Here is a 144,179-nt window from a genome sequence, read left to right as displayed (position 1 = left end):
ACCTAGGAATCCTAAGAAGGGTCAGGATTGGTTAGTGAGGTGAACTAAATACACATTCTACAAGAGGTTAGTTCGATAATTGGGTGAAACATATCTAGTGCTTCATCCTGAGGCCACCTCTAAATGTTGCAAATACAAGAGTTACAGGTTAGTTTGAGGTGATTGGGCAGTGCAATAAAGTATGAGCATAATTTGGAAGGTGAATGGGGATAGGGCAAAAGGGTCTTCTCAGCCTTGGAGTATTGGATTGTCATCAGGCCAAATGTAACTATTCAAGGTAGTGGCAACAGCCCCGAAGGTGCTACATGTTCTCAACAAGTTACCATCTCCAATCTCCTAGGCCTTGAGACAGAGCATTTGGCCTTGAACCTGTATTACTTTTGTACTGTCTTGCTTTTACTTTGATGGGAATAGCCACCACAACCTGTCTCAAATGAATAGGCTCTGTCTTTCAGGTTCAGGTCACGGATGTAGGGACAACAAAATGGATCTCTCCTGCTTCTAATTATGAGGATTTACAGCTTGTATTCTCTGCAGGTGTCTTTTCTTTTCTGTTAGCTTGAAACTTTCTTTCTCCCGGTGTCTTTGGCAAGCCTGTGCACGGTTGCTACATTTGAAGCCTGGTCTGCATGCATCAGCAGGATCCTTTCTCTCTACTGTCAAGTCCTTTCTGCTTCCTTCATTCACTCCAATGTACTCGTGGCTTCCATTTTGATTTACATGGCCGCCCATGTTAGTTGTGTTCAAGCATCAGCAAGCAGTTCATATGTATTCTTGTGCATCTTGTAGTTTCTGCATGGCAATGGCAAACGTGTCTCAGTCCCTTATGTGGGTAATACGTGTGTTCTTCCTGTCTCCTAGAAACACATCTAAGTTTCTGCGTAACTAGTTTAGTTTAGTTTATTTGCTGATATATCACACCAAACCCGGAGGTATCTGGGCCTCCTGGGCACTTATGCTTAGGAGTACAACAAAAAATGGTGCTTACAGTAAATTGAAAGTGGATTACAAGCTTAAACATATATGTACAAAAATAATACAATGAATACAGTAGGATTGACATTAAGATACAGTGTATAACAATGGTTAAGAAGGAGGAAAGACAATTGTGGTTGCAAGAGATACAGACAAGGAAAATATTGACAATATATTAGCTACACAGCAGATCGACAATGTCTGCTTAAAGAGCAGAGTCAAAATAAATAAGGTGGGGTGAACAATGATACCATGTGCAAGGGATAGTAGGAGGGGCTGGTAAGATTTGCTATGATGGTTGCATTGAGTGAAGAAGATAAGGTCGGCTTGGGCCAATGTGTATGGCATTAGTTGGACTGAGAGAAGAGCCAAGATTTGACTTTGTACTGGAAAGATGGGAATGAAGGTATAATCCTTATGTCAGGGATACATATGTTTTTCATGTCTAACACATGTGTGTCATGGGGTCAGTTGTGACATCATCAGCTGTCTTCTAAGTCGCTGTCAGTTGACTTGCTCCATTGATTGCAGCTGCATCTCTTCATCACTGTCATCAGGATAGGGTCTGGGCAGTAGTCTGAGTGATTAGCATTTCTCACACCTGCGATACATCAGTTATGGGGAAGAAGGGTCCAGGAACGATGTAAACCTCGTATTTCTTTGTCGCCATGATGAGAGCCGGATAGGTGCAACGAGGGCCACATTTAGGTCTCCTTCTTCACTTTGCTGTGGCTGCGTTGGAAGAGTGGGCATCTTGTGACCATTGAACCTGCTCTGCACCAGGAGCAGAGTGTGCGGATCAGGCTACTGATGTAGTGGGTGAAAAGTACATTACGTTTTTGGCATTCAGTTGCGACAAAGGGCAGATTGGATTAGCAGATTACCCCTTTGGAGAAAAAAATCACCTGCATAATTTTATGAACTAATGAAAATAAAAAAGGCCTGGGCTTTAAACCCTTGGCAGATGACAATTCCTCTCAGGGACTCTCCAGCTCTCCTCTCCATGATGTCCTTGCTATCACTGAAATCTGGATTCCGCCTGCTGACACTACTACCCTAGCAGCCCATCCTGACACTGAAGTTTGCTTCTCTCACTCTCCTTGTCTGATGGGCAAAGGCAGTGGTGTCGGGCACCTATTTTCTTCCCACCTTAACATCTCACATCCCACAATGCCACAGCCCATCCAATCTCCTTTGAATCTACACTCTCAACTACTGCTCTGTCTCTCTCTCTCTCTCTACTCACTTCATTTCTATCCATCACCCTCCTGGTCCACTGGAGCATTTCTCAATGAAATTGTGCAGCTGCTTGATTCTCTCTCTCTGTCACAACACCTCACCCTCTTAGGGGACTTTAACCTTCCTTCTCTTTCTTCTTCTAACACTCTGCAAAAATCTAACTTTCAATCTTTTCTCAATGAACATGCAATCCACTCTATTCATTACCCCCACTCACTCTGCGGGCAACTCTCTTGACCTCAAGTTCATCTCCAACTCTCTCTAAGAAACGAACACTACTGGCACACCATCTCTTTCGGACAAATCCATTGTATCCACCACCATTACCTTGTATCCCTCCAATCTTCCCTCCCCCTTAAGCACTCTCTTGTGAACGCCCTCCTAAAGAATCCCTTGGCCAAACCTTTCTCTCCAGCTGACTATCACCCGATATCCATAACTCCTTTCCTGGGCAAACTCTTGGAAAATCTTCACATCTCCCAGCTTAATCTACATGCTGAATCTGTTGGTTGCCTACGTGACCACCAGTCTGGCTTCAGAGCTGCCAGAAGCATGGAAACTGCTCTCCTGAACACCCGTGAAGACTTGCTCTCCAATCTTGAATCTAATCTCCCTTCTGTTCCCGTTCTATCCTCTGCTTTTGACACAGTCAACCATGCCATCCTGCTCAATTGTCTCTGCAACAACCTGGGTATTACTGATCACGGCCTGGCCTGGTTTGCCTCCTTTCTCATCTGACCGCCCCTGGCCCTTCAACTATTAGCTGGCACCTCTTGCCCACTGCATCGTTACTTTCTGCTCCAATTTGTGGATGACACTTAGCTCGCTTTCAGGCTTCCCTCAGCGACCTCTGCTTCTTCTCTCTTACCAGACTGCCTGGATGAAATTCAGGATTGGTGTGCCGCCAATTATCTCTGCCTTAATGCCAGTAAGACTGAGATCTTCCTCATTGAGACACCCGCTCCCTCCTTTCCTCTCTCTCTCTCTGGCCTCCCACTCTAGGCCCTCTTCCTGCTCCTTTGTGTGAGGCTAAGAACCTTGGGGTCATCTCTGACTCCACCCTCTCCTTCTCTCCTCACATCTATGATGTCTCTAAGAAATCAAACTATCGGCTGCACCTGCTTAGAGGTATTCTTCCTTTTCTCTCTTTCCCCTAGAAGCTCACTGTGTTCAGAGCTATGGTTGTCTCTAGGCTGGACTATTGCAACAGCTGCTTTCTAAATCTTCCTGCCTCTACTCTTCGACTTTTACAACTTATCCCAAACAGGAATGCAAGACTTGTCCTTGGCCTCAAGCCCAGGTATCGTATCTCTCCAGCTCTGAAATCTTTTCACTTGCTGCTTGTGGCTGCAAGGATCAACTGTGAAGATCCTCTGCATCATCCACAAGGCTTCTTGGGGCCTGGGATCACTCTACCTCCAACTTTCTCTTCCAAAACATCTTCCTTCTCAAGCTCTCTGCTCATCCACCTCCAGCTCTCTGAGGGTTCAGATGCTTCTCCGAGCAGAGAGTTGGGGCAGATCTATATCCTCAGCTGGGGCCTCCCTCTGGAAAAGCCTCCCTGCCTCTCTCAAACTTGAGCAGAACCACCTCTGGTTCTGGAAGCAGCTCAAGGCCTGCCGCTTCCTCTCTTCCACTCCCGTGCTGATGCACCTGACTACTCTGCGCACTGGTCACCTGGTCACCCTCTGAACTTGGGCCCAGGCTCCTGCATGTCCAGTTGCCCTCACACATCCTCCAGGCTCGCCAGCACTGAAGGGTCTGTATCTGCAACTGTACAGTCCCTTCTCTCTGCTGCACTTGTGAGTTAATTGCACTTCCCCCTTTGCTTCCCCCATGGCACTTCTCCGCTTCCCTTTTACCTGCACTTGTGAGATCTGAATGACACAAGGCCTAGTAAGATCGTTATTTTGTCCACCCGGTGTTTCCCTCTCCTTGTCGCGCCTAAAAACAACTGTGTACATGTGCGTTATAAATGCCACATCATATATCATATCCACATCTAAAACTGTAAAACCATCTGATATTCCTCCATTTCTCTATGACCTTCAAATCTCAATCTCCTCCTTCTCTCCAGATCCTTTCTCCACTGACACTGCTTTCTCCACATTCCTACGTCAGAGGCGTTGCTAGGCTATAGCCCCTGGTCTTTTAGTTTTAGCCCTGGATTGAATCTCAGGAGCTGCAACCAAAAGACTAGCTAGCCCCCAGTCCCGACAGTTCCGACATTAGCGTAACCCCAGGTTTTTTTCAGACCTAGCAACATCCGTTCCCTAGGTCATGACTTCTCACTACCAATTGCTAACTTTCACCACTAAATCCCAGCGTCCTCAACCTTGGGTGTCCCCATTCATATGTCGTCGAGGCACTGGCATGTGACGACTCTTGCACAGATGGAAGCGCTCCCACTCTCATGAGGACCTGCAACTATTCCTCTCTACCTCTGACTGTGTGAAGTCCTGATCGTGCTAAATGGGATGTCTACCTTTCTCCCATTGAAATGCAGTCCAACCATCCTCACCAAATCCAAGGCACCCAAAACTCACTCATTACTCCTCCTAAAACCACAACTGTTCACTCTTTTCTTTCTGCGAGTGACCTTGCTGAATACTTTGCTTCAATAATCTCTAAAATCAGGGGTTCTCGCCTGACCCTCTTCTTACTTTCTATTCCTACTTTCTTCACTCCATCTACTCTACGATTTTTCACTGTCCCTATCTCACACTTCAGTCCTACCACCACGAAGAAAGTCCTGCACTGCTGGTGAAGGCTAACCCCTCCTATGCCCCATAAAATCCTCCTGTGCCTCCGCTTGACAAACCTATTGCCTATCTAGTGGCCTCTCACCTTGCTAATCTCTTCATCCTGTCCTTTGCCTGCTTTCTCTCTACTTTCTAAACGACCATGGTCATCCATCACCTGAAAAATCAAGGTGCTGATCCAAACCTGCCAACCAACTTTTAGCCAGTGTTACTTCTTCCTCACTACACTAAGGTGTATGAAAGAGTTGTTGTAATCAACCACCTTACTAAAACGAAACCTCTGTGAACTGGTCCAAACTTGTTTCTGCACCTGCCACTCCTCTTAAACTGCTCTCATGAATGTTTCCAACTTTGTTGCCCCTGCTAAACATTCCAACCTATCCTCTATATGAATCTTCCTCGACTTATCTTCTGCTTTTGATACTGTCGATCATTCTGATCTCAATCCGCTATATATTTGCTTGGGATTCACGACAAGTACTTTTCCGAATCGAGTCCAACCAGGCACCTCATCAATTCTCCATTTCCTGGAACAACTACACCTCTCAACTACCTCCTCTTATTGTTGTTCAACCCCTACAAACCCTATCAGAGCCTTGGTTCTGCCTCCTACAACGGCCTTGTGGCACTTGGCCCACTCAGTGCTTTCTCTCGCTTCTGCTTTTTCACTGTTCTTGCTCAGCTTACTTGAAACTCCCTCCCCTCTATAAATCAAAACAGGATCCACATATCAACGTATTCAAAAGCAAATTGAAAGCCCAACTCCTCACCCTGCCCCATCCTCTTGATTCACCTCTTCAGCCTTTCTACCTACACCTTTCCTCACCGCTAACCGGTCTCTTCTCTCTCTTTTCTTCTTCACAATAGCACTTAATCGTTTGAGGTCACAGCTTATGTTTAGATGGCTAGACTTCCTACCTGCTGACACTTACTTGTCCTAAGTTTGTTCCCAGTATGTGTCCATTATACCCCTTCTCAAACCCGGTCATCATGCCACTCAAACTCTCTCCATTATATGAGAAGATGCACACTGCCTTCTATTTATCTGCTATGTTTGTACGCTTGTGACCAAAAGAGCGTGTTTCCATGTTTCTATGAAGGAAAATGCAAATAAATAAATATTGCCAATTACACCAGCAAAGTTATGTTTAAGTCTCATCACCCTTTGGCCAAATCTACTGGCACAGAAAGGTATCCAGTAATATTATCCCTACCACACGTCATATGGTTGCGGGGAAAAGGCAGTGGCGACTTTATGTATTGCAACCATATGTATGGGGTCAAGGAGAGTGGGGGTTAAAGCGTTGTCCTCCGCTCCCTTTCAAATTAAGAAAGTTGTTGGGACTTACAGGGGTGTCCCCTGCATGTTCAGTGTGATAATGTCCCTGCAAACCACGTCCATTTTTTGGTGACATTTTTGTCAGACAACATTTTTGCAGGGACATTATCACATGGAACCCACAAAATGCATTACAATGCATATTACAAAACTTTTGTAAAGTTGTCCTTGTTTGGAAACGCAACCTCTGTGATTTTCTTTGTAAATCCCACTTTGTTTTTAGTCAATGCTACTAGTGCATAGAGCACTTTTTTTTCCTCCAGATATCTATTTACTGGGAACCCCCAAATACTTATGAAATGCAGTTGCAGTTCATCCATGCTTTAGTGTTCACTTTTCCAGGCCTTTGGCCTGAACTAATGACTCCCCACCTGCGCCCAATCTGTGACGCATTGACTTTTCTCCTGACCCACTGCTTCCTGGGACAGACATCTCTCACCCCTGCCCAACCTCTGGCTGTACTCCTCTGGCTTTACCTGGCGGTATCAGGCACTGCGTAATTTGTGCCTACCTGCACTGAGGTTACTTTGCCCCCCCCCCCAGTAATCGTTTTCACTGATCTGCTCTAGCACGGTATTTTGGGTATGTTCTCCGCACACTGAGTATGCTTCAGTCATTTTTTTATGACTGGGTTCTCTGCTTCATGCATTGTGATCGGGGATGAATGTCCCTCTTGCTCACTCTAACATCCCGTGCACTTAGTAGTAGTTTATACTACAATTTGGTGCGCTGTTAAAGAAGTGCAAAACAGAACGAAAACAAGAGTAAACGGGCTTAGAAATGCACCGTGTGTTATTATTTTTACCCCAAAATATTTGGGAGAGAACTAAAGGCACTCTGCTCAAGGAGCTTTTTTATTCATTTGTTAATGGGTTTATCAATGTCCTCTCGTGAATCTTGTTCACGCATCTACTACCAACATTTAATATCAAAATAATGCTGTGAACCCCAGTTTCACCTAGATTGTGACTTACATTAAGGCTGGGCGTTGAGCAGTAGCCCACAGCCTATGTGTGTTGAAGAAAATAACAAAAACCTTTTTTGTGGGTTCCCATGTTATAATCACGGTTACAGTCAGTTATGTAGCACTGGTCATGTACAACTCATATCCAATCACTTCCAGGTAGTGCTGAGCATATTGCATGTTTATCAAAGCCATTTCCTGTGGCATAGTTCACTCTCGTATTTCCAAAGCATCCTAAACCACGTGATCCTCGAGTCGCGTGGTTATTGGTTGCAAAGCCCCTCCCACTCCTCAGTCAGGTTGTGAGGACCCCGTGCACAGTGCTTCCTTACACGCAAAGCTCATCTTCAAGGCATTCCGAATCCCTCGAGTCGCTGGATGTCAATCTTGCCAAAGATTGTAATCTCCTCTTCCAAGAAAAAGTATTTTGAGTGAAACTACAAGCTTCAGCTGTTAATGACGCATCACAGTATGGTAAAAAAAGAAGAAAACAATCAGACGTTTGCCACAATATTGCTGTTCTCGCAGTGTCTGCTGTGTCCCTGTCTACTCAGGGCACGTCAGATAATAGACAGGTATGTGGTGCAGTCTGACATTTTCTAGGAACAGCGTCCTCAACTGCCAGACAGATGTTAAAGTGCTGTATTGCCTCCAGCCCTGTACATTCTATTAATAGGCGGGGTGCCTGCTCCTTTCCACTGCAGGCGGAAACCTGGCTTTCTAGGCTTCTCCCACATTAACCTTCTACGCTAAGTGCGAGTAAAACGTAATGCATTCTTTTAAAAGCTTAGGGTTTTGGTACATAAAGCAAGTATTCACAAGTAATTTAGACAAGAGCGTATACAATGAGTTATTCAACAAAACTGTCCTATCCATTAAGAAGTAAGAATAGGAACATATAAACGTTCAATGTTTGCAAAGCATTGTAACCTTCTTGTGAATAGTCGCAAATAGAATGAGGAGTTAAATGGCATGGGCTGCTAAAATAGTAGGTTGGGACAAGCTATTTGTGGTGCTGCCCCTTTAAGGGCACACACGCGGTGGAGTGACGCAACTCTGACACATGTGCACGTAATAAACGGGGCATGCAACAGATCGCCAGTGCGATCGTGGAGCCCGGGCAGAGAGCATTGTGTCCCGTGTGCTCTGTATGCTGGTGGGATAACTGGCCGGAGGGGCACACCAGCAACCTGTAACAGTGGCAACAAGGTCGCGTGGTCGTTCTGACGCAGACCCGAAGGGCTGAGGCGGTGAGATATTTGAGGGGATTTTTCTCTGAATTTTCATGCTGCAGAGTCAGCGAGGTTGATTTTGTCCACATGGTGAGGGTTGCATCTCCTATGAGGAGTGCTTGTGCACCTGCCACGTGTGTTTTTGGAACCTCCTCACACAGGGGGCAGCATTGTGTTGCTGGATAATCTTTTCGAAGTGTTTTGGACACTTTCTTCTCGTCGAGTGTGAGGTGAGGGGAAGGAGAGGCCTAGCATTTCTTTTTCTTTTCTTCCTTCCCTGTGTCCCACCCCATTTAATTTTTGGAACTTCTTGCCTATGAGCTAGGGAGGCTACTCCATATTCCTGGCTGTTTGGACATTGGTGGAGGAGCAATTAATACAGCAAGCACAAAGGTGGAGTGCTGGCAAGTGTTTGCATGCTCAATTTTTGGATATTCTGGACTGTGTGCTGGATAAACGCATTTTGTGACTGGGTGGACTTCGTGGAGGGGCAATCACCATAACTAGACCAGGTGGGAGCGTTGGCTATCATCGGCATGCTCAATATTTCAGTGCATTCTGCCTGGAGGAGAGCCATTGTTAGTTGTGGCACCAGTGCTCACGTGGGGTGCTCGTGCGTTCAACACCATGGGTGACCAGGAAGACGGTGCAGGATCCCTGGCAGCGCAGGCAGGACCAGCAGGCCCAGCTGGTACGCATGCGCCGAGACAGCAAGGGGCGCTCACACCAATGCCAGAGTTTGATATTTCTGGGGCCTCGTCAAGCCTTGGACCATTATGGAGGCACTGGATAAATCGGCTAGACACCGGGCCACAGTTGAGACAGATGAGGATAGCAAAGTGGCAACACTTCTATACTCGGCAGGATCAGCAGTGCACAACGTGTTTCAGTCCCTACAACCAGTGGATGCATCGTACATGGCCGCCAAGAATGCGCTGCATGAGCATTTCATGCCGTTGGCCAATTTGGACTATGAAAAATGTGTCATGTGTAGCGCCAGTCAGAAAGTTGATGAGTCTCTGGACACGTTCTATGGACGTTTGTGCCTGATGTCACTGTCTTGTGCCTGGGAAAACCCCCAGACCATGGTCAGAAACCAGCTCATACAGGGCTGTTCACCCCAAAATCTGAGAAGGCAGGTGCTGCGGGAACCAGGACTCACGCTGCCCCGCATATTGAAGCTAGGCTGCTACCATGAAGTATTGGAGGTGCAGGCATCAAAAATGGATGCTGCAATTTGGCCAGTGAAGACAGAGGAGGTGTGTGCCATAGGCCGAGGTCAAGGAGGAAGAGGGGCCTTATGTTCAAGTGGTGGCTAGCGTGACAGAGGAGACAGACTCCTCGAGCCCTGCCTAAAGTGTGGATATGATCTTCTGCACCCCCTCAGAATGCTCTGCACAGGGGAAGGACTGTGGATGCTGTGGGGCATTCAACCATTATTCCCATATGTGCAGGGCGCTGTTGCCGGTCGTGGTGCAGAGGGGGCCAGTAAGGGCAGGGTTCTTTAGGCTACAGCGCTCACCCAATGTCTCCCAAGTAGATCAAGGGGAAGCTGGTGTGACTCACAAAGAGGAAGAGGAGGATGAGGAGGAGAACCTCTTCTTCCTCTCCAACATCAGTGTGCTATGTTCCACCACCAGAAGGCAGCCACGGTGCCTCGTGAAGTTCAATGAGTCAACGGTAACTGTGCTGGTGGACACAGGGGCATCAGTCAATGTAATGGCCAGGGTGCACGGATGCCATGGTGGTACGCCCACATTGCAGAAGCCCAGGGCGCAGATATTCACTTTTGGCCGTGAGCAGTGCATTCCATTGGCCAGAGTGTTTGTGGCGAAGTTTGATCATGGAGAGTCGTCCATCAAAGCTCGATTTATATGTGACGGGTGTAAGTAGCAACACTCTCCTGAGCTGTGCAGCAGCAGAAGCATTGGGCATCGTGAGCTTCGCCTATGCAGTGGATATGGAAGATGTACAGGGGCTTCTCGCAAAGTACAGCCAGCTCTTTGAAGGAATAGGCTGCATGGCAGGCAAACCTGTGAGTCTGCATATTGATGAGTCTATACAGCCGATTGCTCCCAAGCACAGCAGAGTCGCATTCCATCTGTGGGACCTGGTAGACAAAGAACTGGACAATTTGGTGGTGCTGGGCATCATTGAGAAGGTGGATGGGCCTACCCCGTGGGTGTCACCAATAGTTATCATACAGAAGCCAAAGCAACCGGATTCGGTGAGGATCTGTGTAGACATGAGGCTCCCGAATAAGGCCATCAAGCGAGAAAGGCACCTCACGCCCACAATCAATGACATCATTGCTGAACTGCAAGGGGCACGTTTCTTTTCAAAGTTGGACCTGTGGGCAGGCTATCATCTGCTGTTGCACCAAGACTTGAGATACATTACCACCTTTACCACGCACCAAGGCCTGTACAGATACAAGCGTCTGAGCTTTGCGGTGTCATCGGCGGCAGAGGTGTTCCAAAACTTCATCCGTGGGGATCTGGTGGATCTAGAAGTTGTCCTCAACGTCAGCGATGACATCCTGGTATTTGCAAAGATGGAGACGGAATGCATGGAACGGCTGGTGAGGACTTTGGAATGGTGGCAGGTATTGGGGCTGACCTTGCACAAGGAAAAATGTAAATTGCTTAAAAGAAAAATTGAGTTTTTTGTGTTCGTATTGAAGGAGGGAGGCGTGTCACCCAACCCCCAAAAGGCCAAGGACATTGTGGAGGCAAGGCCCCCAGAGAATGTATCTGAAGTCTGAAGTTTCCTGGGGATGTTCACCTACTGTGGCTGATTCATCCAGAACCTAGCCTCCAGGTCTGAGGCCCTGAGAGAGTTCTCACCAAGAAAGATGCAAAGTGGCAATGGGGTCTGCTGGAACAGGCTGCGTTCGAAGATGTGAAGGGAGCACTGACGGCAGAAGACACCATGGTGTTTTTCGTCCTTGACATCAGAGATCGTGATCGACTCCAGTCCATTTGGTCTGGGTTCGGTCCTCACTGAAACGGACACTCATGGATAGGTCAGACCGATCGCTTACGTGAGCAAGGCACTGTCGGAAACAGAGCAGTGCTGCTCACAGTTCGAGAGGGAGGCCGTGGCAGTCTTGCAGGGGTGTTTTCACTTTCGACTTTATGTGCTGGAATGGCCCGTGACAGTGGTGACTGACCACAAGCCCCTGTAGCTGATCATCGCTGGCTCGTCATCCAAACCTCCAGCCCGGATTGAAAGGTGGATGCTTGTGCTCCTGGTATATGGGTCTCATTGGTGTAGCGGCCATACAGTAAAGACGCAGCAAACTATCTGTCTAGGCATCCCAGAGGTGAGGCGGTAGGATGTGAAAACATCAGTGTGAGGAGGCTGAGGAGCATGTGCAGCTAATTGTGGAGTTTGCAACCCCAAACTCTGTGCCTCTCCAAGAGCTCAAGAGGTTGGCGGCCGAGGATGAGTGCTTCCTAATACTGAAGGCGGCCCTTCAGCAAGGGTTGTGGAAGTCGGTGGTGAAAATGCTGGCACAAAGGACCCAAGAGGTGCAGTTTGCGCTGGAACAGCTGTGGAGACTAAAGGAAGAGTTGACATGTGTGAGTCAGGGTTATTGCTCAGGAGAGACCACATAGTCATACCGATGTGCAAAATACCCCAAGACATTGATCTGGTGCACCAGGCCGTCAAGGGTCTGCTAAGACAAAAGCAAGGCTACGCCAGAAAGTATGGTTCCCTGATCTCGAGAGACGGGTGGAAGAGTTTGTGTCAGCCTGTGTGTGGTGCCAAGTGGCTGCCCCAGCACCAAGAGAGACCCTCATTGAGATGGTGCCCCAAGCAACAAGGCCCTGGGAGAACGTGCATGCTGACTTTGGGTCCACAGGCCGGTACACTCACTTCTTGGTGGTGGTGGATGAGTGGTCACGGTACCCTGAGGTAAAATTTGTTGAATCAGTGTCATTTGACAAGGTGGCCGTTTCCCTAGAAAAGATCTTTAACACTCACGGGCTGCCTCAGACCCTGTACTCTGACAATGGACCGTCATTCCAAGGGGACAGTTTCACCCAGTTGATGGGGGAGTACGACATACAACACTGGTAAATTACACTGGTTTGGCCTCATGCCAATGGCAAAGCTCAGAGGTTCATGAGGACTCCGAACAAGGTGTTCTGCATCGCTCATGGTCAGGGTCACTGCCTGCAACATGCACTGTACCAGTACCTGAGGGAGTATAGAGCCACCCCGTATGCGTCAACTGGGGTGGCACCAGCAGAAGCAATGTTTCTGCAGTGTCCGAGGGGTCTAATCCCTGAAGTGAGGGAGCGAGAACCGGCCATGATTTATGATGCTCAGGTGGAGAATGAAAGGAGACTCAGGACAGAGGGGGAGAATGTCAAAAGAGGGCTCTGGCCCCAGGAGCTGACTCCCGGGGATGAAGTGCTAATGAAGAACCGGCATCCACAAGGTAAGCTCTCACTGACTTATGAGCCTGGTCCCACGGACATAGTGGTGGTGCGTGGCTTGATGGTGACTGCATCGTACCAGACTGCCACTGTTCCCCGAAATGCCTGTTTTTTCAAGAAGGCGGGTGAGACCAGGTCAGAGGCAATCCTGAGAAGACACTGTGTCGAGGTGCTGGACGAGGGTGGTGGCCTAGCCCATCCGCGCAGTCCCCTAGATCGAGGGGACCCAGATGAGGAGGGCCCGATCCATGATGCGGGCAGGATGTATCCCCAGCAGGTAGGGATGGGGCAACCTGCCAATCTCATTGACTATGTGTTTGACCCCTGAACTGGTGGGCCCAGCCACGGGCTGAGCGGAGTCTTATGGGACTGGGAGGGAAGCAAATAAAGGGATGGTATTATGTGTGCAGTGAAATGGTTTAAAGCATTTGTATGTGCCTTCTTTTGTTGTGTCTGTCATGAAAAAGAAGGAATGTGGAGCCTGCCCCTTTAACGGCACATATGTAGCGGAGTGACACAACTCTGCCACACGTGCACGTAATAAACGGGGCATGCCATAGATCGCCAGTGCGACCGTGGAGCCCGGTCAGAGAGCATCATGTCTCATGTGCTCTGTTAGCTGGGGGGCTCACAGGCCGCAGGGGCACACCGGCAACCTGTAACACTATTCACCTATGGTTTGCGTGTTTTTCTGGATGGCAATTGGTACAGAGAGCCAGGGCATGGTTTGATAATCCTCTCCATGTTTTACCCCAGTCCATTCAGGGCAAGCGTCATACCTGTAATTCCAAGAGCAGTCGTCCGTCATTATCACTTGTTTGATGGCATGGGGTGGAAAAGGACATGGCACCTGTGAATCAAGTGGACCTTGCCTTGTTTCTACCAAGAACAGTACACTATCAAATTTTCGCAGTGGGGGACACACGTACCCTGTTGGAGACCTTTTCGGCATTTAACACATTACTCAAAATGAGCCTGAAAGAAATGAAATCAAATATTACATGGGGGATGTGGTATAGAAATTGTGCCATAAAGGGCAGCAACTCCAGAAATTAGACCTAATAACAAATATAAATAAGCAAAATATTTCAACAAACAATTCACAGATTCAATTTGAAAAAGAACCCTTGCAAAGCTAGTGTTATCCAATTTAAAACTTTCAGATACAACACATACAAAAAATGTAAAGTTGGTTCCCTTTGGCAAGCAGGACATTCTGCAGCACTGGAGGTAAGGCATCAAATAGTTTCCCCTTATTGTGTTCTGTGCGCTTTGGGTCAAGGGGTCTTTTGAATCCACTTGTACGCTTGGGCCAATTTAGCACGTTGCGAAACGCATTATGCAACTGCTTCTGTGTCAGAACTTGGCATGGGGCTTTTATAATAAAGTACTCTGGTACCTGCAAACCTGGATGCTTTGGCTCCATAAATTGTGGACAAAGTTGTGGAGTGTTTTTGCATGGTGCTAGTGTACCTTTTTGGAAGTTCATTATTTCTTGTCTTATGTGCAGGTATGCCCAGGTATCTGTTAAAACTTTCATATATCGACAATTAATATTAGGTCTACATGTGGTTTATTGTAAATTTCTATCTTACTATAGAAAAAGATGAACATTTAATTATCTCCCCAAAAAGAACTCTAACAAACTAGCCAAAGTAATTTCCCCATTACATGTGCTAATTTGCTAATTGATGAAATTGAATTACTTCTACTGTACCTTGATATAAGGTTAATGTCAAGTTGCCCACTAACATTCATAAAGGGAAACCAGACTACCAAATCCCATTTGACTCAATCTCTGAAAGGTTTTTTGTATTCACATGTTTATTAACTTATTATCGCTGGCCCGTGGTGCAACCAGTAATACATGGAACTCTTGTCTGGATTAGCAGGGAGCTAACATTGCCAGGAATGTCTCGACTCAAGGAACAGTGTGCTTCTGTGCCTCGGAATCTTCTGCTGTGTGTTAAGCGGCTTCACTTCAACACTACAGCTAAGTCAATGCCTAGTCTGGGATGCTGAGGGAAACCCTTATTGATATATTTTTAGGTCCAGTTCATATACTCTGGATGACATCCCTTATATAACAGCCCTCTCTTAGAATCCCCCTGACCCCACTGAGCCAAGAAGTAGGTCTGTTTTGCAAATTTAAAAGGTTTATTTGAGAAATATAACAATATATATCTATCACACTTTTATAATAAATTAATATTGGATATCACACTTAAAATATGACAGTGATCAACAATGGATAATGTTCTACTGGTAAACTGATTTGGTTACTTAGAAGTAGTATAGAGGATGAGGTAGCTGAAATGCTTTATGGTTTCAAGGAAATGCAAGGTGGAATAAATGCAGTACAGAAAATAAACTGATATGGTTTCACAAGAGATAATATGTTCACTTTTCCCCTGGTGGCAATTCACCCCCCCCTATATGCAATGCAAGGAGATGGAAGTAACACACACAGTCTTCAGGAATACAATCAAATACAATATGGAATTCAGTTCCCCCCCAGCAAGCTTAGACAACAGGAATGCTTTTTAAAACACGGGCAAGAGTGCTTTGTAATGTGGTGGCAAGGAAGTGAAAAATTCTAAAATTGCTTTTAATTCCCTATAGGAGGTTCAGGGTGAGTGGTAGACACTTTAAATCAGTGCAGGTAAGCCCTAACAATGGTTCAGGGATGGTTATTAGGTTGCAAACGAATTTTAGCAATTCAGGCAAAAGTGGCTATCTTATTACAGATGACGAAATGAGGCCAAATCGCAAATCGCTGTAAATTTTGCCAGTGCGTAAATGGCGATTGCGGTAAAAGTATAAGGAGTAGGAAATCGTTTCTAGGCCTTAGATTCTAAGCTTTTAGAGGAAAGTAAAATCTTGTTCCTAGGACAAACGGTTCCAGAGATACAGACGATTTAATAAAGGTAGATTTTCGGATTTAAAGTAAACTCAAAATGACAGGTGACAGCTTGCAGCTGCAGAATTGACAGGTGACAGTTGTGCAGCTTTAAAAATGACAGATGACACGATTTCTAGGAGGATGTTTTAATTAGGTTAAAATAGTTTGGATTAGATTATTTTAACTAAGAGATTGGTTCTGCACAGTTCTGGCGGATACTCACTCCTAATTTTGAAATGAATGGGCCTTGTCACAGATCTGGTCAACACGTCCAGTGGCGGTTCTCTCTGCTCGGCGGGTCAATCAGGCACTGGTTCGGATCACAGCGATCTGGATCTCTGGTTCTGCTCACAGCGGTCTGGGTCTGGTCTGCGGTTCCGGCAAAAGTTCTTGGCAAAGTATTCAAACGGCTCGCCCGGCTGTTGAATAGTTTGGGAGCTAACATTGCCGGGAATGTCTCGACTCAAGGAACAGTGTGCTTCTGTGCCTAGGAATCTTCTGCTGTGTGTTAAGCGGCTTCACTTCAACACAACAGCTAAGTCAATGCCTAGTCTGGGATGCTGAGGGAAACCCTTATTGATATATTTTAAGGTCCAGTTCATTTACTCTGGATGACATCCCTTATATAACACCCCTCTCTTAGAATCCCTCTGACCCCACTGAGCCAAGAAGTAGGTCTGTTTTGCAAATTTAAAAGGTTTATTTGAGAAATATAACAATATATATCTATCACACTTTCATAATAAATTAATATTGGATATCACACTTAAAATATGACACTGATCAACAATGGATAATGTTCTACTGGTAAACTGATTTGGTTACTTAGAAGTAGTATAGAGGATGAGGTAGCTGAAATGCTTTATGGTTTCAAGGAAATACAAGGTGGAATAAATGCAGTACAGAAAATAAACTGATATGGTTTCACAAGAGATAATATGTTCACTTTTCCCCTGGTGGCAATTCACCCCCCCCCCCTATATGCAATGCAAGGAGATGGAAGTAACACACACAGTCTTCAGGAATACAATCAAATACAATACCGAATTCAGTTCCGCCCCAGCAAGCTTAGACAACAGGAATGCTTTTTAAAACACGGGCAAGAGTGCTTTGAAATGTGGTGGCAAGGAAGTGAAAAATTCTAAAATTGCTTTTAATTCCCTATAGGATGTTTTGGGTGAGTGGTAGACACTTTAAATCAGTTCAGGTCAGCCCTAACAATGGTTCAGGGATGGTTATTAGGTTGCAAACGAATTTTAGCAGTTCAGGCAAAAGTGGCTATCTTATTACAGATGACGAAATCAGGCCAAATCGCTGTAAATTTTGCCAGTGCGTAAATGGCGATTGCGGTAAAAGTATAAGGAGTAGGAAGTCGTTTCTAGGCCTTAGATTCTAAGCTTTCAGAGGAAAGTAAAATCTCGTTCCTAGGACAAACGGTTCCAGAGATACGGACAATTTAATAAAGGTAGATTTTCGGATTTAAAGTAAACTCAAAATGACAGGTGACAGCTTGCAGCTGCAGAATTGACAGGTGACAGTTGTGCAGCTTTAAAAATGACAGATGACACGATTTCTAGGAGGCTGTTCTAATTAGGTTAAAATAGTTTGGATTAGATTATTTTAAGTAAGAGATTGGTTCTGCACAGTTCTGGCAGATACTCACTCCTAATTTTGAAATGAATGGGCCTTGTCACAGATCTGGTCAACACGTCCAGCGGCGGTTCTCTCTGCTCGGCGGGTCAATCAGGCACTGGTTATGCTCACAGCGATCTGGATCTCTGGTTCTGCTCACAGCGGTCTGGGTCTGGTCTGCGGTTCCGGCAAAAGTTCTTGGCAAAGAATTCAAACAGCTCGCCCGGCTGTTGAATAGTTTGGTTAGGTTTGCTGGATTCTGAAGGCCTGCTGAGAATACTTTTGCTTGCAGTGGGCCTTCTAGGTTCAAAGTTCTGTAGTCTATGGATCTGGTTCTGGTCTCTGTCTGGATGGGATGTCGGCCGTCAAAATGCTCTGCAGAAATGGAAAATGAATCTCTCTACCTGTCCCAGCAGTCTCTTTTTATGTGTTTTGGAAGTGGGTGTGTGCGTGGCATAACTGAGCCTGCCACTCCCTACTTGTCATTGGCCCAATTCTCCCCTCTCCCATGATTGGGGGGAAGGAAATGGATTGTCAGCATGATGAGGTCTGTTTATGGGTCAGAGGATCCTCCCCTGGTCAATTTGCCCACAAATCTATATTTGATTCAAATACATATTTCCCAGATACACAATTTGTTGAAATTACATGTACACATTATATATTCCTTATGGGCCATGCTTGTCCGCCTCTGATCTTCCTGGGGGCTTGCATTCAAAAATGACAATTTGCGCTTTTTGACTGGTTTACCAATATCGGATATTTACCAAAAATGACACACATGTGCGCCAGGAGCATGGACATTAATTGATGAAGTGTCAGATTTTTAACATGCAGACATTTGGAGTAAGACCCTATTTTCCGCTCCCAGAGGCACTTCTCCTCCCACTTCTCTCAAGAGGAAGCCACTTTACCGCCCCCCCAATATAACATTTGCCTGAGCCCAGGACAAGGCTTTGTTCAACCTCCTGCAGGTGCCCCTCCCCTAATCTAATCAGAGAGGTGTCAACTCCTTTTGGTGGGGAAGCAGGATGCAGCTAGGCCTGGGAAGAGTGGTTGAGCAGGTTTCTCCTGTCGGGGGTAGTTGTCAGGCAGAATTCAGCTAAATGTCACTTTAGTTCCTAGTTTGAATCAAACTTACAATTTTTACATATACATTAAATAATTACTTCCTTCAAGTCATTTCAGAATATAGTTTTACATTGTGTCCACCTCTTAGCAAGTCTTTCCTTGGCCTTGTTTAGGTTCCTCTGTTCAGTTTTACACAAAAGTCTGGTGGTTTTAAAACGCCGGCTTTCTGATAGTGGTGAGTACCGGTATTGCATCCATTTTTGGGATCTGTCTTGAATTACTGCATTTCAATAGAGTGGTCTTTGGCTTGATAGTATAGGACCCTTGCTTAACATTGTTTTGATGGCATCCTTACAGTAGAGTGGTGATGTGGAACCCCCACAAGAAGGTTGTATCTTTGGAGTGGTCTTGTGCCAACTACGTAGCTCTCCTGGATTCTGGTTTGTTCTGGGATAGAATAATGGGCGGCGACAGCTCATCCCCACATCTACCCAGTCTAAGGATTCAACATGCGTCAAAACCCTTGACAAACCCCCCCCCGCCCGACTGCGCTTTGATTCGAATTCGAGGGGAAGTCAGGTGCCAAGGATGTTTTGAGCCCTGTGCTGGTATGTCCGCATTATCTTCTTCCAATTCTGTAGATGGCACAGTTCAGCATCTTTTCCTCCACCCAGTTGGATCGATCGGTTCTCCTCGCCGGTCCTGATGGGAATATTGGGCGGTACCCCGGGCCCCTCGGGTCTCTGCTCCCGGTCCCCGGTCGTCCTCCTTGGTCAGTCTCCAGGTTTTCTTTCTCCTAGGATGACAAAGGAAAGCGGCAATACCTATTCATAGACATTTCTCCCCCACAATTAATGGTGAGGCGAACATGTATATTTTATACATCCGAATGCATTTTTCAGTCTGATTTTAAAAACAATATATAACAGGGAACATTTTCATTACGTTACTATATTTTTGATATGTGGAATATTTTAGAGTTTGAACTGACTTACTCTGGAGTGGCCCCCTCTGGTATTGCAGAGGACTCCTCCAGTTGCTGCAGTGTGTGCCTGGGATGGCAACACTTTAACTGATTTATATGTACCCACTTGTCTTCCCCCTCTGCCGAACTGCCTTTGGGGATGCAGATCTTGTACGCTACAGGGGAGATCTTGTCTATAATTTCAAATGGTCCCTTCCATGTAGGCAAACATTTTCGCTGTTTGGCCTGGTTCCTTTGGAAATTGTATAGATAGACCCGGTCCCCCACAGTATATTCCTTCCTGGTGGCCTTCAGGTCGTAGTGGGTTTTCATGCTATCAGCTGATCTTTCTAGATTCCGCTGAGCATAGGCAAAAGCATGTTGGAGGTGTTTCCTTAAATTCTCCACATACTCATGAGTTGTGGAGGCATTCATCAGTGTCTGCTCTTGGGTCCTGTGGAGCAAATGCTGAGGAAGCACCATCTTGCGTCCGGTCATCAACTCAAATGGTGACATTTTAGTTGCAGATGAAGGGGTAGATCTGATGGCCATTAGGACCAGAGGTAATCGGATATCCCAACTTGGCCCAGAAACTGCCACAACTTTTTTAATATGCTCACAATGGTTTGGTTGTATCTCTCTATTGCTCCAGAAGAAGCTGGCCGGTAAGCAATATGTAGCTTCCTTTTAACCCCCAGTATCTTCCACATCTTTGTCATTACCTCACTGGTGAAGTGGCTACCTCTGTCTGACTCAATCCTTTGAGGTAGACCAAAACGGAAAAGATGTGGTTAATCATCAGGGCAGCTGCTGTTTCTGCCTTGCAGTTTGGGGCCGGGAGACATTGCACCCACTTGGTAAACAAGCATGTAACGGTCAACATGTACTTGTTTCCTCTAGATGAGCGAATTACAGGGCCTACAAAGTCGATTTGCAAATCTGACCATGGCAGTGTCATCCCCCTCTTTTGGAGAGGCGCATGGTGTGTGAGGGATGATGGCTGAAATTGTGCCAACACAAGACACCCCTTCAAGTATTGGTCGAGGTCCTGCCCCATGTGTGTCCAGTATGCAACCTCTCTTAAGATTTCCAATGTTGTGTGAAACCCCCTATAACCGGCGGTGGCCACATCATGGGCGTGACTTAACATCAGGCTTCGGAATGAGGTAGGGACCACCCACTGATCATGGCCAGCTTGGGATTTCCTTACCAACAAACCGTCTTGGATTCGGAAACTGTTTGGACATTTCATCAACACTCTTAGGCCCTCTTTCCCAATGTAATCAGTATCCGTCAGGGGAAAGTTCTCAGGGTCCTCAATGTTTTGGTAAAACTTACCAATTATTGGATCCCCCTTCTGAGCTGTAATCAAATCAGCATCAGGGGTCTCCTTACTCCATTGTGCAGTTGAAAGATCATTGTGAGCATTGGTCTGGGACCTAGTGATGGCAGTGACCTGGATTTCCCCCAACAGGGACTCTATTTCTATTAGATCCCCTTGGATGGCCCCGGTTTTGGCCAGCTGATTAGCTAAGTCATTTCCAGTTTTGTCTGGTCCCTCTACTTTGGAATGACCCTTGATCTTTTTCCAGTAGATGGTCATCCCATTCGATGTGACCAGATCATCAATATTTTGGATTAACTTCCCATGTTTCAAGGGTTTGTTATTAGCACATAACATGCCTCTGGTTTTCCAATTAACCAGATGCTCCACGAACCCGTTCCGTACATAATCCGAATCTGTGATTATGACCAGTTCGTGGAGTTGATGTTGGACAGCAGTGAGGATGGCTTGATGCACAGCCATCAACTCTGCCAACTGACTTCTTTGGGGACCAATTTTGCATCCAGCGGAGGGTTCTGGAAACTCCTTCACCCATGCATTCCCTACACCGGCCACCAGTTCTTTCTCCCCGTTGTTGTCAACATGGTAAGAGCATCCATCCACATAGACAGTGGGCATTCCCTCACACTTGTCTTCTTCAAAGACTTTGTGTGGGGAATTGAGGTATGCCTTCATGTTGTCCTTGATTTTTAGACTTTCGTCCTCGAGACAGTTTTCTCTGGCACAATCATGCAAGTCAGCCAGACCTTGCGCGAGGGGACTCTTCTTGTTTTGGCCATATCTGACCTCTACAGGAAAGCCTTGCATTGACAGAATCCAGGAAGTAATTCGGGAATTACTCACATTTCCGGCCCAGATTCTGTCACTTTGGAGATATTGCAGAGGCTGGTGTGGAGTCTCCACTATGATGTGTTCCCCCGGGATAAACGGGCGGTAATTCTTCAATGCCCACACCGTTGCCAGGAGTGCCTTCTCACAATCGTTGAATTTTTCCTCCACAGAGGATAAAGTTTTGCTTGCATAGGAGATTACTTTATTGACCTTGTCATGCTTTTGGTATAAACTGCCGTCAAGCATGTATTAGAGAACCCTGTCTCCAGGAAGAACTCCTTGTTTCTGACAGGGTAAGCTAGGCAAGGCGCTCGGGAGAGGCTTCTTTTGAGTTGTCTTACTGCCTTGGCTTGTTCTGGACCCCATTGCCACTTGACCCCCCCTTCAAGAGATGAATCAGGGGTCTGGTGATCTCTGCGTAGCCCTCAATGAACTTTCTGCTGTAATTAGTCAGTCCAAGGAGGCTCCTTAGTTCCCGCAGAGTGGTGGGGTCTTTCAGTTTCTGAAGTGCTTCCACTTTCTTTTCCTGGGGAGTAATCTCATGCCCTAAGAAATTAACACGGGTTCTACACCACTGTGCTTTCTGAAAGGAAAGTTTTGCTCCGGCGGCCCTCAACTGCATCAGAACATAACGGATCTCCGTTATGTGTTCCTCCACAGATGAACTTTTGATGAGGACATCATCTACATAAGCCAGGTTACCCCTCGCACCCAGGTCGGGCACGGCCTTATATAAGAAAATGTTGAATTCATTGCCGGAGTTGAGGTATCCGAAGGGAGTCCGGGTCCAGGTGTACTGCTGGCCCCCAAAGGTAAAAGCCAGTTTGTATTGGTCCTCCCTACTGACAGGCACGGTCCAGTATCCATTGGTCAGGTCTATTGCTGTGAATACCTGTGACCCCTGAATCTGGGCCAGCCCTTGATCAATGTAGGGAAGAGGCCATCGGGAAGTATGGACCAGTTTGTTGAGCTCCCTAAGGTCGGTGCAGAGTCTCCACTGGCCGTTTGGCTTCAATATTCCCAGCACTGGATTATTGAAGGTGCTGTGTACTGGACGGATTATTCCGCGGGACTCAAGGTTCTTAATTATTTCAGCAAGGGACTCCATAGATGCGAGAGGCAAGCGATATTGCTTCACAAACACTGGAGTCATTCCTGGGTCCGTGGGAATTGTTGTTGTGTGGATGTCGGTGCGACCACAGTCATATGAGTCTACCGCAAAGAGATCTTGGAAATCCAAGAAAACTTGTTTCAACTTTTGCTTCTGTTCGAGAGTCACTCAGGCATCAGCTATGTTGACCCTCTCTTCCACCATCTGCCTGAAGCCTGGAAAGACTTCTGGTTTGGCTATCGCAGCGGCATCCTCCAGCTGGGTGGAGAAGTCCCTGGTCAGAGTGCTGATTTGGACTGGAGGCTTCAGGTGGGAAAGGCAGCCCTCATGGACCTGGAAAATCACCTCATCCCTCCTGAAGTCACAAGTCAAATCTTCCTTACCATAAGGGCAAGAAGTGTACACCAGGAAGTTCCCCCCATGCCGGGTGAAAATCCTGTCTGTGTTGTGTTGTCATCACTGTCACTGTCAAAACAGTCCTTGGGGATTGGTCCTAACAGTTCATTTCCTAGATCAATGGAAAAATGTTGGTCATCAACCGCCATTCCAATAATGGTGCCTGCGGCTAGAGTAATACTCTTTAAGTCGCTGTTATCCACCTCTATTGGAATCGTGTCATGTTCTATGTTGACTAATGGAGTTGGGTTTACCCCCAACCCTTGCTGTTGGAGAGAAGCATTTAGATGTATGTAAGCATCAGGGTTTTTCAATTTTTGTCCTCTTTTAACTTTCACTTCCAGGGAGAATTGTCGGGTCCTTTCTGGGATGGCAACTTCCTCTTTAAGCTGAATTTCAACTGCATAAGGTAGCAATTGAGCTGACCTAAATGCTTTTTCTGGATCATCGAAGCCCATGGGATTATCCGCTAATCGGGACCAAGCTTTGAAGTTTATTAGGTCCAAACTAAGGGCGAAGCGATTGAGAATGAAACTGCCTAAGTAAAAGGCGGCAGTGACATCTCGCACGACCCAACAATTATGGACTATGCTCTTGTTGCCAATGGAGATTTTGAGCATACACCTGCTTGGCAGGAGATGTTTCGAATTGGGTGCTTCCAGGTCCATTTCCCATTTGTCTATCAGTTTGAATGTAGGAATGGCTGGATCTTTTGGGAGTTGGCGGAACATGGCTTCGCTGATGAAGCTCTTACCGTTGTTCACACACACTCGGGTGAGAACAGAGTCCTTCCCATCATTTAACTGAACAGGGATGAACAACTGCTCTCCAATTTGCTGAATATCAGCCAGGCTCTGAGCTGATTTCACCTCTTTCTGGACTATAGGAGTGGGAGTGTCTGATTGTGGATTGGTAAAGAATTTCAGAGTGTTTCCTTCCAATTTGGAGTACCACCTTAAACTGGAAGGAAGGTTGATTTTCAGAAATAGAGAGGACTCCCCATCACCAGTCTGTTGTCCTACTGCTATTACTGTCACGTCTGGAATTTGGTTGTTCTGGAAGTGAAATTCTACTTGGTCTGATTTCTGTTCAACCATGTGGCAGGTGCCATTTAAACTAACATGGTTGACACTCTGTTTTAATTTTATTGGTCGGCTAGTCTGGGTCCAGAGGACCTTGTTTACACAATCTATTAGGGGTGACAATCTTCTCAGGAGGTCATTCCCTAGTAAACAAGGGGTGCCCTCTGGAGTCACTACTATGACCGGGTGTTTCACCTTGTGTTGCCCAATTTTGATGTCCAAATCTCCCGTCAAAGTTCTGCAGTTGTCCAGGAAGAGAGGTGAGAGGAATACAGTAATTCTCCCCCCTTACTGCATTTAGTTCATCAAAGGCCCTTATGGACAGAAGGGTATCTTGGGATCCGGTGTCCACCAGTGCCGAAATTGTACCCTGCCCCTGTACTTGTACCGGGGCATAATATCTTCCCTCCTTCTCCTCAAGGGGGCACAGATAATACATTTTTGGACAACTGGTGGGCTAACTTTCTGGTTTTGGACATTGCTAGCAAAGAGATTTGGGCAGAATTCTGTGGAGAGCCTGAGGAATCTGAAAGAAAAAGTTGGCAACTGGAAATGGTTTCGGGTTCTGGGCTGCCCCCCCTTTTTGGAGGCAGTCATCAGGATGGGTTTGACCCATGGGATTTTGGTATTGTCAGTTCTGGGATGAGATGCTGGGCGGCGGTAGCTCAGTCTCCATATCTCCCCAGTCTTAATTGGCATCCCTTGGGACCCATTTTTCCTTGGGAGGAGTTCCCCCATCTCTGAAGGAGAAGATCCTTTTCCCAGGATCTTCTGAGGATCCCTCTCCCTCAAATTGGAAGACCTGTACCTCCTCCACAAAGTGGGTCTGTTTGGGTCTTTTGTTTCTCCTACCCCCCCTCTGCTCCTTGGGAGGCAGGCTTTCAAGGGCAGGAGATTTTGTTTCCGGTTCCTGGTTTTCCAGGGGCTGTTTACAAGTTGGGAAGGAAGCTTCCTCCAAGGCTTTACACCCCCTTCCCCTTTTGCCTCCTCCCTGGGAACCGGTGGGTTATCGGGGTGCTGCCCCCGTCATTGTTCTGGAGCACCAGGTCCAGAGTTTGGGGCATTCTGCGGTGGCATGCTCATCTGAGGGTTCTGTTGAGCCCTCAGTATGTGACCCAGATCCCGTGCTATACTTTGGACCTGGCGCTCTAACTGGGAAACCCGCTCAGGCTGATACAGGGCTCTATTTTCTCCCCTGGGCTTATCCCACGAAGGGTAGCTATCCCTTCTCTGGTAATACCCTGGGTTGGGAAGATTCGGGTACCCCTCCACCCTTGGCCTCCCCTCTCCCGGATTAGGTTGTCTGGGCTCAGGGAATTGGGGAAAGAAGAATGGATGATTTTGGGGCTGGAAATTGGGTGGATACCTCGGGGAAAAGTTCTGCCCAGGATTGGGTGAATTTCTGCCCTGCTGGGGGAAGTTAGGAGGGAAGTTCCCCGGGTCAGGTGGTTGGCTGGATCCCCCCCTTGGGCTGGAGGAGTCCACACATAACCCAGGATTGGTCGGTTTCCCTTGTAGCGGGGACTTACATAGTCAGGGGATCGGGGGACCCCATTTGTGGGACTACCTCCTTGACTCCCTGTCTGTGACTGGCCTGAGGGCCTTCTGGGCTTGGCATTATTAACTGCAGGTAGGTTTTTTGCCCCCCCCATCTCCAAATCCAAAACGGGGGTGACCTTTACCTCTGCCACCTTGGCAGCAGCAGGGGTGCTGTTGGTTTTGGGGTTTTCCTGAGCATTATTTTTATTTTTGATGGGCTTCTGCACCTCATAGATCCGGGTAGCCTGTTCAATGACCCAGTCTAAAAATCTTTTCTCATGAAAATCTCTCACGAGCTGGGTCATTATGTATTTGGGTAAGGCATGGAAAAACGTATTGATAAATTCTCTGCTATCCGTGTGCACCCTTCTGGTAGTCTGCGCAAAAGCACGCTTTAATTCTTGCACAAACTCTTGTGGGGCCTGATCCTCCCCACATTGCAAATTGTAGGCTGCCTTGCGAGCCTCTTGAGGATTTCTGTGCACAGAAAAATGTTTCAAGATGGCCGCCCTGTATGTGGACCACCTTGAATGGTTTTGATCCTCCAGCCCTGCAAAGAAACTGGAGTATTCTGGTGAGAAGGTCCATTTGACGTACTGGATGCAGCTACTGCTGTCCTTCAAATGGAAAGTCTCCATCATTTGCTCATAGAGCTCCAAGTGTTCCCAAACAGAATACTTGGCGTTCTTATGATAAGGTGTGATGACACTCCTTATTGCCTTTATTTGTTTCAATGGGTCCTTAAGCAAGGCCCTTTTTGCCTTATTGGCCTTTTTGGTTCTGGTAACCCTGGTCCATTCATCCTCTGACTCAGAAGCACTGCTCCCAGAGGTGCCCGTCTGATCTTCCAGGTTTTCCCAGATTCTGCGAGCCTGGGAATGGCTGGCAGAATGTGGGGACCTGGTCTCCTGTGTCCTGTAATGCTCAGAGGAGTCTTCAGATCCCTCTTGCTGCCAGGATTTGATGGGTACCCCCCTCACTGACCTAACTGGGCAGAGGTTTTCAGGATGCCCTTAATGGGCCTAATCTCCTGGGGTTCCCCACTAAATTGCACTGTGCTTGGGTGCCCATTCCCGGATGCCCGCCCATCCATTCCTGGGAGGTACTGGCCTATGAGCCCCATACTTCTAGCTGGATAGTAATCTGCCATCCCCGTGGCCCTGGGCTCATGTACGCGAGGGGACATGGAGGTGGCAGAGTCCAGGGACTGGGAGAGATGAAGGCCTCTGGTACTAGGGCTCCTGAGGTTATGCTCAGGAGTTTCTCTTTCCCGGCGAACCTCATCTCTATCCGCCCCTGCTCCCTGTGGCAATGCAAGAGCCTGTGCTTTCAGTTCCTCAGTTAAGGCCTTACTAGACTCTATCAGTCTCTCCTGCATCGCTACCTGTTGCTGGAGCCTATCATTGTGCTGGCAGAGAGCCTCATTCTCTCTCTGTGCCTCCTGATTGGTCCTGGAGTACTGGGCCAGTCTTTGCTGCAGGAGGGCTACCTCCTGAGCTGTGTCCCTATTGGCCTGCTCCTTTCTTACCAGAGCATCCTCCACCCTCCTGGTGTGCTCTAACAAGTTCTGGTGTTCTTTTTGGAGGTCACCCAGTCCCTGGAGGGCCAGGTGATTTTCTTCCATTTTCCTTTTTAAGTGGCAGACTTCCTGGCCTAAGGTATCACTTTCCTGACTAAGAGCCTGCACCTGTGCCGCCAGGTCGTCCCTTTGCCTTTGGAAGGTACCAGCTTTCTGGCGCTCCTGGTCAAACTCTGCCTGGGTATCCAGGTCTTTCAAAATCAGTTTATTGCACTCTGCCTTCTCCCTATCTAGGTGGCTTTGCAGGGTGACTACCTGCTCAGCACATGCCCTATTGAAGTCTAACTGTTTCCCCAGCTTTTTCTGGCTCTTCAGTAGGGAGTCCAAATCTTCTTGGTACTCCCTCTGTAAGGTTAGAAATCTGGTATCCTGGTCAGCCTTTTCCTGTTGCAGCACATCCATATCCTCCTTTATTTTAGTGATGTACTGTCTGTTGTCATTTTCTGACTTCTGGCTCCTGAGCTACCTCTGCTCAGAAGAGTCCAGATCAGATTGGGCCTTCTCTAAAGCCATCTGTTGCCTATTTGCCAGATCTTGGCCTTCAGCACATTTATTCTGTATGGCTCCCATATATAGGTACAAATATGCCGCTATCCTGGCAATCTAATTATGTTCATCTTTGGCTTTGGGGGCCATATATACTTCACTCAGGGCCACATGTAGGGGACCCTGTTCTCTCCATGTATCTGACCCTGTTTCAGTGACCTGTTGCGCGATTGCCTGCAACCAGACCGTTTGGTCCTGATGAGTCCACTCACCTCTCACAAATAGCTTATGTAAGATATGCTCTCTGGCTATTTTGATGTCTACCAGTGTCGTCATTCTGGAATTTGAGTTCCTTCCTGATTTACAGAAGTTTGTATTTTGTTTTGCAAGACAGACCTTCTCCTTAGAGCGTTCCTTTGAGGAGTGCTTTACAGCGTACCACAGCGTGGTGATCCGACCGGATGTATGTATCCCGTCAGTTAGCACACTGTATTAAGCTGCACAAGTGCTAGATCTAACCCAGAATCTCCGGCTACGAGCACCAACTTTGTTAAGCGGCTTCACTTCAACACTACAGCTAAGTCAATGCCTAGTCTGGGATGCTGAGGGAAACCCTTATTGATATATTTTTAGGTCGAGTTCATATACTCTGGATGACAACCCTTATATAACACCCCTCTCTTAGAATCCCCCTGACCCCACAGAGCCAGAAGTAGGTCTGTTTTGCAAATTTAAAAGGTTTATTTGAGAAATATAACAATATATATCTATCACACTTTTATAATAAATTAATATTGGATATCACACTTAAAATATGACAGTGATCAACAATGGATAATGTTCTACTGGTAAACTGATTTGGTTGGTTACTTAGAAGTAGTATAGAGGATGAGGTAGCCGAAATGCTTTATGGTTTCAAGGAAATGCAAGGTGGAATAAATGCAGTACAGAAAATAAACTGATATGGTTTCACAAGAGATAATATGTTCACTTTTCCCCTGGTGGCAATTCACCCCCCCCTATATGCAATGCAAGGAGATGGAAGTAACACACACAGTCTTCAGGAATACAATCAAATACAATACGGAATTCAGTCCCCCCCCCCAGCAAGCTTAGACAACAGGTATGCTTTTTAAAACACGGGCAAGAGTGCTTTGTAATGTGGTGGCAAGGAAGTGAAAAATGCTAAAATTGCTTTTAATTCCCTATAGGAGGTTCAGGGTGAGTGGTAGACACTTTAAATCAGTTCAGGCCAGCACTAACAATGGTTCAGGGATGGTTATTAGGTTGCAAACAAATTTTAGCAGTTCAGGCAAAAGCGGCTATCTTATTACAGATGACGAAATCAGGCCAAATCGCAAATCGCGGTAAATTTTGCGAGTGCGTAAATCGCGATTGCGATTGCGGTAAGAATATAAGGAGTAGGAAGTCGGTTCTAGGCTTGTTGGAAATCTCATTCCTAGGACAAACGGTTCCAGAGATACGGACGATTTAATAAAGGTAGATTTTCGGATTTAAAGTAAACTCAAAATTATAGGTGACAGCTTGCAGCTGCAGAATTGACAGGTGACAGTTGTGCAGCTTTAAAAATGACAGATGACACGATTTCTAGGAGGCTGTTCTAATTAGGTTAAAATAGTTTGGATTAGATTATTTTAACTAAGAGATTGGTTCTGCACAGTTCTGGCGGATACTCACTCCTAATTTTGAAATGAATGGGCCTCGTCACGGATCTGATCAACACGTCCAGCGGCGGTTCTCTCTGCTCGGCGGGTCAATCAGGCACCGGTTCTGCTCACAGCGATCCAGATCTCTGGTTCTGCTCACAGCGGTCTGGCTCTGCGGTTCCGGCAAAAGTTCTTGGCAAAGAATTCAAACAGCTTGCCCGGCTGTTGAATAGTTTGTTTAGGTTTGCTGGATTCTGAAGGCCTGCTGAGAATACTTTTGCTTGCAGTGGGCCTTCTAGGTTCAAAGTTCTGTAGTCTATGGGTCCCTGGTTCTGGTCTCTGTCTGGATGGGATGTCGGCCGTCAAAATGCTCCGCAGAAATGGAAAATGAATCTCTCTACCTGTCCCAGCAGTCTCTTTTTATGTGTTTTGGAAGTGGGTGTGTGCGTGGCATAACTGAGCCTGCCCCTCTCTACTTGTCATTGGCCCAATTCTCCCCTCTCCCATGATTGGGGGAAGGAAATGGATTGTCATCATGATGAGGTCTGTTTATGGGTCAGAGGATCCTCCCCTGGTCAATTTGCCCACAAATCTATATTTGATTCAAATACATATTTCCCAGATACACAATTTGTTGAAATTACATGTACACATTATATATTCCTTATGGTCCATGCTTGTCCGCCTCTGATCTTCCTGGGGGCTTGCATTCAAAAATGACATTTTGCACTTTTTGACTGGTTTACCAATATCGGACATTTACCAAAAGTTACACACATGTGCGCAAGGAGTATGGACATTAATTGATGAAGTGTCAGATTTTTAACATGCAGACATTTGGAGTAAGACCCTATTTTCCGCTAGCAGCCCCCCAGCATACACCCCAGTGTCCTAACACCTCTTAAAACGTGCACAGAAAAATCACAAGAATAATGATATTACTTATATAATTCTGACAAGTCCGTACTATGAATTATCCATCTTTTTAAAATTATGCTCTGGCCCAGATGGGTGTGGTTTAGGTTCCAAAGCACATGGGGGAAGCTTCTGTCTGCCCCCGCCTCCAGCTCGGGTGGCTCCCAGAGGCACTTCTCCTCCTACTTCTCCCAAGAGGAAGCCACTTTACGCCCCCCCCCCAATATAACATTTGCCTGAGTCCAGGACAAGGCTTTGTTCAACCTCCTGCAGGTGCCCCTCCCCTAATCTAATCAGAGAGGTGTCAACTCCTTTTGGTGGGGAAGCAGGATGCAGCTAGGCCTGGGAAGAATGGCTGAGCAGGTTTCTCCTGTCGGGGGTAGATGTCAGGCAGAATTCAGCTAAATGTCACTTTAGTTCCTAGTTTGAATTAAACTTACAATTTTTACATATACATTAAACAATTACTTCCTTCAAGTCATTTCAGAATATAGTTTTACATTGTGTCCACCTCTTAGCAAGTCTTTCCTTGGCCTGGTTTGGGTTCCTCTGTTCAGTTTTACACAAAAGTCTGGTGGTTTTAAAACGCCGGCGTTCTGATAGTAGTGAGTACCGGTATTGCATCCATTTTTGGGATCTGTCTTGAATTACTGCATTTCAATAGAGTGGTCTTTGGCTTGATAGTATAGGACCCTTGCTTAACATTGTTTTGATGGCATCCTTACAGTAAAGTGGTGATGTGGAACCCCCCACAAGAACGTTGTATCTTTGGAGTGGTCTTGTGCCAACTGCGCAGTTCTCCTGGATTCTGGCGTGAATGTGGGCGGTGATAGCTCATCCCCGCATCCACCCAGTCTATTGATTTAGTTTGTTCTGGGATAGAATAATGGGCGGCGACAGCTCATCCCCACATCTACCCAGTCTAAGGATTCAACATGGGTCAAAACCCTTGACATGTGGTACAGCAATGTTTTATACCTAGCATGGGTCTCAAGTGCCAAGGAACACCAATGTATCAATGCTCTGTTGGTTTAAGAAGGATCGGGAGTTCATGAAATTGATATGACTCGTCTGTAACATTCCAGCATTCCTTGCGATGAACTGTGCTTTTATTGAAAGGGTCTCCTTTATTTTCGTTAATCTAGAGAATGTAATCATCTGACATATATTAATATAGTGCTAACTGTAGGCTTGGGGTCTCTCCTTCTCTCTCACTCACCCTCGCTGCCATCTACAGGCGCCCTAGCCCTATCCCGGTCTTCCTCTCTAAATGGGCCGACCTCACATCCTCCCTCTTGAACTCTACTTCCAATCTCCTCCTCGGCGACTTCAAAATCCACCTCGACTCTCCTGAATCAGCCACTTCACGGTTCCGTGACCTCTTTGACTCCCTCTCTTTCACTATTCTTCCTTCTGATCTGAACCACTCAGCTGGACATACTCTGAATGCCCTCTTCTCTGGAAACATCCTTATTACTAATCCAGTCCCCACACCCCTCTCCTGGTCCAACCACTCTCTCCTCTCCTCCCACCTGGGAACCCTTTGTCCTCTTACAGAGCTGCCTTCCACTCTGCCAGCCTCCTTCGCCGTCATTTGACCGATGAAGCAAGTGTCAGACGCTGCTTTTGCCTCCACTTTCATTCCTCCTCCCACCACTGCTTCGGACTCTTCCTTTGAATCTGTCCTCCCTACCTTCACATCTCCATCTCTAACACTCTCGATATGTTTGCCCCCATCATAAGGATCTGGCAGAAGCCTGCGTTCAAGTGCAATGGCTGGTATGAATCCAATATAGCTTCCTTGAAACGTAAGTGGAGAGTTGCTGAACGGACGTTTCAGACATCACGCTCATCCTCTGACAAACTGGCCTGTCGCCTGCACCCGAGGCAAAATGGTTTTTCTATCCACTCCAAGAAAAGGGCCCACATCCAAGCCTGCATCTCTGGAGCAAATAACATGGATGAACTTTTCAATATTTGCAAGGAGCTCGCCAATCCAACTGCAGTCTACACCCCTCTCCTTCACTCCCAGGCCCTCGGCACCGCATTGGACTCCATTTCACATCTAAAACTCAGGACAACCTTTGGCTTCCCTCCCTCCCCCGCAGTCTCCTCCCTCCTGCCCTTGGCACCTGATGAGGTCTCTAGAGTCGTCTGATCTATGAAGGTCTCTTTCAAACGGGTGCTCCCCTGCTCTTATAGAACCATTAAGGACAGGCTCTCCTCTCTTGCCCTGCCTCTTGCCGACTTCTGTAACCACTCCTTCGCCACTGGCTCTTTCCCTCTATCCTTCAAGCTCTCCCTTGTGCAACCTCTCTTAAAAAAGCTGTCTGCTGGCCTCTCCTACCTGGCTACCAATCCCCCTATCTCCACTACCACCTTCCTGGGTAAACTCTTGGAGAAGTTGGTCCTCTCCCAATCAACCCTTCATACTGAACTCGTTGGTTTCCTCCATGACCATGAATCTGTATTCCGGGCATCTAGAGACACAGAAACTGCTCTCCTGAAAACTCATGAAAACATGCTTGCAAATCTGGACTCTAACTCTCCTGCTGTTCGTAGTCTCTTTGATCTCTCCTCTGCCTTTGACACTATCAACCATGCTATCCTCTTAAAAAGTTAATCCCCATTCCCTTAGAGTCCTATTGCCCTCTATGGGTGTGGGGAAACAGGAGTTACGGCACCGTTAGCAACAGGGTTGGTGCTCCCATGACAAGTCTGCCTACCATGGCCGCTGTGACTGGCAAGGTCAGACCTGTTGGGCACAGCTACTTCTGCAGGCAGACTTGTAGTTTGCCGGTCCGGAAACAAGGGTGTTGGACCGGCAACATTGCAATGAGGCCCAATGTCTTATTTGCTGAAAACTCCCATATAGCTTTCTCATTATGCATACTGAGGAATTGTGTGGCGAATTATACATATGAGTCAACTCGGTCTAATATTGTGTTTTTGAAAGGCCAGCTTCTACAGGGGCAATTCTTTTTCCTTCTAAAATACATAACGTTTGCTTGAAACATATTTATGACTAAGTTGTGTTGCGCTGAATACACCAGAAGGGCATTTAAAGATCTTTTTGACCGTATAGGATTGTGCTCTAGCAACCCAATGGGGCTCATTACGAGTCCGGCGGTAACCGTACCTGAGATTCCGGCAGGTTACCGCCAAACTCGTATTACCATTCCGCCTCCGTGATTCCCGGAATTACCGGGCATTATGACCCCTGTAACCCAGGAATTCCGGAGGTGGAATTCGGTAAATCCCCATTCCCATTGAGTCCCATAGGAGTATCACAAAGTATCACATCTACTATCCTCGTGTTTCCCTAGATGGTGGGTGCAGAGGGTCTCCCAGATGTCCTACAATATTATAGAGCCTCTCAATTGGGAGTTTTAGTCGATCAAATGCATAATGGTCAGGATAAGCAGTGAGCTCTCACAAAGGATTATGTATTAACCCAAGTTACACTGGGAGAATGCCTTTGGGTACCGGTATGAAATCTCCTTTTATTTGTACAGACTTGCTGAGCGATTGAGGTACTGTATGACCATTGGAGAGGGGAAATGCCAGACACTAGTGCATGTCATCCTCCCATTTAGGAGCATTTGGGAAGCATTTGGGTGATCCCACTCTCCAGTGCTATACCTGACCCCCTGTGTTCTCAGGATTGGTATGAAGTCAGGCTGGAATGAACTAGTCTGATGTGGAGAAATAGGCAATGTATAGAGCTGTGGCAGCTGGAATCGAAACCTGGCATGGGTCATCTCTCAGTGTTTTAATATGAATAGCTGAACGAGGAACTAATAGAAGACAAATAGTGCCAGGTTTAGCAGAAAACACATATCATTAGAGAGAGTGCTCCTCATGCTCACAGGATGCAGAGGTCTCATATGCAGTGCCCAGAGGGCATTGATTTTCAATCTTGTCCAGGAGTGTCTCAAAACCAGGAAACAGTCACAAGGGGCACAAGGTGGGCACTTGCAATTGTGTTAAATGTGGTTACTGGCTAATAAAGTGCTAATACCTTCCAGTACTAAATTCATGCCATTAGGCTACTACATTGTGGCACTACCCTCTGTGCTGTCCAGGATGTTTCCAAGCACATTTTCCTTATGCTTGAGAGGGCGTGGACTGATAAGAACTTACTGGTATGTGTGCTGGAGTTATGGGTATGCATGGACATACTGGGCGATGGTCTTGTCTTCTATTATGGAACTGAAAGAGGTCCCCAGACTGCTAGTTCAAATTATGATAATGATTGGGCTTCGGCTAAAGTATACCTCTAATTGCTACTGGCACCAGCCACCCATCCTGGTGCCTATGGAAGATATGGTGTCTGCAGGCCATTGATTCCTCCTTCCCGCACTCCCGTGTGTGCTGCAGCAGTCTAGTCTTTTCCCTTCCCCAGCAGTGCCAGCCTTCATCAATGCCGCGTGACTTTCTCATGGCGCGTTGCAACCGCTTCTTTCCACTTTGGGTAAGACGCTGTTTCTTACGTGCGCGCTTTGCTCTCTCCCCCCTTGCCTGTACTTCTTTTACCCTCGCGAAAGCTTGCTTTCCTTTGGACTCCTGCCTATCAGTGCTCCCATCCTTCCTTCCTTGGGTTCCCGTCTGTTTTCCCTGGCTTCCTGCTGGCTTCTTTAAATCCTGCTGGAGTTCACCTTTGCCTCTCATTTCCTTTGTTCTGGTGGAGACTCTCTATTCCCGCAACGTACCTACATTTGAAAATAACGTGGGATTCTCTTCCGCTTCTCATCGCTCCTGCTGTCACCTACCGTGAGTGCTTGCTAAGGGAATCTACCTACAAAAACATACATTCGGGATTCGGCTGCAATTCTCCAAGAACACGCATCTCTTTGGAGAAGGGTTTTTTGTTAAGCTTTTCGGTGTTGTATGCTATCCTGCCTCCCATGGTAGCTTGTGGGAGGCAGTGTTCGGCAATCTTCGGAGTCACACCCACTTGATGGCTACAGCCACACATGCAGCCCGAAATGAAAAGCTAATGTCATAGCCCACCCTCTTACATTTCTGTTCCTGGGATTGGCCAGTGATCTGTGTAGCTCCACCCCTGTCCTTGAGTTCCCGTGTCCATCATTTAAGCAGTTCTTATATTTTCTTCTTTTGTACGGCCGCAGTGTTGTCATGTCCGCTTATTATATTATAAGTGACTTTGGGGGGGCGTGGCTAGGAAGCCATGTGAAAGGACGTTTCTGTACGGGGCTCCCGAAGATCCGTACATTATCCGACTGAAAACCGTGCAAGGACCGATGTAATTTGGCTGAGACTGATATGACTGCGTACATGAATCTCAGGTGAACGTGTGGACACGTTTCGATACGGGCCTGCACCGTGAGAGCGCAACAAGAAGCTAAAAGAAGACCTGGAGGCGAGAGTGCGATGAACGAGAAAATGGCCGCCGCCGCCTAACGAAGGAACAAAGGGGTGATTGATCTGGGCGCCTGACGGTCGCACTGGAGCGTGGCGGTGGTGAAGGTGCATGACTCGGGTGCATCGTGGTCATTAAAGACACCCAGTCCTGTGAGGCCGACGGCGCGGACCTGGGAAGGGAGCAGGGCCTGGCCGAAGATACTTTGTAACCGGAGCGTGCGGTGTGACCTGGAACTGTGCCCCGGGCCCTTCATGGCCTAAAGTGCGCCTCAAAGGGTGAGACGCGACCTGGCTTAGCTAGGTAATAGACAAGATGGCCGGGGGAGCCGGAGGACAAAGGAACTTTGTGTCAGAGATGTGGCGATAACGATGGGGCACCCGAAGAGCGCACTGTGACACCCTGCCCTAGATCCGAGCGGGGATAGAAGGACGGGAGACATGTCTAACAAGCCCCTGAGAGCGAAGACCAAACAGCACACGCTCGACGAATACGCTTAGACGCCTCCCGGCCCAGACGGAGCCAAAAGCAAAGATAAAACGCAAGCCAAGGAAATGGCCGCCAGGGGTGCGAACCAGGAGGTCCTCGCTGCGATCGCAGACCTGAAAGCGACCTGGGAGACCAAGCTCCAGCTCGCTGTGGCTGAACTGAAGACCGCAATGGAACTCCAGGTTGGGGCAGTGCAGGAGGACGTGAACCTCCTAAGGCAGGACGTGCGTACTCTGGCAGAGCGCACGGAGACTTTGGAGAAAGAAATGGGCCCTACCGCGGTGGACTGCGCTGTGCATAAGCGTGAACTCCATGCCCTGGTGCAACGCATGGGCAATTTGGAGAGTAGGGCGGAGGAGGCAGAAGGACGCGCCCGGAGGAATAACATCCGTATCGTGGGCCTGCCGGAGGGAACTGAGGGCCATAATCCAACGGAATTTATCGAAAACATGCTACTGCAGGAGATCACGGGAGGCACCCTGTCACAGGGTTTTGCGGTTGAGAGAGCGCACAGGGCCTTAACTAGGAAGCCGCCGCCGGGAAACCCGCCCAGGCCAGTGATAGCCAAGATCCTTAATTACCGGGACCGAGAAAGGATTCTTGAACACTTCCGCAAGGGAGGCACAATACAACGAGGAGCGGCGAACATAACTGCCTATCCCGATTACACCCTGCAGGTACAGCGCAGTCATATGAACTTTGGATCGGTGAAGAGGAGATTGCGGGAAGCGGGGCTTAAATACATGTTGCTCTATCCGGCCAAACTGAAGGTTTTCTTTCAGGGCAAGCTGCTGTTCTTTGTCACCCCGGAGGATGCTATGGAGTGGTTGGATGCACAAAACTGCCCTCAGGAGTCAGATGTTCAGACGGCCGGTGGAAAATAAAAGACGAGATAAGTAACGCTGTAGGCCCGGTCGGGTCACTAACATTGGGACTTGAATATAGTCATTGAACTCGCTGGAGAACATACGTGCGTCAATGGTTATGAAACGTGGTCCGTGAGCACGCACATGGTTGCGAAGTAGAGGAGCCTCCAGAAGCCGCTCTTTACACCCCTTTTTGTGTTTAGTTTAGTCACTGTTAGTGGGGTGACACCCTGTCGGGTTCTCTATTTGGGTTTTCCAAGGAGGACCGAACACAGGGATGCCTGAGATCCACGGATGGAGCTGGGCAGTTGTTTGGGGTAGGGGTTTGGGGGGGTGTTTTAGTTTTTGTATGAGCCTGGGGGTGAAACCGGGATTGGGTGTTCGCAAAGTGGGGAGGGATTGCCTCGGATGGGGGGAGGAAACTACTGATAGGCCATGGGAGACCTCAGGATATTAACGTGGAACGTTAGAGGGCTTAACAGTTATCTTAAGCGAAATAAAGTCATGTTGTATCTTAGGAGGCAGAAGATAGACGTAGCCCTGCTACAGGAGACACATCTAAAGCGAGAGAAACTGGAGCTGGTAGGGAGGAAGTGGAAGGGAACAGTGGTAGGATCAACGTACTCCGCCTATGCCAGAGGAGTGCTGGTGTGGGTGGCGCCACACGTCCCATTTAAGCTAATTGAGGAGGTTGTGGAGGAGGATGGGAGGTTGGTTATGGTGAGGGGGCTGGTAGAGAACAAAGTAGTGTGCATTGTAAACACATACGCGCCTAACCAGGAAACGGCGACATATTTTAGGACGCTGTGCACCAAGCTCAGTGTCGGGATGGGGGGAACGGTGATATGGGGTGGCGACTTTAATTGCGTGTTGAATCCCAGGGAGGATAGGTCGGATGACAAGATGGCTAAGCCCAGTCCGGCGGCTAAGGTATTGCAGACGCTGCTGGCGGATTTTGGCCTGGTAGATGTGTGGAGAGCGAAACACCCGGGCGTGAGGCAATACTCGCACTATTCGGCTCCGCATCTACTGCACACGAGGCTTGATTACTTCTTCGCTACGCCAGACATAGTCGCGGAGTGCGACCATATAGACTACAGGGCGAGAGTCCTCTCTGACCACTCGCCCCTGGTCATGCGATGGCAGCTGTATTCCCCACGAGCGCGTATACCAACATGGCGCCTCAGGGCAGAGGCGCTCAAGGACCCTGCCTTCAGAGAGGATATGAGGGAAGAGATAACTGCTTATTTTGAGGTGAATAAAGGGAGCGTTAAGTCGGCTGGCACCTTATGGGAGGCCTTTAAGGTGGTAATGCGGGGGATCGCCATTGCGAAGTGTAAGGGATTGATGGGGGGAGTCCTGGCGGATCTGCATAGAGCTGAGACTGAGCTGGAGGAGGAGTTGAAAGGTGGTGGGACAGATGCGGAGGCGGTCTCCAAATTGCAACAGGAGTGTGCGGAATATTGGGATAGGCTCTGTAATTTGAACTATAGAAAGTATATTGAGAGACTGCATGCGGGGGGAGATAAAACGGGCCGACTCTTAGCTTGGCTGTACAAGAGCGAGACCCCACGATCCCCGATCAGATTGGTAACCAATGAAAAGGGGGAGGAGGTAGACACCCAAGAAGGCGTGAACAGGGCATTCGTGGAATACTATAAGGTCTTATACGAAGATTGCGAAGGTGGCAGCCAGGAGGAGATAGACGAAGTGCTGGAAGATGTAGGCTTGCCTAAGGTCAGCGATGAGGAGCGAGAGGAGCTGGATGCTCCGATCACCCTGGAAGAGTTGAAGGAGATTGTGAGACAGTTGCCCACTAGCAAGGCCCCAGGGGCAGATGGGTTCCCCAGTGAATTTTATAAAGTGTATGCGGAGGAAGTGCTCCCGCCCATGCTGGAAATGCGTACGAGATGGGACGGTTGCCGGAGTCACTTAGGGAGGCGATTATAATACCGCTCCCCAAGCCAAATAAACCGGGACATGATTGTGGCTCCTACAGGCCCCTGTCGATGCTGAACCAAGATAGCAAGATCCTGACAGCGGTCCTGGCTACTAGAATGCGTAGAGTGATCAGCAAGTTGATCCACCCTGACCAGACGGGCTATGTCCCTAATAGGAACATTAGTCATAACCACAGACGCCTCCACAGGGTGGTCGAGTGGGGTTGCAGTGATGACGGCGAAATGGAGATAGTGGCATTGGACGCGGTTAAAGCGTTCGACTCTGTTCGGTGGCCTTGGCTGCTGGCGGCTCTGAGATGGTACGGGATGGGACCAGGTTACGTTAGGTGGGCCGAGATGTTATACAGTGCACCACTAGCCAGGGCCCACACGGGTGCAGTGGTGTCAGAGAGATGGCAGTTGGGCAGAGGCACTAGGCAGGGGTGCCCCTGGTCCCCAATGTTGCACATCCTGGCCCTGGAACCCTTAGCGATTTACCTCCGGCAGCAATATGACCCGGTCGGCATCGATGTAAGAGGAGAGTGTCACCTTATATCCCTGTATGCAGATGATATGCTGCTATACCTAAGATACCCAGAAGAAAATTTGCAGTATGTCTTAGAGGTGATGGGGAGGTATGCCTGGTTGTCCGGTATAGCGGTAAACCCCCAGAAATCCACTCTATTTCCGCTAGGGGGCTATGTGGGGACTCCGGTAGAGAGGTTGCCAGTGTTGCAGATCCCGTGGGCGACGAGATCCTTTAGATATTTGGGAATTGACGTGTATCACACGACTGTGGAAGAGCACAAGCATAACACTGAACTTGCTGTGGGGAAGGTCGAGAAATGCATGAGGTTCTGGGAAAGATTGCCACTAGCGATGATGGGCTGGGGAGCTATGCTTAAAATGGTGGTACTGCCCAGGCTTCTGCATTATTTTAACATCCCTTACATGATTCCTAAGAAGTTTTTTGTGAGGCTACATAGTGTTTGCAGAGAATTCCTGTGGCACGGCACGCGCAACAGAGTTGCACTGTGGAAGCTGCAGAACTTCTACGAGAAGGGCGGAGTCAAACTGCCGAACTTTGAGGCATATTATGTGGCAGCGCAGCTACAATATGTGTCCAGGTGGCTCTCTGACGACGAGACCCCTGAACACAGGCTGTTTGGGAGGGATTGCTCCCCTTTTTATCTGCGAGAGGTGATCTGGGTGACTAATGCATGCATGAGGGAGCGGCCTAGAATGCTAGCTTTGGGACGGAACATGTGGAAACGGGCCTGCCGGATGATGGGTAACCCTTTGCCGTGTGTGTTGCAGTTCCCATTGGTCGCACTGGCGAAGGGAGATGGGCAGCTCAGAGTAATCATCCGGATATACTGGGAGTCAGTGGGGTTGGTCACCATGGGAGATATTTGGCAGGATGGGACCATTTGGAGTTCGAAGAATTAGAGGCAGGGTCGGGATTGCACAGGGGTCAATATATGACATATCACAGGATAGTGCAGGAGATCCGGAATAGGTGGCCCGAAACTACCCTGGCCGATGAACCGGACGCCACGGTGGAGATATTATATGACACATCGGAGGGCGGGCATGAGGTCTCTAGGTTGTACGAGATGTTGATGACGAAGGTTGGGAGCGATTTAGTGCACTTGAGACTGGAATGGGAAACGGAGATGGGGGCCCCGATGGCAGATGGGTTGTGGGAGCGAGCCCTGGGGTATCATAAAAAAGTATCGAGAAACGCCAGGTTTAAGCAAATACAGCTTTATATAACGCACAGGGCATACATGACCCCCTTGAGAATATCCAAATTTCGGGATGTTGGACGCCAGGCGTGCCCCAAGTGTGACGAGGAGAATGCAGACATGATACACATGTTCTGGGCGTGCCCAGTAATTGCAGGCTATTGGGGTGAAGTGGCGCAGAAGCTGGCAGGAAAGGGTGTCACGCTCAAAGTGGATTCAGCCTGGGCCTGCTTACTGGGGGGATATCCCAGAGCGCGTAAACTTAGACATGTCGAGAAATTGAAAGATTTGGCTTATGTGCTTGCTAAACGTAGGATTGCTATGGGATGGAAGGAGTGCCATAAGCCACGAATGGAGGTCGGGTGGAGTGATCTCCAAAAATGGGCGGAGGCCGAGACGGCTGTGTGGCGGGATACCAGTATTGCAGGGGAAGAGGAGGAACTATGCTCCCTCGCGGCATGGAAACTGTTGATAGCTGAACTGTTTGGAACGGGGTCGGCTCCAATTGAATCTGAGAGCGATGACGCCCCCCCGTTCACAGCGGATACCGATGGCGAACACCATACAGGCTCATGGGGGGGAGGGATGGGGATTGCAGTGCTTTTTGTTGTTAAATGTGTTTATTTATGTTCAGTTGTATTGTCGTTTGGTTTATATATAAAATAAAAATATATTTAAAAAAAAAAATATATATATTATAAGTGACTTTGGGCTTGTTTTTGCCCAAAGTCGCTTATAATATTAACAGGTTGCTTGTCGCGGTTTTTGTCCGCGTTGTTCCTTAATTGTGTGCTTATTGTTCCGCTTGTTTGCCAGTCTGTCTGACTTGGCCTCATTTACAAAAAAGAAAAATGAATATGAAAGGCGAACATGCCGTCCTGCCGTAAGCAGTTATGCACAGGCTGTGAGGCTCGGGCTGATTGCCTTCCTGATGTGAAGCCCCATGCAGCGTCCTGGACGGGGCTGTCTGCAGCCCCTTAACGACCTGCAAGTACTCCTTTCTTTTGCATTGATGGGCTCTTTCAATATGAGAGACCCTTTGAAGACGCATTACCTAGCCAAGAGGTAAACACGGGGTATTTACAGCATTTAGTATTTAGTCATGATGGAAACAAGCATAGATAATGACAATAGTTTAGGGTTTTGTGTAGGCATGGGAAAGGCCCTTGGTAGGCACTGCTGTCTTTAGTTGTATGAACGGCACCAGGTGCAAAATGATGCAAGTACCTGGGCATCTAATGGCAGTGCCTGGCAAATGCCTGATAAGTTTGCAAAAGCCAAAAACTGTTAACATGACTTCACTGAAGGACACACACAGTGCTTTTAACTTGATTGGCTGAATGCAGACCAGGTTAAGACATTTCTATTACACCAGTAGCATTTACAGCTCAAATTAATTCAGGATTGAGTGCAAAGTTTAATGTTAAGGCTTGATTAAAGAGAGCTCAAAGAGTTCCCATGAGAAGGTGTTTTGGGCGGGGAGGGGCATGAACAGGGTTGGGGATTAGCATGGCAATGAACAGTCAATGGGTGGGCTAGTGATTTACTAGAGGAGTAAGTCATGAGGGAGCCAATGACCAGAGGGGTGAAGGACTATATGAACCAAGGACCAGATGACAGCAATCAACCAGGTTTCCCAATACCAGAAGGACGACAGTGGGGGAGCCATGTCACGCTTGTCGCCATGAGCTAGTCCCTTTTCCCGTTGCATACTGGTCCTTGTAGGCCCATACTTATAATGGGAAGAAATAAAATACCAGTCCTAGCATTTAATAGGAAATGCCTGGACTGGCTCAGTGTCATGAAGTACATGGGGCTACTTGGCAGGTACCTGCAATGGAGCCAAGGACCAGAGGTGAGCGACGAATCAAGGACCAGGGCAGCCAAGGATCCAAAAAGCCAATAATGTTGCTTTTATAAGTCGCACACATACAAAAAATTAAAACAGACACCAATTGTTAGAAAATAACAATTTTAATAAATGCTTTTTGTTAACATATGTTTGAGCTCTCTGTATGTATTCTTTGCGTTATAGTTATTTTTCAACTTCTGAGACCTTTCCACCTTATTTTAGAGGTGCGCTTGTTTTTGCAGCTTATTTGGTTGGGAGTCAGCTTGTTTTGGGCTTGTTTTAAAGGAACATTCAGCTTATTTTTACCTTCTGACCTGGCAACACTGAGCGGCGGTGGAGAGAGGAAGGGGAGACTGGGAAAGAGGGGGTTTGAAGAAATTAAGTCGCATGGAGTAGAACCGAGCTCTACACTGCGGGGCTGTGGTGGGAATACAGGAGCTCGAAGCACACATGGGACTGAGCAGGAACAAAGGAGGGACCCTTCTGCACCGACACAACGAAAGCACAGTATTTGAAAGGCTACCGAGGATTACAAAAGCCCTGTACAGTGGTTTAATTGCTGGGATCAAAAAATAATAAAAATCACATAAATGAAAAACATTTTGACTTTTCTGTTTCATGACACCAACGTAACATTGTTTACTCCCCCATGTACGTAGACACATTAACACGGAAGAATGCCATATTAATAGAGGGCTAATCACCATATTGCTGAAACGAAGCACCTGAATGTTTTATGGAAATGCTTAACTCAAGGTGGTCTGTTTTGGGGGCTTCGTGCATGGACAACATTGTGTGATGAATGTCAACTTAACTATTTCATAACTTGTGTGTTTTATCACTGTTCTATAGCCAAAACATTAATGTAAAGAAATATTATACCAAGCAAAAGGAGTGTTTAGCGAACAATGGGTTCACACCTGTCTGCATCAGGCGTGCCTGTAAATAAGTGAACACAAGGTAGGCTGCAGTCTTGTGGCAGGATGGATGCCATACTCCCACTTGTCATGAATCCTCCTTGCATGTTAATTCCACTCTCTTTATCACGGAGAATGGTCATCATGGTTTCCACAGTTATGTTGCCTGTTTGAAAACCATTATAACGCACTTCAGCAAGGCAGTTTCTAATACATTTGGTGCCCAGAGTGAAACACTAGGAATACACCCCCCACATCCCATCCCGCGCCCCAGCCCCACCGCACCCCATGCGCCAGCCCCACCGCATCCCGCGTCCCAGCCCCACCGCAACCCGCGCCCCAGCCCACTCCCAAACTACACCATTAAGGGACTCCTACCCAAAGTCAAACAGTCCGTTACACAAGGAATGAATTGCCATTTGCAACAGTGGGTCACTTTTTCATTGGTGCCCAAGACAATTGTATGCTCTAGTCCCACTTAGGCTGCAGATAATGAGGACTGGGCACACCAAGAGAACATGAATATGGCACAGGATGCAGTATATGCAACCATCAAAGAACACAAGATGCTGAAGGGGGTTTGGAGGCAATCTAAGCCAAAAGGGCAATGACAAGGAGACACCCGAACACAATAAACAATCACTTTAAAATTCTTTCAACGGGAATCAAGTGTATGCTTTGATACAGTAAAGTCTGACTGTTGACTTGTTATAAGGAGACATGGAACCGGATTATTTATTTATTCATGCAATGTTTGTCGGGTACCTATTTATTTATGCAATGTTTGTCGGATATAGGTATCCGACAAACATTGCATAAATAAATAATCTGTGTCCATGTACCCGACAAACATTGCATAAATAAATAAATGAACTGGGTCATGGCTTAAAGAATATTTACTCAGCAACACTGATCAAAACTATTATCAGCATAATGAAGTAACTCATCACCAGTGCCATGGAAGTGGTTTAAAGTGGAATTGATATCAAGTTTGGAAAAGAAGCAGCATGAAAGAAATAGCGCCGCTTTAAACTATTATTTTGGGAGAGGCAAAGCTGCCTACAGTGCACGCCCACGCCCCACACTACCTCCCCTCCCAACACAATGTCAGCACGAAACCATTCAGTGACTAATGGCCCACCATTAGCAGTTTCCTGCCTGCATTGTGATGGGAGGAGCTGGTTTTAGCTGCAGGGCGACCTGAAGTGTTTTAATTGTTGTGCTTATGCCCCCACCCCAAGTGGCGCAAAAGTGGTCAGAGGAAGCCTCTGACTTCTGTAATGTTACGTAGTACTTGTGACATTACAGTCGGAAGGGGCAGCGCCAGTACCTGACCCACAGAACTGTCCCCACGGCAATGCGCCGCCCCACAAACTGGGGAATTTTATCCCCTCCAGAGGCTCCAGTGTAGCGGGGTAATTGCGAACCCCCCTGGCGGTTGCGCCCCGGGCAGCTGCCCGCCTCGCCCGTGCCAAGAAACGGGCCTGCACCTCAGGGTTAAGAATTTCTCCCAGTGCATGGATTAGCATTCTTTTTTATTTATTTTTCCATTTGTGCTTTGGTTTCCAACAAACCTTGCACACGAACATGAATATTTAAAAGTCTCCTATGCACAATTCGACAAACAATACAGGCCATAAATATAAACCATCTCCCCAGATAATACAAAATCATACACAAATATAAACTAGTCAAGTCACACAGCATTCTTGTTGCAGCTCAATTAAGCCTACACATTTCAGAATATCAGAACAATTAAATATCGGTTAAGTATAAAAGCAAAATTCTATAACTTTTTTCCCAAACCTTTTATTCAAACAAGGATGCGAGACATACATAGACAGTCAAATATGGCTGAATGCATAATGCACAACATTCCCGGGTTTGTTGTTCAAATATTCTGCGCTCATGCAATTAGCAAAACACCCTGAAAGCGCACAGAGGGCAGACAGGGTGGGTAAAGGGGAAGGTAGACCATGAATTAGAGCAAGGATCAATAATTGCTACAATAGTACAACAAGTAATGATAAAAAAAGATAAGGAGAGACAAACCTACTATTGCTAGTGAGTGCATTGAACGTGCAAGTGTAGAGGGGGAAATCAAGGTGCAACACAGTAATAGCATGCGTGAGTGCAAGGGCTTGACAGGTGTGTCTCAATTGAAGAAAATGATCCAGTGCATGCGTAACAACATCCATTCGGTACACCAATACGAAAATCACTACATGTACCAGAATGCACCCAACCAAAGTGACAAATAGAAGCACAAACACAGTCAAGAAAACCCACACCACCTGATGCAAAGACAGAGAATAGATATGCTCCCACCCACATACCACCATTGGCCTGCACGCCAATTACCCAGGTCCCCTGCCTGTTAGAAGTGCACAATCACATATGCTTCGGATTGGAATTTTAAATGATTCAGAGTACATATCTATGATTTAGTGCCACGGACATAATAGTATTATTGCATTGTAACACAATAATAACACATACATCAGTTCCCTTTGTGTGAGTTGTACTGAAAGGGTCAGAGGTCATGTTGGCTGCTGCAAAATGGGCCAATTCATGGTCTCCTGTCATGTGAGCCTAGGATGGAAATAGAGTTCAGCTTGGAGTCCTAGAACAACGATAGTGAGAGCCTGCACTCCCATATATTCCCACAGACAAGGATACTTTGCAAGGCCAATTTCTAAAACAATCTTCATGGCAGAAGCCATGGTTGATGAGAGATGCTGGGCTAATTGGGTGGGGAGGAAATGTCCAGTCCACCTCCTGGCACCTGGGTTTGAGTTTACCTGCTGATAAGTGAACCGAATGTTCTAGACATGGCACGAGCGTGCCAACCAATTGTAGAGGGCCATATAGTGAAGGGCCTTATAGTTTGAAGACCAATGATAAACTATGTACTTTACAAGTTTTAAGAGGTAGGCATACGTTTTCCACCTGAGAGTGGACAGCAAATCCCAATCCTAGTCCCTATGCAATGTATACTTAGTTGTTCCCCTTAAGCCTATCACAGCCTTTGATAGGTTTCCTATTATTTGCCATGCAGTATGACATCACGTCTGATGTATTCTTTGCATATAAGGATGTTTTTATGAGAAAATCGTCAAGAGCCTGAGCGAACGTCCATTGATGTCCGTTGTAACCTCCCTGTTTTGGATAATTGTTAATAAAACAGTACCTTTGCCATCTTCCCGAGTTGGTTCCATTATTTGGACTCAGAATTATTCTGCAACCCCATCCATTGCATGCACGTTACTAAAGAGCCATATGCTCACGTGGTAGCGGTGCGGATGGTTGAAAAAGATCCAAACTAGTTTGTCTCCAGAGTTTCGGACGATCCGTCATCGTCCGCCATTAGCCGGAAGATCACAGGGTTTCCTGTGGGGAGCGGCGGCTAGAATTAAATTTGCAATAGGTGTGTTTGGGCCATGGTATCTTGCACCCCCACTATCAAAAGGTATCCGGGCGTCCAGGGAGGGGTTAGATTGTGCATCTACATTGATTGGGAACAGATTAAACATAAAACAGGATGACCACTTGTGTCAGTGTGATTTTTCCCCAGGGAGGTAGGGGATGCGAATTACCATAGGTGTGTTCAGGCCATGATATCTTGCACCCCCCACAATCAAAAGGTATGGGGGTCTCCAGGGAGGGGTTAGATGGTGCATCTACATTGGTTGGGACCAGATTAAACATAAAAAAGGATGACCACTTGCGTCAGTGTGAGTTAACCCCAGGGAGGCAGGGGATGCAAAATGACCATAAGTGCATTTAGGCCATGATATCTTGCACCCCCACAATCAAAGGGTATGGAGGTATCCAGGGAAGGGCTAGGTGGTGCCTCTACATCATTTGGGACCAGAGTAAACATAAAACAGGATGTGTGTTACAGGTTTTGTGAATTACCATAGTTGCGTTCAGGCCATGATATCATGCACCCCAACAATGAAAAGGTATGGGGGTGTCAAGGGAGGAGGTAGGTGGTGCCGATACATTGGCAGGGACCAGATTAAACGTTAAACAGGATGACGACTTGTGTCATTGTGAGTTAACCCCAGGGAGACAGGGATGCGAATTACCATAATACATGTAGGTGGGCTGATGGTGTCTCTCCCAGCATATATATGAGGTGAAAATGGGGTTGAAATAAAAAAGTCAACATTGTGGGGGTCATAGTAATTGGGGCACAGTAATCACATAGATCCGTCTTGGAAGCAGGCACAGAATTGATAGTTGTAGCTGTAAGGGGAAGGGGATCTTTCGGTTGGAAATGCCCCATTGTAGTGTGTGATGGCTGAATGCATGAATGCCGAAGAACAGCACTGCTGAGGACAAAAGGAAAGGAATTACACAGACTCTCACTAGTCTGCATTTCATCCCCATACACACAGCCCAAACTTTAGGTAGGGGGCTTGAGCCTCATTGGCCCAGTGGTGTTGTATCCATGACATAGCGCAGCCCATACCAGTCACTTGCAGCAGTGTGTGATAATGTGCACAGTTTACCAAGCCGGGGGTGAACAGGGAGCTTAACAACAATTACGTAAAATACTGTTGACTTCCCTTCCCAATAACACATGCTGAAGGGAGACCCTACCGTGCACCCCCCTGCATTATGACAGAGTTGTGTGACTGAGCCCAACCTCCCCCTTTATCCTTAAGAGAGGCTCCTGCAGTGATTCCTCGTGCTTTGATGTTGGAATCAAATATAGAAAGGTTAATTATGCCATAAAAAATGTTTAAGCGCCCCATCTACTGTAACAGTACAAACTTTCTTATGATTATACCATTTAAAATAATAACGTGCGCAAATGTACAACTGAGCGAATGCTAGGCTCCCAGACTTTGCACAGTATTAAAATAAAAACAACAACATGGGAAGCCGTATATTATACCATACTGTATGATATTCGGCTTCCCATGACAGAGTGAAGGCCCTGAAACAACGCCCACCTGGTAGCTCTGGCCAATCCCTCAATAGAGATGTTGGAGGGCGGGCTGTAGGCGGGCTATGACATTAGCTTTTCATTTCGGGCTGCATGTATGGCTGTAGCCATCAAGTGGGCGTGACTCCGAAGATTGCCGAACACTGCCTCCCACAATCTATCATGGCCCGCAGGATAGCATACAACACCGGCTTTTTTTCCCTTCTAGGGTCCTTTCGGACAGTAGTCTATTGCCTGGACTACAGCCTTACAGGCATAGTGGCCTCTTCCCGAGAGCGGCCGTACCTCTTTGAGGACCAGAACATTTCAAGGAAAAAAGGAACCGCACCATCTTTGGAAGATGCTACTTTACAACTAAGTACAGATGAATCCGGTGAGGAGGGGGCTGAATTGGACATTAGGGACAGTTGCCTGCCCCATAAGATTCATAATATGCTGGTTGAGGCCAGGGCTTGCTTAGTAAGTACTGGGAAGCAACCATTTCCTCCCACTCAGAACCGGCTCCTTAAAATCTGGGAAACATAAAATGATAAAAGCTACTGGTCAGGTGTAAGAATCAGCTTCGAATCTAGTTGTGGAATGTTTCCCTAAAAATACCATACCACAGGAAGGAGGAAGCTCTGGCGAATCGGAAGAACCTTTACCACGAGGGGTCACTGTGAAGGGTTTTGACAGTCTACTGTCACATTCACGGTCCCGCCGTTTGGCTGAATGCACACATTTCTTCCCCCTATTTTGTCCCTTCCCTCGTCATGTAAGTATTATGGATGCTTTCGTATCAGCACACATAGATTACTGCAATTTAGCATATGTGTACTACAAACCAGCTATGCATACAACTTGCTGCAGTTCCACAATTCTCCAGCCAGAATTCCAATGAGATTAACACTCACAGATCGTATGCTTTGTCTGAGGGAGTGGAATGTAATGGAATGTAATGTAATGCACAGTGTATGACCGTGAAGACTCTAGAAACAAGAGCACTGATGATTCTTCAGCCAAAATCGAATACATATGTCCCTTTCAAAATCTGCAGTCTTCAACACAGAGACTCGCTTCGGTGCTGTTGGCAAGTTGTTCTAAATAAGGATAATGTACCCTTTCTTCCAAGCTGCAGCAATTTCAAACTCACTACCCTAGGCCTCCTGTGATTTGATACTCTCCATCAATCCGGCAAGCCCCCAAAGACACATCTGTTCCCATCAGCTGACTAACCTTGTTAAGGTAATGTGGTCAGCTCTCTCTGTCAGCTCTCTTAGCCCAGCACTACAGCGCCATTAGGGCATAAGCTGAATCCTAAAAGTAGTCATGCAACATAACATAGTATGACACATGCTCAAGCCACTCCTTTTCTTTCTAAACTACATTAGTTCCTGGTCTGTGCTCGATGATCCTTTAAAGTGGCCAGATTGATTCATAAGAGTCAGTGTGGTTCTAGCTCCATGTACATTAGGGCTATATGTAGGTCTTCTGTGTCTCTCCAAACCCTCCATTCCACTACATCGTCTAAGCTTCCAATCTCCAAATTCACTCTCAAATCTGCAGGTGGAACAAACGCGCCAACGTGTGAGATGAAGCCTGGAGCCACCGTCCCATCCATTTAAAGCTGGGTCCCAAGTTGCCAAGGTTCTAAAGCCATTGCTTTTTCAGCAGCACCTGTTGGCCTAATGCTTTGAAGCAATATTCAGTGGTACCAGTAGTTTAATTGTAGCACATCTCCTTAATTAACAACAACAACAGAGTTAATACCTTCGGGTCCTATGCACTACACACACGAGTTGGACTTACCTGCTATTCTTTTCCTTTGATATATTCTCTGGAGCATAAGCAGCTGATAGTAGCCCTGAACCTTTTTTTTTAAATGTATGTATACAAGCTGTTTCAAAGTGCAAATGGCATCTATTGCATCTTATGGAGCTCAAGATCATTTTATTAGTATTTCGACAGTGAGTGTAAAGTCTTTTCAGGGCCACTCTATATACACAGCCAAACTCTTTGGCGGAGCATGCATGTCTCAGAACATGAGAAAGATCATATAATTAGTTCATTACAGTTTATTTTAGGAAAATCCCCATAACACATAAATACAAAAATGCAGAAGGATACATGTCACTCTATAGCATATGTATCCTCCGAAATTTTATATTGAGAAACAGAAAGGTCATATGACACTAAAACACTTTCCAGTCAAACCTTTGCAATGGAATATTTCACAGCGTGGCAATCCTATCAGAGTAGGCAATTAATAATAATGACAATATGTTGCAAAATGTGTAATAAAGAATACAGTGCTGGTGAGCTTTTGTCAATAAGAGACTCAAAAATAAAACAAACAGGCAGTGTAAAGATATAGATTTTGATATTTTATTTGTTTCGCGCCCATACACATGTGTTTCAGATCGTGATGTATAACACTATTAATACTATTATTATTACTAGTATTATAATAGCACATAAAACTAAAAGCCAGTTTGACAAGTTCTAAGATTATAGGCAATCCACCATATACTTGCTTATCTAATTACAACTGTATACAATATAGATATAATTCCTTAATACAATAAACATATTCCACCCTACTTCTCCCACAAGAATCTCCAGTCATAATTTGGTTCGGACATTTCCAGACATTGACCTATTTTTGCAGACCCTGAATCTAGATGTGCAGTGTTGGGAATTATGTCCTATTCCAGCGGTCTGCAATCTTTGGCTCTCCAAATGTTTTGGATTACAACTCCCATCAGCCCTAGCCAGCATAATCCATGGTGGGGGATGATGGGAGATGTAGTCCAAATCAACAGAATGTTTTCCATTCTGACTGCCTCACTTCTCAAGAATAGAAGGCCACTTTCGGCCTCACCAAAGTGGTGTGTGAGATATTGCTTAAAGAGAAGGAATTTCTGTGGAGGTTAAGCATAGGCCCAAAACCATCAGAACTGAAGGGACCACTGGAAAAATTAATGACCTGCCAGAATTCATAAAAAAATAACAAAACCTTCTCACTGAAAATGGGCCTATTAAGGCAGGTGGTGGGGTTTCTGCAAGTAACACAAGGAAGTGCCAGGTGAAAAAGGCCAACCTGTCGTTACAAGAGGAAAAGCAGAATTTTAATTCGCAGTGGCAGAAGACATTCTAAGGGCCCTTTCACCTGGAAAGCAGAATTGTCAAAAACTGACACCAAAATGACTTGGGTGTTTGCAATTTAAAGCAAGACAAGAGAAAAATGTTGCCCTGCCAACATAAAGATGGCATGGAAAAAGACTTAGTGTGCATTGACAAGATGTAATGTATATTATGCTTCACATGCAAAATACCAGCAACATTTAAAAAGAAAAGCCCACTTTGTTTCCATGGGTAACATGAAAATCCTCTGTAGGCCTGAGGCAGACCTTTTTGCTTGTTGTTGGTCAGACTTCACAAAGGACTCTCCCACTGAAAGCCTGGCTTGCGTCATAGCTGCAATAAAGTGTGGCCGGCTAAGAGGTGTTGAAAACAAATGTTATCCAGACCTGGGGCCTCATTACAAGTTGTGCAGAATGCATTTAACGGCACCGGTAATGGTGCCGGCGCCGTTAAACGCATTCTGCACTATTACGAGGTTCCCTCGCGGGACCCGATGTGGACATCTATCAACGGGCCCTCTTGTAATGGGCCTGTTGTTAGCTCCCTCCCCATTCCCATTGAGCCCTATGGGGGCTCAAATGGGAATGGGGAAGGTCCGGGTTCCCTGAATGGGGAAATACCGAGCCCTCCATACTCGGAATGGCCCGGTATTTCCCCATTCAGGGAACCCGGACACGGTTTTGGAGGCAGCCATGGCGCAAATAGTGCCATGGCTACCTCAAAAGTCGTAATGAGGCCCTTGGTGTCTCTTAAAGCTCAGTTCTGTGCAGGGTAGTTGGCCTTGCCATTGCTTGACTGGAATGCAAGGAGTAGTTGGGAAAACAGGGGCTGCCATCAAGGCTGAACTCTGAAAAAATACAAGGAAATAAAAGCTTTTCAGATCAAAATGGTGGTACCCTTCAGATAAGAGGAAAGGATGCCAGATGTCTGCAGGGACTTGTGACATCACAGGGCCAGCCTAGCTCATTATTTGCACTGGGGGATCTCTCTGTTGACCAGTGTATCCCAAGTATTCAAACAACATAGAGGCTAATAAAAACAACTCTGGCCACATGCTGGCCAAGAGTGGCAAATGACCTGGAGACAGGAGTCCTACAGTTTTCATAACATGAAGATTTCCTATTAATTTAAAAGCACTATTATAAATGATGCATTTTTCTCAGCAACCATAAGCCATACTGCCTTTATTTGTGTGTCATTTTTTAGATAATTTCCTGGTGATTTTGTTGAAATAAAATTCATCCACCTGTGATTTAGGGAATTGTAATGGGCAGCTTCAAGGTTTTCCTTAACGCCCTGAACATGTCCTGAATTTAAGAGTTGGTGAAAAGGTGGAGAGTAAAATTAGGAATGAGGAGCGCCAATTGCATGTTCATAATTATTATGCTTTTTGTATAAATGCCAGACAATTGTGATGCTCCCTTACAGACTCAGCTGTGGTTTTATGATTAGCTGAAGTAGAATATATATCTATATACATATATATATGTGGAGTGAAGCTGCACGTCGGAGGACGAACAGCAGAACGAAGCAGGGTGAGTACTGGTGTTGGGCAACAAACTGCATTCCATTGTCAGAGAGGTATCGGATCGAACAGGTACCATACCCAACCACGACCCTCCTTCCAGCCCACAACTTACACGGAGACATCAATCCTGTGTCAGACAGTTTCACAGTTTTTTACAGTGTGTTTCATCGGCTTGACTTCAGCCAAGCAGTTACACACCAAGTACCGGACCAGTCACAGAATTTTTCTGCTAACCTTGCGAAATGGCCAACTCCCAAAGCAATAAAGAGGCAATCAGAAAGGCACAAGCCATAACATTGTTCAATGAGACCCTACAAGTTAGAAGCAACAGTAAACCCACCATATCGGCACCCAAAAGTGACAGCGAATTGGGTCTACTTAAGGAATTGGAGAAACTCCAACGGAGGGAATTAAGCAAGTGGTGGGAAGAACACTCACTTCAAAATTATATAGAAGTAAGCAGAATTCCCCGAGGTCTGAGAATTCTGACTATCCCGTCCTTTGAGGAATTAGACCCACAAATGCTACAGGAATGGAGCGTTGCCACGAATGGATGTTCCAAAATATTTTTACAATTATTGGTAAAATATGCTGGTGCGGACCGTATGACAACATTGGAAAAGATTAAAGAAATAGAAAAACAACTAAAAAAGATACCCGAAACTGAGGAGGGCAGGAGGCTAAGGGGTGCCATAGACAAGAGCCTGGCTGAATATGAGGAGGAAATAAAGCAGAGGAAACAAAGAAAGTTCCTCAGAGATAAAGAAGATTATGAAAGAGGAAGGGTCTATACATTTGCAAAAAGATTTGACCAGATGAGACAAGCATCCCTATCCAGACCAAGCAGATCAACTGAAGACAATGAAGAACAATTAAGCGATAATACTTCAACCTCTGAATCAGATTTAACAAGTAGCGAAACTGATGAACCGAATGTTCGGATGAATTTTTTAGACGAAATGCGTTTACTACGCCAAGATGGCAGAAAAAACAAGTCACAAAGAGGTGGAAATCAAAGTCGGGGGAGAGGCAGAGGCGGCCGAAAACCACGAGGAGGGGGAAGAGGAGCAGGCAATGCAATGAGCAATACCCCGGCCAGACAGCTGCGCTCTGGAAAGTAACAGAAGAAAAAAATGCCGAGGATGAAACAAATTTGAGAATAATTAATCTATCTGATCATGTCCTCACCCCCAATCAGACAAAGGTACTAAATCTGGGCCTAAACTTTTGCCCTAAAGCAAAAAATGACTACGTGCAAACACGAATTGACTTTGATCAATACATACGCAAAATACGTCTCAAAAAATTCTTCGCAACAAACGAATATAAAAAACGCCCCAAAGAAAGGGAGATGGGCAGAACAGAGGTTCAAATTAAGGAGTTAATCACCTTAACAGATCTGGTTAATCTGGAGAAGGGGATAGCTGCAGGAGAAGAATGTGAACCCCTAAATTTTGAAGAATTGAACATCAGAACAGACTGGACTACCAAAAGTCAATTAAAATCCAAGTCTAAATTCAATCCAGTGGCAAACCTTGGAAATAATATAAAGGCATTTCAGTGTTTAGTAATTGAAGATCTGAAAAAACTCAGAAGAAAGGGACAGAAAAGGATATGGAACGACAACTTATCATTCAGAGACAGACAGGCATTACAAGAGTTGCAAGAACTGAAAAATTGCATTATTAAGCCCTCGGACAAGGGGCGAAATATAGTCTTACAAAATAGGAAGGACTATATTAAAGAAGCTTACAGGCAATTGAATGATAGTAAATGCTATAAGAAAATTGATCAGAATCCCATTAAAGAACTCGAAAGCAAAATTAACACACTACTTGCAGAATGGGAAGCTAAGGGCCTACTGTCAGAAGAAAGTCGAAAATTCCTAACCATTACTAATTCAATTACACCTACTATTTACTTCCTTCCTAAGGTACACAAAAACATGAAGAATCCCCCAGGAAGACCAATTGTCTGCTTGATAGGCTCTGCATTGGAAAACATGTCAAAATACATAGATGAAGCTCTTTTTCCATTTGTGTTAACATTACCATCTTACTTGAAAGACACGACAGATTTTCTATCAAAAATAGAAGACATTCCCTGGGAGAAAGAGTATTTACTTGCCAGTATGGATGTGGTTTCACTTTATACATCGATCGACCATGAATATGGGAAACAAGCATGTCAACATTTTTTACAGACTCGATCGCTTAACTATCTGGAACATTCACAAATGGTACTTGCAATGATAGACTTATGTTTGACGAATAACACCTTCCTCTTTAACAATGAATATTTCAAACAACTGCAAGGAACTGCCATGGGCACCACATTTGCGCCGTCCTATGCCAATTTAACCATGGGTGCATGGGAAGAACGAGATGTCTGGACAGATGCTAACCTTGAGTATACAAATAACATCATTCTCTGGTTGAGATATATCGATGATCTCTTTATTATATGGAAAGGAGCCGAACAAGGATGGATAGACTTCGTTAACCGACTTAATTCCAACAACAATAATCTCCGATTTACAGAAACACACAGCCGCACCTTGATTACTTTCCTGGACGTCAATGTGAGGATAGTAAACAACAAAATAACCAGCGAGCTACATAGAAAAATCACAGGGACAAATGCCCCCCTCCACGCACCCAGTGGACATCCGAAAAATCTGATATGGAGTGTCCCTTACGGAGAGTTTATTCGGTTACGAAGAAACAACAGCAGTTTGGAATCCTACGACACAGAGAGCAGAAAAACTGCCCAAGGCTTTGCTAGACAAATGTACCCAAAAAGAGTGGTTGAAAGGGCATATCTCAAAGCAAGAACAAAGGAACGTCATAATCTTATAGCAGGAATAGGAGATAATGAGAGAAGGAATACGGAGAAGGACAATACTCGATTAATTTTAACATTTGACACCCAAGTACCTAATATCAGGCGTATTTTAACTAATCACTGGAGAATCCTTATGGCAGATCAAGATCTCAATAGAAACCTTCGAAATCGCCCACAGATAACCTTCAGAAGAAACCGATCAATACGAGATACCTTGGTGAAAAGTTACATGGCCCAAGAAAATGAGATTATTGAGACAAATTGGTTATCCAACAACAAAAAAGAAGGCTTTTTCAAATGCACCCATTGTAACGTTTGCAAATACGCTAAACCCAGGAGCTTTTTCAAACACCCCATTACTGATCAAACCGTCCATATACTGGGGAAAATTACCTGCGAAACAGAATACGTCGTCTATGTACTGACCTGTGCGTGTAACAAGTGGTACATAGGAAGCACCAAATGCAAATTAAAGACACGGATTCAACAGCATGTACGGGCCATCATCAACAATGATGTTAACTATCCAATGGCCAAACATTTCGCAGAATTCCATGACAAAAAGATGGACAGCTTTGGGTTTTTTGGGGTGCATAAAATAGAGACAGGACCCAGAGGAGGAGACAAAGAGAAACTCCTGAGACAGAAAGAGACGTGTTTCATATTGGATTTTGAGAGCAAAACCCCCAACGGACACAACATAGACGAGGAACTGTATACCTTCTTAGGCCAATGACAAATTGCTAACAAAGAGGCATTGAAATCTACTCTTTCATATGTGGGCGTCTGTCCCCTTTCGTCCTAATTCTCATATTCTTATATTCCTATATTCCTATATTCTCACATTCCTATATCCTTTTTTTCTTAAATAAATTCTTTTCTTATATTTTCTCCAGTGTTTGAAGAAAGCATAATGAAAGGAAAAAATGTAGGATTCTCATATCTCCTTTGTGGAACTTAGGGCGAGTGGTTAGGAATGAACAAGAATGCTGGTTATCAGCCCCGCCCTTTGGAGACTGTTTAATATATTTTTTAAAATATTTTTAAAATATATTTCTTAACTACAACTCCACACTGTTTTAATTCGTACAGGATACGATTTTAACCTTTAGGTGATTGTCTTTTGCTCTTTTATTCAATTTGGTTTACACATGTGTGGGAGGTAGTTGCGCCCTCCCCCTGTTTTATAAACCAGAGTTTGACATATAACTGTTAATGCAGAGCCTGAATTAATAATTGTCAAGGGATTGTGCCGAAATAGATAATATGGTAGGACCTCGCACAAATTGAAAGAGTCTTAGCCTGGCATCTTGCATCAGCAAGTATGCTTATACAATGTATTTTGCACTGATTGCTGTATTTCAACAAGATCGGTGCAACTCTTAGGGACCACCGTACTTTAAAGAGTTGGGTGTAGACCAATATGTTACTGGCACTATGCACTTTATAAACGATCCCAGCATTTGACCGAGATATCTCAATGATGAGATTTAATGCTTTATTACCCGGGCTGAGAATGTTTAGATTACTAACAGATGTTGTTGTATTATTGAATATACCCGCACTTTGCACTTTACAGCGATGCTTGCACTTTCTAAGACTGATGCACTTTATTGTATATTGCATTTTGCTACTGCACTAAGCACTTTTTATGCAGAGAGGCACTTGAGCCATAAGACTGAGGCTAGACAATATATGCATTGGATTTGTAATAGGCCTTTGACACATAACGGGGCTCCACGGGGAAACTCTCACTCTCCGAGGCAGACCGCGGCGGACCAACATTGAGTTTGAAGCATATTTAGTTTCAAACTCCAACTAGACACAGTTAAGGAGAATACCACTCCAATTAGATGGAAGTGGCATGCACAACCATCAGACTAGTGTAGTACTAACCACACTAAGATGGCCGCCATCAGTTAGCTTCGATTGGGCTGAGTTTTGAAGTGGAGTCCCCTTTCTATGTCGGCACAAAGATTGCCGTCTGCTCTGCCTAATGGTTTAAAACTCTATGGTTGACTAGGAACGAATTGTTGTGATCAAGCGGCGAGGAAAGCCGCGAAACGCGTTAACGTTCCAAACGCGCACATTTTTTGCACTTTGGGAGAGCCTTATTTCTATGGCTTTTTAACTACATTGTGCCACTTTGCAAGGCACCAATAAAGGAATATATATATTTTATTTTTCAACTTGGATGTCCGGACTTTATTTATTTTCAAAACTATGAAGAGTGCTACTCACCCAGCCTGACGTTTTTTCAGTGCTTTGAAGATACATATATATATATATACATATATATATATATATGTACACACAAAATGGCAGTTACCAGTAAATTATGAAGATTTGCCACATATTTTTGACGAAAGGTTGACATGGAAACAAAAGGGCCTTTCAAATGGGAGTTGCCATATGTCTGTTCCAGACTCCTAAACCAATGCTTAGAGAGAGGCTGGATTTGGGAGGAGATAGAAGGGTAACTATCCAATCCTTGTTGCAAGAACTCTTGCAGGGCACTCCCCAATATTGAAATCCTGATGATGTCATCATTGGTATATAAAGTGGATGCAGGATGAGAGAAGGGGAGTGCTGCTAAAAATTACATCTGACAGTGGCAAGGAAACACCAAAGGATATTAACTGAAATTGCATCTGGGTGGAGCTATTTATTGATAGGGTGGCCTAAAAGCTTACTAGGCCCTATGGTGAAGAGCTGGGGACCATCATTGAGAGTGGAGTGACCAGACCCCTGCCCTGCCCTGTCCTCCAAGAGGGTTATACAATGCAGCTGGATTTCCTGAACTTTAACCAGATGTTTCCAATCTAAGTAGAATTGAGCCAATTAAACCCACAGATGGGGGTATTTGCTTGCCTGAAATATGTTCCCTTTATAGGGGCAAGGGGGGAGGGCAAACCTGTGTAGATCCTCAGCCTATTTGGAACACTCCGGGGTGATTTTTTGTTAACATTTGAAATTAACAAAGCTCATTCCTAGTGAACGCTGAAGACTATAGCCTGCAATTTAATTGGGTAATCCTATTTGTCCTGTTGACCCCGACTTCCTAAGGAAGAAGGGCATCTTTGTCCCTAAACTAAAAAAAATACCTAAACTGCCAACTTCCCCATCACAGACCTACAAGTGGAGGGGGGTTTGAAATCCCAAGCTCCTAAGAATCATACAAATCTTTCTTTCCAGATTCCTCAACACAGGCCGTTAAGGGGAGGGGGGGGGTCTGAATCAAAAACCCCAAAAAAGCATCCCAATCATTTTGTCCTACTTCCCCAACACAGACCTTTAAGTGGGGGCAGGGGCCTGACAAACTGCAAAATCACCCTGTGTTTATTTAAAAGCAAAAGTGTGGGTGAAATAATAGTTGACCTATACATTTGTACAAATCTGTAAACAAAACTGCTAGCCTTTTAAGCACGCACGAGAATCGAAATTGCACAGCACTGTAAATGTAATTGATTTTGTTCATTGACCAGTGTCTATTATTTCTTGAATTGAAATTGGATAAAAGTAAAGTATTGTGATTTGTGTTTTTCCCAACCAACTAGTGTGATTTATTTGCGCAACAAGAAGTTAATTGTGAGCCACAAAGGAGGTGGCGTGTGTAGTTTTCGTTTGATATCAATTACTCAGAGGTCAAGTCCTGAAAAGAAAAGTGGGGGGATCATTAACATACCAATCGAATGTAAATCACCAGAAATTAGCATATCAAGGTGCCCTCTGAAAAAAGCAAGGGACTTCTAAAAAAAAGTGGGGAGATTCTGTCCACCCGCGTGTACCCTCGACTTGAGCCCTGCCATTACTTCTGATTCAAATAAATATAGATATATTTCCTATACACAGGCCTGGTTCTTGGCTCATTGGTGGCACATGGGGAGGCAAACAAGGGGCATGAGATGAGTCGGAAATCGGGCTGAGCAAAGAACTGACATTAAAAGGTTTGTTGTGTGACACCTTCATTGGGGAGGGAAGCAACTCCCTGTGTTTAGAGTGGCCTCGCAATAAACAGTTACATTTCCACTGATTTTAGCTATGTGTTTTCCAAAACAGGGGTCTTCTCTTTCAATTGCAGTTATTTATTTGCTGATAGAAAATTGATTTTTTAAATTCATTTTATTGATGTTTATTTAACGTGACAGCTTGCAACACAATTGTTTTTGTAGAATTTAGTTTGCTGAAGTCTCTTCTGTATCATCTCCTAACCCCATTTGCACTTTTCTATGGCATAGTGTATGTTTGATTTTGAAATGAGTGTGCATGCTAAGGACTCTGCTTGCCCAAGAATCATCCGCCGCTTAACTGCGTGGCCCACGGAGCTGCAGAAGAGGGGCTTTCAGAACACACATGAGCTCCGTACAGAGCCTGCCAGATCAGCAGCATCACCCAAACAATAGATCCAAACAACGGGATGCTGGTCTTTTCATCTGATACTAGGTTGCCAGTTGCATTGCCAAAAGTTACAATGAGCCTCATTACAAGTTTGGCGGTAGCCTTGCCGGTAAAACCGTCAGCCGGCCAACAAACTTCCTATTTTTTCCAGCACCCACGAATGGGCAATTACCGGGTCATTACGGCCCAGCCAGACCCGGTAATTGCCTAGTCACGGGCTCCGGAAAAAAATGCTCCCCATTTCAGACCCACAGTGCTCAATGGGAATGGGGAGGTCGGATGCACTGGCACCATTAAGAATGGTGCCGTGCATCTGACATGCTCTGCTCGCGGGTGCTGTTCTGCGGAAGAAAAGGCACCCACGAGCAGAACTCGTAGTTTGCTGGTCCAGTAACTAAGGTACCAGCAAGCTTACCGGTACCGTAGTTACCGGACAGGCAAACTTGTAATGAGACCCAATGTCATGTTCTTGAAGTGTCATTGTTCATCTTCTTTTAAAAACGTGGGAGACAGTGAATCCTTTGTTTGTTCCTTGTTTCGATCTACTCTCGTGGTTGATTGGATCATATTACAGAAATGTCGCATTGGTGAAAGTAGCTCTTGGGCACCCCGTGCTATAGTGCAACAAACATATTATTTCAACGCATTTTGAATTATTTCAAATGGCACCTTACTGCTAGTATTAATGCAAATATTGTCCCGATGCCAAAATGCATTGAAGAAAAATCTTTTTTTTGCTCAAGAGCAATTTTTACCCTACTGCTAATTGCAACTAAAAAAGCTTCTGTGATGCCACCCCTGATATTGTAAAAACCTTAACATTACTTCAATGTGAAGACATAGCTGCTGCCATGAATGATATGCTACAAAGTAATGGTAATTCTGTCTGCTAGAAAAGGGGTCTCACATGCTGATGAGCTGTTACCTGGGTTCCACAAATGTGGAGCAGACACGCAACGAGAGAGGACAGAACTGCGTGTGTTCCTGCGCCTCCTTCACTAGGACACTGCTTGTTCAAAGGGTTATGCAGCCCTTTACACACTGTATTGTTTAGGTCTGCTTGCAGCAGCACTAGCTCGAGGTTAGTGTGTACTTTCAGCTCACCCAATGTTAGTTGTGGGGCAGAAAGAACAAGAAAAGCACCTTTTGCCCCTGAATATTTCCAGTATCTGGGTGGTTGTGTCCCCCACACAGAGACCTGTCCCGTTCCACGGGTTCCGGCATACTCACTCAAGGCCAATGCCAACATGCAGAGAGCAGAAACTTGTTTGCAGGGACACCAATTCTGCTCTGTTCCAACAACTGCAGTCACTCATCACCTGTTCTTTAATTCTCCACCTATTCTTGACATCCAGGCCCTGTTTCCCAGATTTCCAAGTGGGTCCATAGTACGGACTTCCTTGACCTCCTTTTCATCATGATTTCTCAAAATCAATCATATTTTTTGGTAACTTGACTCAGATGAGTCACAACATCACTGGATGTGGGTGGCGGTGGAGGAACTTGGTCCTCAATCCATTCAATCGATACAATCTGTTACTCTCCTCCCTCTTATCTCTCCAACACTATGGACTTAATATCATCTGCATTACACATTGCTATCTCATTCCCTTCAGGTTCATTGGACACATGGACATTCAATACAGTCGCTTCTTTGTAGCCACATGAAGATGGCAGACTCAGCCACAGTCACAGAATATTCCCTTGTGCTGCCTAGTGAGAATTAGGAGACTTTTTCTTTGTAACTGCTGACTACGATTTAGTTTGGACACACATGTATTGGACAGTCACTTACAGCCATTGAGTATAATCTTGTCCTGACAAACAAGAAGTAGGAGACCTTTCTCTAGAATGACTACTTGTAACGGCCACTACAAGTCTACACGCTCAGGTACAGACACTGAATTCAATCTCATCCTGCCTACCCAGCAATGTACTACTTATTCTCCTAAAATGGTACTTGGTATTGCCACTGAAAGCTACACACAATGATTGTACGATGTGGCATCATAAGAAGTGTAAGATGTATTGTTTGTAATTTGGTCTGGCCCCAAAAAGACAGTAAAGTCGCATATGGGCACTGCATATAGTTATGACTATTTGTCTGTGACTAGTATCTATTATCGTTATTAAAAGACATACTTACAGACATTCAATATGGTCACTTCCTGCATACAAAAAATATAAGCCTTCTTCTCTGCAACTAGTATTTGGTATTGCCACTAAAAGACACCACATTCGGCTACTGACACTGAATACTATCTCATCCTGTCTACTAGGACATGTGAGGCTTCGTCTCTGCTTAACTACAACCAATTTTGTGGTGCTCGTCTCTTCACACTAATAAAACATACCATGTGCATTGATAACAAGATGTATACTGCTCACTTGTCCTATTTCAATGTTCTACCTGTTCTGCAAATAAATTCTATTTTAAAGATCCACATGTCCCTCAACTAAAACCTTTTTACAAGTTTCTACCTCTTGCTCAACTCTCTGCTTTTCCATTTCTACCTCTGCTCTTTCTACATACTATTGCCTAAACTGCTCTAGCAACATCCTGCATATGGAATTATCCAGAATGATCTCGAAATTAAACTACAAATTGTCATGTATGCTCTATGTTGGAGCTCCTGCGGCAATACATAGCAGATGGCGAGGACACCAGGCGGGAAATAGCCACTGCCATAGCGGGGACCACTTCTGCTATTACCGCCAACACAGCCGCAGTGAATGCGTCGGCAGTGCTGATGAGGGACTGTCTGGGGGCAATGACACAGCTACCAACATCAATCCTGCTCCACATGCAGCGGCCACGCCTTTCAGCAGGCATGGAACCTGCCACCGACTCCTCATCAGCCACCACACCTGCTTCCTCTGTCCCCACCAGCCCTGTGCGTCCTACCAGAAGGAGTGCAAGGCACACCAAAATGCTGCCCCCGGACAGCAAAATGTCCCACAAGTAGTGTGGGCAGACAATGGGAGTGGGACACATGTTTGTGGGTGATTGGGAGCATTTGGTGGAGTTCATTGGGGGGGGGGTTTGGGAGTTGACTGGGGGGTTTGGGAGTTGACTGGGGGTTTGGGAGTTGACTGGGGGGTTTGGGAGTTCACTGGGGGGTTTGGGAGTTGACTTGATGGTTTGGGAGTTCACTGGGGGCGAGGGGGGCTTGTCACATTTTTGCAGTTTGATCCAATACACCCGTTGTGAGAAAAAACATAATGGCAGGACATTGGTGATTTGGTGTGTATCCATTTATTGTATGACGGTGTTCAGTGCCCAAATCCCAACATTCCCTGTGTGCATGTCCACATGGACCCCGTGTGTCACTGACACATGTCTGTCAAAGTCCCTGTGGTTCAGAAGTATTTGTGAATCAGTGATTGGCGTACTGCATGGCCATCCTGTGCATCATGTACTGGCAGGGGTTCTGCTTCACCTCCGTCTCCATCCTCATCATCCTCACCCGGTGCATGCAGGTCAATGTCAGGTGGCAGTGGTACAGTTCTCCGGACGCACATGCTGTGCAGCATGACACAGGCCATGGTGATCTTTGCCACCTTCTCAGGCCAATCAAGGAGTGCTCCACCAGACCTGATTAGGCAGCGGAACCATGCCTTCAGCAGGCCAAAGGTCTGCTCAATCACAACACGGGTACGGGTGTGTACCTGATTGTACTCCTCTTCATGGCTGTTCTGCGGGTTCTGCACAGGGGTAAGTAGCCACGGCCTCAAGGGATATCCTCCATCACCTGCAAGCAAATACAAATAGGTGTGTGTCACTCTGAGCTGCCACCTTCAGGAATCACATTCATGGCTTCAGCTATTTGGTGTGGACATGCACATGTCCCTGTACTTATGCACAAATGTCATCTAGATGCATACTATACTGCTATGAGGTGTGGTTGTCTGGATGGCATTCAATAGATGATGCAGGGTGAAATGATGCATGCTGAGGGGGAAGTACTATGGTTGTACGACAATGTTTAGCCTCCCATTTATGCTGTGTATACTACACTGTGCATGGACACAGTAGCCACATTGGCACAGTTGCAATCCTGTTTAGTGATGCATTGCTTGACATACACATGGTGGTCAGGTTGTGCGTCTTACATGTGGTCATTGATATGTGTTAATGGTCAGATGTGTGCCAATGATGTGTCCTGTTGGGGTTGGGGGTTTCAGGTCAGTTGTCATTAGTTCAGTGTGCATTCTCCACTCACCGTCGATTCCCACCCAGGTGGGGTATGCATTCTCCCCCCCATTCCCACCCAGGTGGGGTATGCATTCTCCCCCCCATTCCCACCCAAGTGGGGTATGCATTCCCCCCATTCCCACCCAGGTGGGGTATGCATTCCCCCCCATTCCCACCCAGGTGGGGTATGCATTCCCCCCATTCCCACCCAGGTGGGGTATGCATTCTCCCCCCTTCCCCACCCAGGTGGGATATGCATTCTCCCCCCATTCCCAATCAGGTGGGGTATGCATCGCAACACATCCCTACCCCAATGCACTGCCATGGCCCACTCACGCAACTCACCAAGCAGCCAGGCATGTGGTCCTGCATGTCGCTCCATGTGACGGGGTAGCGTGGAGTTGCGCAGCACCATGGCATCATGTGTTGATCCAGGAAATCGGGCGCAGCAATGTGTGATGATCTTGCTGGAGTCACATTGATGGAGCGGTATTGCTTGCGATTGTGGTACACCCTCTCTATGGCATGGGGGACAACCAATTCGACCTGGGTGCAGTCCAGGACACCAACACAATTGGGCATGCCTGCCAGTGCATGGAAGCCTACTTTGGTATCGGCTATCTCCTGGGCAGTCCGTGGTAGGGATATGTGTGTGCTAGCGTGCGTCAGGAGGGCATCCAGCACTTGGGTCAGCATGCGTGAAAATAGTGGTTGTGAAATGCCATGCAGCTGGCCCACTGTGTGCTGGTAGGTGCCTGTGGCCAGGAAGTGGAGCATAGACACCATCTTTAGTAGCAGGGGATGGCAGTGCGTATTTATATGAGGCTGGCAATGTTGTTGCCTATCATGTCCACTATGGTGGTGATGGTGTCCCGGTCCAACCGGCACAGGGTGTGGATCTGCTCAGGGGTTAGATTGAATGGACTGGGTCTGATGCAAGGGATTGCTGACTGCCTACGAGGGACTACTGGCTGCACTGGTGGTAATTGCTGGGCCTGTCTCACCTTCCTTCTCCTCCTGCGTCTCCTCTGTGCTGCCTGTTGTTGCTGCTGTTGTTGTTGTTGTAGTTGCTGTTGTTGCTGTAGTTGTAGCAGTATAGGCATGTCCTCCAGCGCCATGATTGCAACAGCTAGTGGTAACATTTTGGTGTAGGAAGGGGTGTGGTGTGTGGGTGTACTCCTTTATACTGGGACAGACTCCATTGAGTCCACCTGTGGTGATTGTGTGCACCTGTGGCAGTTGGCTTGAACCCTGATTACCACCTTTGGGATGCCGATATTTGCATGTCCGCGTGGGTTGTGATGTCCTCCTATTACCGGCATGCCGGTATGAGGGGGCACGGTACGGGCGGTGCCGGTACTGGCAGGTTGTCAGGTCGGAATGCCCCGGACCCGTTAACGATGCCGCTATTACCATTCCGCCTTCCTTTTTTCATTACCTCCATTCTCGTAATGAGGCCCATTGTCTTCAGTTAACGGTTAAGGAACGCAATTGCTCTCCTGTAGTTCTTTTGAACCGACCCTGTTGCTCTTGCTTACAGACAAGGTTGCCATACAAACATGACAAACAAAATCGGCAACATAGGCAAATAAGTAGTAGGACATTCATGGGGGAAAAACGTAGCTGAAGTGGTGTGTTTTTAGCACCATTGCAAATCTTGGGGTATTGGCAACAACACATGATTTAAAATGGGATTATTTGCCTCTATGGGAATTACTGCAGATTAATGCCACACACGGATACTAACAGATATTAACCATTTAGTGTATCAAAAACAATACAAATATTTGTAAATTCCATGGAAACAATGCTACTTCATCAGTCCTCAATACTCAATTCTTCCCATTACTTGACTCGTCCCTCCGTTTGCATTTTATATTCCTCATCATTGTAGTTATTTGCACTCATTCACCATGTTAATGGCTCCATTCTCTTTCAAAATGGTGGGCACCCTTTCGAGCGACCTTAGCAGGGGAGTGGTTCCAAGAGGCATTTCTGTCATGTTACTGAGGGGGTCAGATGTGTTTAAACAGTCCTGAATGTGTAGTAAGTCCTTCTTGAGCACTGATGCCTCACTGTTGCTGTTCTATCTGAGCTCTCTCGGCTGAAACCATTGCTGTCTTGTGCAAGGCAGAGGAGCAATTTGAAAGAAGGCTCCTTAATCAGCATGCTGGCATGCACGTTCAGACAAAGGACACTGTTTAGGTAGAAGGTCGCACTCAGTGGGTGATATAAGCATAGAAGCCAAAGGTCAGTTACAAGAGATAATAGTCAAATCATGCAGATGGTAACAAGGGGAGAGACTAGTTGTGAGCATTATAAAACACAATGGGGCTCATGTTCCATAGAGCCGTAACGTGAATGCACGTCGTAAAAGTAAGGCTTTGACGGCTTGCATTCACGCCACGGCTCCTTTCCATTCATTTGTATGGCAGAAAGGAGGGGAGGGGTAGAATGCTCCAGCGTTTGCGCGCCGGCATGGATTGTCATGCCAACGCAAATGTTGTAGATCACTATGGGGTCTGCCTGCTTTATGAATACACCTCCATAGGGATTCATTTTACATGCTCCCTGCTGCATGCACAGCTACAATTAAAACCTCTGTGACATGCTTGAATGTTGGGGAGGGTTTCATTTCAATTGTGAGTACCACTTCCCATGGCATTATGGCAAGAGGTGCTCACAATGAAAAGTAAACGATGCCTGGCATGACAGCATGCCAGGCAGCGTTTACTCACTTTGCTTGTACGCCGCGGTTCCTAGTGATAGTTTCGAATGCCATTGTTTCGAATGGCAAAGTTTCAAATAAAAATGTGTCGAAAAATTCATTTTTTAAAAATTTATGTTAATGAGGGGCCCCCTCCAACTCCAGTTTTTTTTACCCCTTAACACACATTTTAGTTAAAAAAAAAACTTTATCTTCAAAAAAAGCATTTTTCCGATGCATTGTTTTGGAAACTTTTGTCATTCGAAACTATGTTTTCGAAACAATGCCTGGATACCCTACGCCGCCTTTTGCCCTTTACATTTGCACCCGCAGTACAAATGACAAAAACACGGCGGTGGGGACTTGGCTACGCCTGAGTGCAAATGATCCTGGTGCCCATCAAATTCCATTCAGGGGCAAAGTAAGCACCAGTAGTTGTCTGTTGTAGGTTTCCAAAGGAAGGGTGACACAGGGTTGATCTGCTGGGACCTGCTGAAGATTACTTAACTAAGGCAATGAGGGTGGGAGCTTTAGGCATCATGGATCATAGAATGCATGTTAGCATGGTGCCAGGAGTACCCGCCAGAAAGGTTGGTGAAAGGTCAAGGAAAAGAAGCATTGGCTATGATTCTGTATCATTGCTGATCAGGATGCTGTCCCCTACGGCAAGTAAGGAGGTTCCAGATGCAGGTCTGCCTTGGAATTTACATTATGTGGTGTCCAATATGTTTAGAGATATCAAAATGTGCTGACCTTGGGAGAGGTTATAGAACCACCTGTCACGTTGTTGCATGCCAGAGTTGGAATGGATTCCTTCAATGCTCATGAAGATTTCCTATTAATTTAAAAGCACTATTATAAATGATGCATTTTTCTCAGCAACCATAAGCCATACTGCCTTTATTTGTGTGTCATTTTTTAGATAATTTCCTGGTGATTTTGTTGAAATAAAATTCATCCACCTGTGATTTAGGGAATTGTAATGGGCAGCTTCAAGGTTTTCCTTAACGCCCTGAACATGTCCTGAATTTAAGAGTTGGTGAAAAGGTGGAGAGTAAAATTAGGAATGAGGAGCGCCAATTGCATGTTCATAATTATTATGCTTTTTGTATAAATGCCAGACAATTGTGATGCTCCCTTACAGACTCAGCTGTGGTTTTATGATTAGCTGAAGTAGAATATATATCTATATACATATATATATATATACATATATATATATATATGTACACACAAAATGGCAGTTACCAGTAAATTATGAAGATTTGCCACATATTTTTGACGAAAGGTTGACATGGAAACAAAAGGTCCTTTCTAATGGGAGTTGCCATATGTCTGTTCCAGACTCCTAAACCAATGCTTAGAGAGAGGCTGGATTTGGGAGGAGATAGAAGGGTAACTATCCAATCCTTGTTGCAAGAACTCTTGCAGGGCACTCCCCAATATTGAAATCCTGATGATGTCATCATTGGTATATAAAGTGGATGCAGGATGAGAGAAGGGGAGTGCTGCTAAAAATTACATCTGACAGTGGCAAGGAAACACCAAAGGATATTAACTGAAATTGCATCTGGGTGGAGCTATTTATTGATAGGGTGGCCTAAAAGCTTACTAGGCCCTATGGTGAAGAGCTGGGGACCATCATTGAGAGTGGAGTGACCAGACCCCTGCCCTGCCCTGTTCTCCAAGAGGGTTATACAATGCAGCTGGATTTCCTGAACTTTAACCAGATGTTTCCAAGCTAAGTAGAATTGAGCCAATTAAACCCACAGATGGGGGTATTTGCTTGCCTGAAATATGTTCCCTTTATAGGGGCAAGGGGGGAGGGCAAACCTGTGTAGATCCTCAGCCTATTTGGAACACTCCGGGGTGATTTTTTGTTAACATTTGAAATTAACAAAGCTCATTCCTAGTGAACGCTGAAGACTATAGCCTGCAATTTAATTGGGTAATCCTATTTGTCCTGTTGACCCCGACTTCCTAAGGAAGAAGGGCATCTTTGTCCCTAAACTAAAAAAAATACCTAAACTGCCAACTTCCCCATCACAGACCTACAAGTGGAGGGGGGTTTGAAATCCCAAGCTCCTAAGAATCATACAAATCTTTCTTTCCAGATTCCTCAACACAGGCCGTTAAGGGGAGGGGGGGGTCTGAATCAAAAACCCCAAAAAAGCATCCCAATCATTTTGTCCTACTTCCCCAACACAGACCTTTAAGTGGGGGCAGGGGCCTGACAAACTGCAAAATCACCCTGTGTTTATTTAAAAGCAAAAGTGTGGGTGAAATAATAGTTGACCTATACATTTGTACAAATCTGTAAACAAAACTGCTAGCCTTTTAAGCACGCACGAGAATCGAAATTGCACAGCACTGTAAATGTAATTGATTTTGTTCATTGACCAGTGTCTATTATTTCTTGAATTGAAATTGGATAAAAGTAAAGTATTGTGATTTGTGTTTTTCCCAACCAACTAGTGTGATTTATTTGCGCAACAAGAAGTTAATTGTGAGCCACAAAGGAGGTGGCGTGTGTAGTTTTCGTTTGATATCAATTACTCAGAGGTCAAGTCCTGAAAAGAAAAGTGGGGGAATCATTAACATACCAATCGAATGTAAATCACCAGAAATTAGCATATCAAGGTGCCCTCTGAAAAAAGCAAGGGACTTCTAAAAAAAAGTGGGGAGATTCTGTCCACCCGCGTGTACCCTCGACTTGAGCCCTGCCATTACTTCTGATTCAAATAAATATAGATATATTTCCTATACACAGGCCTGGTTCTTGGCTCATTGGTGGCACATGGGGAGGCAAACAAGGGGCATGAGATGAGTCGGAAATCGGGCTGAGCAAAGAACTGACATTAAAAGGTTTGTTGTGTGACACCTTCATTGGGGAGGGAAGCAACTCCCTGTGTTTAGAGTGGCCTCGCAATAAACAGTTACATTTCCACTGATTTTAGCTATGTGTTTTCCAAAACAGGGGTCTTCTCTTTCAATTGCAGTTATTTATTTGCTGATAGAAAATTGATTTTTTAAATTCATTTTATTGATGTTTATTTAACGTGACAGCTTGCAACACAATTGTTTTTGTAGAATTTAGTTTGCTGAAGTCTCTTCTGTATCATCTCCTAACCCCATTTGCACTTTTCTATGGCATAGTGTATGTTTGATTTTGAAATGAGTGTGCATGCTAAGGACTCTGCTTGCCCAAGAATCATCCGCCGCTTAACTGCGTGGCCCACGGAGCTGCAGAAGAGGGGCTTTCAGAACACACATGAGCTCCGTACAGAGCCTGCCAGATCAGCAGCATCACCCAAACAATAGATCCAAACAACGGGATGCTGGTCTTTTCATCTGATACTAGGTTGCCAGTTGCATTGCCAAAAGTTACAATGAGCCTCATTACAAGTTTGGCGGTAGCCTTGCCGGTAAAACCGTCAGCCGGCCAACAAACTTCCTATTTTTTCCAGCACCCACGAATGGGCAATTACCGGGTCATTACGGCCCAGCCAGACCCGGTAATTGCCTAGTCACGGGCTCCGGAAAAAAATGCTCCCCATTTCAGACCCACAGTGCTCAATGGGAATGGGGAGGTCGGATGCACTGGCACCATTAAGAATGGTGCCGTGCATCTGACATGCTCTGCTCGCGGGTGCTGTTCCGCGGAAGAAAAGGCACCCAGGAGCAGAACTCGTAGTTTGCTGGTCCAGTAACTAAGGTACCAGCAAGCTTACCGGTACCGTAGTTACCGGACAGGCAAACTTGTAATGAGACCCAATGTCATGTTCTTGAAGTGTCATTGTTCATCTTCTTTTAAAAACGTGGGAGACAGTGAATCCTTTGTTTGTTCCTTGTTTCGATCTACTCTCGTGGTTGATTGGATCATATTACAGAAATGTCGCATTGGTGAAAGTAGCTCTTGGGCACCCCGTGCTATAGTGCAACAAACATATTATTTCAACGCATTTTAAATTATTTCGAATGGCACCTTACTGCTAGTATTAATGCAAATATTGTCCCGATGCCAAAATGCATTGAAGAAAAATCTTTTTTTTGCTCAAGAGCAATTTTTACCCTACTGCTAATTGCAACTAAAAAAGCTTCTGTGATGCCACCCCTGATATTGTAAAAACCTTAACATTACTTCAATGTGAAGACATAGCTGCTGCCATGAATGATATGCTACAAAGTAATGGTAATTCTGTCTGCTAGAAAAGGGGTCTCACATGCTGATGAGCTGTTACCTGGGTTCCACAAATGTGGAGCAGACACGCAACGAGAGAGGACAGAACTGCGTGTGTTCCTGCGCCTCCTTCACTAGGACACTGCTTGTTCAAAGGGTTATGCAGCCCTTTACACACTGTATTGTTTAGGTCTGCTTGCAGCAGCACTAGCTCGAGGTTAGTGTGTACTTTCAGCTCACCCAATGTTAGTTGTGGGGCAGAAAGAACAAGAAAAGCACCTTTTGCCCCTGAATATTTCCAGTATCTGGGTGGTTGTGTCCCCCACACAGAGACCTGTCCCGTTCCACGGGTTCCGGCATACTCACTCAAGGCCAATGCCAACATGCAGAGAGCAGAAACTTGTTTGCAGGGACACCAATTCTGCTCTGTTCCAACAACTGCAGTCACTCATCACCTGTTCTTTAATTCTCCACCTATTCTTGACATCCAGGCCCTGTTTCCCAGATTTCCAAGTGGGTCCATAGTACGGACTTCCTTGACCTCCTTTTCATCATGATTTCTCAAAATCAATCATATTTTTTGGTAACTTGACTCAGATGAGTCACAACATCACTGGATGTGGGTGGCGGTGGAGGAACTTGGTCCTCAATCCATTCAATCGATACAATCTGTTACTCTCCTCCCTCTTATCTCTCCAACACTATGGACTTAATATCATCTGCATTACACATTGCTATCTCATTCCCTTCAGGTTCATTGGACACATGGACATTCAATACAGTCGCTTCTTTGTAGCCACATGACGATGGCAGACTCAGCCACAGTCACAGAATATTCCCTTGTGCTGCCTAGTGAGAATTAGGAGACTTTTTCTTTGTAACTGCTGACTACGATTTAGTTTGGACACACATGTATTGGACAGTCACTTACAGCCATTGAGTATAATCTTGTCCTGACAAACAAGAAGTAGGAGACCTTTCTCTAGAATGACTACTTGTAACGGCCACTACAAGTCTACACGCTCAGGTACAGACACTGAATTCAATCTCATCCTGCCTACCCAGCAATGTACTACTTATTCTCCTAAAATGGTACTTGGTATTGCCACTGAAAGCTACACACAATGATTGTACGATGTGGCATCATAAGAAGTGTAAGATGTATTGTTTGTAATTTGGTCTGGCCCCAAAAAGACAGTAAAGTCGCATATGGGCACTGCATATAGTTATGACTATTTGTCTGTGACTAGTATCTATTATCGTTATTAAAAGACATACTTACAGACATTCAATATGGTCACTTCCTGCATACAAAAAATATAAGCCTTCTTCTCTGCAACTAGTATTTGGTATTGCCACTAAAAGACACCACATTCGGCTACTGACACTGAATACTATCTCATCCTGTCTACTAGGACATGTGAGGCTTCGTCTCTGCTTAACTACAACCAATTTTGTGGTGCTCGTCTCTTCACACTAATAAAACATACCATGTGCATTGATAACAAGATGTATACTGCTCACTTGTCCTATTTCAATGTTCTACCTGTTCTGCAAATAAATTCTATTTTAAAGATCCACATGTCCCTCAACTAAAACCTTTTTACAAGTTTCTACCTCTTGCTCAACTCTCTGCTTTTCCATTTCTACCTCTGCTCTTTCTACATACTATTGCCTAAACTGCTCTAGCAACATCCTGCATATGGAATTATCCAGAATGATCTCGAAATTAAACTACAAATTGTCATGTATGCTCTATGTTGGAGCTCCTGCGGCAATACATAGCAGATGGCGAGGACACCAGGCGGGAAATAGCCACTGCCATAGCGGGGACCACTTCTGCTATTACCGCCAACACAGCCGCAGTGAATGCGTCGGCAGTGCTGATGAGGGACTGTCTGGGGGCAATGACACAGCTACCAACATCAATCCTGCTCCACATGCAGCGGCCACGCCTTTCAGCAGGCATGGAACCTGCCACCGACTCCTCATCAGCCACCACACCCGCTTCCTCAGTCCCCACCAGCCCTGTGCGTCCTACCAGAAGGAGTGCAAGGCACACCAAAATGCTGCCCCCGGACAGCAAAATGTCCCACAAGTAGTGTGGGCAGACAATGGGAGTGGGACACATGTTTGTGGGTGATTGGGAGCATTTGGTGGAGTTCATTGGGGGGGGGTTTGGGAGTTGACTGGGGGGTTTGGGAGTTGACTGGGGGTTTGGGAGTTGACTGGGGGGTTTGGGAGTTCACTGGGGGGTTTGGGAGTTGACTTGATGGTTTGGGAGTTCACTGGGGGCGAGGAGGGCTTGTCACATTTTTGCAGTTTGATCCAATACACCCGTTGTGAGAAAAAACATAATGGCAGGACATTGGTGATTTGGTGTGTATCCATTTATTGTATGACGGTGTTCAGTGCCCAAATCCCAACATTCCCTGTGTGCATGTCCACATGGACCCCGTATGTCACTGACACATGTCTGTCAAAGTCCCTGTGGTTCAGAAGTATTTGTGAATCAGTGATTGGCGTACTGCATGGCCATCCTGTGCATCATGTACTGGCAGGGGTTCTGCTTCACCTCCGTCTCCATCCTCATCATCCTCACCCGGTGCATGCAGGTCAATGTCAGGTGGCAGTGGTACAGTTCTCCGGACGCACATGCTGTGCAGCATGACACAGGCCATGGTGATCTTTGCCACCTTCTCAGGCCAATCAAGGAGTGCTCCACCAGACCTGATTAGGCAGCGGAACCATGCCTTCAGCAGGCCAAAGGTCTGCTCAATCACAACACGGGTACGGGTGTGTACCTGATTGTACTCCTCTTCATGGCTGTTCTGCGGGTTCTGCACAGGGGTAAGTAGCCACGGCCTCAAGGGATATCCTCCATCACCTGCAAGCAAATACAAATAGGTGTGTGTCACTCTGAGCTGCCACCTTCAGGAATCACATTCATGGCTTCAGCTATTTGGTGTGGACATGCACATGTCCCTGTACTTATGCACAAATGTCATCTAGATGCATACTATACTGCTATGAGGTGTGGTTGTCTGGATGGCATTCAATAGATGATGCAGGGTGAAATGATGCATGCTGAGGGGGAAGTACTATGGTTGTACGACAATGTTTAGCCTCCCATTTATGCTGTGTATACTACACTGTGCATGGACACAGTAGCCACATTGGCACAGTTGCAATCCTGTTTAGTGATGCATTGCTTGACATACACATGGTGGTCAGGTTGTGCGTCTTACATGTGGTCATTGATATGTGTTAATGGTCAGATGTGTGCCAATGATGTGTCCTGTTGGGGTTGGGGGTTTCAGGTCAGTTGTCATTAGTTCAGTGTGCATTCTCCACTCACCGTCGATTCCCACCCAGGTGGGGTATGCATTCTCCCCCCCATTCCCACCCAGGTGGGGTATGCATTCTCCCCCCCATTCCCACCCAAGTGGGGTATGCATTCCCCCCATTCCCACCCAGGTGGGGTATGCATTCCCCCCCATTCCCACCCAGGTGGGGTATGCATTCCCCCCATTCCCACCCAGGTGGGGTATGCATTCTCCCCCCTTCCCCACCCAGGTGGGATATGCATTCTCCCCCCCATTCCCAATCAGGTGGGGTATGCATCGCAACACATCCCTACCCCAATGCACTGCCATGGCCCACTCACGCAACTCACCAAGCAGCCAGGCATGTGGTCCTGCATGTCGCTCCATGTGACGGGGTAGCGTGGAGTTGCGCAGCACCATGGCATCATGTGTTGATCCAGGAAATCGGGCGCAGCAATGTGTGATGATCTTGCTGGAGTCACATTGATGGAGCGGTATTGCTTGCGATTGTGGTACACCCTCTCTATGGCATGGGGGACAACCAATTCGACCTGGGTGCAGTCCAGGACACCAACACAATTGGGCATGCCTGCCAGTGCATGGAAGCCTACTTTGGTATCGGCTATCTCCTGGGCAGTCCGTGGTAGGGATATGTGTGTGCTAGCGTGCGTCAGGAGGGCATCCAGCACTTGGGTCAGCATGCGTGAAAATAGTGGTTGTGAAATGCCATGCAGCTGGCCCACTGTGTGCTGGTAGGTGCCTGTGGCCAGGAAGTGGAGCATAGACACCATCTTTAGTAGCAGGGGATGGCAGTGCGTATTTATATGAGGCTGGCAATGTTGTTGCCTATCATGTCCACTATGGTGGTGATGGTGTCCCGGTCCAACCGGCACAGGGTGTGGATCTGCTCAGGGGTTAGATTGAATGGACTGGGTCTGATGCAAGGGATTGCTGACTGCCTACGAGGGACTACTGGCTGCACTGGTGGTAATTGCTGGGCCTGTCTCACCTTCCTTCTCCTCCTGCGTCTCCTCTGTGCTGCCTGTTGTTGCTGCTGTTGTTGTTGTTGTAGTTGCTGTTGTTGCTGTAGTTGTAGCAGTATAGGCATGTCCTCCAGCGCCATGATTGCAACAGCTAGTGGTAACATTTTGGTGTAGGAAGGGGTGTGGTGTGTGGGTGTACTCCTTTATACTGGGACAGACTCCATTGAGTCCACCTGTGGTGATTGTGTGCACCTGTGGCAGTTGGCTTGAACCCTGATTACCACCTTTGGGATGCCGATATTTGCATGTCCGCGTGGGTTGTGATGTCCTCCTATTACCGGCATGCCGGTATGAGGGGGCACGGTACGGGCGGTGCCGGTACTGGCAGGTTGTCAGGTCGGAATGCCCCGGACCCGTTAACGATGCCGCTATTACCATTCCGCCTTCCTTTTTTCATTACCTCCATTCTCGTAATGAGGCCCATTGTCTTCAGTTAACGGTTAAGGAACGCAATTGCTCTCCTGTAGTTCTTTTGAACCGACCCTGTTGCTCTTGCTTACAGACAAGGTTGCCATACAAACATGACAAACAAAATCGGCAACATAGGCAAATAAGTAGTAGGACATTCATGGGGGAAAAACGTAGCTGAAGTGGTGTGTTTTTAGCACCATTGCAAATCTTGGGGTATTGGCAACAACACATGATTTAAAATGGGATTATTTGCCTCTATGGGAATTACTGCAGATTAATGCCACACACGGATACTAACAGATATTAACCATTTAGTGTATCAAAAACAATACAAATATTTGTAAATTCCATGGAAACAATGCTACTTCATCAGTCCTCAATACTCAATTCTTCCCATTACTTGACTCGTCCCTCCGTTTGCATTTTATATTCCTCATCATTGTAGTTATTTGCACTCATTCACCATGTTAATGGCTCCATTCTCTTTCAAAATGGTGGGCACCCTTTCGAGCGACCTTAGCAGGGGAGTGGTTCCAAGAGGCATTTCTGTCATGTTACTGAGGGGGTCAGATGTGTTTAAACAGTCCTGAATGTGTAGTAAGTCCTTCTTGAGCACTGATGCCTCACTGTTGCTGTTCTATCTGAGCTCTCTCGGCTGAAACCATTGCTGTCTTGTGCAAGGCAGAGGAGCAATTTGAAAGAAGGCTCCTTAATCAGCATGCTGGCATGCACGTTCAGACAAAGGACACTGTTTAGGTAGAAGGTCGCACTCAGTGGGTGATATAAGCATAGAAGCCAAAGGTCAGTTACAAGAGATAATAGTCAAATCATGCAGATGGTAACAAGGGGAGAGACTAGTTGTGAGCATTATAAAACACAATGGGGCTCATGTTCCATAGAGCCGTAACGTGAATGCACGTCGTAAAGTAAGGCTTTGACGGCTTGCATTCACGCCACGGCTCCTTTCCATTCATTTGTATGGCAGAAAGGAGGGGAGGGGTAGAATGCTCCAGCGTTTGCGCGCCGGCATGGATTGTCATGCCAACGCAAATGTTGTAGATCACTATGGGGTCTGCCTGCTTTATGAATACACCTCCATAGGGATTCATTTTACATGCTCCCTGCTGCATGTACAGCTACAATTAAAACCTCTGTGACATGCTTGAATGTTGGGGAGGGTTTCATTTCAATTGTGAGTACCACTTCCCATGGCATTATGGCAAGAGGTGCTCACAATGAAAAGTAAACGATGCCTGGCATGACAGCATGCCAGGCAGCGTTTACTCACTTTGCGTGTACGCCGCGGTTCCTAGTGATAGTTTCGAATGCCATTGTTTCGAATGGCAAAGTTTCAAATAAAAATGTGTCGAAAAATTCATTTTTTAAAAATGTATGTTAATGAGGGGCCCCCTCCAACTCCAGTTTTTTTTACCCCTAACACACATTTTAGTTAAAAAAAAAACTTTATCTACAAAAAAAGCATTTTTCCGATGCATTGTTTTGGAAACTTTTGTCATTCGAAACTATGTTTTCGAAACAATGCCTGGATACCCTACGCCGCCTTTTGCCCTTTACATTTGCACCCGCAGTACAAATGACAAAAACACGGCGGTGGGGACTTGGCTACGCCTGAGTGCAAATGATCCTGGTGCCCATCAAATTCCATTCAGGGGCAAAGTAAGCACCAGTAGTTGTCTGTTGTAGGTTTCCAAAGGAAGGGTGACACAGGGTTGATCTGCTGGGACCTGCTGAAGATTACTTAACTAAGGCAATGAGGGTGGGAGCTTTAGGCATCATGGATCATAGAATGCATGTTAGCATGGTGCCAGGAGTACCCGCCAGAAAGGTTGGTGAAAGGTCAAGGAAAAGAAGCATTGGCTATGATTCTGTATCATTGCTGATCAGGATGCTGTCCCCTACGGCAAGTAAGGAGGTTCCACATGCAGGTCTGCCTTGGAATTTACATTATGTGGTGTCCAATATGTTTAGAGATATCAAAATGTGCTGACCTTGGGAGAGGTTAGAACCACCTGTCATGTTGCTGCATGCCAGAGTTGGAATGGATTCCTTCAATGCTATGGCCACGTGTTCAGAGCTGAAACAGTAGTAAGTTTTGTATGTTTATTGCATGATAAGGATTAAAATGCAGTGTTTGGCGGGATAGATAGTATGCATTCTCCTGGATTTTACGAGGTAAGTGTGGTGTGGTGGAATTTCCTGGCGCCATCTCCTGGGATGGTGTAACAGATAAAGCGCAAGAGTGATCGCTTGTAAAATTTCTTTGGACATGTAGTCAGCTACACCATGTGACTGTATCCTTCATTGAGTAGTTATTTTCTTGGAGGGAGGCTTTTCAAGCCTAAGAGGCGTTCCTAACTGAAGGTAAGCAAGACTACACTTTTTATTCTGACCACTTTGAAGAAAGGATTCCGGGGAATATTTTTTATTTTTTTATTTTTACATTTATAGCAGCATACAAAGCCCTGAGGCCTCTGGGCTCTAGTTACAGTAAGTGCAATGGCATAGTCCATGCTGCAGGACCACGCAAAGGGTTACAAACATAAGGGTATATTTTGAAAACACACTTAGTAAAGCCCCGCCTCGTGGTACGGGAGGCTGTTTCAGGTACGTAGGCCAACAAGAATGACAAAATAAGTATGAATGCACAATCTGGCAAAGCCTCGCCTCTTGGTCTGGGAGCCTACTTCAGGTATGCAAGCAAACAAGAATGACATAAATATGAGTCCACAATCTGGCAAAGCCTCGCCTCTTGGTCTGGGAGGCTACTTCAGGTATGCAAGCAAACAAGAATGACATAAATATGAGTCCACAATCTGGCAAAGCCTCGCCTCTTGGTCAGGGAGGCTACTTCAGGTATGCAAGCAAACAAGAATGACATAAATATGAGTCCACAATCTGGCAAAGCCTCGCCTCTTGGTCTGGGAGGCTACTTCAGGTATGCAAGCAAACAAGAATGACATAAATATGAGTCCACAATCTGGCAAAGCCTCGCCTCTTGGTCTGGGAGGCTACTTCAGGTATGCAAGCAAACAAGAATGACATAAATATGAGTCCACAATCTGGCAAAGCCTCGCCTCTTGGTCTGGGAGGCTACTTCAGGTATGTAGCAAACAAGAATGACATAAGTATGAGTCTACAATCTGGCAAAGCCTTGCCTCTTGGTACAGAGCTACTTCAGGTATGTAGGAACATCTGAGTGTCAGAGCAAAAAGGCAAAGTGAGGTTGGTGCAGGTAAGTTGCAGGATTAGCATTAGGCTGAGAGACAAAGATAAGGGGTGTTACAGACATATTACAAATATAGCAATAGGCCGAAAGTCAAAATCGGTGAGTTTCCAGTACAAGTCTAGCACTAAGCTACAAAGGACAAGATCGGGTGCATTGTGGACATATTACAGGATTCACAGTGTGATAATTGCAGGTTTAGTGTTAGGCAAAGAGTTAAAGAAGAGGGCTTTGCAGACGTGTCCGTGGGTCAACTCAGGCAAGGAGGGGAGAGGGTAAAGTCTGGATGTCGAAGGGATGGGGCTCTGGAGGCACATAATGCTGTTGCTGGATAGCTAGTAGTAGCTGGCGAGAAGTGCAGCGGGCATTCACGCGAATGGTACGACCTAAGTGGTTGCAGTGTGGCAGCGGGCCGGTATTACTTGGTAGGGGGATTGACACGGGTACAGACAAGCTGTGCATTAGCGTGTACCTCATGTAGATAGGAGAAGAGACAGGCTTCTTCTTACCTTTGCCAACAGCAGATAATCCAGCGGGAGTAGAGGACCAGGCAGAGAATGGTCTGCACACAGTTTTGGGCATGAAGGACAGAGGTGGCGACAATGGTGGCCATCTCTGAGACATAGGCATTGCAGCAGACAAAGACCTGCACAGGCAGGGAGAGATAGGCTTTATAGGCCTCATAACCAGGGCTGGCTTGGCCTAGGGTCTCAGGGAAGGCTGGGCATTGTTAGGTGATGCGAGGCAATTGTACCAGGTAGGTGCAGCAAAGGCAGGAGAAATTTGGTTGCTTCTTGATGTGGTCTCCACGGCGGCAGCCATCTTTGCAGGGGGATTAGCCGCGCCAGTTAATGCTGGAATGACGATGGCACCAGCTGGGAGATGGATGGAGGTTAGAACTGGAGTGATAGGTCCTCCAACATGTTCTGTACACCCACCTGAAGACATGGAACTATCAGAATTTCTGTCCAGACTATTCGTGAAGGTGGAGAGATGAAGGAGAATCTAACACTACCCAATGGCACCCGTGGTCCATTATCCGCCTCCTCCATGTGTGGGAAAAGGTCTGCAAGCATTCTCCCGGGGAGGGGGCATTCTCACTGATATTCATTACTGTTGATTCTTGGAGCTTGCAGCTATCTGTGAGCTTTGGGGTTTGATCCTTTTTTAATTTTTTTTATTTGCTTTTATCAAATCAATGATTTTGCAAAGAGAAGTAGAGAAGAAGGCTGGAAAAAAGAAAAGTAGGAAAAAAGTCAGAAGAAAAGAGAAAAAAAAAGCTTAAAGTTTCTTTAGTCTAATTAAAAGTTTCTTTGACGTGGTGAGAGCACGTTCCCTTCTTGTTTTCAGTGTTTGAGTTCAAATCCAGCGTTTAGTCAGAGTTTAGTTGGTCGGCTTCGCTTGATTTAAGGGAACATGCCTCTAACGCTGCTTTTAAAATTTTTGCAGTCGCTATTGACCATGTAGTTCTGGAACCGCTCAGTAGTCTATTCCACCAGACGTCTTCTTCGTACAGGAGATTGGTATTAATCAGCGAGCCCAGGTAGGCTGTTCTCCATTTTTCCGTTTTGGGGCAGTGCATCAAGAGGTGCTTTGCTGATTCCGGCTCCAGATTTGTTCCGCAGAGGCGACAGAGATTGGTTTTTGATTGACCTCTTATGGCCCTGATTTCCTTTGTCGGAAGAAGGTTGAGACGACCTCTCAAAAAAATGTATCTTACAGCCTTGTCCGGGAATCTTTTCAAGACTTCAGTAGTTGAATGTTATTTTTTGGGCTTGAAGTTCAAATGGATGAGAAGTTTGTTGTTTCCTGCTAGTGTAAGAGTCTCTATCCAGTCCAAGAGGTCCATTTTCCGTTTGAGTCCGTGGGGTTTTGGGTCAAATCGTCTTCAGAGCATCCACTGTTGACCAAGTGTGCACGTTGCTTGGCTGCCCAGGTGGCAAGAGGCTTGCTCCTTCCTTCCGTCATTTCTGCTTTAATTATGTTGTACACAGGTGGTGCGTCTTCCATTAACATTTTTCTAAAAAGCGCCATTTCTCCAGTCTCGATGGGTGCTTTCAGAGAGAGAATTCTCAGTTCTCTTCTGATGATCGAGATGGAAGTAGAACTTGGGAGCTGAAGGACGTTCCGCCAGAAGTAGGCTTCCAATTTAGGCCAAATCACTGAGGGGATTGCTGGCATTGCCTCACATCCGTATGCCAAGCTCGGGATTACTTTGCCCTTGTAAAACTTTATGGCCGGGACAAGCGAGAATCGACTGTATTTTCGGTCAATTATTTTAGCCTGAGTAGTGAGTTTGCGAATTTTGTCCCATAGGTAGTTTTGCATCGAGGTCTCAGATTTTGAATTGTCCAGCATCACACCCAGATATTTAAAGGACTGCACTTCTTCAATAGTCGAGTCTTCGATGCGCCATCTGAAGTTTTTTGAGTTCTTATTTTTCTGCTTTCCAATGGTCAAGATTTTTGTTTTCTCCTTGTTTATCTCTAGATTGTTATTTGAGATGTAATTAGCTAAATTGTCGAGCTGCCTTTGTAGACCAATTTCAGTCTGGTCAACAAGGATGATATCATCGGCATAGAGTAGACGAGTCACAGACGTCTCACCAATTTTCGGAGGAAAAGATCTTATCTCGCTGGAATTTTCTTTGAGATCTCCGAGAAAGGAGATGAAGCGGGCCGGGGGGCCAATGGGCAGCCTTGCTTCACTCCTCTAAGCGTTGGAATCTCTCCGGACAGGTTTCCAGCTTGGTCCAACTTTACCCTGATTGACGTTCTGTCGTGGAAGGCCTTTATTGGGTCGAGAATATTATTCAGACAATTCCATTTTTCCAATTTGGACCACATCAAGGTTCTGTCTATTTGGTCAAAAGCTTGACTAAGGTCAACGAACGCCAAGTGTACTTTCCCAGGCTTTGATGTGAGTTTAGCCTTTATGATGCTTAACATCATGATGTTGGCCGTGGTGCCTGAGTTTTTCAAGAACCCTGTGTGGAAAGGGTCTCGGCACGGGGCAGATTTGGCCCAGGTTTGGAAACTTGTTAGGAGAAATGATCGGTAGAGTTTACCAATTGTGTCCAAAAGTGCTGTGGGGCGGTAGTTTCCTGGCTTAGTTCTATCTCCTTTTTTGTAGATGGGGGCGATCACTGCAGTGCGCCATGAGTTTGGGATCGATCTTGTCATGCTGCATTTTTTGAATACTTGACCAATAAAGTTCGCCCACTCCACCGGATGGTTTTTTAAATCTGTGTTGGTGATGCCATCTGGGCCCGAGCTCTGGATGATTTAAGACGCTTGATGGCCAAAACAATGTCTTCTTCATTTGAGAAATCTTCCCAGGTGGTTTATTTAAACTCAGACTCCGAAGCCGGTACTGATTTCCCGGGGAGTTGGAAAATCGTGGAGAAATGTAGTTTCCATGCTTCTTCGGGTATGTTGTTTGACCCTTTTGCGGTTGCCCAGTCTTCTGTGTTTTTTATTAGTTGCCAGAAAGCACCTGAGTTCTTGGGTGCCAATTTTCTCAGCATTTCTTCTGAGTCACGTTGATACAGGAGGACTCTTTGGTGTCTTAGCCAGGATTTGTACAGCTTTTGTTCCTGTAGGTAGAGTGCTCTTTGTCCAGCTGATTCAGAAGTTGCTGCCTGCTTCTTTAACTTCCTCAGAATGCAACGTTTCATTACCAACTCTGTGTCATAGGTATGTAGTGGTTGTTGCGTTGCCTTTTGGTTTGGCTTCCTGGGTATCAAGTACAGAACCAATAAGGGTTGGTAATCAGTGGAATTAGATGCCTCCCTGTTGCCCCTTGAGCAGTGCGTTGAGTAATTTTTGGTCAGTTCCTTAATTCGCTCTACTGTAAGCCTAAGGCGGTTTCCTTGGGCATTTGATTCAATTTTGTCCGGCTTTTGGATTTTATCACCCCCTATGGACGGCCATGACATTTTCAAGATGTTGTGGTCACTTGCTTCGGCCCTTAAGACCTCAAAAGATGCTATTCGGATCAGCATCGCCTCACATGTAAATATGTAGTCTATCGTTCCTTCTTGCGAACCTTTTTCCCAGGTTGGGATGTAGACGGCCTGAGGAAGAGAGTGAGCGATGTTGAAAAAATTTCTGGAATCCATAAGTGATTGCCATTGTTTGCCCCGTGATTCTACCTGGCTTATTGGGCACCACAAGGGGCATCTTGAGGGTCCGGTCGGGCATTTGGCATTTAAGTCCCCACTTAAAATTATGAGGTGATTGTCCTGGGTGGTCATAATGCCATCAATCTCAGTTTCGATAGATGCTAGGAAAAGTCTGTCTGAGATAACTTGAGGATTCCAATAAGTTGTGATTATGGTAATTAAAGAAGAGGTCAACATTTGGCTATTCCCGACAAATCGATCCCATTTTATCAATACTGCTAAGTGAGTTTGAGTTGCAGCTATCTGCTCTGGATTGAGAGTCCTGAGCTGGATCGGACTGCCACTAGAAGGCCATCTGATGGATGGCCTAAACGGGCCTAATTGATGGAGAAAGTACAACTGAGAAACCGTCAATTGTTGGGGGAGCGAGTAACCAGGTTTCTTGGAGGGTGATAATGTCGAAGTCACAAGGTTAACTCGTCCAGGTTTTGTAAGGTGAGCAAAGCCTCTGGTGCTCCAGGACATCATTTTAAGTGTTTGGGATTGAAGGTCTAATCCCTGTCTTTGGGCTTTTTGGCTTATTCCGTCTTTGATATCTTCCTTCCATTTTCTAGATGATGTTTGTTGCTATTTCTTTGAATGGCTTGAAGAGGTTTTCGGGAGCCATGCCAGAAGCTGCTTGATCGGTGCGAATGTTGACAGATTCTTCTTAACTGCTGAGTTCTCCAAATGTCTTGATGATTTGTAGCTTCGGTCGGACTGTTTTCGTTCAGTCTTGGTTTCAGAATAGGACAGGTTCCTACTCTCGATGGGAAGTCTGTCTTCTTGGATTTCACTCTGTCTGTGCAGATTCTTTTCAGTAGATTTCCAGCTCGGAGAGTGTTGTTGTTTGCTCTTTCCGGTGTTGGACGATGATGAGACCGGGTCTCTCCTTGGAGACTGAGTCAGGTTCTCCGTGTTGGACTCTGTTCTTGACCTGTAATGAGTTTTCCCAAGCGGATAAGGATTCCTCTTAGTTTGGAGTTTCCAATCATTCGGTGATCTTTTTACCTCTGTAATAAAGTAACCCTTTTTCAGAAGGTCTGCTTCACCTTCTTTGGACCATCTGCCATTTGCTTCTGCGCTTACATGTAGATACGCCTTTGCTTTTTGATCTTTATGGTAGGGCTCTACAAGTATAAGGTCCTCTGTCGTCAAATCTTTGAGACCTCCTATGCGTTTCAAGATTTTCAGTACCGTACCCCTGTTTAGGGTTGTCCTCTCGAAGTTTGCCGGAATCTGTTCCAGCTTAAGGACTGTCGCAGAAGCAAGCCTTTGTTGTTTTGCGTTTTTTTGGGTCGAACTTCTGTCACTGAAATGATTTTTTTCTTTCTGTTCAGTGGATTCTTTTGATCTTTTATGCAGATTTAGACCGACTTTCCAATTGTTGTCGGTGTCGATAGGAGATTTTAATTCCGCGAGGTTCTTTTGTGACACAGGTTTCTCTCTCAAGGAATCTGGTCCTCGTGGGTATCTCGGGTTTGAACAGTGCCAGTCCTTTTTGTTGTCGCTGTTTGTCTTTCGTTTTTTTGATGTTGGGGGTGTTGCACAATTTTTACTCGTTGACAATCGTTCCTGGTCGTATTTTTCAGTTAGTCTTTCACTGCAGCTCTCTGGGGATGAATGAAGAGTGATGTTCATTGAGGCTTCATCTCTCAGGAAATCTTCTACAGTAATAGGTGACTGTGCCAACGAAGTCTGTGAGGGGCTTCTAACGAAATGACAGACCTGGATGGGAGATTTTGGGGAGACACAGGAATTGGTTGGTTTAGAGATCAAAACGTTGTTTTCCAGCTGAGAGCCCAAGCCGTTTCCCAGGACCTGGCAGGTTAAGGGGAAAGTTGAAGAGGCTGTCACCCCACCTTGAAGAATGGGATTTTTTTGATCTCCATTCAGTTTGTTTGACTGGACTGATGTTCCTTTTGTTGTGACTTTTGCTATGCAGGTCTGAAATGGGAGGTGTATTTGTTTTGATGCTGTTTCTTTCAGGCATGATTTAGCCATTCCCTTTTTGACTCCTTCAAATAGGAATGTGCGAGGGGGGTTCGGTTTTTTCTTTTGCTTTTTGATTTTTTGAAAGCTCTTTCCCGAAGTCGAAGCAGAGTTTGTTGGAAACCCGCTTGACTGCTGACTGAATCTTCGCCCCCGGTTCTTTTTCTTTTTCAATAATTTGATCTGTCTGAGAAGCACAGTCTCTTTGTCCTTGATTAAGATTGGGTGGGGTGGAGGGACTGGTATTACAGGATTGTTTCGTGTTGGGACCCCTATGATTTTGTCGTATATAACGCTGTCAATTTTTTCTTTTGCCGTTATATATCCTTCGAAGTGTGTCATTTTGGTGTGAGTCATTGCGATCAAAGTGGTTTGGTTTTTTAACGTGTCGTTTATAGCTTCATGAAGTTTCCCGAATGGAGCGAGCACAATCGTCAAAGCTGACATAAATGTTGTCAGATCACGCTTTTGTGGGGGTGTTTCCTCTAGGACTGCCTCAGTTTGACTTTCCCCTCCGCTTTTCCTTCGAGGTGAGATGTTAGGAGGGCGAGGTGGAACAAAAGGTTGTGGTTGTGTCTTTGGTAAGTGGGGCTCTTTTTCCGACAAAGCAGCAGATGGGTCCTGGTGTAGTTGAATTTTGGCTGGAGTGTCGGTTGGCGAGCCTCGATATTTTGAGGGACAAGGTGAGGGCACGTTGGACCCTTAGGACTCTCCGTCCGAGAAGGTTTTCCAGGCAAGGGAGATAGTCTTTTTAGAAAAAGGTTTAGAGAGCCAATTTTCGGACTAGCAGGTGATGCAAGAAAGACTTCTTTTGTACTTTCAGATGGGGGAGAATCCACAAGGATGTTTTCGTTCTCAACAAGATTTGGGATACCCTCCTTTGGTGTATACGGAAGCTTGCGTGCTTTTGGACCCCCAGCGAGGTCTGACGTTGCGTCCAGCAGTTCTGCATCGGTCAGTTTAAGAAGAACGTTGTATTTTCATTTCCCTTGACGGACAAAATATTCTTTTAAAGAAATGCAGATCGCTGAGTTAGTCAGAAGCTGATCCGAAGGTTTCTTATTTTAGTTGCGTATTGCTTGACCAAGTGGTCCTTTCTTTTTCTTTTGATTTTTTTATTATTTTTTTTTTTTTTGCTTAGAAGAGGATGTGCTTTGTGCATTTTTTTTAAAAAAATTGAATGGATGCAGAGAGTCACTGGAAGGGGTTTCACTGTCTACACTCGAATGATTTTGAGGCGGGACAGGTTGGAAATCTTCTGTTGAACTATTCTCCTCGGTGTGACCGCATGAGGCTTCCCCAAGTCCGGTGGCAAGTTCTGCTCCCGGGCCTCACAGGAGGCTTTGGCAGCGGTGAGTCGAGTTTGGAGCGTTTCCTCGCTGGCTGCATCTTTTTCAAGGCAGGGCACCGGGGCTTCACCCAAGCCTTGGTGAAAATCTTCCAAGGAGGTCTCATGTTGTAAATGAGCTGAGGGGCTGGCACTGTGAAGCTCCGATTTTGGGGGGTGTCTTTGTCTTGACGCAGGGTGGCCTGGCGGGCGAGGGAGATCGGATCTGTGGGAAGCAAGCCTTGAGCTTGAGCTTCTCATCCATCACGAGTCCTCATCTTCGGCTCCTGATGTCGGTGAGGAGGGCATTTCCCCCTTTCTGACCTCGATGTTGGCAAGGAGGTGCCTGCCTAGCCTGCTCACGGACTGCCACAGACTGCAACTCAGCAGCCAACTCCACGGCTGCTCCGTGGTTAGCAAGGGGTTTTATGGGTCCACCCACAAAACTCAGCAGGAAAGCGTAGAAGGACTCTGGTAAGGAGAGTAGACTGCCACAGACTGCAACACAGCAGCCAACTCCGCCATCCAAGGGGAAGTTCTATTCAGGAACAACAAGATCGTTCCAAGCAGTGCCTAGAGGCTGTTTATCATTTTACCTGTACACGACCGGCATCTTGGAATCCTTTTAAATCCTTGCCTCAGAAATACTCTTGACATCTTAAATGATCAGTCTGGTGGCATTGTAAGAAATGTTTATCAGCATGTCATCGAATTTCAGCTCAAGTAGATTGTCTTCAACAGTGAAACGTAGACAAATGAACTCTTTTGAATAGGCTCAAGCTTCCGACTCTATTTGAACATATTTTTTCTGGGTGCTGCAGTTGCCGTTCAGTGCAGAATCTGAAATAGTGTTCAAGGGTTCAGCGGACATCAGCCTTGTCTGCCATTCAGTCTTGGTAGCACTTCTGCACAAGCATCTTCATTACCCCTTTTTAAATACATGTTCTGGAGGTTGTGCTCTGTATACAAGGCACACACCAGTTCACAGAGCCTGGTTGGATCACGCCTACACTGTTTTCAAGGGATATCATCCATTCGGACTACCCAATCTCTAGATGCCCTGCATGCCATAGCCATGGATGATAGTGATCAAATACATAGTGCATTGAGAGTTCTGCATAGTTGTCTCAGACTGGATACCCCTTTGACTTAAACTTGGCAAGCTTAACTTTCTCTGGATCCTGCAATTCTTGTTTAAGAATCTTTTTAATAGAAAATGATAATTGGCATTTATGGTGCATACATGGTGAAATATATATATATATATATATATATATATATATATATATATATATATATATATATATATAGATATATATATATATATATATATATATAGATATATATATATATATCTATATATATATATATATATATATATATATATATATATATATATATATATATATATATATATATATACATTTATACTTGTGAATTCCATCTGCAATTTGAAGCAGGATCTCGGGTGAAAGAATTACAGATTTTTCGGCATATGTGTAATGATCTCTGAGTATACTTCTCTGTCTGTTCTGAATACTTGTCGCCACCTACGGCGTCTGGGTTTTTCTTAATTATTCCAGTTGCCAGTGACTATGAATGTGTCTCTGGAAGTGTTTGAGTGGGAGACATTCTTGTTATGGTGACACTGTGTGATATTGTCCTCCCAGGACACCCTGAAAAAGGGCATACTATCTGGTGTATGCCATCATTGCGGCTGTGCGGGCTGGGCTATTCTGTAGAGCCTCCCCGGGCCACAATTATGCAAAGGGAATCTAAATATGGATGTGTGTGTTGGTCTGCACCCTCTTCTCAATTTGTGTGTGACTTTCCCCTTAGCGGGTCTGGAAGGACATTGATTGTTCAACACTAGAAACACCTTTGTCAGCAGGTCTGTGAACACTACATTTGCTTGTGGGATGGCCCTGCAGCTTCAAATGTTTCAGGCAAACGGTGGTCCCAACACTCTGGGATCTGCATTCGTCCATTCTAAAGATTCATGTGAAGAGCATCATAAATAAGAATCACTTACCTGCCGCAGCCACTTGTGTGCACTTTATGCAGGTCCTGATTGATGGTGTGGTTGATCCCCTGATGTCTCTCTCTCTCTCTCTCTCTCTCTCTCAGACACACACACCCTCTAGACTGATGACAGCAGTCCCCTGAGCAGCTCCAGCAGCCTCCACAAAGTTCTTATCCGAAATCTGCAAGAAATGAAACTCAAACACTAACTTTTCTAAAAGTGAAGGCCAAGGCCTGTGCTGAGCAAAATGATGTTAGTTAGAATCTACAGTGCATCTGCACAGACAGCTCATGATATGCCTCTTGCTTCACCAGGAAGAAATTATGTGCATAAGGGACCTGTGGAGGAGCAAAGAGAAGGCAGATAAGGAAGGTAAAAGATCCTTTCATATTCACTAAAAGGAATCCAAAAGGAGAGAGATCTTAGGAAGGTTGAAAGGGAGTTGGGAGGCCAGTGTTGACTTATTTAATGAGATTTGTGCAGGGGGAATGATAGCACCTAAGAGGAGTTTTTGTTTGGATGCAATAGAACATTTGGGGGGTTGGAGGGTGCTGCGTGGCGGTTGTGGTTGTGAGGGGAACCCCCTGAAATTGACCAGGAGAGGGCCGGTTACAAAAGGCAGTGCCTGCAGAAGGCAGCCGTTTGTGCTGTAATCCGCAGGGACGACCTTTTGTAAGCGCTCTTTTGACACAGATCTAAAATTCTTCTATTACAGGATCCCTGGCCTACGATGAACCAGAAGAGCCAAAAGAAAAAGAACCACCTTTTCCAGGAGTTGAGACACCAGCCAGGAATGAAAGCAACAATGGAGAAGGCAACAGAAAGATGGACGCCAGGCGAAATGAGCAGCTAACCAGTACAAAACTGCCCTACAACAAGGAATGGGTTGTCGGACATCCGAGTCCTGTGCCTTCTTGCTATTGTTAGGAGTTAGAATAAGTGTTTATGAGAGGCGTAACAATGTTCTGGCAATACTAACATACAACCCTGTGCTACTACAATCGTAGCTAAACAAGCTAATGCACACTCTCCTTAATAACATGAAATACACCTGTATTGTGTTTCTATTACTTGTACCCTGTTACCTCACAGGGTATGTTTCCAAGCAACTTGTTAATTCACAAGCTGTGCCAAACTTGTTTATAGTTTCAATAATTATGCCTTCTTTCTTTTATCAACTATTGGATTAATAAATACAGTGTACCCAGAATACTGAAAACACATGCATTTGTAACCACATCTAGTTGCACTATAGTTACATGCTCAACACAATTAGACTGCACTATTAGTGCTAATTAAAGACCAAAGGCCGACTTCATGGCCATACGTTTTCACAGGGCTTTGTCAAGGGAAATTTACGTTCCACTGATATATGTTTTGTTTGATGTGCCTGGGACTGTTTAGCTACTACTGTCCTACAACAAGAACAACTACAGAGGCAACACAAGGGGGACCAAATGAAGAGCAGAAGTGTGGCAGTAGTGCCCCGCCATCCGCTGGATGACATCAGCTTCCTAACTCAAGGCACACAAGCAGAGGATATTTTGGGGAGACAGTGAGAAAACGGCCAAGGAAAGGACCCAACAGGAGACAACCAGCCCATCCAGTGAGGAGCACTAGGGAGGGAACAAGAGACTGCCCAGAAAGGATGTCCAACAGGCAAAAAGGAAACTGGAGCTCAGGGAATGAACACATGAGCCAGCCTGTATGGCCGGGTGTGGTTCTTAAAAGGCAACAGCATATCTATCTAGCACAAATCCACCAGCAGGAATGTAATCCTACTATGATCCTAGCAGGAATCCAACAGAACATAGAAAGGGTCAGGGAAATCCCTGAAATACCCATTCACTGGAGGGTTGCTTTAAGTCAGTCCTCCAGTCACACAAAAGGGCTATCACACATGGCAACCACACACAGGTTTTGAGAGCCAGCCACACAGGTTGTCCCCACAAACCACCAAACACTCAGGTCTACCCACACAGTTTGTCTATTGGCTTGGCTAGGGCTAGGGGCCACTATAGACCAGTCCAAAGCACTATCGAGGGTGAAGTACTGGGCTCAGAATTAACCTATGTTTGCACAACAGCCTTGGTTGGGCTGGTTCATGGTTTCCCCAAACAAATGGATTGTCTAAAAACAACATTGATTCAAATAAAGGGACATTGGTTCATTAATGCAGTACATCAGACAGCTCCAATCAGCCTACTCCACTAAACCATTATAGGGTGAAATTAATATAGGGCCAAATTGGGCTGCTTACTGCACCCCCATCCTCAGAGCCATACGGACTATGATAGGATCACATGGTTAAAAAAGGGGTGCAGTGTCATAGAGCTGCAGTAGAAACCCCACAGGCCATGAAAAACGCCAGATATGCGATATATCGATGGGGGGAAAACAAAAGGTTTGGGGTACCAAACATTGGAAATCAGAGCAAAAAAAAACAAAAAACCGGAATTCTGTCCTAACACTAACCATGCCAACACTATACGAATACAGTCTATACGGTTTGTAAGGCTTCTATGATGAATTGGCAGGATAGCTGAGGTGGGTGTGCTGCGGGCGAGCAGTCCACAGTTTCACAATGGCCTTTGTTAATGGTGGAGCAATAGTAGGGCTGAGGGAAAGGAGTGGCCTGGGGTCTGCTGGTGGTCGTTTGAACGTAGGAGACGCATGCTGACAAATGGCTACAAGGGAGGGCCTTCACTTCATTGCAATTATTCACTTTAAGGCATTCGGGCCCAGAGTCCAAACCCTCATTCATTTTATCAAGGATGTCTGAGTAGTGGTGAGGAGCCTATATATTGCCTTAGATTAATAGTTAAGTCCTTTTCCATCACCCAGAATGTTAATTGAATGTAAAGGCAGTTGGTAGCACCAAATGCCCACTACATATTTGTATAATAATGCACAGTATACCAATAGCAATGTTCCTAACCAAATGGTCTGTTTTCGAGTTTTAAACCAGCAGGGTGGGTTTAATCAATCCAGTCACATTGAGACTAATGGTCTCACTGTCCAATCAAACATCCAGGCATCATGTTCTAGGTGATGGGCGAGCGGGCATTATCAATCGCTCTAAGTACCAGTTATGATGGCAAACTGTCACGTGGTCCTTTTAGAATCTGAGACAGAAAGCAAAAATAGAAAGCCAAAGCAAAATAACCAATTCCATTTTATGCATGAGACAGTAAGGATGGTTTGCTCAATAACCCAATCAAGGGGTGGGGGCATTTGGTAAAAAGTGCAAAGTACTTGCATTGGTCACCAATGTTAGTACTTAGGAGATTTTGGTTGCCCCGTGTGCAATTTCCTTAATTTTCAAAGCAGTGCGTAAATGTGAAGAGCAAATATAAGCAATTGTCTTTTCTCTCTGCTTCATAACATATAACAAGCCACCCCAAATTGCGCCTTATGGGCAGCTTTTTATAATGGATTCCTATAGGATCTACCGGCTATTCACCCAGTGAAAATGCAGGGCACATTCCACAGAACCCTACTGGTATTATGTCTGCATGAACATTTCATGCAGGTGTAAAATCAGCTGCTCTTTCAAGGCGGAGGAGGAAGGCAAAGCAGAAATGCAAACTCTACACCTTGGAAAGGCACGGAAATGTGGTAGTTAATGTAATGGAGGTGTTAAATGCCTCCATTTAATGCACGACCCTGTTGAAAATGATGCCCAATGACGTGACATCCCTATCTTACTTCAACCTTTTTTGAAAGATGGGAGGAGAGAGCACTTTCCACTGTGGTAAGATCCCACTTGGAGGGGACAAGGTTGTTAGAATGCTCTAAGTTGACACGATAATAACATCCATCTGTGAGGAGGTTTCTCCTTTGTTGAATATGGCCACTAAATGTGCAGTGTAAATGTCTACCCAGGTCTATCAGCAGTGTGGCCATGGATATTCAATGCAGATGAAAGCCCACGTAGTAGAACATTACCGTCATCACATTTTGAAAAAAGTTAGGGATGTTTGATCCTGATGAGGTGTTCCATTTGAGACCTAAAGGCATACAGAAAATACACATTTCTGTAACCGTAACAATCAACAACAAAGGGATGCACCTTAGTTTGGACTTTTAATGAACGGTGTTTCAAGATTATATGCTTATGTGTTTCATATATACATAATGACATATGTTATACTCATTAAAATACTAGACTGTGCTTTCTTGTGAAGTTCGATGGACTGGGGAAGAGAGTTTAATCAACGCCTAATGCTGTTATCCCTTGACGTACCTCTCAGCCTCATTGCCATGCAATGGCAAAGTGGAGGAAATCAGCTGGGTATGGAAAGCTACAGGTTGGCTAGATCTCCAAGTGTACTGGGCAACTAGACTCCAGACATCAACCCATGAATAGAAAAAATACAAACATATTTATGCTATACATATTAAAAAGCCCAAAATGGCTGTAATTCGTACAAATTGCAAGCATCAAAATGCACAAACCCTTTCATACACAATAATAAATACAAAAGAGAAATGTACCAGAAATCTGCAACACGTGACACGTGATCTCACACCATAAGAGCAGGCTGTTAAATACGCAACCTGAGTAGTTTAATGCAGTCTCCAAGTTAATATCAGATATTTAGGAGTTATTATCCCTCTATGCATTAACAATCAATTATACTTCTGCCTTTTCTCTTAGTACATTTTCTTATGATATTCCGTGTACCGGGGAGGGCTAAGGACCGCACTTTGATACTTCAACAGGTGGGACAAGGTGTTCCCTCACGTTTTTTGCTTCCACAGTGGAGGAAATGGCATGGAGTGGAGACAGGAGCTCTGCAGTGCATTGTTCCTCCATCTTGTCAGTTTGTTTAATCTCACACCTGCATGAATTCTTTTTGCAGACTATGGGCCTCATTACATGGTATGTGGTAACCATGGCGCTATTAGCGCCATGGTTGCCGCCGGTATTTTACCGTGTCCGCCTTGGTGGATGGCGGAATTACCACCCTACTCCAAGGTGAGCGGGGGCGGTAATTCCCCATTCACCAAGGCACTTCCCCATTCCCATTTTTGCCCCCATAGGGCTCAATGGGAATGGGGAAGAAGCTAATTACGGTACCGCAAATTGCGGTACCGTAATTAGCATCAAGGTCCCTTTGCAGGCCCGTTCCTTAATGGCTGGTAAAACCAGCCGTTAAGGTCGGGTCCCACAAAGGGACCTCGTAGTAAGGCGGTAAGGCTTTACCGGTACCGGTGCCCTTACCAGCACCGGTAAACCCTTACTGCATTCCGTGTAATGAGGCCCTATGAACTAGTGGGTGACTTCTGACTCAGCCTTGGTTTGCCAACAAGTGTAACCAGGCCGTCTCCATAGGATTCCAATAGTAAACGCCGCCGGCAAAGCATATTTGCAGAAGGTCTTTACTTTTTTGCTAGATTTAGAGGAAAATGAACGATTAAAGGCGAATTTGCTTGCTTTTGCACTTTTTGTCTCCCCTCCGGGTTGCAAGGGTTTCAAATTGTATCCAGGGGATACAACTGCATGTGTTGGACCCTTGCATGCAAATAACATTGGATTTAAAATGGCCCTGTTAGGGAGTAATTAAAGAAATATCTCAAATGGAATCGGTCTAAGCTAACATTTAGAGAATTCTCCCTGTGCAAGTGCAGCACAGCTTTGCAGCTCTAGTAGAGTTTGTGTCTTGGACTTGAAAAGGACCATCTCAGCTGACCAATATTTCATCAGTAGACATTCCTTCTGGCGAGTCAAGTTAGATATTGGCCAGTTAAGCATTGCAATTACACTTCTTTCACCTGTTCAGGATGGTCTTGGTGGTAAATTTCTCACTACCATCATGTTCTTTGGTCTCTTACAGTGTGATTTTTTTAATCAGCAGTACAATCCCCTGCAGTGCACCGTGCCAGGTACTGCACACACATCTGGGGTCCACTCGGGGTGATTTTGATTGTATCTAGTTCAGGGCAGAAATGAGGCAAGTGAATCTGGGTGTTTCAGGGGCCCCATGCCTTTCACTCCCCAAACCAGAAAACTACTGGTAATGCTACCCGGCATTCATATCACCTGGTTTCCGTCTGCTTTTTAAAAGGTTAACATCCTGCTGAAATCCATGGTGATCTAAGTCTTTCGATGGGCATTGCAATTAGATATGAGCAGAGGTGCTGTCAGTCTCTCATCACAGATTAATACCTCCTACTTGGGTGGCCAGTTTCCCTACTGAAGTAGGCAAAAGGTGCTGTGAATATGTACCATTATGCTAAAGCATGCATTGTAAAGAAAGATCATAGACACAGGTCACTACCCACAAAAGGTTTCTGAAGCAAAACTGCTGGTGCTGTCTTAGAGCCCAATCAAAATGACTCTTCTGCTATCATGCACCATTGATTGGACTACCAGTGCTGAACACCACTTGAGGTAAGTGCAGGCAGTGACAACAATACAATCAGTTCAACATCCATTTGACTGTACTTTTTACAACTTGGAGAATATGGCCTGGGCAAATAAATGTATTACCGGCATAACAAAATAATTTCCATGACATACATTATGCGCATTTCAGGAGAAGGGATATAAGCCTCTCTGCGGAAATACTTCCTCATCATTACCATGGTATGTGAAAAGCACAGCACACATTTCATGTTGTGTCACATTGTGTTTAACAGTTTTGGTGCTCAACCTCCAGAGAAGACACTGGGTGGATCAGACCCAAATGTTGACCTTGGTGCACCAATTCCAAAAATCACATAATAACATCCAGTTACTAAAAGACCCAACTCAATGTAAAGACACACAAACACTCTATTCACCCTATTTTATACCAAATATAAATGCTTTTTAGCTAGAGAATGAAAATATGTATCATGCAATTCAATGCATTTTATATAAACAGGGATATCGTTGCTAGCACAAAAGTACTGTGTCTGAAACAAAGAAAGTGACAACCTTCAAGCTGTGTTCCTTCTTAACAGATTCTTCAGTTCCCATGGTGCTTACAAGCTCACTGGTCTCTCTGATACCTCTGTCTGTAGCATTTCTTGCTATCACTCCTCTGTCTTTCAAAACAAACCTATAGATGATCAAGGTGGCTTTGCTAAGGTCCCACCACATGCATCAGTCCCTTTGGCAATTGTGACCTCCCCCAGGGGTTATTCAAACTGGTAGTTTCCTCTTTACCTAGATTGCACCTGGTACACTGGGTGAGCAGTTCAAGACTGTGAAATTCAAAACATGTTTACGCCCAGGTACACATTTGGGCGGGCTGTAAAAAATGGTAGCCCACAAGCACAGACTACATTTGTCCAAATAAAATAACACCTTACTTTTATTTGTTGGTCTCTGGTGCAGAGCTATGAGGCTTGTCCACTACCATGCCCCTGAACATTTGTATAGATAACATACACGTGTGCACCTCCATTATTCAGGAAGAGTCTTCTCACTCCCCTTTCCACTTTGCTGACACCAGTCCAAGCTGTACTGTCAATCCAGCTGCCCTACCTCATCATTATTCTGGGAGCCCACATAAACGTTCGCCTATCTGAGCAAATGCTTTTGTTATCATCAGTTTCTTTTCTCTATTGCTAATTCCTTGACATAATTGATCAGGATCTGTAGATATGATTGAATATTGTCTACAAACTGTGCTTACGACCCTTTATTAACTATTTTGATTTATTAAATTCCGGTATCCTTTACCTGCACCTGGAATGAATCTTTTTCTCCTGTCATACCTTGGTGTGCTACATTATTTAACCCAATTTGACTGAGAAAAATAACGAATCCCAAAAGACCGCATCTTTTTGTTCTCCTTTTTTGACCGCATATATATGCGGGGGGAAGACCCCCGCAACCACCCTTTGCACTCCACATGTTTTAATGTTTTATTACCTCTCCCACCCACAAATATAAAAGCTGTCAAATTGGGCATCACAAATTCGGTCTTTCATCATTCGGTGTTTTCTACCTGGAACTTTTTGGGCATTACCAAGCTACATAGCCCTCCCAAATCAAAATGTCACACTGCACATTTGCCTCTTTATTATTTTGTTTACCCCACCATTCTGACGAGTTTTTCTTCAGTTGTGTACTTATGGCACTAGTTGCAGCTTGTAAAACCCCCTTCAAAGTCTATTATTTTCTATTCCTAGAATATTAATGATCTAGAGAGTGAATCAAATGTAATTAATTAGTTTAAGTATGACAGATTTTAAGACAAACGTTACTCATCATTAATTGTAATTTCTACAGTTTGGAGTCCGGACATTTAAAGAAAGATAGGTATCACCAATTGTAATGCAATTATCACTGATAGTTATGAATTCACAACGGATCATCACTTTACGGCATACACAACAGACTTTACAGTCAAGCTGTATTTTAACCTTGCATACACAATTATGTTTTTTCTATGTTGTTTGTTAGGGAGAATTTTCAGTTTCTGTGCTAATTTCTGTAACAGATTTTATGACACGGCACACTCCAGCCAGGGTCTTCTTCCACTGATCATGAAGGTGGCACACAATAAAAATGACTTTTTATTTTTATTTGAACCATGGGTGCTTTTTTGTGAAGGCACTCAACCCATCTCACACCCACCTTAACAAACACCCCTTGTCGCAATGGACCATGAACCAGGCCGGTGTGTAACAATTAAATATTCATTTGTTTTTATAATTCAAATGAAAACTCAGAGCAAACAGAATTAGGGCAGATGCCACCATGGTGTGGCACTATAAGTACAAAGTCGTATAATAGAGTTAATTCAACTTTCTAACATCATCTACATAAACCTCTAATAGAAATCAGAAGCAAAATTACTTTCCTTCAAAATGACAGATGGCACATGGGTTATGCACTCCCACTGCAACACTTCCGCCAAACACCTGCTGACTAAATTCTGTGTGGATGGAAAGCAGTGGCAAGGAGTCAGAAAGAAGAGGAAAAAAATGGATTGAAAATTCATCCCACCTCCCCAGAATGGGAGGCACTACTGAGGAACCCTCGACAGAGCCCTGCATAACCACAACCGAGAAACTGCACACAATTCGACACACGGCAGCCCTGAGGGAAGAGATGTCTCCACCTAGAACCAAACCAAAAACCACAACAATGGACTCTTACACGACGGTCAGGCCTAAACAATTCCCACTGCCTGAACCCACAACCCTTGATGAACCACTGAATACGGAAGCGATACCTAATAATAGTTCTTCAAGCCATTGCAGAGCTCCGCACCTCCATTGAAAGCAAGATTGAAGAAATAAAAGTGGACATGCAGCTCATGCGCCAAGACGCACGCAACCTGACTGAAAAAGTGAACGCCAACAAAGACACTCTACAGGTTAATGTTGAAAATACCACAGAGCTAAAGAAGCGAGTCCAAGATCTGGAACAAAAAGTGGCAAGATTGGAGACACGATCCGAGGATGCAGAAGGCTGCGCACGGCGCAATAATATCAGGATTCTAGGTGTTGCCGAAGATATGAAAGGCCCGAATCCTACAGAATTTATAGAGACAATGCTACAACAAGAAATTGGAGCAGGAAAACTCTCGCAAGGGTTTTCAGTAGAACGCGCCCACAGATCCCTTCAAAAGCGCCCTCCTCCAGGCTTGCACTCGCGTCCGATTATCGCCAAAATTCTAAATTTCCGCGACAGAGAAACAATATTGTGGTATTCCAGAGAAGGCGGAGAAATTAGAAAGCAAGACTCGACAATTGTCATGTATCCCGATTACACCCCTGCAGTACAACGCGCCAGGAATTCATTTATACCAATAAAGGCGAGGCTGCGCAAACTTAATCTTAAATACATGTTGCTTTACCCCTCTCGTCTCAAAGTCCTCTATAAAGGGAAAGCCCTCTTCTTAGAGACCCCAGCCGCTGCAAACATGGGCCTTGAGCACAATAACCTAGCAGATGACGGAGAGGAACCACCACAAGCTAACAGCAGATGAAACAAGAAGCTACAACCACCAATTCCGGTCTTTGACCTCGCATAGAAGAACAACCTAGTCAATCGGCCTGCAACTAAGACCGTAATATCAAGATAGCAATATCGGGCAGAAGCGCAAGGTACCACATGCGACCACGTCGAGGGCCCACCCCCGCAAAGAACGTGTAAGCCAAATGCTTGCACACCGCCCGCACCGGAAGGCCTGGAGAGGCCCAGAAGGCTCGGGAGCCCCTGAGCGCTGCAAGTTCAACACAACTGCTGGGGGCAGTTCGCAGTTAAATGGATTAAATAGTTCATTCACTACAATGACAGTTGAAAATGTTGGTAAGTCTCCAAATTCCATCATGTTGGCGGCAAAGAGGGAGGCGGGAACGGGATATGCACCTGGAACCCGGGCAAACAGACAAAGTTTCTTATTCACAATATCCTGATCCCGGGAACCCACCCGAAAAACTGCAAGGACCACAACACCCCCCTTAAAGTGACATGGCGATGAAAATAAAAATAATGACATGGAATGTAAGGGGCCTTGGCACTTACCTCCGAAGAAATAGAATTAAGTCCTACCTTCACAGAAAGGGGATAATGATAGCACTTCTAAAGGAAACACATTGCACTGGGGAAGCTATGGCCAAACTCCAAGAACATTGGGGTGTGGAGGGATAGAGAACTACCTACTCCAAGTACGCTAGAGGAGTCTACACCTGGATCCACCCCTAACTTCCATTTCGAATAATCAATGCTGTAAATGACCCAGAGAGCAGATTTGTGATATTATGGAGACACATAGAGCAACAATAACTGTGCATAGTGAACTCCTATCTCCCCAATAATAATATTCCAGCCCACCTCAATTCAATGTACGCCAAAGTCACGCCACACAGGAATGGCCTATTCATATGGGGGGGGGGGGATTTCAATTGCACTCACAACCCAGAACTGGATAGATCCTTGTCGCTACCCAAAGGCCCATCAGTGGTCACGACCTCACTAAACACCATGACAAGTAGATTAGAACTGGCTGATGTGTGGAGGGAACTCCACCCACAGACACGTACCTACTCTTACTATTCATCCCCCCACAGCCTCCACACAAGACTGGATTATGTCTTTGTAGGCAGAGAACACTTACCCCAAATGGATGAAGCACACTACCTGGGTAGGACGATTTCTGACCACTCCCCACTGGAGGTAGAATGGAACCATACTGGCCCCACACCACCCATTCCCATGTGGCAAATGCCGGTAGAAGCCCTGAAGGACCAAGCTTTCCAAGATGAATTACAAGATTCAATAGACGACTACATAGAGCTAAATATGGAAAGTGTAGATCGGGAAGCCCTGAAAGTAGTGATACGCGGCAAAGTTATAGCAAAGGCTGGAGGTGTAAGAAAACAGTTGCGGGAAGAACTAGCACAAAAAGAAAGGGAGATAGAGAGGCTTCACAACAGTCCCTCAGACCCACAGCAATGAGAAGACAAACTTAAAACCCTTAAAGATGAATGTACGAACGCCTGGGATAGACTGGCCAAGTTTTACTTTGCTACCAAAACAAACAGAGCACACATGGAAGCAGGCAGGCCTAGCAGACTGTTAGCCTGGCTCTGCAGAAAGGAACATCCCAGACACACAATTACTACACTTCAGGACGAAGATGGCAACATACACCAAACCCAACTTATTATAATTGACACCTTTAAAAACTACTATGCACACCTATATTCACATGACGCTGAAATTCCTCCAGACCAGATACGAGACACCCTAGAGGAGATAGGACTACCTAGGCTCTCCCCTACAGAAGCCGAAGCCTTAGACGCTGACATCACCGCAGAAGATATAGCTGAAGCAATTAAATCAAAGGCTATGTGCAAGGCCCCAGGCAGCGACGGACTACCCCCAGAGTTCTATAAGACATATGGCTCCTCTCTGGTCCCACTGTTACATGAGGTCTTCCTAGAAACATATGAGCGAGGCATTCTACCTGACAGCATGAGAGAAACCCTAGTGATCCCAGTGCTCAAGCCAAACAAACCACCCGAACACTGTGGCTCATACTGATCCCTGGCCATGCTTAATTATGATGTCAAACTATTGATCACAATCCTAGCTAAAAGACTCTCCAGACTTATAGGCGATATTATCCACACAGACCAATGCGGATTCGTACCAGGACGCAATACAACTATGAATCTACGCAGACTCCAACACATCATTAAACAAACAGACACAAGTCCCGAACCCTACGCCTTACTGTCGCTGGATGCCATCAAGGTGTTCAATTCAATAAATTGGGAATGGTTGTTGGCAGTCCTGAGGGAATTTGGCTTTGGTCCAGGCTTTGTTCGATGGATCAAAATACTATATACCAGTCCAAGGGCTCGGGTAAAAACTGGGAGACTCGTGTCAGAGGCATGGGACATATGCAGGGGTACTAGGCAGGGATGCCCGCTGTACCCCATGCTTTATATCCTCGGGTTAGAACACATTGCAATTTATTTCAGAAAACAGTTTTTTGATGCAGGGATAAAACTAGAAGGGATAGATCACATCATCTCGCTCTACGCGGATGATGTCCTGTTATATGTCAGAGACCCGCACCTTAATATCTCAACCATGCTGGAGGTCCTTGACAACTTCTCCAAGGTCTCGGGTATACAATTCAGCAGGGCAAGTCCTGTCTGTTCCCACTGGCAGGGCTAAAGGGCAAGGACACAGAGGAACTTCCAGTGCTTGGAATACAATGGCAGACCACGTTGTTCCGCTACCTCGGAATACAAATAATGCATACCCCAGAGTTTATGCACAAACACAATACGAAGGCGGCGATACCTGCATTGCACAGATCAATGAGCTTCTGGGCGAAACTTCCCTTATCAGTGATGGGCAAGGCCTCTATAGTAAAAATGATTGTCCTTCCCCGGTTCCAATACAGGTTCCAGAATGTGCAATATAACATCAAAAACCCGTTCTTTCGTCTGCTTGAATCGATTGTCCGTGGATTTCTCTGGGGGCAGAACAGACACAAAATAGCACACTCTACCCTGGTATTAACATACACACAGGGTGGGATACAACTCCCGAACCTTGAAAAATACTATCTAGCCGCCCAGCTCAGCTTTCTGTCCAAATGGTTGGCCGACGATGCTACATCAGAAACCCCCCTATTGCAATCCATGATTTCCCCTATACAATTGAAAGAACTTATATGGGCACCACAACACCTACTGAAAGACATGCCTTTCATAGCCACTCTGGGGAGACAAATATGGCAAAGAGTGCGGTCTAAGACCCAGCTAAAACACCTGTATTCTCCAGAAATACCAATGATCCAAGACATATGTAAAACAGAGATGGACCTATTCCACCTTAGACAGTGGGAGAGGAAAGGCGTCTACACTTGGGGAGACCTATATGACGAAGGCTCCTTCAGGGAGTTTGAATCGCTTCAAAGGGAGGATGACATACACGCTGGCCAATTCCTCTGGTACCACAGGATACGGGAAACAGCAAAGAAAAAATGGGACATTTGGCCAGAAGAACCAGAGTCAGCTCCCCTCATAACACTGTTATATAATTCGGGGGAGGGACAGAGAGTGGTCTCCCAAATATACAGCCACCTTAGCGACACCCCCAACCCAAAAAGCGAGTCAATGAAAAAGAGATTGGAGACGGATCTGGGATGGGAACTGTCAGAAGGTGAATGGAACAGAGCACTAGCATATCCTAAAGCTGTGTCCACAAACCACAGATTCCGATTCATACAACTGAGTATGCTGCACCGAACATATCTGACTCCCTGCAGGCTAGCAAAAATCAACAGACAAACCAGACCTCACTGTCCATGGTGCAAAGCAGACGACGCAGATCTACTCCACATGTTCTGGGAATGCAACACAGTGCAATCCTTCTGGATGAAAATAAAACAGACATTTGAAAAAGCGGGCCTGTCCAACTACAAGTGGCCCCCTGAGGATTGCCTCCTAGGAACACACCCCAGGCCAGCCAAACTTAAACACTGGGTGAAACTTATGGACTTAACCTGTATACTGGCTAAAAGAAAAATTGCCATGGCCTGGAAAAAACCTACAGGGCCAAACTACAAGGTATGGAGTAATGAGCTGGTAAAATGGATCAATGCGGAAACAAGAGCATGGGAAGATAGTGTTATCAGGTCAACCGACAAATCAAGCTCTACCCTGGAGACATGGAAAGAAATAACCAGCCGCATTCTTTCCTCCCCAGATGATAAACCCCCATGAACAAAAATTAGCTCGACCATACGGCACCGCAAGAACGCAACATCCATTGCAGAAGCAGACACTGACTGGGTCAGAACCCCTGGAGCCCTGGATCCCTCCCACCCCCAATACCCCACCCCACTGTTCGCCAAGACTTTTGAACAAGGACATTGAAACTCGGAGACAGTTGAAGGTTGTTAAATTACTTTTACATAAGTTAAAAAGTTACTGTTTATTAAGCAATACTGATGATCCTTCCACCGAAGGCACGTTCTTCTTTGATATGTATGATTGTATGATAACAAATGCCAATAAACAAACTTGAAAATAAATAAATACTTCTACAGGAGTTATCGACATATCTGAGATCCATCTAATCGCATCTTTCGTACAAATTTGTGTTTCCTCAGTTATCGAATTCCGACAAGGAAGGAACCATTTCTGTACGAACATAACGTCCAAGCTATCACCATCTTCTTCTCCATTCCGTAACTTTTCCAGCTCCCTTCTATACTCAAGAATCCTCTCAACATGCTCTAGCACCTTCTCCGCAGTATCTCTAGAGAATGCTAAAGTATTCAGATCTCTCCTTGTGGGAGATCTATGTCATTCAGCCTGTTCCACATTACACATAAATGAATTCCTAATCTTTCAATAAAAACGTTTTTCTCAGGAAGATTGTCTATATTAGAAAGTGTGGCAAAAACATCAGCTTGTTCACCCTTCTCCATGCAATGCTTAGCCCACGCAGTTAACTCACGTTTTTTCTCTGGAGACACAGTATTACGAGTTACAACCCTCGATCCTACTCCCGATCTACCACAAGTGGTGTAGAACCACTTGGAAGAGGGAGAGTAGGCAAGTTTTGAACATCAGGGAACAGAGGTGCTATTATTGGTACAGCAGGCAAAGGTGGAGGAACGGGTGGGGGAGCAACGACAAGAGGAGGAACAATGACTGGAGGAATAGGAACAGCAGGAGGAACAATAGGAGGAGCAGGAGGATCTATGGGAGGAGGAATAACAGCAGGAAGAGGAACATATGGAGGTGGCGCAGTGGCACCAGGCCTTTGTTTGTTTAATAGTTTATCAATAAGTTCATCAGAAACATGAAAGTCTTTAGAAGGATACATTTTCTGAATCCCAAGTGAAAAAGCCCTATCCATATTCCTTACTGACTCAGACTGTTTATTTTGGTCGTACAACAACCCTTTTTCAGCGTTTGTCATATGACAGCGTGCGTGCTTTTCTCTACTCTTAAGCTGTTGCAAAGCTTCTTTCTTCCAATTCTGTAATACATTGAATGCTGCAGGTCTAGCCTTTTTTCTTCAATAATATAGATTCTAAGTATTCAATACGACGGATTTCAAAACTACCATTGATTGGCCACTGAAGTTCAGGAGCATGTCTATTTTGTCTGTGCCAAATATAGTTAAATACTATACTACCAATGCCGTGCTTACAGTACATAGTACACGCCGGCGACCCCTCCATTGGTGCCGGTCAGCCAAATTCCAAAGATTGTCTGTCCTTGCGGAATAATGCCCTGAAGCAGGCAGACAATTTCCCAGGCATATCAGAATACTGGTGTTACTTGGTCAATAATTGAACTTGCGAGTGCAATACGCCAAAACAAATTGTCAGGATACTTAAGAATCGTGTCACGACTCACCTGATCAAATCCTAAGGCGGTCCGATCGGATTACAAAGTTTTCTAACAAAGATTTCCTCGTGGTTGGTGATTTCGGCAAATCTGCCCACCTCGATATATGGACCCTCGTCAAGATGCCGACTCGGACCATGTGCTCATGTCCAGGGATCAGGTCGTGCAGCGCTGCTGAGGTGTCGCTTCTCATCCAAGAAAGGGGCCCCCTTTACACCGTCCGATCCGGGTCCGATAGCCATGTCAACCTTCAACGAGCTGGCATCAATCTTGAGGGTCCCTATCCGGGCGCCATCTGTAAAAGCAAAAAGAGAATATCGAGGCTGAGTACCATAAAAGGAAATACACCAAACACAGGCTTACAAAGATACACAGATCTTTATTCTACAACTCAACAGTTTTTAAAGGAACAAAGTATCAGGTAGCTATCTGGCCCTCAGTACATCGCAGTGAATACCAGCCCTTTCGGTGTGAGAAGTGAGTGGGGCTGTACATCAGAACATTCACTCTTTATATACAATTCTCTAACATGATGTCCAGCCCATCTACAGGTTAATCATTCCTCGGGCTAGGGGTTCGTGCCGCATTCAATTCTAATTTATTCACCTATATGCACATGGATTATTCCTAGTTTATACACAAATAAGTCACAATGGCAGCAGTGTACCTTTGGATTTAACATGAAGCCTTCATACATGTTTCATACAATGCAGTTCTACAAGTGTTCACATTCAGTATTTAAACAACATTGTGCTTAATATTTGCTCGCAGATCAGTTTCGTTGGCACAGGTAATCCTTGATCTACAGGTCAACAAAGGACAAGGTCTCCTTACATGACCCTAACATTTGGCCTGCGGGCAGTTTAGGCATTAACTTACATGTAGAGGTCAAGACGGCAAGTGCGTCGAGTCGTCAGCGTCTCTGTGGTCTTTAGGTGGCAGGAAACCCACTGGCGGATGCTCCTCGGCGCGTCGACGGTCGGGCCTTCTCCAGCGGGATAAAGTGGGTGGCGATGCAGAGGAGAGCGTCCTTGGACTAAATTAATTTTTTAGGCAAACGGGTGCACAGCGACTCTAGTCGGCTATGGTGGTCGTCTACAGAGGCGGACAAGAGTTCGGGTGCTTCTCTTTGGGATTCCACGACAGTCCCCGTCTCTGGTCGGCACCTGTCGTAGGTCTGTCTACCAGGGAGCTTTGGCAAAGATCAGCTGGTGCACGATGGTCCCTCATAGCTCAGGAAGAGGGTGCCTTACCCGGTCCTCTCTGAGTCAGTTCTTGGAGACACAGCAGCTTTCAGATTGTGAAGGAGAGCAACAGCAATTCTTCTCTTCCAGCAGGGGTTCAAGGTTAAGATTCAGTTTCACTCAAGTTACTCTTCAGCTTCTGAACACGTATTCTAGGAGTGAGAGGCCCCCAGATATACTAGTTGATCTCCCATTCATTCTGCTGAGTCACACTCAGGCAACCAATCGGCCAGAAGGGCATTCATGCAGGCAAGCATCCAATCAGGTGCATAGTGCATTAAGGCCATTCATACCAGTTTCGAGCATGGCTGTCTCAGTCATTGGGCCTCATTACGACCCTGGCTGTAAGCGAAAAACGATGCCGGTAAATGATTACCGGCATCATTTTCCGCTAGGTCCGATCATGACCCGTGACCGTTAACTACGATGCCATTAGGGGCATCGTAGTTAACGCTCCTGCTAACTGCACCAAGGTCGCGCGCACGCGACCTGCCACGCCGTAAATAGCGGCATGGCGCAAAGCTAAGCGGATCACGACCCAAGCAGACATGCACCTAACGCCATCACAAAGCCCGTTAAGTACCTTACCGCCATGGTGCTAATTACGCCATCGCGAACCAACCGTAAATGGCCATGTAAAGTGAACCCAGCTGCCACAGGTGCACAGAATCTGCACAGGTGGAGGCAATACAGACTCAGGAAGTACAAAAAGAGCACAACCCACCCCTTCCCACACCCAGTCACACGCCACAATGATACCAATAGGACTAGCAATGTTGGGGCTGGAGGACCTGATAGCAATGCAAGTGCTACAACAGCAACAACAACAACAACAACAACAACAACAACAACAACAACAACAACAACAACAACAACAGGCAGCACAGAGGAGACGCAGGAGGAGAAGGAGGGCAAGGCAGGGCCAGCAAGCCCCACCAGCACAGCCAGTGCCACCACGCAGGCAGCTCCCAATCCCACGCATCAGAGCCAGTCCATTCAACCTCACTGCTGAGCAGATCCACACCCTGTACCGTTTGGACCGGGACACCATCACCGCCATCGTAGACATGACACACAACGACATTGTCAGCATGATAGAAACACCAACCGCCATCCCACCCCTACTGAAGGTAGTGTCTGTAATCCACTTCCTGGCCACAGGCACCTACCAGCACACAGTGGGGCACTTGCATGGCATTTCACAACCATTATTTTCACGTACACTGATCCAAGTGCTCGATGCCCTCTTCAAGCACACAGACGACCACATCTCATTACCACGGACTGCCCAGGAGATTGCAAACACCAAAGTGGGTTTCCATGCACTAGCCGGCATACCTGGTTGCATTGGTGCCATCGACTGCACCCATGTGGAATTGGTGGTTCGAGATGCCATGGAGGTACCGTACCGCAACCGTAAACTATTTCACTCAATCAACGTGCAAATGGTCTGTGACTCCAACAGGATCATCACACATTGTTGTGCCCGATTCCCCGGAGCAACCCATGATTCAATGGTCCAGAGGAACTCCACAATACCACGCTACATGGAGCGACATGCATGGCCAAGATCCTGGCTACTCGGTGAGTCTATGTCATGACCATGGAAATGTGAAGTGGGTAGGTGAACGATGTACCAATGCATACTCCACCTGGCTGAAAGGGGGGGGAATGATGGATACTCCACCTGGCTGAAAGGGGGGGGATGATGCATACTCCTCCTGGCTGAAAGGGGGGGGGAATGATGCATACTCCACCTGGCTGAAATGGGGAGGGAATGATGCATACTCCACCTGGCTGAAAGGGGGGGGATGATGCATACTCCACCTGGCTGAAAGGGGGGGGGATGATGCATACTCCTCCTGGCTGAAAGGGGGGGGGGATGATGCATACTCCACCTGTCTGAAAGGGGGGGAATGATGCATACTCCACCTGCCTGAAAGGGGGGGGAATGATGCATACTCCACCTGGCTGAAAGGGGGGGAATGATGCATACTCCACCTGCCTGAAAGGGGGGGAATGATGCATACTCCACCTGGCTGAAAGGGGGGGGGATGATGCATACTCCTCCTGGCTGAAAGGGGGGGGGGTGATGCATACTCCACCTGGCTGAAAGGGGGGGGGGATGATGCACACTCCACCTGGCTATGAGTAGCAGAGACAACGGAGCCAGATCATACCCTAAAGCAAAACAAACTTCACCCAACACCAGTAAACCCAATGCCTGATGTATGCAGCCCTACCATGTGAATGAGGTTGTGTCCCAACCATGACACAACCATCTGCAAGTGCATTGTACCAATTCTGACCACATTGACTACAACGAAATGCCCTACATGCACGTCACCAAACACCATCAACCGAAAGGCCTGCCCCCATAACTGCGCACGACGAAGGAGGCACATGACGGACAGAAACATCAACACAACATCACACAGACAGCAGTGCCCCCAAAATGTCCGTATAAACATCAGTATTGCTCACTGGGGTCATGATGAGGCCGACAGCAATGTTGCAATGATGTGAGCATTGACATCACAGGACACGTGCCAGGCCACCAAAACAAACGGCATGAACGAACACAGTGGATGGGCACTCACAAGGCACTTGACCCCCCTGCATACATTGGTTTATGGCATGCAAAACAGGCCATGAGAGCCATGAGCATATACCGGTTGCATAGTGTGAATCAATTAGTGCATTTAGAAGTGGTCCAAAGTAACAGTTGGATGCAAGCCATGGTGGCACATCAAGTTTCAAATTAGACGTCATGACTGACACATACATTCTCGCCCACATACAGGTGATTCAGGCTATCCCCTGAAGAGGTGGCTCCTTACACCAGTCCGGAACCCACAGAACCAGCACGAGGAGGACTTCAACCGTGCACATACACGTACCCGTGTGGTCATTGAGCAGGCATTCGGCCTATTGAAGGCACGGTTTCGCTGCCTCAGCAGGTCTGGTGGGGCACTCCTGTACCGCCATGAGAAGGTGGCAAAGATCGTCATGACATGTGTCATGCTACACAATATGTGCGTCAGACAAAATGTGCCCCTGCCCCCTGACGCAGAACTGCAAACACCTGACGATGAGGATGAGGAGAGTGCAGATGGGGCCGCACCTCATGGAGGAGGTGATGCACAGGTGGGGTGTGAAATGCATCAAGATATCATCAACCAATGCTTCTAGCACACACGGCTGGTGTGTATGACATGGAGACAGCACTTGGGGCACTGTGTGTGTCGGGGACATGCACACTGTGGACTGTACACCAATAAAGCACACATACGCAATGAGCAATGTCCACACATTTGATTTGTGCAAAAGGAAAATGTGTATTTTAAATGTGAATTGTTGTGACACACCCACTCCCACCTCCCCCCTCTCCCCTGAACACCCCAACACACCCACTCCCCCCTCCCACCCCCCCTGAACACCCCAACACACCCACTCCCCCCTCCCCCTTCCGCCCTCCCCCCTGAACACCCCAACACACCCACTCCCCCTCCCCCTCCCCCCTGAACACCCCAACACACCCACTCCCCACTCCCCCCTCCCCCTGAACACCCCAACACACCCACTCCCCCATCCCCCCTCCCCCCTGAACACCCCAACACACCCTGTGACTAAGTGGCTAATGTTGCATGATAACGGTGGGCAGCCGCTATTGCAAGCCCCCTCTTCCGGCCCCCGGGGCACCCCTGCCTGTGCTGCGCAGGTTCCTCCCCGATCGGCGGATGGGGCTGCTTTGGGTGGAACTGGCAGCGGAGGAGGTCCCTGCCTGCTCATGTGCACACATGTCCCGAATGGAGTTGGCTAGCTCTGAGAGCACGCGCCGCATGGCGGCAAGTTCCGCACACATGTCCTTTGAGGAGGACTGCATTTGAGCCCTCAGGGTCTCAGTGCTCTGCTCCATTTCAGCCCTCAGGGTCTCAGTGCTCCGCTCCATTTCAGCCCTCAGGGTCTCTGTACATTGTTCCATAGCTGCCCTTGCCCCCCCACATTCTGCAGCATGCTCATTCATAAGCGAGGAGAGTTGTTGCTGGCGCGTGATTATCTCCTCCAGGGAATGTTGGCTCTGCTGGCCCGTGCCTATTGCAGATGGTGTTACGAAGGGGCTGCTCCCCTCCTGCTGATTTTCGACAGGGCATGGGGTGGATGGCCAGTCCTCATCTTCTGAATGCCCCTGTGTGGGATCCTCCTGGGGGCTGCTCTGGGACAGACAGGGGGAATGATGGTGGTCAGTGGGGGGTCCGACATCGGGCTCCTCTGTGTCACTTTCAGAGCATGCTGCAATGGCAGCAGTTTCGCCTATGGTACTGCTTCCTGCAGAACTTGTGTCTTCTGTGGCGAACATTGTGGGGATGTGTGGTGCTGCTGCTGCTGCCATGCTGCCTGCTGTGGTGCCTGTCAGTGGCCCGGCCTGTGTACTGGCAACGTATTTCGGCTGCTGCGGTGTCTTGATCACTACAGCTGAGGTGGAGGGTGTTGCCTCAGTGGTCTTGGCTGGTGTTGTGGCAGGGGTGTCCTCATCCTCGGGGTTGGAATTTGAGCATGTGGTGGAGCAAAGGAGGGAGAGTGTTATTGATGGGTCTGCGGACATTGGAATCGCGATGACTGACATCATTTTGGTTACTAGATGCAGCACATTTGAGGCAGGAGCATGCAGGTTGTCTCCTTTTTGTGTGGCTTTAGCATGGAAGTATGTGGGTGCCTGCAGTTAGGGTGTGCATACTACATGTGTACAGGGTGGAGGTCGGATGTGGCTGTGGGCAGTCTCCTGCTGATGTGTTGCATTTACACTCTAGGGCAACATTGTGCTACACATGAATGGACTTCAGTGACTATTGCATGGCTTGATTTGAGGCACCTACCTGCATCGCCTGATGTCTGTGCTCCTCTCTCCATCCCTTCCACGCTCTCCATGCCGATTGTGGAGGCACATATTTCCTCCCATGGCTGGAGTTTGATTGGGGAATCTGATCCTCCCCCGGTTGCCAGGCCCAGGTTGCGGTTTGCGGAGAGGATGCTCCTGACGCAGAGCCTCAGGTCGTCCCACCGCTTTCGACACTGCTGTGCTTTGCGGGGTACGGTTCCCACCGCACTGACCCGCTGTGCCACCAGGGCCCATATGGCCTTCTTCTTGGCAATTGCTGGCCTGGTCATTTGTGTGGAGAAGACCACCGCCGCATTCTCCTGGAGGGTCTCCGCCAGCATAGTGAGTTCCTCCCGAGTGAAGCGGTCCTGCCGCTGCCGATCGCAGGCTTTTTGGACAGCTTTTGGCATTTTGTAGTGGGAAAATGGGTGGGTAATGGGTTTTGACAGGTCTCAGGGTCGGATGTAGAGTGGTTGGGGAGGATGGCAAAGGATTGTGTTTTTAAAGATGGCTGCCGTGCTCTTTCCCGTTCCTGTGCGATGACGCTACTTCCGGTTCCGCTTATTTACGGTGACCGCTAATTACGGTGACCGCTAATTACGGTCGCCGCTGTGATGGATGGTGGTAGTGCACCTTGCGCGGCGTACGATGCCGGTAGGGGCCGTTTTGGGGTCTTTTACGGCACAGCGTAGTTTACATTACCGGCATGGCGTAATGCTCGTGCGCGATGGGTCGGAATGTGCCGGACTTTACGGCATCGCACCAGGGCGTAAACGTTAATTACGCCATGGCGGTAATGTTGAAAACTTACCGCCTGGGTCGTAATGAGGGCCATTGTGTCAAACACCAGATACTAGACACCCACAACACAGAATGCGTATTCGTCACACACTCCATTCAACCAGGTCCCACCCACAGGGAGTACCCACAACATACAATCACTAGGAAGGCTCCAGCCAGTCTGGCCTGGACTTCACAACAACACCATATATGGAACTTCCACCCAACAGCCGGTAAGGGGGAAGGGACAGAGTCAGGACTTCCCAGGACTTTGGGAAAACAAGGTAATAGGCAATAGAAAGCAAGAGGCCACATGGGCCATCTTGTTTCCTATCAGGAATCAACTGATTCCAATGGCAAGGCCTGGGTATGCCAAAATGGAGGATACTCGGGAAACCTGTCAAATTCAGCATGGAACTGCCACCAGCCCATACCCTGCTCTGTGGGCCACACAAAGGTGCCCAAAAACATACACTAGGGGCACAGGGTTGTACCCCCACCTATGGGTGCCATAAGGGTATCCCATGGGTCTGTACACCAAACCAAAAGAGAGAGCTGCACCGCCAGGAGTCCCACATGAAGTCCTGCACGGAAAACACGACAGAACACATGATAAAAAGCAGTAAAGGACAAGGATACGGAGGCCCTGTCCCTACGATGCATTTCCAGCATCACAAACACATCCTCACACTTGGGCAACAGGTATCCCAATTGCTCTCGGCACAAGTTACGTAGAAACACATCCATACAAATAACAGGGTTCTGCCCAACTCCTGGCAGCAGCACAGCACTACAACTATCTGAAATGGTCACTCTTTTCCATTTACCAAACCCAGCACCCCTATATTTCAGAATCCCCAGAGTACCGAGAAGCCATGCAAATGGAAGCAGATCTCTGTGTAAAGCCCATCGCAAAACATAGCAGAGTGAGTAATGCATCATGGTGGAAATGCATATCAACAGCACTGATGTCTTGAGATTATTCTTCGATTAAATACATTAAACACACACAAACACATACTTCTTTGTGAAAGTTTTGAACAGTTTTATGGGAAAGTAAAATGTTGCACTACTTTCCCTCTTTTCCCTACTTTACGTCTCTTGCCTCTTTTTTGCCTGTCTACACTAGTGCTGTGGAACCAGTTCTTGTCACTAGTGAACATTGTGCATTTGTGTCTGGACGCTATTGTCCCTGTAAGAGAAGGTGTGGGTTGTGTCTCGCGCTTGATGAGCTGATTCCCAGGCAACAAACCCTTCATGCTCCAAGCGGCCCTTGGCGCAGCATCTGCTTACAGGCAGAATGGACCACTGCAAAATGGCCGACTTTGAGTTTTCAAGCCTCTTGTACACATGTGGCGCATTACAAAACACCAAATAGATGCATAAAGAAGTTCACTAACGAGAACGATGGGACATGCTTTTACCGCTTAAGTTCAGACGCTGTTGTTTTTCCTCACACTCGCCAGATGATGCCATTGGAGGCAACCATCAGAGGCCTTTCCTAGCTACCCTGGAAGGGCACAGTTAATTCACATCGAACATAGTCATACGAGTCTCATTTCCCCGCAACGCAGAAGCCCAGAACTTATCAGCAGGACAGATATCCATGTATCTGTCCATGAAGTGCAAGTGGTGAACTGGAAACTCCCACAGGGCTATTTACATAAATTACATACAGGTTCCAAGAAGAAGAGTGAGAGCCCTAATTGCACATAACTTCATGTCCCTAAGATTATAGTTAATGCGCTGAGTGGGTGTGTTAGCAAGAGCACTGTGCGAATTTCATAACTTAGAAACAACTTGGCAAACAGCCATATCCCTGGCTTATCGCTGGCAAGTGCATGCTGCATTAAAAGTATCCAAGGAGTCAGGTGATTTTCTCTCGCTCCCTCCTTTTTACAAGAACATTTTGTTCTTATCTATCTGTAATGTTAATTGCAGGCCAAAGTCTACAATTATATCACTCTTCTACTTCAACAGAAAATTACCCCCTTTAACTTCATGATAGACATGGCGAGGCCGCGCTGGGTGACTATTCTCAAAGTTATCTAAGAGATTTAAAGGAAAAGTAGTCCTTTCATACAATAAAAGCTTTTCTTTCCGACATCAAAGTTTGAAGAACGCGTTTTATTCTCGTGTGAAATGTTGCATTTGGTACTCAGTTGAGGAGATTGGCTTTGTTTGGTGTTTGCAATGGCCCCATGAGCAAGTTTAGCCACACACAGATTGTGTAGCATGTGCCTGCAGGATATGCTTATGAATGTAGATTTGACATGTAATGTAAAGTGGTCTTATATAGCACCCTTCTGCCAATAGTGTTGGCCTCACTGTGAATGGCCTTGTAAGAAAGGAGGGCAGGGTGTGCTAGTCGAGTAACGCAAAGGCAGATGCAGAAACCTTTGGTATTGGTGGGTGCAGGTTGGAAGTTCTCGTTACCTCTGTGCCAATATAAACATCTCCATGTTGTTTGTGGTTGGTACCAAGTGGGTTGGTCAGCCATGTGGGAAGCCTCCAGTTTGTGGAGTGCAAATATTGACAGTATGGTTGTTGATAGATGATAGACATGACACTATTGAGTACCCCACAATTGTGTCCCTTTATATCAACAAGGTGCTCCAATGGATTCAACAACATTAGTTATGTGATATTGCAAAGATATTGGAAGAGCAGGTGAGAATGCAGTGTGTACTGCTCGCTCTTTCCAGCCATCCACAGCCTTTCCCTGTATAGTGCCATCTTGATTGTGGGGAGTCTACGGGGAGCCACTCCCTGTTTCCTCCATATGTCCCCATCCTCTCCCTAGCTCCCCAATGGCTTTAGAACCATTGCGCTCCCCACTTGATCCCCCACCTACCTGCTGGACCAGACATTTGTGCTCTGGTCCTGGCGCTGCTACCACCTGTGCCTGCCATGGAAATGAAAAAGGGACTAAGTCCATTTTCCCATGGCGGCACCCATCTTGTTTTTTCCTCAGGAGATAGGGCTTGCACAGTAGCGTGGAGCACATCTTGAAAGAAACAAAACCTATTTGCACACCGGGCAAACCCCAGGTTGCAAATAGATACCGGCCATGTATGCCCCCCTGCTGGGGCGTGATTGCTACATGATAGTCCACTATCTTGCTCGACTCATTATAGTATTTTCTAGGTGACATATAGAGTGTCACGTGTACATTGTGTCTCGAGAAGATTAATCCTAAAGGCCACTTACATGCAGAAGATGTGTCATCTATTGGTACTTTGTAATAAATATATTCTCACTATCAGTTAAACAACCTTTTTAATTATTGTAAAAATGTTTACAATGATTAGTTGGCTGAAATAATTGTTAGGCAGAAGAGAAGCTTATGACACACTTTCTCTGAAGCAATTCTCTATGCCATTTCTGTGCAGTATGTTGGGGATTACTCCTCCATCTATTGTCCACTCCTTCAGGCCGTCTCTCAAGGCACTATCCAGGATCCCCACCTCTTAACTATTTAAAACAACACCCCCTTGCACAATCCATATATTTATTTTGTGCTTTAACACCATTTTCAATGCCATGCTTTCCCTTCACCCCCTTCACCTCAATCCCGACAATAGTGACATTCTCTTCCCCTGCTTGAAATCCTATCCCTGCCCCCTTGCCATGCTATCCCTTAATAGTCAGACTCCTGCACCCACAATAATGACATCCCTTTCGAAAACCCCATCTTCCATATTTCCACTTTTACTATGTATACAAAGTTCCACCTTTTTCAGTGGTGGCTATTACGTGGCATTTAAACACCATCTATAAGCCTATGAGCCAACACTATTGCCTTGGGGTACAGCAAGGAGGGAGATGACATGCACGGAGGGGCACACAGATTGTGGGTGTTATTTGGTTATTTACCATCAGATTCACTGCCCAGGGCTATGACAATACCTGTGACCATTCATGCCCACTACCTGCCCACATAAGTGCTAAAGATATGATTCCTAATGTACTATGTGCCTAAGGGAAATCTTCCTCTGGGTGCACTGAACCCCCAGATCGACTAGACACTCTCCTTCCAGGGCTTGTGAGGAGGCCTGAAAACCTCAGAGTCTAGTCCGCTTGAAAGCACAGCGCAACCTGGAGCTGATGTCGTACGGAGGAAGAGTCTGTTCTGGAGGCGCTCCAGACAGTCCCGGAGTTTGGAGGGGAACTACACTTCATCTTGGATACAAGCCCCGACAGGCAACGTCCTCCCAGGTGGGGGTAGAAGGCACTAAGGAGCAATCTGTGCTCTGGTAAACCAGCAAGGAGACAGGACTCGATCCAGGCAGGGGCGGAGCTCCCACACCACAAAGCTGGCAGTCCTTATAGGAGGTGAGGATCACATAGACACCCCCACCACCCGCAAGCGGCAACTAAATAAAGCCCCTGTTCCTTGTGCTGGGTGGTGTGTTAAGCATGGGGCAGGTAGGATTTCTGTTGTCTGACAAGATTCAGGGGCAGCAATATGCCTGCTGTCATAAGCCTTCGTCATATTGGATATTGTCAGAACACGTTTGCATTTTACATTGTCTCCTGCCGGTATTACACACCTGTAATGTTAAGTGAGCCACAAGGGTTTCACGAAAGGGAGGTATGCACCTCTCCTTATTTAATCTTGAATGAACTTTGTGTTTTTTTTTCCTGCTCATGAGATTATGATCACACACTACCATTGAATTCACATGGCTAAGGGAAATAAGCGGCAGGGACAACTGCATTTTGCACCTATGTGTAAGAATAAATCTTCCTCCTCCAAAATGGCATCAGTGGCAAGTAATTCCTCACCCAAAAACATATTGCCGGGTCACCAAAGGTGTCAGGTGCTGCCCCTGCAGAATCCTCTCCTCAACGCTCCTTTATCCTATCTCAAGGGAAAGCAGGATTTGAATCTGTTAAGTCTGAGCTGGATAACATAATATGTAAGATGGATATGATCAAATAGGAAAAGTGTCGTATCTCAGATACAGAACTCCAGATCATTGTGTTTGGGGACAGTGATATCAGTCATCTTATCTGAAATTTGCAAAATGACTCCAAGGGATGCAAGCGACAAATAAAGGTCTGGAAGTAAGATCCAGCATGGAGATCTTCATGGAAGTATTCATAAAGAAGGTACTGGATGACCCCCCCACTGTCCTCCCAATTGCTAGTGGAAAGGAAACACTGCATGGCTGACACAAATCCATGGCCACAACAGAATCCGCACCCAAACTACATGGTGCGCCTCCTAAACTACAGAGACAGAGATGTCATCCTCAAACAAGCCTGAGAACTAGTTGAAATGAGATTTCAAGAACTAAAAATATCCTTCTACCCTGAATTTACAGTGGTCACCCAAAAGGTGTGAATGCCTATTGCTTCTGTAAAAGCAAAACCTTTAGAGAAAAGGATGAAATATACAATTATTTTTCCCTCCAAAGTTTGATTCGTCCAGAATGGGAAACCACTTTTCTTTGCTGATCCTTCTGAAGCTCATTCCTTTCTTGATTCCCTCTGCCCTGCATGATGGATGCTAACTTGCATAAGAGCCCTGTGTTTTGCTACATATTGTAAAGCCTTTACTGTCAATGCTTGGTAATATGTATGAGAATATCCTGTTCTAACACACTGACCTGATGGGAAATATATCAGCTGCTGATATCCCTTGCTGATCTGAAAAGGCCCCTGAGAGGTTTGGTCGACTAGCCGTGGGATATATGCAGTCCGTTATTGTCACCGAAGCGGCTCTGTCTCCTGCCCCTGGGGGAGCTTTGTATTAATTGGTCTCATCTGGATCCCCCGGGCAGCAGCCCCAGGGTTAAGTTGTGTTCCAAGTTGGTGGGGGATGGGATTTGTCATTGCAGGTTGAGGGTTGGCAGTGTGGGCGGGGATGGGATGAGGAAGTGTTGGCTTTGAGTATTCTTGTTTGTTATAAACAATTAAAGGTTCTCACAGTTCTCAACAACATAGAACCCAGGTACATACATTAGAAATCATCAGATTCCAAATGCACTACAAAGACCCCATAACAGGTAAATCCTGATCTCCATGAGTCAAATTCCTGTTTTTTTGGGAAGTTGGAATGTGCACGCTTGGAATTCAGTGATTAAGACCCAGAATAACACATCTTATGGACCTGTCCGAGGTATTCGCCAGACTTAATTTTCTGCCAACTTCAGAGGGGTCTTAAGGTTCGTACACAAGACCCTCATGTTTAAACTTACTGACATTGACATGATCCAAATGGTTATTTGTTATGGGATATACTCGCCTGCACAAGGATGACCATAGTAAGTGTGTATTCACCTAACATATACGATCCTCAATTCCATCACAATTGCTCTTCCACACGAAATACATAAGGGGAATTTGTCGCTCGGGCTGATCGATGCGTGGAAAACTCTCCATTCCTCCTGCCAGAAATACCCATATTGTTCATCTCTCCACGATATTTGGTTCAGGATGGACTAACTCTTTGCTCCAGTGGCATTGGTGCACAGGACGAGTTGGTGCAAACTCTTCCCAAGAACCTTTTTTGATCACTCTACAGTTGTGTGGTTGCTGTGGTTTGACGACACCACTCCCCGTTGCCCGTGGTGCTTTAAATCAGCTGCGTTCATGGCTGTAGCCTTCAACATTGAAATAGAGAAGATGACAACTACTTTTTTTTTAAAATCAACTCTGGGTCAGCCCCAAAAATGAGCAGTACCTGGTAAGAATGTAAGGTTTCCATCCGGGGCCTTTGCATGGGGATGGATAATGGGGTGCTAAAAATCATCAGACGCCAGATATTAAAAGTAGAGTCTGAATTAAAGACCTTGAAAAGGAGATGGCATGATCCAATACCAAATTTCTTCTCCATCCTGTGAGGGCTAGTAAACCCTTTCAGGCAAGGAAACATGGGGAGACGGCAGGCCTGGCCTCCTCTTAGTGTACATATCAAGGCGAGAACGGGATAATTTGATGTCCCCATGATTAGAAATACTGAAGGAGCCCTCATCCCATCCCCTGATGGGATTCTAAACAAATTCCACTCCTTTTGCAAAATCCTCTATGTCCCAGTTGAAACCTGCTCTTTACAAGACAAATTGGATTTCTTAACTGATATTCTGATACGTAAAATAGATTGGGATGGACAAACCTACCTGAATGTCCCAATTACCACAACTGATATCCTTAATACTATCTCTGTGCTTCCTTCCGCTAAGGCCCCCGGCTCTAACGGCTTCACAGACGACTTTTATAAATAATGTACCGCTTTACTGGCCCAGTGATTACTGGAAGTCTGATGAGAGGCTCAGTTACAGAGATCCTTACCATCCACCATGAGGGAGGTGACAATTATCAATCAAAGTGATACTAAAACCAAACAAATAACTGTTTCTCGAATATATTTCTTTATTAAATATTGATATGAAAATATTGATTGTTTTAAAGTCTTAAGCCTACATCTTGTAAAGGTGGGGCATGCCCCGCCAGTTTCATACAGGGAATGATTAATAGTCTCTCTCCGTTAATTTCCCATATAGTTAATTCCTCTTTTTCCACCTACCTATTGTGTACCTTTGGGTCTGAAGGAGGTGTGGGTTGCACCATTACTTACAAAAGTCATGCTGGATCCTGAGGTTGCTGGGAATAACTGTTCTATCACGAACGTCCCTTTTCTATTGAAAATACTGGACAGAACGTCCTACCTACAACTTCAAGATCAAATTGAAGACATCTGTTAGTCGGGCCAGCATAAATCCGGCTTCAAGAAGCTTCATGGAACAGAAACTGCTCTGATTGGTTTAAGAGCCAACCTTACTGGAATTATAGATTATGGTTATACTGCCATGCTTATGCTGCTTGACTTCTCTGCAGCCTTTGATCACCTGGACCACTCACGTCTACTAAAGATGCTCACAGAGCTTACCAACTGCTCTGATTCGACCATGGTATGGATCAAGTTTTTTCACAGTCCTAGACTTTCAAGGGTAATATACACAGACTTTAAAGCATCCCTTGTCTCCCTTTCATGTGGAGTACCGCAGGGATCTTGTGTATCCCCCATACTGTTCAACATATATATTCATCCATTATTCGATAATTTGGATGAAGCTGGGGTGAAATACACCCATTATGTGAACGAGCATGAACTGGAGGGAAAATGCAACTCATATTCCTTCAACCATGCATATTCATTGGTACAAAGATGGATGGCTACTAACTTGCTGGCTCTGAGTGACAACAGGACAGAGCTGCTATTTGTTGTGGGATCTGCCCATCATCTAAAAAAGCTAAGCAGTCAGTGCCATCAATTCAAAATTTCAGGCTGTGACATTCCAGTGTTTCAATATGTAAAAACACTGGGGTCATGTTTGACGCCAATCTGACCATAAAACATCATGCTATTTGAACTTATTCTACCAAACTGATTGAGCAGTTAAAGCCCCTTCTGTCATCAAAGAATCTGACATATTGTCAGGGTTCTTTCATCAACACCAACATTGAATACTGTAATGGTGATGTCAGAGCAGTGAAAGGGCTGAAGAAAACAGCTCATGTGTCAGAGGCTAGAATAGCACTTCATTGGTTTCCTGTGCACTATAGAGTGATCCATACAACTCTGACTCTAGCACAAATGTAGAACAGGCAATGCCCCCAAATATCTGATGGGTCCCTTGCCATATCTAGGGTGCTGAGGTCTAACAGAAATAATAAACTCCATCAGGCATGGCTTAAGCTTAAGAATTTTGGTGGAACAAGTTTATATCACTGTGCACCAGAACTCTGGAACAAGCTACCTTGTGCCCTACGGGGGGTATCAAATATCCTCAGCTGCAAGAAAGCTATGAAGACACACTTGTTTATCTCTAATAATTAAACTGGCACTTTAGATGGGCTCTCTGGATTTGCTGGCTCCAGAACTATTTCCCTCGACTGGTTTCCCTCTATGTTGTTTGTTTTGTCTTGTTCTTTGTGTGCACTGATGCCATTTGATGAGTTGCGTGCGATAAGTAATTAATAAATAAAAGAAATAAATCCATTTAAGGAGCATATACATGCGAGCTGTACTCAGTGACATATTTAGATATTGCATACCCAGAATCCCTCCAGTGCAAAATGTCCCACTGGACTGCTCTACCTTTATCCTCATATGGTTGAATCTCGAGTGCCAAAATGTTTATTGTTCCTAAACTTCTATACTACTTCCAAATGATCCCAGTATGGGCATGGAGGAAATTCTTCAACAGCATACACTCATTGCTGATACCTTTGTTTTGTCACACCAAAAATCTCAAAATTAACTGGGAAACACTAGTGTGTCCAACTCAACTGACCCTTGTAAATATGACTGAGTCCTGGGCCACCAGATCAATGGGAGTCCTTCTGTGCTGCACTCCCACACCATGGAGGAGCTTGACTTGAACCTACAGGGGATTTATTAGAGCCAGTTAACAGGAACCTGGATCCGGTGCCACCATAAGAGAAGTCTTGGCCCAGCAGTTCACTGTTCCCTGGGGATGGCTATCATCTTCCATGGATACCTTTTGTTTTAGCCTCTATGGTAGATTTCTTTGAAATGGACTGCACTCCCAACAGAGGTACAAAAGTGAATGCTTCTTCTTTTTGTAATGGTCCAAAGATGTACCAAAGAATGAGGGGTGCCAATCTACATATAGAGGCAAAATGTCACATGGGATTGGTCCAAAGCAAGCCTGCTGTAAGGGGTTCAATCCTGTTTGTTCTAACAAGTGTCCTTTGCATTATGAAATGACACCATACCTGCAGCAAACTGAGGGGATAGGAAATGGAAGAAAGCCTTAACAAAACCCCATTTGAGGGATCTTTCTTTCAGCCTACCTCTTCTGTCTGGGTACTTTCCCTCCACCCCTTTTCAGTAACTGTTGAGCTCAAAGGGACTCCAGCTGTCAGCACCAATGTTTAAGAATGGCTTTGTTCTGCTAGGACTGCCTTTGAGGCACTAGTTTCCAGGAGACTTCCTGGTGAGGCTTTTGTGCCTTAAGGGAAGATGTTGCCCTTCCAGCATGAGGATAAGAGGCAGCATCCTGGCCATTGTTCCACATAGCAGCTGTGGAGACCGTCATGACAGACATGGGTATACATCAGCCCTGTCTCTTAAGACCATTTAATCCAGCTGTCGCCACCGAGTTATAGGGGGAGGCTTCTCATCATTGGAGAGGCAAAGCCTTACCATCAGCATTCGTCATTACCTGAAAGATGCATTTGTGGACCATCTACCATTCAACAAGGCTCAGTCATCTTTCTGGGTGGTTCACAATCAAATCCCAGCAGTTGACAGAGTTTTGATTTGAAGGGTCAGATTTATGCTCAAACTGGAAGGAAACAGGTTGCCCTAACACTGAACTAACATTAAATTAATTGTCAGCCAGCCAATCATTACTGCCCACCACACACCAACATGTGCAGGAATTCTCTGAGGTAAAATCAGATCATTTGGATCCCAAAGCAGTCCCAGACAGCCATCACCAGGAACCCACAGGCACACCCACACAAGTTTTATGAGCTCCTGGTTTGAGGTCATGTCAGAAAACAAGCCTACATTGTCATTTCTCGTCTTCACCCAATTGCACTGGTCAACAAAGAAAAATTGCCTAGTTATTGGGTAGTATTAGTTTCTCATCCGGTTACTACCCAAGAAAGCTAGGTGGCATGGTGATGGCAGCTCCAACATTTAGGGTCCCAATGGTTCCCAGAGGCCAATCAATATATACACTGATAGAGGAAAAATCAAACTCATAACTCAATTCTTGGGTGACGCTAGTTCGGTAAAAGTTTAATAGCATCATTGCATGTGAACACAGAAACAACTTATATAGGGTTTCAACACATTGATTCTAACAAAGCCTTTGAATGAAAGCATGACTTCATTAGGGAGGGCTTCATTCCTTCTAGTTAATGCAATAGGTCTATATGTGGAAAAGAAAGAGATGTGGTGCTCCAGGATTACTCCAGATGTGTGCTCATTTTCCATTCAAGGCATTTACTGCAACAATATTGGGTTGGCAAAAGGAGGTTACGGAATAATATGAACCCATTGTTTGCTTCTAAACCCTTGGCACAGCAATACTCCCTATCCGATGATTTATAATTTTACATTCAATGTCAGACTGTCTTATCAACATACTGTTTGACGTGAGGTTAACTGCTGCCATGTGCAAGGTTAAATAAACCTGTGCTGATGCAACAGTAACTCAGCATGCATGATAACACTGCATCAGGCTTTGTTTCTTCATTTAGTCAGCTCAGACAGCACGCATGTTTTTCAAAATAGAGTGGGCCTCATTACGACCCTTGCGGAAATGGAAAAATGATGGCGGAAATGCAATACCGCCATCGAACACCGCTCGTTGCGATCATGACCCGTCACCGTAAAGTACGATGCCATTAGCGACACCGCAGTGAACGGCAACGCTAACTGCACCAAGTACGCGCACGCGCGCCTTGCAAAACCGGAATCACCGCCATGGCGCAACGGTACGCGAATTCTGACCCTAGCGGACATGTACTGAACGCCATCAAGCACGTCGTAAAGTACCATTCCGCCATGGCGAGAAATACGGCAACGCGAACCAACCGTAAATGGCCCACTGAGTGCCTGTACTCCACTCCCTGGCCTCATTGCACAACTCCTGGCAGGCGCAATGTACACACACTATGCAACCAGTGAAATCCACTATTCACCCATGCATGCCAACGTAGAAAAGCATGCAGGGGCTCAAAGCGCCCCGTGAGTGGGCATCCATGTACGGCATGTCACCATAGCCGTACTGACGCAGCACAGGCATGTGAAGGTACAACACATCAAAATGAAAATCAAGAACACATGACACAAAACAACAGTAGTCCCCCATCGCTTGCCACCAGCGCAAGGCAACATCCACAACAGCATCCTGAGGGGGATTGCACCAGCCCTGTACTCATGCCAGTAAACAAACCAACCATCAGCAGAAGCATGTACCACACAAGTCGGCAGAGTGACTGAGCAGCCAGGCCCATCCCAAGAGGGGCCGATGGGAGCTGCAGGGCACAGATGGCATCAATACAGAAGCTATTCCAATGGACATGACCCCAGTCCCCCTCCAACAAACGCACGCAAACACAGTCACCTGTGACCAGCCACATCCTGAACAACCCATCATTCCACCAATCGACCTGGCTGACAGGCACCAGTCGGCCAAAAGCCAATCCCCCGCCCCTGAACAGCACATCATGTAAACAGACACAATGGCAGCCTCTATCCGTGACCATACTGTGCTACGTAGGCAAACGCGGCCAGTACTGTACCACACAACTCAACTCAGAAGGCGGAACACAAAGCAGATCATCATGCAATACATACCGCCACAAAGCGAAAATCGCCACATCACCTGCAAAGAACAACGCAACACGACAAATATCGGAATACAATTTAAATGCACATCCAAATGACAAAGGCCCCACATCAAATTGCAAAATCCCACCAAAACAACCATCATCACCGAGGGCTGCATCTGCAATAATTGACCGGCTTCCACTTGTGTGACGCCCTGTACCATCATGGCACACAGGGCTTACATCAACGTTCCAAAAGGCAACATGGAAGCGGCAAGAACCGCAGGTCCGTCCCATGAGGCAGGCACTAGTCGAGCTGAAAGGCCGAAATGTTGCACCTAGCCACCAGTACAGCGTAAGGGCATGTGGCCCATTGGCGATCGTCCCATATGATCGAAATGGTGCTCCACTGATTCACCCGAAGCTGCAGGAGTCGAGAGTAAAAACCATCTGGAGGAGTGGCGTAGAGATGGCATCTGCAATAGGGCAGGAGATACCTGTCACCCAAAAGAAACACAAATCAACCGATTGCATTACGGGACTCATGATGCATTACAATCTTCATTCAACACACCAAATCCACACCCATATGCATGCTAGCCCACTCCAAAGGAATATACACACCCCTAATCCAGTATCGAATCACAACGAAACCAATCGAGCTAAATACACCATTGGCAACGTCGGTTACTGTGCATGCGTCCGTCAAGATAGAACCCATGACATGGGATTAGTAACGTGCCTAGACACAAGTGTATGAAGGCGCGTCGAGACAGGGAGGATCCGACAAGGGCAGAGAGACGTATGTCCCACTATGGCAGCCTTGCATCACATAACGCAGGGGAAGGGGAGTGAACCAAGAAACCCATGTACATGGCAGACCCTGAACGGATTCATCAGTCCATGCATCCACACATCATTCCCTCATCCCGCAATGAAAACGCATGAATATTCACTCACATAATATGTGAAACTTCCATCGCGTCTGTGCGTAATGCAGTCCGCAAAAACCACTGTGCCCCTGGCCGGATCTGTAGTGTTGTGAAGCAAGATGGATTTGGGAACGTCCTGCCTTATCGTCCACTACGCTATTGCGCATCCCATTCAATTCATATCATTCATTGCCTGCTCGTTATGGGCCATGTCCCAAGGACATTCTACAATAGAACGTTACATTTCCAGCCAGACCTGTGGGCGTATCCTCGCCGCTACTTCAAAACCAAAAATGCTGGCCTTCGAATTCCTCACTTGCAACATTACGTCGAAAAGGCTTCTGTGAACGCTTGCATTCACAATTACATCAATGTAGTGCGGCTGTGTGTCATGATGCTAACTGGCTGCAATCACAAATGGGACGCCACGCCCGTCGGTGAAGTACGTTACTGTGCTGCATGAGGGTCGGCCATCGATCGAGCCCTACATACCACTGACTCTTCACAGGTATGTAAGCGGCTGCAATCATAGCATGTGTAACAATGGGAGCATAGCATGAAAATCAGTCAAAGTACATCACACTGCCATCGGGATTTGATACATGATTCCAATCCCAAGATGCCATGCGGCCAAATGCAGCCTTACGTGCGGGCCGTGCTCGACCAGAAGGGATTGCATCTGCCACAGATTCATTCAATCAGCACAGGTGGAGGCCATACAGGCCGACAGCACATATATTGCAGACCCAAACCCCTCCCACAACCACTCCCACTCCAAAATGCTACCGGCAGGACTAGCGATGTTGGGCCTGGGGGACCAGATAGCACTGCAAGTGCTACAACTACAAGAAGACGACGAACAACAACAGGTACAACAACCGGGCGCACAGGGGAGACGGAGGAGGAGGAGGAGGAGGAGGGCAAGGCAGGGTCAGCAAGGCCCACAAGCACTGCCACCACCACCACGCAGGCGGCCCGCAATCCCACGCCTCCGAGCCGATCCGTTCAACCTCACTGCTGAGCAGATCCACACCCTCTACCGTTTGGACCGGGACACCATAATCGCCATTGTGGACATGACACATGCTGACCTCGTGAGCATGATAGATAGCCCAACCGCCATCCCACCCCTACTGAAGGTGGTGTCTGCACTCCACTTCCTGGCCACAGGCACCTACCAGCACACAGTGGGACAGTTGCATGGCATTTCACAGCCACTGTTCTCACGGACACTCTTCCAAGTGCACGATGCCCTCCTGAAGCACGCCGACGACCACATCACACTACCACGCACGTACCAGGAGATTACCAACGCTAAAGTGGGATTCCATGCACTTGGCGGCATCCCGGGTTGCATTGGTGCCATCGACTGCACCCATGTTGAATTGGTTGTCCCACATGCCATGGAGGTCCAGTACCGCAACCGGAAACAATTTCATTCAATCAATGTGCAAATGGTGTGTGACTCCAACAAGATATTTACGCATTGTTGTGCCAGATTTCCAGGATCTACCCATGATTCTATGGTCCTGAGGAACACAAGAATACCACGCTACATGGAGCGACACGCAGGGCACAGATCCTGGCTACTCGGTGAGTCTCATTTCATGCATGACATCGTGGCCCATTTGATGCGTCAATGACCTTGCAGGGGGGGGGGGGGGGGCTACTTAGCACTATCATTCCACTGACACCCTTTATTCGTCTCATACAGGTGATGCCGGGTATCCACTGAAGAGATGGCTCCTTACACCAATCCGGAACCCACAGAACGAGCATGAGGAGGACTACAACCATGCCCACTCACGTACCCGTGTGGTCATTGAACAGGCATTCGGCCTACTGAAGGCTCGTTTCCGCAGCCTCAGCAGGTCTGGCGGGGCACTCATATACAGCCATGAGAAGGTTTCTAAGATGGTCATGGCATGTGTCATGCTGCACAACATGTGCATACGTAGGAATGTGCCCATGCCCCCTGACGCTGTACTGCATGCACCTGAAGATGATGATGATGATGAGGGTGGGGATGTGGAGGCACCTCAAGGAGTCCATGAGGCACAGGATGCACGTGCAATCCGACAGAGCATCATAGATGCATGCTTCTAGCAACCACGCATGGTGCCTATTACACGGAAAGGGGACCTGTGGCACTGTGTGTGTGTAGTACAGGCACATTGTGGACTGTACGCCTATGAAGGCCTCGTACGCAAATATCAATGTCCACACATGTCATTGGATGATAATGAGGTGCTGTATTGTTAATGTGATTTGATTTATACACCCTATGGACCCGCCACCCAGTGAAGCCCAACACACCCCCTCCACCCTACTACCTCCCCCCCCAACACCAGTGTCCAAATATGCATGCTGTCCGTGGGTAGACGCTATTGCAAGCCCCCTCTACGGGTATCAGGGGCACCCCTGCCCGTGGAGCGCAGGTTCCTGCCAGATCTGCGTTGGGGGCTGCCCTGGACGGAACTTGCCACGGATGAGGTCTCTGCCTGCTCGCGTCCATGCATGTCTCTGAGGGTTTGTGAGAGCTCCGAGAGCACACGGCGCACAGCAGCAAGTTCAGCACAGACGTCTTTGGACGTCGCATGCAGTTCCCCCCTCAGGCTCTCGGTGCTTTTCTCCATTTGTGCTCTCAGGCTCTCGGTGCTTCTCTCCATTTCTCCCCTGAGGCTCTCACTACTTTTCTCTATTTGTGCCCTGAGTGTCTCGGTGGATGTTTCCATGGCTGCCCTGGAACCCCCGCATTCATTTGCATGGTCCTTGAGTAGCGTGGACGCTTCCTGCTGTTGCTCGATCAGCAGGTCGAGGGACTGTTGCCTCTGCTGGGCCATGGACATTTGCGGTGGTGTGACAGGGGGGCTGCTCAACACATGTTGCCTTGGCACAGGACTTGTGGGGGTTGGCCAGTCGTCGTCTTCAGGGTGCCCCTGCGTGGTTTCGTCATGGTGTAGGGGATGGGACATGCAGGGGGATTGGGAAAGGTCATGGATGGTACCTACGTCGCCAGCACTGTTTTCCGTGTCGGAGCATGCTGGCATGACAGCTGTGTCCCCTATGGTGCTGCTACCACCAGAGGCGGTGCCATCAGATACGTTCTTTGGGGGGACCTGTGGTGCTGGGGTTGTGGACTTGCTGGCTGCTGGGGTGCCTGTTGCAGTCCCCTCCAGTGTGCTGCCACTTGATTCCTGCTGCTGCCGTGTCTTGATCCTTGCACCTGAGGTGGAGGCTCTTGGGACGTTGGTCCTGGCCCTCTTTGCAGGCGTGCTGGTAGGGGTGTCCTGCAGCTCGTCGTTGGTATCGGACCCTGTGGTGGAGTAAAGAGGGGCGAGCGTTAGTTATGGGTCTGTCGGATTTGGAATGGCAACGTATCAAATGCATTGGGGTGGTACATGAGGCTGATTTGGGACTGGGCCTTGGAGGTGGTCTCATTTCCGTGTGGATTGAGGATGCATTCATTTGGCTGCCTGCAGTTAGGGGGTGCATGCTGCACATGTAGGGGTTGTTTATGGCTTCTTGATTGATTTGTTTGTTCATTCTGACTTTTAGAGGGCGCTGTCAGGGCTAAGTATGTATTGCACTATGGGGTCACATGGTACTGCACATGTTCGTGTTTTGTGGATTTCGCATTGTTTCTCTTGGCCAACCTACCTGATTCTCCGGATGTCGGCACTCCTTTCTCCATCCCTCCGACTCCCTCTATGCTCTCCATTCCTATGGTGGAGGCGCAGATTTCCTCCCAGGGGGTCAACTTGATGGGCGACTCTGAACCCCCCCCGGTAGCTGTGGCGATGTTCCTGTTCGCAGAAAGTATGCTGCGTACGCGGATCCGCAGGTCGTCCCACCGCTTGCGACATTGCTGTGGCGTGCGGGGTGTTGTCCCCACCGCACTTACGCGCTGTGCCACCAGGACCCATATGGCCTTCTTGTTGGCAAGGGCCGTCCTGGTCATTTGACTGGAGAAGACGACGGCGGAATTTTCCTGTAGGGTCTCGGTGAGCACGGTCAGTTCCTCTCGGGAGAAGTGTACCTGCCGCTTGCGGTCACACGCTTTCTTGGCTACCTTTCCCATATTTATTTTTTTAACTGGGGTTGCTAACGGGTTGGGATGTGTGTCAGGGTCGGATTTTTTATGGTTGTGTTGGGATTCGGATTTTATAGTTGTGCGGCGTGCTGTTTCCCGTTCCGGCCACATGCTTTTACTTCCGTTTCCGTATATTTACGGTGGCCGTAATTTGCGGTGCACGCTCGTTACGGTGACCGCTCATTACGGTGACCGCTAAGATGGGTGGCGGTATTGCACCTGGTGCAGCGTACGGCGGCGGTAAGGGCCGTTTTGGGGTCATTTCCGCCATCGCAGCCTTTCGGATTCCGCCATGGCGTAATGCTCGTGCCCGATGGGTCGTGATTGGCCGCACTTTGCTCCTTCGTGCAATGGCGGAAACGCTATTTACGCTGTTGCGGTCCGGTCAGTCAATTTCCGCAAGGGTCGTAATGAGGCCCAGTGTCTCCTATACCACACCAGAGCAGGGAATATGAGGCCTAGTTCTCTTAAATCTCTAAATTTCTCTTTTTCATTTGAATTCAATTTCATTGCATTATCATCTACTTATATTTAAACCTTCCTTACATGCAATTTAATGTATTCCTCCAAACAGGTCGTGCTCAATGAATCCAGATGGAACTCAATGAGATAAAAGGCTAATCACTGAGCACTCGAAGTTCAAGCAAGCCATTTCCCTTTTTGGAAATGTGGTGTTTATCTTTCAGTTTATGTGCCAGTTCCTTCTATCTGCGCCATTTTTGTGAGTCCTGTCATCCAGGAGTTCAGTGAGAACGGACGGCTCAATTTCCATTTTCTTAGCATTTTCTTAGCACCAATTTGTTGGTGATCAGAATGTACATTTGTATGAAGGCTTATTTCGTTCCTGTTAAGAAGAGGGGGACTTTTAGATTGTCTAACAAAACGCTGTTTCTGGGATGCACTGGTTCAGAACCGCCCACCAGCCAGTGATTTTATTGCAGGTCAGTATCAATCTAGCTTATGCTGCAATTGTCTCTCCACAGATGTGGGTGAGAGCTACCGTCCTCTGACCTGCTCCTTTTTGTAAGCGATGCAAGGATATTTGGTCCAAGCTAATATCCATGGTGCCATTTCCATGTAGCAGTCGGGCTGCCCTTGTTTTTGGATGTCCCCATCTCACTGTAAGTAGCACATTTTTCCATGCTCTCAAGACTCCATAATTTAGCCATTGTTTATGGGTTGTTGCTATGCCAGTAGCTATGCCAGTAGTGTGTATATATTCAGAAGAGAAACACTTTGGTCCCTGTATATCTCATACGCACTAGCAAGGCTTTTCCGGATAGATGTCTGGGATGTAGTGGTGGCTCAGATGTCCTGTAGCACTGCCTTAAACTGGCACCCTTTGTGTTACTTATTTGGAGATCTTGATTCGTCCCTTGGGGGATCTTCATGCTTTATTCCTGCTTCTGCTGTAAGGGTTGCTTGGGTTGGCAATCATGCTTGTAGAAGAACCTCTCTCATCTATGTTGTTTGGCCACATAGTTTCTTGCTGAACCCGATACATCCATTGCCTTCAATGGCCTATTACTGTAAGCAATGCCAGCTCTGCAAGCCTGCATCCTAGGTCCTATTACTATAGGCAAGGAAAGGCTGAAGGAGCAGGAGCGTTTTTATCCATTATGTCCATTGTTGCTTTTGAGAAGTATGTTGAATTGTGGACCTTTTTGTATAGTAGGGACACAGGTTATTTGTTTGTGCTGATTGTAACATGAGTCTGGGGTGTTGATGTTGGGGCGGGCATTCAGTCAGCTGGCAAAGGCCTGTAGCACAAGTTTTATGTTTGGATTTCATCCAATGGCCTTCTATAGGGACAGATGAAAAGTCAACTGTGGCAGCTGCAAGATGCAGCATTACATTAATCCACTGGGTTCCATCGGACCTACAGGTACCTGGAACTTGTGCAAACTGCTCCATCACCTGCATCCGATCTTTATGATCTGTTGTTGCCAATATCAATCCACAGGCTGTGTACCTCCCGTTAGTGCTCCAGCGTGTTCACCAATGTTCACCAATCCACTTTCACACGTACCAGGTTTCAATTGCATGTAAAGAATCCTAGTACGAACAGTGCCCTTTGTCATTCTGAGTGCTGACAGTGTCTTCATAATGTTTTAAGGGTGATCATAGCTACTTGTGGTTGATCATCCATTGGATGGTCTGCTCCATGTTCCGATAGGAGGAGTTGGCAGTTTTCTTGGAGGAGGAGATCCACCATGGTACTTGATAACATCTAGCAGTGAGTTTCCCCCGTCCTAACCATGCCCCTTGACAGGCTGTATTGCACTTGTTAGCAGTATATTGGCTTATTCAGCAGTTGGATGACGTGTGCTTCTGTAGTATAATAATAATAATTAGTTTTTTTTATATAGCACTTTAATCTAAAGCACTTTACTTAGGACGTATTCACATAAATTAATATTATTACCCAATCTAAATTGGTACTCATTTATCGACCTCGGAAGGATGAAAGGCTGAGTTGGGCTTGTAATAATACTTAGCATTCACCTGCCAGAGTGGACGACTTACCAGGCAATAGGCCTCATAACATGTTAGGCGGTAAGGGTTTACCGGTATCGGTAAGGACACCGGTACCGGTAAACCCTTACCGCCTTACTACGAATTCCCTTTGCGGGACCCGACCTTAACGGTTGGTTTTACCAGCCGTTAAAGTAGGGTGCCGCAAAGGGACCTTGGAGCTAATTACGGTACCGCAATTTGTGGTACCGTAATTAGCGCCTTCCCCATTTCCATTATGCCCTAAGGGGGCAGAAATGGGCATGGGGAAGTGCCTTGGTGAATGGGGAATTACCGCCCCCGCTCACCTTGGTAAAATACCGGCGGCAACCATGGTGCTAATAGTGCCATGGTTACCGCCTACCGTGTAATGAGGCCCAATATGTACTCCTGACATATGTGGCTGAGAAATACCTTTTTAAAAGAAACACCACATGCATTACATTGCTCCTGGCTTTGTTAGTGTTATCATCCGTGATACTGCTATACCGGCCCTCTTACATTTCTTATTGCATTCTTATCTCGTCTAGCATCAGAGTTTCTGTGTGCAGACCTCCTGCCAGGGCAGTTTTTATATGGTCCTTTTCTCACTTGATGGTGTTGGTTCACTGTAATCACCCTGGGTGGAATCCACCAGCTAGTGCAGTCCTCATTGGGCCTCATTGCAAGTATGGCGGTAAGGCAACAACAGCGCCGGTATTGCTACTGGCACCGTTGCTACCGTACCGCCATACTAGGAGTTCTGCTTGCAGGTGCCCTTGCAGCCACCAGGTCTCACCTGGTGGCTGTACCGGCACCCACGAGCAGAACATGATGGTAGCACCGGCTCCGTTATTAACGGTACCGGTGCTACCACCCTCCCCATTCCCATTGAGCAATATGGGAATGGGGATGTACTGGGCCCGGTACCCACGAAAGGGCAGTTACTGGGTCCGGCTGGGTAGAAATAGGCCGGTAATTGCCCATTCACGGGTGCCAGACCCAGATGCGAGTTTGGAGGATGCTACCTCCAACCTCATAATGAGGCCCAATTGTCTTGCTTTGGTCATGGCAGTTGAGTTTCTCAAAGTACTGCTATATCACCAGGGGCCTCTGTTCTTGCCAAGATCCTTAACTTGCGCCTACTCCTGCACACCGGGCACACAGATCTCCCAGCCATGTCAACTGCACCTACCACTCATCACGTGAGCTCATTGCAGCAGTTAAAGAAGTCTACAAGGTGCACTGTAGAATTGCGACATGGTAGGCTGACATCCTGGTCTTCCTTTATTTTCACCCCTCCCCTCAGCAATCCATGCCAATCATCGTGAGATCATGGGATGGGCCTGTTCTGCACTTTTCACCTCTATCCCTTGACAGATAACTGGTGTCTTTCTCTTTGAATGCTGGTGTGTGTGTGTGTGTGTGTGTGTGGGGCTTGAGATGGGAGGTCCACTACTGACCAATGGCCAATGGCGAATGCCTGTTGGGGGTCTCATTTGCATGTGGGCGGGGCAATGCAGAATTCTGTCAGAGCCTGAGAGAAAGGAAGCAATTCTTCCCAGACACTAGGCAGGTTTTATTTAGAGGTAACTTTTTTAAAAATTGTATGGTAAACATTTTCGGTTTATTTGCTCTGCAAATATGATTTCAATAAATACTAAGCGATGTATATTCGAGGTGGGCAGACAATGCAGAATTCTGTCAGAGCCTAAGAGAAAGGAAGCGAAACTTCCTCGCGACTGGGCAGTTTTCCAAGAAGTCTATCGAACTTTCTTTCGAGGTAACTTCTTTTACAATCGTATGGGATACACTTTTGGTTTTCTTATTCTGTAAATAAGATTTCAATAAATACTTAAATATGTATATTCGATGCGTGGTTGCGTTAACAATGATAGACTATGGGCAAAGTAGCTTGTTTTCATTGCAACAGGAATACTGATAAACAGGTCTGGCCTGAAGAGACATCAATTATGAAAACATGTTTTTGGGAGGCAAGCTTTGAAGCACTTAAAGGATTAGACATTGAAAAAAAGGTGTTAATTGAAATGCATGAAGGACAATGGGTTCCATGCTGATGTATTCACAAAAGACAGAGAACCACCAATTGTGAAGCGAAATCTTGTAATCAGTCATTACGTCTAGAGTTGGTGCAGATGTCACACGACCAGTCATCTTGTCATTTCTGCTGGAGCCTGCCTTCAGGCATCACTCTTGCGGAAAGAGCTCTGAGAGTGTTCTGAAAGATCGGTTATATCCTGAGTTTTCTTTTTTTTTTTTAATGTAATCCCTGAAAGAACTAATCTCTCGAGACATGTTGGTGTAGTGTACTGGCACTCTGGAAACTGCAAACTTTTTCGAATTGTACATTTGGGATCTTACCGGGAATGTGGACGCTTACTGCGAATGTCACGGTTGGAGCTTTTTGGGAATTGCCAAATTTGACGAGAATGTGAAACTGGGAGATGACTGGAAATGCCAAACAGGTCATATTACGTCTCATGATACCTGACATGTGTCACAACATGCATGCATCACATCATATATCACAATATGTTAAACATTCAGTTGCTCACATGAATCAAAACAGAATGCTGTTTACCATTGTCAACTGCCTAGGTAGCTCCTCTGACTTCTAATACTTACCAGTGCAGCCTCTGCATCCCTCAATCAACCTGCTAATATGTGGTATTACATATAACACAGCATATGTTAAGACACTCAACACACCATGAAATTGTCATACAACATTTGCCATGACGTGTGACCAGCCTTATGCTATATGACAGGCCATATGACACAACAAATAGCCCAACATATTTCACAACATATAACACATTATTGCCCAACACATGACATATTCTATGTTTCACCTTCACTTTATATGCTTGCTGAGACTCTGGTCTATTCATTGGCCGAGCTGGTCACCTGGTATAACCATGTGACTTTGTTCAGACAGGCTGTTTGACGCCCCCTCAGCAGTTACATGGATTATTGGTGGCAGCGCTCCGTACTGTCTGGATTCAAAGCTATGTGTCTTCTGTTTTGACCTTTTCGTTGTCACGTTCTTACTTTGTCTGATTACTTTAGGCAATGTTGCTGTCTGCTACGAGGTGAGGTAGCTTGGCCCATTTTAGAATTCTTGGCTTCCCAGGTAGTTCTGGTCTTCATGTATCCATTTATTGTGGTTCGTATCCATTTAGTATCTTTGCTTTAAGGTGGCAGCCAAGTTTGCTTGCTTAGACTAGGCACAGCTCATTTGCAGAGGTCACCCGGTAAGACCACGTGAATTATAACTTATGTTGTGTGTGTGCATCCTCTTTCTCTGCACACTTGTATCTACTCTGGGCCTCCTTTTCAGACATCTGTCTAGATCTGTTCTCCTTCCGCTGAGACGCTGGGATTTCCCATTCCCCCTTACCCTTGATGCAATGCAGATGCTCCATCAAGAGAATCTGCTTGATCCTAAACTAGTTTACCGCTGGGCTTTATTTAATCTGTTTGAAGGGGCCTGTTATCTTCTTGGCTTTCCTTTCTTCTAATAAACACTCACTCCTTACTGATAAATCAGCTTAATTCTTGTGAAATCCTTGATATCCACTCCCTTCATTCAGCAGCTACCACAGAGACCTGGTTTACTCTACGTGCAGGAGCTGCTATCTATAACTCCATTCCCACTTGTTTCACGTGGATCTTGACATGCACCTCAGTGGTGGATTAGAATTTGAGAAGATCATTCTAAAGTCTCTTGAATTTTCCATCCTTTTCTCCTGGTTTTGAATGTCTGCCTGCTCAAATGTGTGCTGCCTCAGTAAAGATGTACAATGTTGTTCTTGTCTACTATGTCTTCTTTTGACTATGCCTCTTTGGATTACTCCTTCTTGGTACTCTGCATGGATCGTGCTCTCTATTATTCCAAGCTGTTTATCTATGCAGAGTTTACTCTCTGGAAAAAAGTGCCCCAAAATCTCTCCACAATCTCTTCTCAAAGATGAACTGTTTAGTTGGGCCTCCCACATCCAGTTACCAGCCACAGGCACACTTGAGGTCATACGCTTCACCTTATTTTTAGCTCTCTGGAACTAGTCCAGCCATCATAAATATTACTACTAATTGTAAGGAATCATGTATTAATCTCCCTATTATTCTGGATGTATAATCTAATTGTATAGTCACTCAACCTGTGTGTTTGCTTAACAACCAATACCTAACACGTTATTGGATCATTTCACATGTTGAATAACCTTGTCTGCCAATCAAGTAGCGCCTTAGAAGCGCACTACCAGTCTTTATTCTATGCCCTCAGCCCCTTCGTTTTCAGACTCTCGTAAAGCCCTCCAATTGAATCCCATGACCCCGAGTGGCTCTGGTGCCTCCATTACTCATCTAATTGTGTCCATCACAAATCAACCGTAAGGCTTACCATCCTGTTCCTTTTGGCACCTAATCTGTTTTCCTGACCACTCATATTTCTGCCATCTCCAATACTAGGAGGGGGTTGTAAAACAGTTAGGGAGCTCTCCCGCTCCTCTCATCCTATTCCACATTGTCCTACTCCATCTTTAGCTGATGCCTTTCAACATTTTTTGATTTTAAAATTAAGGATATTTATAGTTAGGTGGTTACTTATATTTATTATTTTTCTTTGGCTAAGTCATCTCCATTACCAATTGGGCCCAATTTGACACTCTAGTTCTCCTTTATAGAGCGCCAGGTGACCACTCCGATGGTGATAGTGTGCGGTACAAATATCCTTTAACATTAACATTAACATTTCCTACTGTACTTTCTCGCACGAAAAGGGTCTTTCTCTCTCTCACCTCAAGTCTGTGTTACCTTTGCATCCTTTCTCTCTTTCTATTATAAATAGCATCGGCCACTGTACCTCCCTTGGCTGTCATTATTAACCAATCAATTCAATAGGCATTAGTACTGGCCACGCTTAATAAATTGCTTATCCATGTTCTGTTGTTATTAGCATCTCTTGTGCACTCCATACTTGATTATTGATATCCTATTTCTGTACTCCCAGCTGCAGGCATATTAATTGAATTCTCTGGTACTCCCCTCCCTTGTGACTAACTTGAATCTGAATCACTTGTGGGGTTCCCCAGGGGTTAGCAGTATCACTTTTACTTTGTATCTATAATTTCAGTGTCTGGTCCAGCTGATGCTGATGATACCCAGATGCTGCTGCTTTTCTATCAGGGTATGGGATTCAGCTCATCTTTGTTTCAGGAGTGTATCCAAGCCATCGAGTTGTGGATAGCTCGTCACTGGCTGTTGTTAAACACCGATAAAACTGAGGTGTTAATTATTGGCGGCAGGCTAGATTTCGATTTTTGGTATCCTTTTTCTAGCCATGTGAAATATGTCATATGTCCGGTCCCTGTTCCAGTGGACTCTGTGCCGCATTTTGGTTTCTGCTTTGACGTCAAACCTTTTACTATCACATGGCAGTGCTGTGGTTTGCAGCTGACTTTTCTTCCTGAGGATGTGGTGTAAAATTCTTCAATTACTGCCTTCTTTTGTGGTGTCATCTCATCGTTTCTGGTTTATTTGCTTCCATAAATATAAAGTGTGAAAACCCCCCAAAGAAAAAACTGGCCTCAACGGTAGTGTTTTTTTCTACTTCTTGTTTTTAGGGGTTTAGAGAGGAGAAATATAGAGCAACGAGGTAGAATTATACACAACAGCACTTCCAAAAGTCAATTAATACTTCAAAGTCAAATTCATTTTATTCATAGTACTCCATAAAAAACTATTAGAAACCATAAAACAGCACAAAATGAAAGTGCTAGTGACAGCAAAAGAGGCGAATGATCTAATAGCAGCAATTCATATCTGATATGTCAATCACATAAAAAAAACTTCAGACTAAGAAACTTACAAACATGACTATAGTAGGGCACTCTATCCGCCGAATAACATCATTAGTCATCTTCAAGTATTCATATATAGATAGACCATGCGCCCTATTTTGGACACGGCAGAGGAAGTATTAGATGACTTCTCAGACCTAAGCTATACACCATGATAAATCACGATGGGGCTCATTTTAAAGCTGCTGGAGCAGCATAGCAAGGGGTAGAAACAAGGCATAGACCCTTTCTGGCCTTGCTATAGTATTCCGGCAGATTTCCCAAAGCCATAGGGAGAGATGGTAGAGGAAATAAGCTTCCGCCTCATACTTCCCACTCTTCCTGCAATTCATCTCTGTTTTGCCTCAGCAGGTGATTTTCATGTTAGCGTAAAACCTAAGGGTTCCTATGAAATCAACCTGCAATTAGTGCCCGCTGAGCGCAGGTGGATTCCATAGGGATCGATTGAAAATGCCTCTGCATAGCATAATTTGCAGGAGGCATTTACTCTTTTCTTTTACAAGTCATAGAGTAAAAGGGAACACTAGGTGTTTGCCTTCTTCTCTTCATCTTTGTTCCTTGTAAAAGTGTAAAATTGCATGCAGGGGACTCGACAGCACATACGTGTTAACCGTGGCGGTATTTGCATAGAAGTGCATAGAGCTCAAATTTTAAGGGATTAATGAGTGCAATTGACATTTTTTGTACACTGACTCCCATTGCATTGTAATGTTAATTTGTTAACCCACCGAAATTTGTCTTGACAGCTGATTGGTAGTGTCATATTGTACAATGCCACTTAACTGTTTTCGAGCTATAGGTTGAATAGTACTTACATTTTGGTGTTACATTTTAAGTAAGTTGCATTCCTTGGTCATCTCTGTTTTACACTCTCTTCCAATCAGAGGTAAAGGCTCACAGTGAACAAGGTATAAAGCCTGATCTATGTATTGCTTTCCCCAGATGAACTAACTACATGTCAACAGGTTCTTTCCAGACAGTAAATACCAGACTGGTGCCACAGTCATTAAGAGCTATTTCTAGGTGGTTTTACAGTTCATATCTGGTCAACCATTTGCAAAGAGAGACATTAGCACTCATGACTCGACTAATGACTGCTAGGGTATTCAAAATACCGTGCTGTGTGGAGTGCAGGGGTGGCAGAAAGGGTGACAGGGTTTAAAAAAAAGGAGTGCGAGTTAAGGCAAAGAAGCAAACATTAGGACAGGACAACATTTTTAATGTTTCTTAAAAAGGGACAGGAATCTGATGTTTTCCCTTGTGAGGAATCCCAGCAAGTAATGACTTTGGGGATCACTCTCGATAAGGGTGCTGTGCTCAATGAAGATGTAACATCGAGGCATACCAGCTTTACTCCTGCTTGCCATGTAATGCTGTTGCCCCATTTGCATGCCTTTCCAACGCATGGCGGGGGAGTAAAGCAGAGTGCGCATCTCCACTTTACCTTTCTCCTCTGTCTTGGAAGAGCACCCAGTTTTATGCCAGCACGAAATCCTCATGCCGATGTAAAACCAAAGAATTCATACGGAAGGCTTCTCGCATTTACACCAGCCAACTAGCAGGCTGATTCCATAGGAATCCACATTGTAAAATGCTGCCTGCAAAGCGTCATTTCCAGATGGCGCTTTATTTTTTACAAACCGGTGAGTAAAAGTGAAGAGGGAATGCAATTTGACCTTGATTTCCTCGTCACAATAACACTCTGTAACCGATGCGCTATGCATGCAGTTGGCCCCACAGCATGCAAGTGCCAGCATTGGAGGTCTCCTGCTGCAATTTTCTCTTTTTCCAAAATGAATCGTTTTGTGTCATCTATTTCCCAACCCCTGGATATCAATGGAGTAAAACATGTTTACATTTTTACAGCTTTCTTCAAAATGTATGCCTGGGAATGTGTGAGAGGTGTGATGAGAAATGAGCGTGTGAATGTGATTAGAAATGGAAGCTGCGAGTGACAGGCTTGCAACAAACGAGAATATGACAGGTCTGTGATGGGTTTTCTGGTTCATCCACATCAACCAAATTAATCGGTGCCAGAAAACCGGCAGATTATGGGTTATTTCCAGATATTGAGAGTTGATGGAAGGAAGTCACCAGGAGGGCCCCTGATTTCCAGTCTTGCAGGGCTCTGGATGGTGGGTCGAGTTTAGCACTTGAACGATAATGCCTTGGGGAGGCGGGCCTGACAGGTGACTTGAATGATATAGGGCCTTAACCCATACATTGTTTTAACCAAATCTTCCGATTGGTTAAATGTCCCAATTGACCGTGGACAGTTTAGTTTTGCTTCAATACTTCAAATTATTGGTGAAAAAGCCAAATGGACTAAGTGATCCATACGAGTGTAATTGGGCATCACATTTGCTTGGACGTTTGGCTAATTGAACCTCATTTTCTGGATGCTATTAACCATTTTGTAGCTTCTCTAAAGCACAAAGAGAAGAAAAAAAAAACTCAGGTCTTTCAATGCAGTGCCAGCATGAAATTTCATTTCTATAGTTGATTCTTACAGCTCCTCATAATAATAACACTAGTCAAACGAATAATAATACTATTATATTAAGCACAACACCTCTTTTTGTACAGCACATCTTGGCACAGACTGCCCCATCATGTAATGGGATTTACGTTGGCATTCTAGTCTTTTTAATCTCTGTACGTACTGTTAGGGTACGACCTTCAAACATTTCCAGGTTTTTATTTCGCAGCTGATTCCTGGCAAAAAATCTCATCAAATATGGTGGGGAATGGGAAGGGGCGTACGGGGATATAAGGGTTAGGGGGTGTGTGAAATAAGTAGTAAAAACTGGGAAGGGGAACAAAATTAGATGAGCTTTTTCGGCAAAAAACCCAGCGGCAGAAAAATCTGCAGAAAGAAAAGCCTGGTAATGGAATGACAGGAATGACAGGAACCTGAACCTTCTGACAAAAGCTGCAAGCTGAATAAAAGCCATGCAAAACTCAGAGATGAGCTGGATAGAGCATCAGGTGTACATGGGCCCAGTTGCCTTCGATATAAAGAAACAGAGGGATCCATAAACACTGTTTTTGTTTCATTTTTCGTGTAAGCTGCATTCGTTGCGCATCTCTTTCCCACGATGCCCACCAATCAGACTGCAACGGTCAGCAGCCTACAAGGACAGCAAAGTAACCGCCCAGGCAGACCTGTGAAGACTGGCCAGGCATGCTATGTATATCGCTGTCCCGGAATGAACTTAGTACATGTCAACAGCCTTCACCCAGACAGTAAATGCCAGGCTGGAGCCACATACAGTAGGAACTGAGTCCAGGTATTTGCAGAGGTCATGCTTCCAAGAACCTGCCCCATCAATTGCTGCTTCTGACGGAATCTGTCATTAAGTATCACATGTGTCCAGAGTTGAACCATGTCATGATGTGCTTTTTCATTGCTCTACCTTCTGCTGCGTGTGTAACCTCGTGTACCTGCTCATGTGTAACATCTCAACTATGTGATGATACCGGAACGCACTGTACAAGTGGGACGTTTACCCTTGTGATGGTGTTGCCAAAATAAGACAGGCCAAGTGCAACTCCCATTTGAATGGTATTTAAAATGTCCATTAAAAAACACAATCAAATAAAAAGGAAACACGGAAATAAAATATCACACCATTTAATAATATTGGACATTTTCAGTGTTGCTTTGATTTTTAAAACACATACAGCTAGATTAACACTCTTTGTTTTCTGCATACAGTAGACATGTCCATGCCCCTTTCGTCCCAGAAGTCTGCATCATACCTCTTTATTTTAATCTTCTTCTTCCCCTTTGACACACTGCTTCACAAGCAGGCAACAGATGGATTGAACTCCTGTGAGATCAATTGGCATCACTCTCCTGTCTTCCAGGACAAGAACCATGGCTCGGCCCAAGAACATCAGAAATCGTGCATGCATCACCGAAAGGGCCGACAATGTCAGTTATGTTGAGTGTAGTCTCTGGCTGTTCTCTGGCAGTACACTGGCAGGTTGAGGAATCCCAAGACCCTAGTGGCTAACGCATAGTTACTACATGTCCATGAGCAAATCCTTTGTGACTGTGATGTCATGTGATTTCTTGATGTTCTGGCACAAGTACAACAGCAACTATGATTGCTTGTAATGACACACAGTTGTGGAATCTTTACCAAACCCTGTGGACAATGTCACCACTAGTATCTCATTTCCATTTCCATTTGATGAGATGCATTCACGGCTTCCTTGGAATGGCACGTGCATTGCCTACATTTATAGCAAATAGCCAAGGAGGCTATGGCAATCCATACACAGAAGATGTTTCATATCGTTTTTTTCAGCCAATAAATGATGTCCACTGGATGGCATGTAAGGGACAGATTGGCCACGCTAATACACAATGTACCATATACATATGCTAAGTGACCGATGCATGCAATCCCTTCATTTTATCATGTGACATTTATTGAATTATTAATCTTCTCATATTATTCAGACATTTCTCAATATTTGCTTCAATGTGGGCCTTATTTTGTAACTGCTGGGGAATGCAGCAAGCAATGCCTGGTGTGACTTACGGGCCCTGGGATGGATTCGCTAAATTCTCTGTAATCAGCAGTGACAGGCATCAGACTTCAGGTGGAGTCTGGTTTCTTTTGCCTCTCACCACTGCATGCAGTGACTGTGTGTGTCTCTTTCCCTGCGCCTCCAACTTAAGCAATGGTTTCCAACATGAAAACAAGCCCACTGTCATTGCTGATTGAATGCCTCTTGATTCTCTTCAATCGTGGGAAAATCAGACACAATCCACAGGATCAGAATGCTGATCACACAGACAGGCTTACTCACAGGAAGCCCACACTGTGGGAAATCCTACGCGAATTTGAATTGGGTGGATCTGACAAAAGGCACAAAATGCCTTTTTGCAGGGGCGTTGCTAGGGGGGGGGTAAGGGGGCTATAGCCCCTGATCTTTTGGTTGTAGCCCCGCATAGAATCTCAGGAGCTACAGCCAAAATACTAGCTAGCCCCCAGTCCCAACAGTTCTGACATTAGGTTAGCATCGGGTCTTTTCCAGACCTAGCAACTCACCTGCCTTTTTGCATTTTATTTCTACATCTGCAGCAACGAGACTAAGGGCGTTACTGGTAAGCAATTACATTAATGTAGCACGTAGTGTAAGTAGTGTAAGTGCACACCTTATTTCTGAGCAAATAGGATCAAATAGTGATACACGTAAAGATCATGTGACTGCAGAGGAGGTAACACAAGCTTGACACGAGGTTGGAAAAACAAATAGCAAAAGAAAAGTATCCAAACATATCGGATACTCGCGTCCCCTTCATACGTTATTATTCAATAAATCAAATAAAAATGTCATACAGTAGTTTTTTAATGTAATTCCAATAACACAATTCAGTAACAATCCAGTTGGTTTAAAATATGCTTCTTTATATTTGTTGACTTCAGAAAAACACGTTTCGGGATCGCAAAGTAATTAACAATGCATCAGTACCAAATGTGGCTATATAAGTTTAACTATACAAAATTACACTAAATGCCATTTTTTGAAAGGTGAGCATATAACTCATTTCATTGTGTGTTTGCTAAATCATAAAACTTGCTTCATATTGTGTGTAGTAAAATATGTTTAACTTGTGTTGTGAAGGCAAGGTCCAGAGTAATAGCAAATCCCATTACACGCAACATAAAAATGTCTAGACCACACCGCAATCGAGGGTGAAAATTCTATGGTGCCATTAGTAGCATATGGCTTATAGCATGCCTTGATATGATGCATAATACATGAAAAATGAAAAATGCCGTGCTCCCAAAGTTCAACAAGAATAACAGGGAAGGAGTACATAATGTCAAAATAAATTCCTTAAATGGCTAAAAGAACTATACTCTGAGTGCTAAGACACACGAACATCAAGAGACCTATGTGGAGTTTCTAAAATCAAAAATAAGTGTGGCTATAAATTCTGCAAACAGTTTAAACTCTATATATTATCTATTATCTCATGTTGTATCATAAGAAGTCATTTTACCTCCAACAAAAGGATTAGTCTCAGGACCACATGTCAATAGACGCTAATGACCCTCAAGAAAAGATTTGTAAAAGGGTAAGAAGCTTGAATCGTACAATAAAGTATTCCAGAAATGAGTGTAATCATTTGATGTATGCCCTAGGGCGGTAAACTTACCCACTTCGGTATGAGTCGGGCCATGTAGAACAGGACCCCCATAATTGATTGATTGATTGATATTTTATTTCTATCGCGCTGGTACACAAGTGTTTCAGAGTGCGACAAGGCAAGGGAGGGGAACAGGGGAGAACAAAACAGCGATCTTACTAGGCCCAGTGACATTGAGAATGCACAAGTGCATGGGAGAGGGGGAGGGGAAAAGTGCATATAAGGGGGTAGAAGTGGAAAGTGCGAAGCAGAGGAGAAACAGATAAATAACAATAAATAAATAATAAAGGCAACAAACGGTGGTAGTGCAGCCAGCAATTTGCAAATGCTAGGTTTAAGGCAGCAGACAGGGTAGGTCTGATAAGTGCAGGAAGAAAAAAAGGGGGGGCTGTATGGGTACAGATACAGACCC

General features: G+C 45.9%; 1 long non-coding RNA gene across 1 annotated transcript; it reads left to right on the top strand.

The window, feature by feature from the left end:
• The first annotated feature begins 34,907 nt into the window (after nt 1-34,907).
• On the top strand, nt 34,908-90,335 carry LOC138510949 (uncharacterized). Its single transcript, XR_011280490.1, has 3 exons — nt 34,908-34,953; nt 89,239-89,506; nt 89,850-90,335. It is a non-coding gene; the product is annotated as an uncharacterized lncRNA (long non-coding RNA).
• The last annotated feature ends 53,844 nt before the right edge of the window (nt 90,336-144,179 follow it).

Source organism: Ambystoma mexicanum, chromosome 6p (assembly GCF_040938575.1).
Source record: "Ambystoma mexicanum isolate Mex_15411 chromosome 6p, UKY_AmexF1_1, whole genome shotgun sequence".
NCBI lineage: Eukaryota > Metazoa > Chordata > Amphibia > Caudata > Ambystomatidae > Ambystoma > Ambystoma mexicanum.
This window is presented reverse-complemented; position numbering and strand designations above follow the sequence as displayed.